Consider the following 144,179-nt stretch of genomic DNA (forward strand, 5'->3'; position numbering starts at 1 on the left):
ACTCTACAATATAGAAAATATTAAATATAAAGAAAAACCCTTGAATGAGTTGGTGTGTCCAAACTTTTGACTGGTACTGTATATTTATTTACGTATTTATTTACTTATTCTCCGGACTCTGACATTGCTCATCCTAATATTTCTATATTTCTTAATTCCATTATTTTACTTTTAGATTTGTTAGTATTGTTGTGTGTTATTAAATATTACTGCACTGTTAGAGCTAGGAACACAAGAATTTCACTACACCCGCAATAACATCTGCTAAATATGTGTATGTGACCAATAAAATTAGATCTGGATTTATATAGCTCCTGTGAGTTTGTTGTGTGGGTCTTTTGACTCACCTTATTGTTATCCAGAATATACTAGCTGAGGAACATGAGCATGTTAGAGTGATCACTAATAAACCAGAGTCCTTTATAAAGAACAAAGTCTCATTCGTCCAACACAACACAGAAGTCCTGGGTTCGAGCCTCGTTGTGAGATGAAGTGGTACTCACTAAGCAGGCAGCGTCACGTCCTTCACACTAGCATTGGTAATCCAAAAGTAGTGATGCCCTCTGACTTTACACACTACTATACACTATGGAAATTATCTATTAAATTTGTGTTCTGAATTTTATGAATAATGACTAAATGATGTATACATTTAACGTAGAACTATAACTAACAGAATACTGCCCTGTCACTGTATGATTGTTGAGAGTGGTCAACATAATGGCAACTGAGATCTTTTATAGCAAAGATCCACCCCCCTAGTTGACATGACAAAACACAGATAATAGGAACTTTCACAAGGAAAGATTTTACTTGAGAGAGGAGTATACCATCGCCAGACAGTATTTAGGTATAAATTGTCGTTCAGTTTGGTCTCCTAAACGAAGCTCTTATCTCGTTCTTGGTACAAAATAGTACCAAGACATTACCTCATCCAATGGTATATATCAATTGTCATTTTAGATATTCCCATCCCAAATACAACCCACCCTGGACAAGCTCACGGAGAGGAGAGTGAGCCTCTAGGTCAAGATAAGGGCAACCTCACAGGGAACATAGAATGGTTCCAGACACTGCCATCCTCCTCTCCCCGATGGGAAAAGTAGGGAGTGACTGGCACACAGACATTGTGGAGCCAAGAGATAATTGGTTCCCCCTCAATCATCCCTTCACATGGTTTAAAAGATATGTTTACACATAACGACAAGCCTGACCTCTCCCCTCTGTGTGGCCCCAGTAACTGAACCCTGACAGAGAAAGGATAACTGCAAACGGCCAACACTATAGTACAAAAAGATACATTCCAAATGACAAGTATCTCACAAGCATATTATGAAAATAAAACATCTTATCTATGTTAACCAACTAGATTCATCCCCAACAGGAGAAAAGAAAAAGGAAGTTAAAAAGAAAGAAGATGTAGGTTGCCAGGAACAGAAAACGAGAATTCCCACGGCTCCTCAGGAGGGTCCCCATAAGCCTAAATTGTATCCCTCTCTGGCCAATCAGGCGTGGAGAGATAATCCTGATGATGAAATAGTGGTGGTGAGGAGACGGCAGCAGGTGCTACCCGCACAACCACCACCCCCATATGTGAAGCCTGCTGGAGCCGAGGGAGGGATAATAGAGGTAGAGAAAGGAAAAAAGTTGAGAAAAGTGGATAGAGACAGTCAAAAGAAAGGGGAAGATAGATGCTTTATCTGTAACGATCCCGGTCATTATGCCCGAGATTGTGAGGCACCGGGTAAACACTGCAATAAAGTAGGCCATAATCGCCAAGACTGTAAACAGAGAGAACAGGTTGAGTCAGAACATCTGTCCGTAACTATTGGGGTAATTGTAGACAAACATAAAGGATGCCTTAGGGGGAAGGGACCTAGATAAGGGAAAAATGGACAGGATTAGACGATAGAAAATGTTTAAATTGCAATGAGACAGGACATTTCGCTCCCTGCAAAGTGTAATGCTCCCTGCAAACATTGTGACTGAGTAGGACACAACCACCGAGATTGTAATTCAACTAAGGGGAAGGTCAGGCGCGACAATCGGGAGAAAAAGAGAGAGGCATAGACAACAAGAGCGAGATTAATGAGAATCCTCGCTGGGGAAAAGCTTGGACCTTTAAATTAGGGCTATTTTCTGGGAATTGTCTCGGTAGTGCGTGCCGGAGTTTGCGACTACAGAAAAATATAATAATAGGGTTGCCTGCAGGGAGGCTCCGTCATTCCAATAGGGATGGTGGTTCAGCGGTACATTTTTTCCCTACAATGCGGGAGACTCGGGTTCGTATCCTAGCCTTGGCACCGATAGACTAAAATTCATTCTGATTGTAATTCAAATACTGATATGTTTTGTCGGGAGAGATACAGTTAGTTAGTGTTTGTTTAGGATATAAACTGAACGTTTTAATAGCTTGTTTAGGTTAAATTTAAAGACTAATCTATTCTCGGGAGATTTCGATGGAATGCGTTGTCTTGCCCAAATGGTCCGCTGGGATAACGTATTGGGAATGGAGTCGTATTTAAAATGCTGAATCATGGAAGAGACAGTTACCTAAAGCTAATGAATTTGAAATAATAACGGAGAGATAATTACAAGTTACAGTTATGCCCATCAAAATGTGTTTTTATTCTTATGGATTGACTGATGTAGGACAGTTGTAAAGTTTGGATTTAATCGTATGATGGCGGAAAGCACAATGTGGTTGGAGGAGAGGTTATATTTTTGTCTACTGGTAAGAAGAGGACAGTTGGTAGCGCTCACTGGGCTATATTTAGCTGTAAGAGAGGGAGGTCTGAATAGTTGAATCGTAAAAGTTTTGTGATAGTTCAGGTAACACCAGTGAAACCTAACAGGAAGTTAAGGTATGCTAACATTATAATCTGTTTCCATTATGTGGAACCATGACAGGTCCGCAAAGTGGATTGCAGGTTGAGTTGATTTTATTTTAAAGGGACAGTACACGTTTATCACAGTTGTGCATGTCTGATGGCAGGGTATTCCTATCAAGCATTTTGGGAAGACTATTTGGAGAAAGACTGAATGAGTTACATGAAACATTGAGGAAATTTAAGACTAATAATTGGAGGGAGTACATTTCCATTTTCCCAGAGACATGATATCTTAAAGGGGTACACTCACATATGGAATATTAGAAGTTTTGTTTTCTGAGTTTTAATTAAACACGTGAATTCTTTAGATAAAGGGTTCTTTAATTTGTCTAATATAGTATGGAACATAACTGTAAAAGAGTGGTATAACCTTTGACCTCTATCATGGCTTTCCCTTGTGGTCTGATCAGCCTCAGGGGAGGGCCATTTGGATAATGAATTTGAGGTAATTTGTGATACTGATATTAAGGTAAATTGAGTAACTGATAATTATGAATGAGTTTATAGTTCCTTGACATAATTGTAATTTGAACCAATGAGAAGAAAGAAATGACATAGCCCTGGATTACTGGTAGATTTATATTAAATATTTAGAACCTAATCCAGGCCAACAGGACAAGACTATATGGCATCTGTGGTGATTAAGGATTATTGATAGGATCGAGATAACCTTAATCAACCTATGTAATTACTTTAGAGATTGCCAACATAGACATGTTTTTTCAAAAAATCCATGAGTTCAGACAAAGCCAAACAGTGAGACACTAATATTGGGAAACAATACATATCTGTTACTGACTGTTATGAGAAAGAGCTACAGACAGACAGGGGAAAGGGCAGACGGAGGAGCCCTCCACGCACTGCTGAGACCTTGAAGGTTTGAGAGCAGAGAAGAGAAGGTGGAAAAGGGGGGCCAGGAAATGAGCAAGATAGGAGTGACACAGAATGGGTAGATATAACAGTTACTGAGTGGAGTCAAAATGGGGAATGAAAGCTTAGTTGGTTTCAGGAACTATGGTGTTAAACACGGAAACATTGGCCAGAAATTACTCGGCACAGCAGGCCGAAATAGTAGCATTGACTAGTGCCTGTGAGATAAGAAAGGAGAGAAAGGTTACTGTTTACATAGACAAGCACATATATATCTAAGATAACGCTTAAAGTAGATAAGACACTTGACAGACATCAACGGACGCCCCAGAGAGAATTGGACATAAAGAGAATGAAAGGGGCGCTCCTACATGATAATGTCAGACCTAAGGATAATTTACTAATCTTACCTAAGTCAATTGTTTAGATAATGTGGCAATGGGCGGAGCCAGGTATCAAAGGGGGGATGGGTAGTTGTGGCCTAGGATAGGACGGGGCCTAGGGGGCCTAGGATAGGACACTTTGTAGCCTATTGGATAATAAACTAATAAAAATAATAATAATAAAAATTCTAGCTAACAAGGAGGCATAGAAGGTGAAGATATACTAGCAGAACAAATGAGAAGACTGTTTGTTAACCAAACCTGTATGTCCAAGATTTTGTGCTCGACAGGTGAATTACAGGAGAAGGTGAGTCACTCAATCCAGTCCCTGAGGAGAATAGATGGGAAGCAGCTGGGAGGGGCCATACCAAGTACTCCTGGTGACAGCCTTTGCGGTGAGAATAGCTGAAAGAGCTACCTGGGTTCATATCACACATTGCGAGAGGGTAAGACACTGTCGAACAATCACAGAGTTAGGAGAAGAACCAAAACCAATAGGGTTCGGGGGTTTCCTCTCTAACGAAGATTCCCTGACCCCGCCCTGTCCTCCCTGTGTGCGTTCATAGAAGTGGAAGTGTAGTCTGGTCTCTAGTTGCTGATTTGTTCTCTGGGAAAGGGTGGGGCTTTACAGGAATGCTGATTGGTCTGAGCTGTCTTATTTGGGAGTAATATTCCTAAATACACCATGACCCATCCCGAGAATGCAGAAGGTGGTAACTTGACCCATAGCTAGACGATGAGGATTTTGTATTAACCAAGCATAAGAGATCACTTGATCTGGATAAACAGGGAGTGTAGTGAAGGTAAGGGTGTCAGTTGATACCCTAGTGCCATTCCGGGTAGAAGAAGTTAGGGCAGGTGATAGCTCTATAATCAGCCAAAATACAAGCAGAGCCCCTGACAAAACAGATACTGACAGCAGAGTCGTCCAGAGCCAAGGGCCGGTGCGGATAGTGCAGACGAAAGATCTTAAGGAAAAAGGTAAGGTACAATTTGATTCAGTATACAGCCAGATCAGTAGCGAAAGAAGAATGTTAGGCCTGCGCCACAGCAAAACCTCAGTTGACAACCATTCCCTTTCCATTTGATGGAATTGATTCCCCCAGGGGAATGGCCTGTATGGTAAAGCTGTTCAAGAAGGCAGGGAAGCCAGACAATGACAGCTGCATTGATCTGCATTATCTGTATCCCCATGTGCCCATTACATCCAGACTTCCCCCTTTCACAGTTACAGGAGGACATTATTATTGTATGGCTCGCTACATCACACACGGATGGGACGTAGGGGAAGTGAGAACATGCAATAGGACAGGGAATGTTACAACCGACAAAACAATGAAGGAATTGACTGGCAGATGAAAAGGCCTAGAGTGGATGTCTGGTGGTTTATGGAGGTGTGAGACTGTGGCCTGACCTGCCTACCAATTGGACAGGTATTTGTGCACTAGTGCAGTTAGACATGCATGCCCTTCACACTTACCTAGAGCCAGGTAGAAGAGAGAGAAGGAGTGCGATTGAGTCTCACAACTCAATCGCTGGTTGAAAACTGTTTTCTGCCCCTCCCAAAAGATAGAATTTGTAGATAATTGGCCCTCTTTCTGGGACTCACCCACAAACAGGACCAAGCCTGACCTGCTGAGGAGTGACGGACTCCATCCTAGCTGGAGGGGTGCTCTCATCTTATCTACCAACATAGACAGGGCTCTAACTCCTCTAGCTCCACAATTAAATAGGGTGCAGGCCAGGCAGCAGGCTGTTAGCCAGCCTGCCAGCATAGTGGAGTCTGCCACTAGCACAGTCGGTGTAGTCAGCTCAGCTATAACCATTGAGACCGTGTCTGTGCCTCGACCTAGGTTGGACAAAACTAAACATGGCGGTGCTAGCCTTAGCAATCTCACTAGGATAAAGACCTCCTCCATTCCTGTCATTATTGAAAGAGATCATGATACCTCACATCTCAAAATAGGGCTACTTAATGTTAGATCCCTTACTTCAAAGGCAATTATAGTCAATGAACGAATCACTGATCATAATCTTGATGTGATTGGCCTGACTGAAACATGGCTTAAGCCTGATGAATCTACTGTGTTAAATGAGGCCTCACCTCCTGGCTACACTAGTGACCATATCCCCCGTGCATCCCGCAAAGGCGGAGGTGTTGCTAACATTTACATTTATAACATTTAAGATTCCTTGATGTCCTTCCAGCTGCCCTCTGTCTACCCAAGGACGCCAGAGGACAAAAATAAGTTAACCACCTAACTGAGGAACTCAATTTAACCTTGCGCAATACCCTAAATGCAGTCGCACCCCTAAAAACTAAAAACATTTCTCATAAGAAACTAGCTCCCTGGTACACAAAAAATACCCGAGCTCTGAAGCAAGCTTCCAGAAAATTGGAACCGAAATGGCGCCACACCAAACTGGAAGTCTTCCGACTAGCTTGGAAAGACAGTACCGTGCAGTACCGAAGAGCCCTTACTGCTGCTCGATCATCCTATTTTTCTAACTTAATTGAGAAAAATAAGAACAATCCGAAATTCCTTTTTGATACTGTCGCAAAGTTAACTAAAAATCAGCATTCCCCAAGAGAGGATGGCTTTCACTTCAGCAGTGATAAATTCATGAACTTCTTTAAGGAAAAGATCATGATTATTAGAAAGCAAATTACGGAATCTGCGTATTCCTCAGTTGTCCTGAGTCTGCACAACTCTGCCAGGACCTAGGATCAAGAGAGACGCTCAAGTGTTTTAGTAATATATCTCTTGACACAATGATGAAAATAATCATGGCCTCTAAACCTTCAAGCTGCATACTGGACCCTATTCCAACTAAACTACTGAAAGAGCTGCTTCCTGTGCTTGGCCCTCCTATGTTGAACATAATAAATGGCTCTCTATCCACCGGATGTGTACCAAACTCACTAAAAGTGGCAGTAATAAAGCCTCTCTTGAAAAAGCCAAACCTTGACCCAGAAAATATAAAAAACTATCGGCCTATATCGAATCTTCCATTCCTCTCAAAAATTTTAGAAAAGGCTGTTGCGCAGCAACTCACTGCCTTCCTGAAGACAAACAATGTATACGAAATGCTTCAGTCTGGTTTTAGACCCCATCATAGCACTGAGACTGCACTTGTGAAGGTGGTAAATTACCTTTTAATGGCATCAGACCGAGGCTCTGCATCTGTCCTCATGGTCCTAGACCTTAGTGCTGCTTTTGATACCATCGATCACCACATTCTTTTGGAGAGATTGGAAACCCAAATTGGTCTACACGGACACGTTCTGGCCTGGTTTAGATCTTATCTGTCGGAAAGATATCAGTTTGTCTCTGTGAATGGTTTGTCCTCTGACAAATCAACTGTAAATTTCGGTGTTCCTCAAGGTTCCGTTTTAGAACCACTATTGTTTTCACTATATATTTTACCTCTTGGGGATGTCATTCGAAAACATAATGTTAACTTTCACTGCTATGCGGATGACACACAGCTGTACATTTCAATGAAACATGGTGAAGCTCCAAAATTGCCCTCGCTAGAAGCATGTGTTTCAGACATAAGGAAGTGGATGGCTGCAAACTTTTTACTTTTAAACTCGGACAAAACAGAGATGCTTGTTCTAGGTCCCAAGAAACAAAGAGATCTTCTGTTGAATCTGACAATTAATCTTAATGGTTGTACAGTCGTCTCAAATAAAACTGTGAAGGACCTCGGCGTTACTCTGGACCCTGATCTCTCTTTTGAAGAACATATCAAGACCATTTCAAGGACCGCTTTTTTCCATCTACGTAACATTGCAAAAATCAGAAACTTTCTGTCCAAAAATGATGCAGAAAAATTAATCCATGCTTTAGTCACTTCTAGGTTAGACTACTGCAATGCTCTACTTTCCGGCTACCCAGATAAAGCACAAAATAAACTTCAGTTGGTGCTAAATACGGCTGCTAAAATCCTGACTAGAACCAAAAAATTTGATCATATTACTCCAGTGCTAGCCCCCCTACACTGGCTTCCTGTCAAAGCAAGGGCTGATTTCAAGGTTTTACTGCTAACCTACAAAGCATTACATGGGCTTGCTCCTACCTATCTCTCTGATTTGGTCCTGCCGTACATACCTACACGTACGCTACGGTCACAAGACGCAGGCCTCCTAATTGTCCCTATAATTTCTAAGCAAACAGCTGGAGGCAGGGCTTTCTCCTATAGAGCTCAATTTTTATGGAACGGTCTGCCTACCCATGTCAGAGACGCAAACTCGGTCTCAACCTTTAAGTCCTTACTGAAGACTCATCTTTTCAGTGGGTCATATGATTGAGTGTAGTCTGGCCCAGGAGTGGGAAGGTGAACGGAAAGGCTCTGGAGCAACGAACCGCCCTTGCTGTCTCTGCCTGGCCGGTTCCCCTCTTTCCACTGGGATTCTCTGCCTCTAACCCTATTACAGGGGCTGAGTCACTGGCTTACTGGGGCTCTCTCATACCATCCCTGGAGGGGGTGCGTCACCTGAGTGGGTTGATTCACTGATGTGGTCATCCTGTCTGGGTTGGCGCCCCCCCCTTGGGTTGTGCCGTGGCGGAGTTCTTTGTGGGCTATACTCAGCCTTGTCTCAGGATGGTAAGTTGGTGGTTGAAGATATCCCTCTAGTGGTGTGGGGGCTGTGCTTTGGCAAAGTGGGTGGGGTTATATCCTTCCTGTTTGGCCCTGTCCGGGGGTGTCCTCGGATGGGGCCACAGTGTCTCCTGACCCCTCCTGTCTCAGCCTCCAGTATTTATGCTGCAGTAGTTTATGTGTCGCGGGGCTAGGGTCAGTTTGTTATATCTGGAGCACTTCTCCTGTCCTATTCGGTGTCCTGTGTGAATTTAAGTGTGCTCTCTCTAATTCTCTCTTTCTCTCTTTCTCTCTCTCGGAGGACCTGAGCCCTAGGACCATGCCTCAGGACTACCTGACATGATGACTCCTTGCTGTCCCCAGTACACCTGGCCGTGCTGCTGCTCCAGTTTCAACTGTTCTGCCTTATTATTATTCGACCATGCTGGTCATTTATGAACATTTGAACATCTTGGCCATGTTCTGTTATAATCTCCACCCGGCACAGCCAGAAGAGGACTGGCCACCCCACATAGCCTGGTTTCTTCCTAGGTTTTGGCCTTTCTAGGGAGTTTTTCCTAGCCACCTTGCTTCTACACCTGCATTGCTTGCTGTTTGGGGTTTTAGGCTGGGTTTCTGTACAGCACTTTGAGATATCAGCTGATGTACGAAGGGCTATATAAATACATTTGATTTGATTTGCTCCGTCAGGATCTTTTGACAATAGAGTTTACATTGATAGCATTGGAGTTCAAAGGGGGTTACCTGATGAGTTCTGGATTGGAATCAAGCATCTTCTGGTGATAACAGCTGCAACTAGGTTGATGGGATGTCAGAATAGAATAGCCTTGGATATGTTACTGGCTGAAAAGGGTGGGGGGTGTATGAGGTTCGGAGCAGAATGTTGTACTTTCATCCCCGATAACACAACTCCAGACGGATCAGTGACCAAGGCCCTGGCAGGGAACTCTGGGGTAGATAATGCTCTAACAAATTGGTTTGACAGTATGTTTGGAAAATGGAAAAATGTCATGATCACTGTGTTGAGGGCAACCTTCACCTGTGTGACTGTGTTAGTTTTGTGCGGATGTTGCGTGAAAGGTTCTCATTTCCAGAACTCTGGAGAAATCGATGACGCAACCGATGGTGTGATACGGACCGATTCCGAGCTCTGACCAGTGGAATGATGAAAGCATGACTCCAGATCTAGTAGATGGACCTGGCTCCTTCACTTATGAGGAATCTATGTTACATGAGACCATTTTTAATGTTTAGGTTATTTCTTGTGTTGATGTTTAGACTGTTTTTTAATGAAGATTATAACGAAAATCCTGACGAGAAGAGTTATGATTCTGATGTAGGCCTGGAACAGTCATTGTAAATACATATATTGGTTTTTGTGTGGTTGATTTTGTGGGTATAATTGATATTTCTAATAAAAATAGATGTGTGATTGAGTGTATAATATTTAGTCATAGGATGGATTGTTATGAATGTTATGAATAATGACTAAATGATGTATACATTTAACGTAGAACTATAACTAACAGAATACTACCCTGTCACTGTATGATTGTATGAAACTTATTAGAATCATAAAACTAAATCTGATGTGTGTAGTTTTAGTCAAGAATTAGAACAAGGACTTTCTGTTCCTTTTTAGTATGTAAGCAAGGTGTAAGTGAGAAACAAATGGAGCTATCGTCAGACAAGCTGGAATACTGTGTTCCTTACATGACATTCTGTCCCCAGCCAGGGAGGGGAGAGACCTTGGACTTGTAGTAGATTGTTTAACAGGTGGCAGACAACGTATTAGTAGGAGAAGACTTGTGAACTATGTTGCCATTGTATCTGAGAGGAGGAGGGACATTTATGACGAAATGTGAGGTATATAGACCAATGTACCGGAATGATAGGGCGAGCTCTCTAAATAAACATTCCTGACAATTGTAGCTGGGCCTCCGTCTGATTAACTCCAACCAGTTTCCTACAAATTCTGGGTATCAGGCTGAGTAATCAATCCAATTGGGTTTATGAACACTGAGAACATAATTATCTTGACAGGTATAGGCTTAATCTGTGCATGGGAAATCTGCCCTGTATGTGCTGTCACAATATAGCTAAGCTACTGCTCTCAGCTATTTTAAAGTGGTCCCACCTCAGTCTGTAGCTGACCTGAATTCTGCCTCTCCTTCTGGCCCACTTCCGCTACCCCCCTACTCCCACCCTCTCTGACTCCCACTGCTTGACATTTAAAACACAGAACTCCACAGGTAGGCATTGGAATGTCACTTCCCCTACTCCCCTCTCTCTCTATATCCCTCACTCAGTCAATCTATCCCTCTCTCTCTATCCCTTTCTCAATTTCAATTTAATTTTAAGGGCAGGGTCGTTGACGTGGTAAATATTACCTCCTATTATCAAGGCATTATTATCCTTCCCACTCTCTTTCTCCTCCTCCTTCTCTATCCTGAGCTTCCATTTCATTTAGTGAGACTCGGATCAAAGAGAAGGAGAAAAGAGCCTCTCCTTTCAGGTGGAAGGGGAGAAGGGAAAGGGGTGACAGTAGGAGGTAATTGGTCGTCAGAATCCCACAGGGCTCAATTCAATCATCAGTCACACAATAGTTTCCCTTCTGCCTGGAAGGAAGTATTCCTGAACATGCGCACATACTTTTTTCCCCCTCTGGCTCTTGCTCTCTCTCATACCCCCCTTCACATACATACACTCTTTCTCACACACACCCACACACACACACACGCACACGCACACGCACACACACACACACACATACACACACACACACACACACACACACACACACACACACACACACACACACACACACACACACACACACACACCTCCAGACTGGGAGCATGTGAGAAACTGCTGGGGACACTCAGAGTCCATTATCTACGTAATGATGTCTTATTCATGCTGCAGGAATAGAAGTGTAATTATACTGATCTCTCTCCCTGCGTGCATTTCTTTCTCTCTCCTCTTTCAGTCTCTACTCTACAGAGTGCTGCTGAGGCTACAGTAGACCTTCATTGCAAAACAGTGTGTTTTAATAAATTATTTGGTCACGTGAATATATATTTAGTATAGTTATATCTAAAAATGATTCACTTTTTTTTCACTATTTAAGTTTTTCTGAAATTCACTGAGACTTATCCTCCCCTTCCTCATCTGAGGAGCCTCCACTGTCACAGAGCTAATGAGCATAGTAAATTTAGTAATACTTTAGTATTAATGTATGAATGATGAGCATGCACACACATACAACTCTACCGAACAGTGTCACACTACTCTGGTACTGTGGTCCTGGATCTTGGACCCATCACTTGGGAAGGGACTAGGATTAGTTTGCGTTTACACATTTAGCACTGATCAGGGTACCAAATGCCCCAGGATCCCGATCGTACAAGGATAGACTCCATTTGCACTTGGTATTAAAGACCTGTATCCAGTTTAGAGAACCAGATAACAAAAGCGCATGTGATCTGATTGTGATCATATCTGGCTGACTGACCACCTCCGGAGGTGGACGGATTCACATTGTATCTGGATCTCTACTGTATCAGGCTACTGAAACTGCATACAGAGCTTTCGAAAGGAAAGCACATATAGCACAGTGAAAGGAAATCAGGACACATTCAGGACACATGTGACGGCCTTAATTCCACTTTCCCTCTCTTGGCCATGCGTGGGTCAACCCAGCCAGCCAACAGGTAAACAGAGCTACCTTGACACCAGTACCACTGCATTAGTAATAGTGCTTATAAATTAGATGCCTTATTCATGGGTATTACTGAATGTATTCAATATTCATGATAAGCTTACTATTACAGTTTTTTCCAAATGCTTACACACGTTTTCAAAACTATCTCCTTTTTTCAAAACTCTATACACAATTCCCAAAACTGCACACCCAAAATGCAAAATGCCTCACATCTCCTTCAAAATGTAACACTGCATTCAAATGCCATAAACACATGTCAGAATGAAGTATTTGCATCAAATGGCAAACACTGCTTTCATAAGAGTACATTTTTGGCTATACCATGTAAACACTGTTGTTCTAAATCTAAAGCTCTGTGGTCTTTCATAGGCATATATCTACATTTCAATACAATGTTCTACAGTGAAAGTAATCTGCTGAGAGGGGTAACAAGTACACTGTAAACACCAATGCAATGTAGAAACATAAAATATTTATTAGGCCAAACATTACTGTATACAACAGTAGCATACAACAAAACTATAAACATATGTAAACCAAAAGTATATTCTTTAGAATACAGTAAAGAACACCATTGTGTGTGTGGGGGGGGGGGCAGTCCAGGAATTGGTAGGGGGGGTCAGTCACCAGTGTTAAGCTACGCTTCACCTCTTCTCTGGTCTGGGTCTGGCCACAATACTTCGTCCACATCACAAGATACGTTTTCTCTTGCCAAACATCGAGGGAAGAATCTCCTAGCATGGCGTATCCAACCTCTATGTCCCCCATAGGTTTGGCGATCATACACTTTCCAGCGCCAGGCTGAGAAGAATTCCTCTATGGGATTTAGAAAAGGTGAATATGGGGGTAGGTACAAAACTACAAATTGTGGATGGGTGGCAAACCAGTTTTGGACCAGAACAGCCCGGTGAAAACTAACATTGTCCCATAAAACCACAAATCTAGCAGGCTCCTGATCTGGATCAGGGACAAGCATCGTGTAAATTGCATCCAGAAAAGTGAGCATATGGCCGGTGTTGTACGGACCCAGTGTGGCATTGTGATGGAGGACCCCGTTTTGAGTGATGGCAGCACACATAGTTATATTACCCCCACGCTGTCCAGGGACATTGGTAATTGCCCTCTGTCCTATTACATTTCTTCCGTGGCGCCTGGTTTTGGTGAGGTTGAAGCCAACCTCATCCACATAAATAAATTCATGGCGCATTACATGGGCATCCAGCTCCAATACTCTCTGTAACAGACAAAAGGATATACAGATGAGTAAATATGGTATGTCTGAAGTACTGGAAGTAGTGTTGCATACATACCTCTACAAAGTCATGTCGCATATTCTTGGCTCTATCAGTTTCTCTCAAATGGCACCTTGTAAAGTTGTTTCATCGTCACTCGGTGCCATTGGAGGATGCGTTGTATGGTCGACAGGCTTACAGCAATGATGTTGTTAAATATGATGTCATTATTCAAGATATGCTCTCATCTCTCGAATCCTAATTGCATTGTTGGCCAAAACCATATTTATAATTGCAGTCTCTTGTACATCTGTAAACAAGCATCCTCGTCCTCCATGATGTCTTTACCTTTCCACTCTGTACAGTATTCAAACACAGTATGTGTTCAGCATAGGAACTGTAAACAATGTACAAAAAAATGTAGTACAGCATGATAACCAACCTCATTCATTCAATGCAGTGCAGTAAATGGATGGCTTAGAGTTACAAATGTTTATACAATACTATGCAGTCATATGTATTTTACAGTACATTACTGTAATGCTAAAATAGTCATCAGATAGTTACATACCTGTTCTCATTTCTGAAGGTTCGAATTCTGGACGCCACTGTAAATCGACTCAAGTTGGGCTGGACTCTCAGTCCAGCCTCTCTCATGGTCAAACCGTGGTTGATCACATGATCAACAAGTGTTGCCCTAATCTCATCAGAGATGACTCTCCTTCCTTCTCTTCTTTGCCCTCGTCCTCTTCTTCCTCTTCCTCTTCCTCTCCCTCCTACTCCTCTTGCTCTCTGTCCATTGTTGGCATCGATGGTTCAAAACAGGTAATCTGACCTTTGACCTATTTATAGGCCGATACTACAGTAAAGCAGTGATTGGTTAGTGATCAGTTAAGCTATTAGTGTTTGCACATGTGAGGAGTGTGTGTGTGTGTGTGTGTGACCTGGTGAATAAGTGTAGCATTTTGATTGGTTGTGTTTGGAAAAGGAAAGCAAGTCACTTCCTGTTAGATTTTTGTGTTTTAGGTAGAGAATTGTGTGTCATGTTTTGAAAAAACAATTATGCAATTGACAACTGAGTCAAAGGCTGAGAAATAGCTTATGGTTTTGGATATTTGGTGTGTAGTTTTTCACTTTGAGTGAGAGGTTTCAAATATGTGAAACGTGTGACATGAAAATATTTTGTGTGTAAGCAGTTGGAAAAAACTGTAAGCTTACTATTTAAGACACAGGTTAAGCCTATTCCTGGACTGAAAAGCACTTTCAATTGAGATTCTCCATTGAGTTTGCTTTTTAATCCAGGACCAGGTTTAATCTATGACCAGGAAACCACCCCTGTATGTATTTACACATGTGAGTAAAGCATTTCCATGTTATGCACAACTACACTTCGATTCAAGTGAGAAGTAAGTCAACTCAGGTTCTCTATCTCCCCAACCCTTCTCCTCTCTATGCGGATAATTAGAGTTCATTACAATGCATTAAATCAGTCAAGAAGGAATGAAAGGGGTGTGTTTAGAGATTCATGACTTTAATTCTAGGAGACTGGCGTGGCTATGCAGGCAATAGATTGAAGAGCTGTCTAGGTTTTCTCTGACCAGTGTGCCCTTTTGCGGTATCTTTGCATTATTATGTCTCCGTTCCTATAATAGTTAGAGCATGAGTCAATGGTTGCATCCAAAATGGGTCATTATTCCCTATCTAGTGCACTACTTTTGACCTGGGTCCGAGGGCGGGTGCTGTTATAGAGTGTTATACAGGCCAACTTCAGGGAACTTGTAAACAATTTACAAAGTTCGATTTTTGGTGGCCCATTAAGTGTATAGAGACAAAAAAACGGGGGGAAATAACAACGTTACTTGTGCAGGTCTTAGTCTAGCTGACTGAATATAAATATTTATCTCTCTCACCTTCAGTATTTCAACTTTCTCTCTGACATTTATTGATGAAATCACAGGAATAACTTTGACCCCTTTCTTCTATTCAAGATCAAACAAAGGAGGCTCAGAAGGTTAATTGATCTGTGTGTTTTAATTGGAAAATTAAAATTGACCTCTCAACATTATCGTTCTTTAAAAGGTTTTTCCAACAGTAAGACAGCACTAATATCGGCATGACTGTCTGCAGGTCAGATATACAATATTTCACAAACTTCTGACCGGACCCTGTACAAACACTTGAGAAACTGTCCCGTCAGAATCCATACAGTTTCTTATTAAAGAAGAATACTACAATAACTCAAACTTGTTCTGGTAGCTCTGTCTCCAAAGTCCCCACACCATTGTGCTTGCACAATATTGTCCAATTTTGCAAAATCTGAAATCTGGCAACCCTAGTGGGATACTTTATAAGTGACATAATTTGTTATGGGCCAGTGTGCTGACTGTCTGATGGGCAGCTAAAGTGGTGTCTGCAACTTTCTGTCCAGCAGCTCCCTGGCAGCCCAGCCACAAATGAATAACCCCAGCCAGACAGAGGAACTGTGCCCTCAGCCAGGGTGTCAAGTTACGTACCTGATATACATCCTATCTCTGTGTGTGTGGATTAGAGGATTGCATTTTTAGAATACAGATGTAGGATGCTAATTTGATCACTTTTGTTGCTGAAAATGCAAACTTATAGGGTATTCATGGTTTAAAAAGGTTTCTAAAGTTTGTAATTTCCACTTTAAAATGCCACTTCATTTGTCCTAACGACAAATGCATCAACCACTACACAATTCACATTTCCTGTTGCTGCAAGTTTTTTTTCCTGCTGTAGCAAATTGGCTTCAATTAAGATCCTACATCTGTATACAGGTAAGTGTGTCTGCTAATCTTTGGAACCCAGAAGCAAATTTACAATGCACTAGACTAGGTATAGTGGTTCTTCCTTTAAAAGTTGTGGCGTACTGCAGCACAGCATGCGGGCTACCGCAGAATTCTATGGGACGTTATTTAAGTGTCAGCCATTGTTGCCAGAATGATGCAATTTACCACAATCTGCCACCATCCACCACAAATGGTCGCGGCATAAGCTAAAAACATTTAAAGGAAGAACCACTGTAGTTAATTATATTTACAGGCAGTCTTCAGGCATTTCAACAGAATCATAAATATTTTCGACACAGAAAATTGCAGGTCTGTTGAGGGTAAACTTGAATGTTGTGAAATTATGTGCAACTTCCAGCATGCGTTTACTGTGAACACCGAGGCTGTACCGGCTTTAAGTTAAAGTATTAACAGGGGCCATGTAGGCTACTGGGGCTATTTGTTCATAATGTATGCCTACCAGAATGGACTACCATCAAAAACAATGGACAAAATGCATCCCATAATATTTTAACATGGAAATCATTGTTCTATCATTCCACCTACAGCAGCAGCCAATGTGTGGTGTTCAATATAGGCCATCATTGCATGAGACTTTTGAAAAAACACGCAGGGCTTGACATTAACCTGTTTATCCACTTGTCCTTCAGACAAGGAGGTGACTGAAAATGTTGTTGTGTTGTTTGACACAAGAAACCACCTCTGATTGGTTATGCCACACCGGTCTGAAACGTTGATAGAGTTTCAACTAACACGAAAACTCTAGAAAGTTGAGTGAAGTTCAATCTTTCGCTTCTCTCTGTGTGCTTATATTTCTTCTGCACTCAGCACAGCAGTCCCGGGGAGCTGTGTGGTGTTCTTGCGCATGAATGCAGCTCAGAGTGAACATTGCTTGAGAAGCCTGTGGAGCTGAAGGTGAGATGCCTCTAAAAGAGTGAGATGTCCTATAAAATCACCCCGCCCCCCCTAAAAAAGCATGTTTTGTTATTTGACAAATTCTGTTTTCATAGTTTAATTTTTTTAGGTTTGGGATTTGTATCAGGTTTATCAGGTTTTCACCCTCAATCACACTTACATTGCAGGAGAATCGAACTTGGTATAATGGAGTGGTTTAATAACTTAAAAACACAGCTCCAAAACCATAATACATAATCAAAGCAAAGTGTGTTTGAGGACCCGACGCGCACCAATACAAACTACACGATCATGAACAAACAAACAATCTCTGAAAAGGACATGAGGGGAAACAGAGGGTTAAATACACAACAGGATAATGAACGGGATTGGAACCAGGTGTGTAGGAAGACAAGACAAAACAAATGGAAAATGAAAAATGGATCAATGATGGCAAGAAGACCGGTGACGTCGACCGCCGAGCACCGCCCGAACAAGGAGAGGCATCGATTTGGCAGAAGTCGTGACAATAAATCCTCTTCAGTCTACCCCCTCCTTTTTCGAACATTCTGTTAAAAATCGCGCAACATTTCAGCGTCCTGCTACTCATGCCAGGAATATAGTATATGCATATGATTAGTATGTGTGGATAGAAAACACTCTGAAGTTTCTAAAACTGGTTAAATAATGTCTGTGACTATAACAGAACGTGAACAGCAAGCGAAATCCCCAGAAAAACCTGGTCACAAAAACCACAGAAAAGTATTAATCCGCCAGTCTCTGAGTTGTTTATGGCAAGCAAAAATATATAGCAGGGAGCTTGCAGTTCCTACAACTTCCACACGATGTAGCCAAAAACGTCATTTTCATTGACAAAAATCCTTTGTGTAATGACAAATAGATCCTTCATTCCGTCCAGCATACAGCAATCGATTTTGGAAGAGAGAAAAAGGACATTGTTTTCTTGAGTAGCTGTTATTGAATACAGATCGCCCAGTGATCAATTTGATCACTTATTAACGTTTACAAATACCTAAAGTTGGGTTACAAAAGTAGGTTGAAGTGTTTTGTCAAAGAATATAGGCAACTTATATAATTTTAAAAAATGACGTTGCGTGTTGGAAGAGAGCTTTTTTCCTGAACCAGACAGGCTATACAAATGGATATTTTGGGCATACATGGACGGATTTAATCGGGAAAAATACCCAATTGTGATGTTTATGGAACATATAGGAGTGCCAACAAAGAATATCATCAAAGGTAATGAATGTTTTATATTTTATTTCTGCGTTTTGTGTAGCGCCGGTTACGCTAATTATTTTGTTTACGTCCCCTTCAGGTATATTGGGGTGTTGCATGCTATCAGATAATAGCTTCTCATGCTTTCGCCGACAAGCATTTTAAAAATCTGACTTGTTGGCTAGATTCACAACGAGGGTAGCTTTAATTCAATACCCTGCATGTGTGTTTTAATGAACGTTTGAGTTTTAACGAGTACATTTAGCATTTAGCGTAGCGCATTTGCATTTCCAGGTGTCTAGATGAGACGTCTGCGTCTCAAGTAGGATCAAGAGGATAAAGGCTTCATAAAGCGTACATAAGCACTACATAAAGGTTTTACATAGCATCTATAACCATATGTCATGCTTTATAAAGTGTTTGTAAATGTGGCATAAGTGTGTGACATTCACCAATGTCAAATGTGACATAACCCACTATGTCAAATACAATATAAACATGTGATTTATAAGGGGTGACTTGTTGGGTCGAAGGATGGCATACACTAAGTGATGTCATGTTAGTCACGTTACACCTAATCTCGTTTCCAGACACTTCCGCCCAAACGCATCAAACTTGGCCTTCATTAGTTAGGGTTAGGTTTCAAATCAAATTTTAAGAAGGTAAATTGTGGAAATGGGTAGGGTTTAGCAATAATTATGCATTTTTGACTGTGTTAAGTACTGACGATGACAAATACAACACTCAGTAAGCTCATTCCTATAGAATTCTATGGTCACTCCCACTAAGGCTGGATTTGGATACAAAAAGATTTCCCAAGCTTTAAACATCCCAAGGAGCACTGTGCAAGCGATAATATTGAAATGGAAGGAGTATCAGACCACTGCAAATCTACCAAGACCTGGCCGTCCCTCTAAACTTTCAGCTCATACAAGGAGAAGACTGATCAGAGATGCAGCCAAGAGGCCCATGATCACTCTGGATGAACTGCAGAGATCTACAGCTGAGGTGGGAGACTCTGTCCATAGGACAACAATCAGTCGTATATTGCACAAATCTGGCCTTTATGGAAGAGTGGCAAGAAGAAAGCCATTTCTTAAAGATATCCATAAAAAGTGTCGTTTAAAGTTTGCCACAAGCCACCTGGGAGACACACCAAACATGTGGAAGAAGGTGCTCTGGTCAGATGAAACCAAAATTGAACTTTTTGGCAACAATGCAAAACGTTATGTTTGGCGTAAAAGCAACACAGCTCATCACTCTGAACACACCATCCCCACTGTCAAACATGGTGGTGGCAGCATCATGGTTTGGGCCTGCTTTTCTTCAGCAGGGACAGGGAAGATGGTTAAAATTGATGGGAAGATGGATGGAGCCAAATACAGGACCATTCTGGAAGAAAACCTGATGGAGTCTGCAAAAGACCTGAGACTGGGACGGAGATTTGTCTTCCAACAAGACAATGATCCAAAACATAAAGCAAAATCTACAATGGAATGGTTCAAAAATAAACATATCCAGATGTTAGAATGGCCAAGTCAAAGTCCAGACCTGAATCCAATCGAGAATCTGTGGAAAGAACTGAAAACTGCTGTTCACAAATGCTCTCCATCCAACCTCACTGAGCTCGAGCTGTTTTGCAAGGAGGAATGGGAAAAAATGTCAGTCTCTCGATGTGCAAAACTGATAGAGACATACCCCAAGCGACTTTCAGCTGTAATCGCAGCAAAAGGTGGCGCTACAAAGTATTAACTTAAGGGGGCTGAATAATTTTGCACGCCCAATTTTTCAGTTTTTGATTTGTTAAAAAAGTTTGAAATATCCAATAAATGTCATTCCACTTCATGATTGTGCCCCACTTGTTGTTGATTCTTCACAAAAAAATACAGTTTTATATCTTTATGTTTGAAGCCTGAAATGTGGCAAAAGGTCGCAAAGTTCAAGGGGGCCGAATACTTTCGCAAGGCACTGTACATAGGCCCCCGCCCTGTGTCTTACCAGAGGCTGCTGTTCTATACTGCCAATAGAGTGTTGAACCTGCCAGCTTCATGCTATTAATGTCGTTGTTCTGCCACGACTCGGTGAAACATAAGATATTACAGTTTTTAATGTCCCATTGGTAGGATATACGTGCTTTCAGTTTGTCCCATTTATTTTCCAGTGATTGAATGTTAGCTAACAGTACAGATGGCAAAGGCAGATAAGCCACGCGTCGCCTGACAAGGCACCCCGATCTCTTTCCGCGATATCTCCAGTTTCTTTCTACAGCAAAGGACTGGAATGAGGGCTGTGGTGGCATTATTGCATTACTGTGGTGTAAAATAATTGTAGGGAATACTCAGTAGGGTCTGTAGAATGTACATATGATGTCATTTCGTGGGGCTCTGAATAATATGGAGTGTTGCTGGCATTTTACTCCACCCATTCCATTGGTGGCCGAATCACTTGCGCTTACTGCACTACAGACAACATGCTAACCAAACAACAGTGCAGGGCATGCTCACTGAATTAAAGGGCAACTACAGTCAAAAATCAAAGTTTCTTAGATTTTTCCTTGAACTCAAAAGTCATCCCCTGATTTGGTTTAAACATTGTTGTGAACACAGAAAAAACAATTTAGTTGGTTTTATAATTTAAAAAGTGTGAAAAAATGGGGTAAACCAGAAAGAAATTGTGAAATCCAAAACCTGGAAAAACAAAACCAAAAAAATGTAATTTGGGAAGAAACAGAAGTACCAACCTTTATCTCTGTGCATGATGTGCATGACCGGGAGCTGACGCTGTAGTAGTCCATGTGGGGTCAAACGAAATCAGGAGGGCTAGCTCAGAACTTCTGAAAATTGATTTTAAAGAACTGATTCCAGCACTGAAAGATTCCAAAAAGCAGCCAATCATTTCAGGTCCATCGTTGGGCTACAGATGTGAAAGATTCAGCAGACAAGCTGCGTTACACACCTGGTTAAAATATTGCTGTAGTTCAGTTGGAATCACTTTTATAGAAAACTTTGACACCTTCTGGAAACAGAAGATGCTCTACAGCAATGGTTCCCAAATGTTTTATATTACCGTACTCCTTCAAACACTCAACCTCCAGCTGCGTACCCCCTCTAGCACCAGGGTCAGCACACTTTCAATTTTTTTTTGTGCCATCATTGTAAGCCTGCCACACACACAACTATACGATACATTTATTAAACATAAGAATGATTGTGAATTTTTGTCACAACCCGGCTCGTAGGAAGTGGCAAAGAGCTCTTATAGGACCAGGGCAAAAATAATGTATCTTTATTTAGCCATCTTACATATATTTCTTTGTTCATTAAAAATTGTGAATAACTCTCCACAGGACAATTAGAAGGTTGTGCTTGAAAGGATACACATTACTCTGCAATGTTGGGGATGTATTGGAGAGAGTCTCCGTCTTCAATAATTTTTCACACAGTCTGTGCCTGTATATAGTTTTGATGCTAGTGAGGGCCAAGAATCCACTCTCACATAGGTACAGTACGTGGTTGCAAAGGGCATCAGTGTCTTAACAGTAAGATTTGCCAAGGCAAGAAACTCTGATGTTTGGCTACAGGTTAATGGCTACAGGTTAACATCTTCCCTATCCAGAATCCTGGCAGTGGCGTCTGATTAAATTACATTTTCACAGAACCGCTTGATGCAATATCGATGCGGCACACCTGTTCAGACATCGGTAAGTGGACTGGAGGCAGGGCATGAAAGGGATAACGAATCCAGTTGTTTGTGTCGGCCGTTTTTGGAAAGTACCTGTGTAATTGCGCACCAATCTCACTCAGGTATAGGGCTATATCACATTTGAGTGTATTAGTATTTGGTAGCATTGCCTTTAAATTGTTTAACTTGAGTCAAACGTTTTGGGTAGCCTTCCACAAGCTTCCCACAATAAGTTGGGAGAATTTTGGCCCATTGCTCCTGACAGAGCTGGTGTAACTGAGTCAAGTTTGTAGGCCTCCTTGCTCGCACACGCTTTTTCAATTCTGCCCACAAATCTTCTATGGGATTGAGGTCAAGGCTTTGTGCAGACCACTCCAATAACTTAACTTTGTTGTCCTTAAGCCATTTTGACACAACTTTGGAAGTATGCATGGGGTCATTGTCCATTTGGAAGACCCATTTGCGACCAAGCTTTAACTTCCTGACTGATGTCTTGAGATGTTGCTTCAATATATCCACATAATCTTCCTTCCTCAGGATGCCATCTATTTTGTGAAGTGCACCAGTCGTTCCTGCACCAAAGCACCCTCACAACATGATGCTGCCACCCCTGTGCTTCACTGTAGGGATGGTGTTCGTCGGCTTGCAAGTATCCCCCTTTTTCTTCCAAACATAACAATGGTCATTATGGCCAAACAGTTCTATTTTGTTTCATCAGACCAGAGTACATTTCTCCAAAAAGTACGATCTTTGTCCCCATGTGCAGTTGCAAACTGTACTCTGGCTTTTTTATGGTGTGGACTGTGGATATAACTGTGGATATAGATACTTTTGTACCTGTTTCCTCCAGCATCTTCACAAGGTCCTTTGCTGTTCTGGGATTGATTTGCTGTTTTCGCACCTAAGTACATTCATCTCTAGGAGACAGAACGCATCTCCTCTTGATCGGTGTGACGGCTGCATGGTCCCATGGTGATTATACTTGCGTACTATTGTTTGTACAGATAAACGTGGTACCTTCAGGCATTTGGAAATTGCTCCCAAGGATGAACCAGGTCGGCTGATTTCTTTTGATTTTCCCATGATGTCAAGCAAAGTGGCACTGGGTTTGAAGGTAGGCCTTGAAATGCATTCACAGGTACAACTACAATTGACTCAAATTATGTCATTTAGCCTATCAGAAGCTTCTAAAGCCATGACATAATTTTCTGGAATTTTCCAAGCTGTTTAAAAGCACAGTCAACTTAGTGTATGTAAACTTCTGACGCACTGGAATTGTGATACAGTGAATTATAAGTGAAATAATCTGTCTGTAAAGAATTGTTGGAAAAATTACTTGTGTCATGCACAAAGTAGATGTCCTAACCGACTTGCCAAAACTATAGTTTCTTAACAAGAATTGTGTGGAGTGGTTGAAATATGAGTTTTAATGACTCCAACCTAAGTGTATGTAAACTTCCGACTTCAACTGTATCTGTTGCTTTTATACGTCTTACTACTCGAAAGTCATCTTTATTGTTGCTCAAAAAACTCCTGTGGCTTATTTTCAAATGGTTAAGTTTTGTTTCTAAATGTCTGCGCAAGAGTGAAGGTTTCCCGCGAGAGAGTAACTGTTAATGTGATTGAATGTTAACTACCTGTATTTGACATTGTGTTGTTATTTCACTAGATGTTTTTTTAACACTAGATGGTTTATTTTTTACTTTTGGCAGTGAAACAAGATTTTTATTTAATTTAAATGTGAAACACATTTTTCTTTGTCGTACCACCGATGGCATTACGCGTACCCCAGTTTGGGGATACCTGCTCTACAGGAATGATGGAGTCCATGCAAATCATCTTGCTCCTGGACTCTGCCCACACATTTCAAGGCTGCGTTGAGACAATGACTTATCAATGACCCAAGCACAGTTAATACCTACCATTGTGTTGCTGACTTGTCATAATGCAGCCTCAAATGTACATTATCCCAGGGGCGTTGGCAGACACAATGTAAGTAGCTTAATTTATGTCCCCCTAACTGCCTTGAATACCTCTGTTGATCGTACAGTTATTGTATGCAGTAATAATGTGCCTATGAACCAGAGATACACTTTTAGCACTGAGTTAGTGTGCCCTAGTAGGAAGTCCACTGTGTGCAGCTCTCCCTGCACTATCATCTCCAATATAAAGAACATGAGCAAGTCTACTTCTGATAAGCTTCCCAGTAAAGCATTACAAACAATCAAGCTTTCCAGAAAAGTGCAAAAAACAGCCCATATTAACATATGTTGCCTAAGAAATGGAGTCAATAACTTGCTAGTAACAGATGACATTCATATTTTGACTATCTCTGAAACTCACTTAGATAATACCTTTGATGATACAGTGTCCGCAGACTCTGATGTTGGCGAGTACACAAATGTACCACACCTGAGGTTATAATATCTACCAAAAAGACAGAAATACCAATGGGCGTGGTGTTGCAGTCTAGCTTAGAGAGGATTTCATGTTAAATACTGTTGAAGTAATAATCTGTATCACATAAAGGCCATTCTTGTGGGAAGCTGCTATAGACCACCAAGTGCTGACAGTCAGTATCTGAATAATATGTGCTAAATACTTGATAATGTATGTGATATCAACAGAGAGGTATATTTTCTGGGTGATTTCAATATTGACTGGGTTTCATCAAGCTGCCCACTCAAGAAAAAGCTTCAAACTGTAACCAGTGCCTGCAACCTATGTCATGACTGTCCTGTGAGGATCCAAATAGGTCAAATCAGCTTTGCAATAAATAACTTCAACTAGACCCACTCTCACCCGCAGAGGGGGGAGGGGGGAACTGGTGGGGGTTAACACCTCACATCCTGTTGTAAATCAAGGGCAGAACATTCAACATCTCCCTCTCCAATATTCACAAGAGGAATGTGCCTTCGCATTAAGAAGACTTTTCCTGACAAAACTCTAACACATTCAAAAGCAACAACATTTCTAACATAGAACGTGGGGAATGGGCAGAGGTGACCTAAAAGAATGTGATGTCATTAAAAATGTTATAAAGGAAATACTGTAACTTGGAAAGTATACATACTACATGTACGAAGTTTCCATCCTCTACGTTGTGCATGCTATATGAAAAATTATGAAAGTGTTTTCATAATTGCCCCCTTTGAACGAACTGTATAAAATGATAGGTTAAGAATTAACATATCAGACCAGAGAGACATAGAGCTACAGCTCACGTTTAAAGTGGTTTGAACTCTGAATCTCAACCACAGGTAGAGAAGATAAAGTCACCTCATGGACAATCACTGGTTAGCTGTGCTAAATAAAGTATCTAGAAAAGTGAACTGAAGTGGAACCATTCTACTACTCTTTTGAAACCATTGTATTCCGTTACTCTCATCACCCCACTGGGAACCATCGACATGACTGGCTAGCCTATCTTCAAAGAAGCTTCAGGAGCGAATGGAGGTAGAATAAACTTTAGCTCTGTTCAGGACTACACAACAACTCACCGGATACCGGACGACTGCAGAGGAGAACAACAGTAGAAAACGGGAAAGGCCCAACCCCTTTCCAAGGCGGTTCCGAAAGAGATACACGGCGAACCAAGGCATTTTTATGTAAATACATTCATGATTTCTTACTCCACGGGAGTGGCGGTTTGTGTGCAAAGTATAAGTGAGAGTAGTTTCTTAATTTACCAACGTTAAGTGTCTCTGTCCCTCGCTCTCTCTCTTCACCTCTCCTATCCTGTATTACTATTTAGTTATAGCTAGTAAATAAATAATTAAACCAATTTGTGTAGAACGGAATCATAAGTAAGGCTCGGGTTTTGCAGATGCAAAAATTATGACTGTTGAGAATGATGATATGATACGAGGTTATGATTAATAAGTTGACTGTTTATGGATGTGATAGGTAAAGACCTTAGAGTTTAATGAGCTAATTGTTACATTATTAATTTAAATAGGTTAACAATTACACATAGTTAGTTGATTAGATACTATAACAGTCATCAGATTAAATTAATTTAAGGAACCGCCCCTTTAAAAAAAATTTGACTAAAATGATATCCCCAAATGTAGCTCAGGCCCTGATGCAAGGATATGCATATTCTTGGTACCATTTGAAAGGAAACACTTTGAAGTTTGTGGACATGTGAAAGGAATGTAGGAGAATTTAACACAGTAGATCTGGTAAAAGATAATACAAAGAAAAAAACAACCGTTCTTTTGTATTTTGTTTTAAATGCAAGAGTAAGGCCATAATGTATTATTCCAGCCCAGGTGCAATTTAGATTTTGGCCACAAGATGGCATCCGTGTATGTGCAAGATTTTAGACTAATCCAATGAACCATTGCATTTCTGTTCAAAATGTTGTATCAAGACTGCCTAAATGTGCCTAATTTGTTTATTAATAACTTTTCATGTCCAGAATTGTGCACTCTCCTCAAACAATAACACAGTATTATTTCACTGGAATAGCTACTGTAAACTGGACAGTGCAGTTAGATTAACAAGAATTTAAGAAGCCAATATCAGATATGTCTATGTGTTGGGAAATGTTCTTGTTACTTAGGCTAATGCGATTAGCATTAGGTTGTATGTTAGCTCAACTGTCCCATGGAAGGGACACTGATCCCAAAGAAGTTGAAGATAAAGTCACGATCAGTCAACTTACCAGGGCAGTTACAGCACAGGAATTAAATCCTCAACATGTATTGATTAAATCTTTACTAATGCTGCAAAAATTAGCTTTAAAGCAGTATCCAGTATCCAGTATCACAATATAGTAGCCATATCTAGGTAAAACAAAAGTTCAACAAGCTGGTCCTAATATAGTGTACGAGGTCACACAATACGTTTTGTAGTGATTGTTATGATGATTTAAAGAGTATTTACTGGTCTGTAATGAGGAGCAACCAGGCACTGCACTTCACACATTTATGAAATTGCTTATTCCCGTTACTAAGAAGCATGCACCCACTAAGAAAATGACTGTAAAAACTGTTAAATCCCCTTGGGTTGATGAGGAATTGAAAAATGTAATGGTTGAGAGGGATGAGGCAAAAGGTATGGAAAGTAAGTCTGGTACCACAACCAATTGGAAAATGTGCTGCAAATTGAGAAATCATGTAACTAAATTAAATAAAAAAAAGAACAACTATACAATGAAACAAAGATACATTTTTATAAAGAATGACAGTAAAAAGCTTTGGAGCACCTTAACTCTTAGAACTACCCCTCCCGGATCCGGGAGAATTGTCATCAACTGACACTAATTAGCACAACGCAACGGACAAAAAATATTACTAGAAAATATTCATATTCATGAAATCACAAGTGAAATATATTGAAACACAGCTTAGCCTTTTGTTAATCATCTTTTCATCTCAGATTTAGAAATGATGCTTTGCAGCCAAAGCAAGACAAGCATTTGTGTAAGTTTATCGATAGCCTAGCATAGCATAATGTACAGCTAGCAGCAGGCAACTTGGTCACGAAAATCAGAGAAGCAATCAAATTAAATTGTTTATCTTTGATGAGCTTCGGATGTTTTCACTCACGAGACTCCCAATTATACAGCAAATGTTCCTTTTGTTCCATAAAGATTATTTTTGTAGCCGAAATACCTCCGCTCGTTCTTCACGTTTGGCTGAGAAATCGACCAGAAATTGAGGTCACGACAATGCCGAAAAATATTCCAAATTAGATCCATAATATCGACAGAAACATGGCAAACGATTTTTATAATCAATCCTCAAGGTGTTTTTCAAATATCTATTCGATAATACTGTATATCAACCGGGACAGTTGGCTTCTTAGTAGGAAAGAGAGAAACAATGGACGCATTTGTCTATTACGCACAAATCACTCTGAGAGCCACCAGCTGACCACTGACGCAATGTTGTCGTTCACGCTCATTTTCAAAATAAAAGCCTGAAACTATGTCTTGTGACACTAGACACATTAGGGAAGCCATAGAAAAAGGAATCTGGTTGAAATCCCATTCACTGCTCAATAGGGACGCATAGGAGGTAGAGAGAGGTATAGAGGTTTCTAAATAAGAGTCCCTTCGTGATTGGATTTTTCTCAGGCTTTCACCTGCAATATCAGTTCTGTTATACTCACAGACAATAGTTTTACAGTTTTGGAAACTTTAGTGTTTTCTATCCTAAACGTTCAATTATATGCATATTCTAGCATCTTGTCCTGACAAAATAGCCCGTTTACTTTGGGGACGTTATTTTTCCAAAAATGAAAATAGTGCCCCCTAGTTTCAAGAGGTTTAAATGACATTTTGGGCAAAAAGGCAAACAGCTCCATCATTCATTGAATTAGATGGTTCATTCATAACAAAACCCACTGATATTGCCAACTACTTTAATGATTCTTTTCATTGCTAATCTTGCCAAATTTAGGAATGACATGCCAGCAACAAATGCCGACACAAGTACATCTGACCAAATTAAGAAAGACAAGCTTTTTCATTTTGAATTCTGTAAGGTGAGTGTGAAAAGGTGAAATAATTATTGTTGTTTATCAACAATGACAAGCCACCGGGGTCTGACAACTTGGATGGAAAATTACTGAGGATAATAGCAGACGATATTGCCACTCCTATTTGACATATCTTCAACCTAAGCCTACTAGAAGGTATTTGCCCTCAGGCCTGGAGGGAATCAAAAGTCATTCTGCAACCTATGAATAGTAAAGACCTCTTCACTGGCTCAAATAGCAGACCAATCAGGCTGTTACCAACCCTTAGTAAACCTTTGAGAAAAATGGTTTGACCAGATATAATGCTATTTTACAGTAAACAAATTGACAACAGACTTTCAGCATGCTTATAGGGAAGGACATTCAACAAGCACAGCACTTACACAAATGACTGATGATTGACTGAGAGAAATTGATGATACAAAGTTTGAGAGGGGGCTGTTTTGTTAGACTTCAGTGCGGCTTTTGACATTATTGATCATAGTCTGCTGCTCGAAAAAAACATATGTGTTACAGCTTTACACCCCATGCTGTATTGTAGATAAAGAGTTACTTGTCTAACACAACACAGAGGGTATTCTTTAATGGAAGCCTCGCCAACATAATCCAGGTAGAATCAGGAATTCCACAGGGCAGCTGTCTAGACCCCTTTCTTTTTTTCAATCTTTACTAACGACATGCCACTGGCTTTGAGTAAAGACAGTGTGTCTATGTATGCGGATGAGTCAACACTATAAACGTCAGCTACTACAGCGACTGAAATGACTGCAAACACTTATAGAAGAGCTGCAGTTAGTTTCAGAATGGGTGGCAAGGAATAAGTTAGCCTGAAATATTTCAAAACTAAAAGCACTGTATTTGGGACAAATCATTCTTTAAACCCTAAACCTTAACCTCTAGCGTCGAGCAATCCCGTATCCGGGAGCGTAATCATAGCCTCAAGCTCATTACCATAACGCAACGTTTCCTATTCATGAAAATCGCAAATGAAATGAAATAAATATATTGAAACACAAGCTTAGTCTTTTGTTAACAACACTGTCATCTCAGATTTTCAAAATATGCTTTAACCAAAGCTACACAAGCATTTGTGTAAGAGTATTGATAGCCTAGCATAGCATTAAGCCTAGCATTCAGCAGGCAACATTCACAAAAACAAGAAAAGCATTCAAATAAAATAATTTACCTTTGAAGAACTTCGGATGTTTTCAATGACGAGACTCTCAGTTAGATAGCAAATGTTCATTTTTTCCAAAAATATTATTTGTGTAAGAGAAATAGCTCCGTTTTGTTCATCACGTTTGGCTTAGAAAAAAAACCCTGAAAATGCAGTTAACACAACGCCAAACTTTTTTCCAAATTAGCTCCATAATATCGACAGAAACATGGCAAACGTTGTTTCGAATCAATCCTCAAGGTGTTTTTCACAATTCTATTAGATGAAAAATCATTCCTGGCAGTCGGTTTCTCATCAAAGGCAAACGGAAAAATACTGCAGCTGGAGATTACGCAATAATTGCGACAGAGGACACCAAGCGACCACCTGGTAGATAGATGTAGTCTCTTATGGTCAATCTTCCAATGATATGCCTACAAATACGTCACAATGCTGCAGACACCTTGGGGAAAACGTGGAAAACGTAAGCTGACTCCTAGCTCCTCCACAGCCATATAAGGAGTCATTGAAATGAGGCGGTTTCAAAAAATGCGGCACTTCCTGATTGATTTTTTTATCTGGGTTTCGCCTGTAACAACAGTTCTGTGGCACTCACAGACAATATCTTTGCAGTTTTGGAAACGTCAGAGTGTTTTCTTTCCAAAGCTGTCAATTATATGCATAGTCGAGCATCTTTTTGTGACAAAATATAGTTTTTCATCCAAAAATTAAAAGAGCGCCCCCTATATCGAAGAAGTTAACTAAATCTTGTAATGAATAATGTGGAAATTGAGCAAGTTGAGGTGACTAAACTGCTTGGAGTACTCCAGGATTGTAAAACCATATTGATACAACAGTAGCTAAAATAGGGAATAATCTGTCCATAATAAAGCCCTGCTCTGCCTTCTTAACAACACTATCAACAAGGAAGGTCCTACAGGTCCTAGTTTTATCGCACCTGGACTACTGTTCAGTTGTGTGGTCAGGTGCCACAAAAAGGGACTTAGGAAAATTACGATTGGCTCAGAACAGATGAGCACGGCTGGCCCTTAAAACTACACGGGGAGCTAACATTACTGATAAGCATGTCAATCTCTCATGGCTCAAAGTTGAGGAGAAATTGACTTCATCACTACTTGTTTTTGTAAGAAGTGTTGACAAGTGCAGACACCCATGCATACCCCACAAGAAATGCCGCCATAGGTCTCTTCACAATCCCCAAATACAGAATAGACTATGGGAGTCCCACAGTACTACATGTAACTCTATTCCACATCAAGTAACTGATGCAAGCAGTAGAATCAGATTTTTAAAAATGATCAAATACACCTTATGAAACAGCGGAGACTGTGAAGAGACACACACAAAGGTACAGACACACGCACACAAGCGCTATCACACACATGTACATTGTAATGTTGTTGTATGGTGGTATTATACATTTTGCATTGTGGATATGTAGTGGCGTAATGATGTTATATACAACAATGTACTGTTTTATCTGTTGCTCCAGACTTAGAAAAACTGCCTTTGCACCCCATGTATGGAATAACAAGTTCCTTGCAACTAGTTACATTGATGACTCTCGGGCAGTTCAAAATATGGGTTGAGGACATCTTTGTTGAGGAATGTGATTGTTTTTCTTAAGTGTGTATTTTTGTATTCTCTTGTATTTTGTCAAATGTGTGAAATTGTAAAATGCAGGGCTGCCTTATGAAAGACACCGGTCCTTTTTGTCAGTGGGACTCCCTGTTGAAATAAAGGTAACCTCAAATATAATCCAGTAAAAAAAAATCACAGCATTTTTAATAAAGTTGTTAGCGGCACATTATTGTGGTCTCAAACCAGTGAGCATAAAGTACATTCTTCAAGAATATGAGCACTCTGGAATTATTTACACAATGAAAGTCCTAATTGCTGCAGTTATTACAGCCATAAGTGATGTGAATGACACACATCCTCACCGGGACCAATTTCCTCTTTTCTCTGCATATATCTGAGAATCAGGATAAACCAACATCACCCATGGTGAGTCAAAAAATGTGCCAAATTCATATGATGGGACAGTTACGTTTCAATTTCCATAGCGTTGCTGTAAAGTTTAAACAAAGGACATTTCAGATTCACTCTGCCAGCTAGATCCTGGCATAGAAACAGTGGGGTAGTGGTAAGAAAATAGCTGATCCCAGGTTGCAGTGAAAAAAGCTATGCTCCATATACGTTCAATACATTTTTCTGTAAAAGGTGGATAAACGCTCACTTAAAATGAAGGTGAGTAAATTACGTTTAGGCTACCCTCCACAACATTGTAGAATAGATTATTAATAATGTATGCCTACACAATCTTCCAATGGGACGATCATACCACTAAACAACACCACCGTTGCTTGTTTTCAAGTAGTTTACAGATCTATAGTTTAATAGTGGATCCCAAATCAATTGTGGGGAAGGGATGCGAGGCTTCCTTTTCCCATCGTATTGAGAAAAACAAACGCCATAAGGAGAGTGAGTGAGAGAATGCCAATGAATGCTCTGACTGCTGCGAGAGGGAAACCTTGTGGTCTGGTGTTACCATGGCCACTGGGAGAAAGAGGATGGAAACAGAAAAATGGTTCCGACATTACATTTATTTAGACACACTTTGACATTCAAATAAAAAACATTTTATTAATAATATGGAACACTAAAATACAGGACACAAGTGTATTAAAATACATTGACAAAATCATAGCCATGCATTTTTACATGACCAGTATTTAGATTTGAGTGTGTTCTTACATAGGGAATTTGGTTTTGTCCTAATTAAACAGTTCACATCACTGTCCGGGTGTGGTGAAGTGGACTAGGAGGAGAGAAACACATTGTGCATTGAGCCCTGTAAGAGCTTTTTATTAGTTAGCCCAACTGTGCAATATTTTGGTCTGTGTAATAATACATACATAAATAAATAGTTAATCACAATACTTGCAACCTCACCACATCAATGCTCTAAAAATCTCCCAATGGTACACTCTACAGATCACAGGCAAGCCAAGCACTGCAGTAGTCTGAGTAACAGTCTCTTTAGCTATTCCACTCCCTGTACTCTATGTCATTTGCCAAAGATGAAGATTGGCAATGACAAGGAGTGGCAAGGAGTGGAATGTTTCTAAAGAGACCTGTACTCAGACTAGCACTGTTGCACACGATTGTCAAACACCACACCAACACATACACACACATTGAAGAATGAGCAACAAAAAAAATAGATCAGATCTTCTTCTAGTCCATGGGCTCAAACAGCTTCATTCTCTCTTGGACAGAAAGACCCTCCTTCAGACTCTGACAGACAAAGATGAAAAAAAAGGAAGAAATGAGGCACAAGATCAGTGTTTTGTTTTTAGTTATTGCAGTGTTATCAAATTGGGATCGAGTCAAAGTTACAGTGGCTTGTGAAAGTATTCACCCCCTTCGCATTTTTCCTATTTTGTTGCCTTACAACCAGGAATTAAAATGCATTTTTGGAGGGTTTGTAATCATTTGATTTACACAACATGCCTACCATTTTGAAGATGCAAAATATTTTGTATAGTGAAACAAACAAGAAATAAGATAAAAAAAAGTGAAAATTTGAGCGTGCATAACTCTTCATCCCCCCAAAGTCAATACTTTGTAGAACCACCTTTTGCAGAATTTACAGCTGCAAGTCTCTTGGGGTATGTCTCTATAAGCTTGGCACATCCAGCCACTGGGATTTTTGCCCATTCTTTAACTTCTCTAGGGTAGGGGGCAGCATTAGGAATTTTGGACGAAAAGCGTGCCCAAATTAAACTGCCTTCTACTCAGGATATTCATATAATTAGTAGATTTGGATAGAAAACACTCTAAAGTTTCCAAAACTGTTAAAATAATGTCTGTGAGTATAACAGAACTGAGAAAAATCCAGTATTCTGTATTCTGAAAAATGAGGGAGTAAGAGCAGTCAATGAGTGGACCCTGCCGTGTCACAGAGCTTTTTCATGCGCACGACCGAGAGAGTACCTTTCTCGTTTACCTTTTATATTGACGACGTTATTGTCCGGTTGAAATATTATCGATTATTTAGGCTAAAAACAACCTGAGGATTGAATATAAACATCATTTGACATGTTTCTATGAACTTTACAGATACCATTTTTTTTGTCTGCCTGTTGTGACTGCGTTTGAGCCTGTGGATTACTGAACAAAACGCGTGAACAAACCGGAGGTTTTCGGATATAAAGAGAGACTTTATCGAACAAAAGGAACATTTATTGAATAAATGAATGTCTTCTGAGTGCAACCATATGAAGATCATCAAAGGTAAGTGATTAAGTTTATCTCTATTTCTGACTTGTGTAACTCTTCTACTTGGCTGGTTACTGTTTGTAATGATTTGTCAGCTGGGCTATGTTCTCAAATAATTGTAAGGTATGCTTTCGCCGTAAAGCATTTTTGAAATCTAACACCGTGGTTGGATTCACAAGAAGTTCATCTTTAAATCTATGTAAAATAGTTGTATCTTTTCTGAATTTTTATAATGAGTATTTTTGAATTTGGCGCTCTGAAATCTCACTGGATGTTGGCATACCCTAGAGAGGTTAAGGCAAAACTGCTCCAGCTCCTTCAAGTTGTATGGGTTCCACTGGTACACAGCAATCTTTAAGTCATACCACAGATTCTCAATTGGATTGAGGTCTGGGCTTTGACTAGGCCAATCCAAGACATTTAAATGCTTCCCCTTAAACCACTCGAGTGTTGCTTAGTATGCTTAGGGTCATTGTCCTGCTGGAAGGTGAACCTTCGTCCCAGTCTCAAATCTCTGGAAGACTGAAACAGGTTTCCCTCAAGAATGGCCCTGTATTTAGCGCCATCCATCATTCCTTCAATTCTGACCAGTTTCCCAGTCCCTGCTGATGAAAAACATTCCCACAGTATGATGCTGCCACCACCATGCTTTACTGTGGGGGTGGTGTTCTCGGGGTAATGAGAGGTGTTGGGTTTGCGCCAGACATAGCATTTTTCTTGATGGCCAAAAAGCTACATTTTAGTCTCATCTGACCAGAGTACCTTCTTCCATATGTTTGGGGAGTCTCCCACATGCCTTTTGGCAAACATCAAACGTGTTTGCTTATTTTTTTTCTTTAATCAAAGGCTTCTGTCTGGCCACTCTTCCGTAAAGCCCAGCTCTGTTGAGTGTACGATTTCAAGTGGTCCTATGGACAGATACTCCAATCTCCGCTGTGGAGCTTTGCAGCTCCTTCAGGGTTATCTTTGGTCTCTTTGTTGCCTCTCTGATTAGTGCCCTCCTTGCCTGGTCCGTGATTTTTGGTGGGCGGCCCTCTCTTGGCAGGTTTGTTGCAGTGCCATATTCTTTCCATTTTTAATAATGGATTTAATGGTTCACCGTGGGTTGTTTAAAGTTTCAGATATTATTTTATAACCCAACCCTGATCTGTACTTCTCCACAACTTTGTCCCTGACCTGTTTGGAGAGCTTCTTGGTTTTCATGGTGCCGCTTGCTTGGTGGTGCCCCTTGCTTAGTGGTGTTCCAGACTCTGGGGCTTTTCAGAACAGAACAGGTGTATATACAGGTGTATATACTGAGATCATGTGACACTTAGATTGCACACAGGTGGACTTTATTTAACTAATTATGTGACTTCTGAAGGTAATTGTTTGCACTAGATCTAATTTAGGAGCTTCATAGCAAAGGGGGTAAATACATATGCACGCACCACTTCTGAATTTTTTTTTTTTTTGAATTTTTTGAAACAAGTAATTTTTTTCCATTTCACCAATTTGGACTATTTTCAGTATGTCCATTACATGAAATTAAAATTAAAATCCATTTAAATTACAGGTTGTAATGCAAAAAAATAGGAAACATGCCAAGGCGGATGAATACTTTTGCAAGGCACTGTACCTCGCCCCTGACCTCTCACCTTTGACCTGACCCCTCTGATTTGCCTGGTGAGTGTCGACCTCTCCTTCTTCAGAAAATCAGGGTTGCTTGTCAACTTCACTATGTCTACAGTGTATGCATAGAGAGAAGTCCTAAGTCACTATACATGCCAGTAGGATTATTAGTCCGTGTGCATGCAGGTGTGCACATATGAGTGTGAAGTGGTTGCACTGTGTGGGGTGGGGGTGTTTGTGTGTGCATGTCTTACCGTAAGCCTGAGCAGCATTGGAGCCGTCGCCGCCCCTGCCCTCATCCCTGGGAGACCCTGTTGCAGTCTGGAGCTCCTCTCGCAGCTTGGGAATGTCACATTGGACCTTGGACCGGCTGAAGCTCAGCTCAGCATACAGGGCTTTGAGCTTGTCTTTGGCGTATGCCTTATCCTGCATACACATATTGGGAAGATTGAAGTTTTTCCAGATTTCCTTTGACGGTCTATTGACAAAAAAATCTGGTGAATTCGAGTGGATACACATGGTTTCAGAACCCCCATGGAACGAGGAGCCAATCATTTATTTTAGACTACTTGAAACTAGAGATGTGCACTGTTAGTTGAATATACAAATCGAGTGAATATTAGTCTGCGCAAAATCAAATTACAGGCCTATTTTAACACTGAAAAGTATTTTTTCTGAAATACATTAAAATATCCATGTGACATTGTTACATACAAGTACATACCATGACATTTGAAATGATTAATTTAATAAAACATTTACTTTTCAATGTAGTTTTTGTGACATGCACTTTGCCCCACAACAAAGGGTCTCAATGTGTAACAAGTGTAGAGAGAGTTCACGAATGCAATGCAAGGTGGAATGAAATCATGGAATTTAAAGCTAAAAGAAATGAGAAGGAGTATGCTACAACGAGCAACCAACAGGGGAGTTGGGACCACATTTTGCCTATCTAGCTATAGCTGGCTAGCTTGGCTACTCCATTCAAGACAGGCACTGTTACAGTGTCTTCGGAAAGCATTCAGACCCCTTGACTTTTTCCCCATTTTGTTACGTTACAGACTTATTCTAAAATTGATTCAATTATTTTTTCTCTCTCATCAATCTACACACAATACCGCATAATGACAAAGCAATAAAAAAACAATGACAAAGCAAAAAGCATTTCTGCACATTTATTAAAAATATCAAATATTACATTTACATACAGTGGGGGGGAAAGTATTTAATCCCTTGCTGATTTTGTACGTTTGCCCACTGACAAAGAAATTATCAGCCTATAATTTTAATGGTAGGTTTATTTGAACAGTGAGAGACAGAATAACAACAACAAAAAAACAGAAAAATGCATGTCAAAAATGTTATGGCTCTACCACGGCATACAGTCATTACTATATTAAAGAATTTAAACAATGAGAAAATATGGAACAATATATAATGACATGTTAATTATATAAAGCAGCCAGTGTAATCATCTGCCAGAGAGTAGCCCCAATAGGCCCGAGCCACAAGTAATACATTTGGGCCAGATAACTCTCACCGGAATCAGTCCAAGCCCAAGTAATACATTTGGGCAAAATAACTCACCGGAATCGGACCGAACTCCATCCCCACATCCTAGCCATAAGTAATACTGCCGAAGACGGCCAAGAATCGGACCACATGAAGTTGGCCGAGTCTGACTCTCAGCCGTGTGTCATTTTGGGTGCATAAGCATGAGGGAGTGGACTAGAGGTCGACCGATTATGATTTTTCAACGGCGATACCGATTATTGGAGGACCAAAAAGGCCGATACCGATTAATCTGACGATTTTTAAAAATTTTAATTCGTAATAATGACAATTACAACAATACTGAATGAACACTTATTTTAACTTAATATAATACATCAATAAAATCAATTTAGCCTCAAATAAAATCATGAAACATGTTCAATTTGGTTTAAATAATGCAAAAACAAAGTGTTGGAGAAGAAAGTAAAAGTGCAACGAAGAGCTGCTGGCAAAACGCAAAGAAAGTGCTGTTTGAATGAATGTTTGCCTGCTTCTGCCTACCACCGCTCAGTCAGATACTTAGATACTTGTATGCTTGTATGCTCAGTCAGATTATATGCAATGCAGGACACGCTAGATAATATCTAGTAATATCATCAACCATGTGTAGTTAACTAGTGATTATGATTGATCGATTGTTTTAATAAGATAAGTTTAATGCTAGCTAGCAACTTACCTTGGCTTACTGCATTTGCGTAACAGGCAGTCTCCTTGTGGAGTGCAACGAGAGAGGCAGGTCATTATAGCGTTGGACTAGTTAACTGTAAGGTTGCAAGATTGCATCCCCCGAGCTGACAAGGTGAAAATCTGTCGTTCTGCCCCTGAACAAGGCAGTTAACCCACCATTCCTAGGCCGTAAATAAAGATTAAATAAATAAATAAAATTGGCGAAAATCGGTGCCTAAAAATACAGATTTCCGATTGTTATGAAAACTTGAAATCGGCCATTCCGATTAATCGGTCGACCTCTAGAGTGGACACACCTTGCAGTTATGGAGCGTAACAACATTGTGAGACAGAAACCCACAAGGGACACTGAAAGATAAAACATCAAGACAACAAGAGTAATGACACAACCACCTCATTCTTCTCTCTGCAGATTCTCAAGACACAACACAAAATTCCCCTGCAAAGGGCTACTATTGACAAGAATGATCTGTCAATGGGCTAGGGGAGGTTAACAGATAGTACTTTGAGATGAGATAGGGAGTTTTGATTGTGCAGGGTTGTGCTTAGACAGTAAATGTATTGTGTATGAGAGCGATTGAGGTGCCATGCCGCCCATACAAACCAATTCATACAGTGTAAGAACTGCCTTCCAAAGACTTTTCACACCTTCTTTAGCACCCCAGCCCAATTCACTTTGTTGACTTATCTTTCCTCTCAAAAGCAGCTCCCAATGTCCCCTCATTGTCCCTAAACAATACTCTAGCCGGTCCATTCGGTTGATGCTTTTACCAACAAAGTTGTGTTGCCATCTGTCCCTTCCACAAAAAGTGTAAAATGCTAACACCACAACTTGTCTGCAGGAGGACCAAATGTGGTGGTTAAAACCTCTTGGGACTCTGGGGGCGGTATTTCATTTTTGGATAACAAACGTTCCCGTTTTAAACGGGATATTTTGTCACGACAAGATGCTCAACTATGCATATAATTGACAGATTTGGATAGAAAACACTCTGACGTTTCCAAAACTGCAAAGATATTGTCTGTGAGTGCAACATAACTGATGTTACAGGCGAAACCCAGATAAAAATCCAATCAGGAAGTGCCCCATATTTTGAAAGCGCTGCATGCCAATGACTCCTTATGTGGCTGTGAATGGGCTACGAATGAGCGTACGTTTTCTACGTATTCCCCAAGGTGTCTACAGCATTGTGACGTCTTTTTACGCATTTATGTTGAAGAATAGCCGTAAGGGACCACATTTGGCAAGTGGTCACATGATGGCTCCCGCAGAAAATCTTGCGTAAAGTACAGAAGTAGCCATTATTCCAATCGCTTCTAATAAGAAACCAATTGTCCCGGTGGATATATTATCGAATAGATATGTGAAAAACACCTTGAGGATTGATTCTAAACAACGTTTGCCATGTTTCTGTCGATATTATGGAGCTAATTTTGAAAAAAAGTTTGGCGTTGTAGTGACCGCATTTTCCGGTCGATTTCTCAGCCAAACGTGAAGAACAAACGGGAGCTATTTCGCCTACAAAAATAATATTTTTGGAAAAAAGGAACATTTGCTATCTAACTGGGAACTCCATCCGAAGTTCTTCAAAGATCCGAAGTTCTTCCATCCGAAGTTCTTCAAAGGTAAATGATTTAATTTGATTGCTTTTCTTATTTTCGTGAAAATGTTGCCTGCTGCTAGCAGGGCATAATGCTATGCTAGGCTGTGATAAACTTACACAAATGCTTGTCTAGCGTTGGCTGTAAAGCACATTTTGAAAATCTGAGATTAACAAAAGGCTAAGCTGTGTCTCAATATATTTCATTTGTGATTTTCATGAATAGGAAGATTTTCTAGGGATATTTATGTCCGCTGCGTTATGCTAATTAGTTTGAGGCGATGATTATGCTCCCAGATCCGGGTTTGAGAGTCGCAAGAAGTTTTTAAGAAGCAATTGTTTCCAGGAAACAGGATACCCCATTATAATCAATGGGAGTATGGCGATCTTCGTGGTCAATATTTTTTGTAACACAATCACGTATGAATATTTGCTTCTATTTAACCAGATGTATATCCTTGAACCATTTACTTTAAAATCCCACACTGAAATGAGGATAATTGTTTTTGCTACTGGCAGCTAGTTTTGACATCAAAATCTTGTGTAGAGCAGAAGAGCTAGAACTTATATGGTCATTGCAATCCGTGGGAAAGATGTTTCAGTCTCCTCCTTGCCTACAGGCTGATAGTGTTTATATCAGATCTATTTTTATGATCGCACCACTTTCCAGTGTTTGTTCTTCGGGTATGGGATACAGTTTTGATAGCAAGGGCAAGCATGGCTTGTTTAGGATTTAACTGCACTAATCTCTATTCCAAGGAGGACCATTTGTTTGGTAAGTCTGGAAAGATTTTCACTTTCATATTTTCATGTCAACTAAGGCTAGGCTTAGGCTAGTAGAGGGTTAGCTAACAGAAAGCCTAGCTTCTAATGCTAGCTTTAGCATGAATGTTCCAATTTTATGTTAAATAATGAGCAACATGAGAAGCATTGTACAGTGCATTTGCTTGTTTGCTAGTAGCAAGTATGTTCATGAGTCATGAATACAGGTTTGTGACAGAGGTCTCATTTAAAAACATTTTTTAACCATTATTTAACTAGGCAAACTAGCTAGCTAATATAATTTGGAAGACCCATTTGTGACCAAGCTTTAACTTCCCCACTGATGTCTTGAGATGTTGCTTCAACATATCCACATAATCTTCCTGCCTCAGTATGCCATCTATTTTGTGAAGTGCACCAGTCCCTCCTGCAGCAAAGCACCGCCACAACATGATGCTGCCACCCCCGTGCTTTACTGTTGGGATGGTGTTCTTCAACTTGCAAGCCTCCCCCTTTTTCCTCCAAACGTAACGATGGTCATTATGGACAAACAGTTCTATTTATGTTTCATCAGACCAGAGGACATTTATCCAAAAAGTACCATCTTTGTCCCCATGTGCAGTTGCAAACTGTAGTATGGCTTTTTTATGGCGGTTTTGTAGCAGTGGCTTCTTCCTTGCTGAATGGCCTTTCAGGTTATGTCGGTATAGGACTCATTTTACTGTGGATATAGATATGTTGTACCTGTTTCCTACAGCATCTTCACAAGGACCTTTGCTGTTGTTCTGGGATTTGCACTTTTTGCACCAAAGTACGTTCATCTCTAGGAGACAGAACAAATCTCCTTCCTGAGTGGTTTGACGGCTGTGTGGTCCCATGGTGATTATACTTGCGTACTATTGTTTGTACAGATGAATGTGGTACCTTCAGGCTTTTGGAAAATGCTCCCAGGAATGAGCCAGACTTGTGGAGGTCTACAATTTTTTCTGAGGTCTTGGCTGATTTCTTTTGATTTTCCCATGATGCCAAGCAAAGAGGCACTGAGTGATAAGGGAATTTATATGTTTAAAGTAATAACTAAAGGATTCCACCCTGAAATTAATTCCATAATATGTGTGTTGCTGTGTAGTGGTGTGAGAGTTGAGAGAACAAAGGACAACAGGAAAGAGGCTCCTTCCAAGGTCCCTCTAATCTAGGGAGGGAGGGAACTGCATGGAACTGCCAGCTTGGTAGTGATAAACGAGGAATGTGGACTGTGGGGAAAGATACAGCCCACCTACTGTTTGTGTGTCTGTGTGTGCATGTAAGTATGTGTGGGGGGGAGTTATAAAATGACATGTCTTTGCATTTTGGACTTTAGAACGTTCTCTGAATAAACCTTACGGACCTTTTGCAGAAGCTGAGTCTTTGCCTAATTATTATTAAACCCAGGGTCTTACAAACCTCAGGGATTGGTCAAAGCTTAAATAATTGTTTAGTTATCAACATTGGGATTGAAAATTCTTGTGACACTGAGTTTGAAGGTAGGCCTTGAAATACATCCACAAGTACACCTCCAATTGACTCAAATGATGTCAATTAGCCTATCAGAAGCTTCTAAAGCCATGACATAATTTTCTGGAATTTTCCAAGCTGTTTAAAGGCACAGTCAACTTAGTGTACTTGTGTCATGTACAAAGTAGATGTCCTAACCGACTTGCCAAAACTCTAGTTTGTAAACAAGAAATGTGTGGAGTGGTTGAAAATGAGTTTTAATGACTCCAACAGAAGTTTATGTAAACTTCTGACTTCAACTGTAGATATGGTTAAAGTGACTATGCATATATGATAAACAGAGTGTAGCAGCAGTGTAAAAGAGGGGTTGGGGGGTGTGCACACAATGCAAATAGTCCGGGTAGTCTTTTGATTACCTGTTCAGGAGTCTTATGGCTTGGGGGTAAAAACTGTTGAGAATCCTTTTTGTCTTAGACTTGGCACTCCAGTACCACTTGCCATGCGGTAGTAGAGAGAACAGTCTATGACTGGGGTGGCTGGGGTCTTCAGCAATTTTTAGGGCCTTCTTCTCACACCACCTGGTGTAGAGGTCCTGGATGGCAGGTAGCTTAGCCCCAGTGATGTACTGGGCCGTACGCACGACCCTCTGTAGTGCCTTGTGGTCGGAGGCCGAGCAATTGCCATTCCAGACAGTGATATAACCAGTCAGAATGCTCTCGATGTTGCAGATGTAGATCCTTTTGAGGATCTGAGGACCCATGCCAAATCTTTTTAGTTTCCTGAGGGGGTTAAACAATAGGTTTTGTTGTGCCCTCTTCACTACTGTCTTGGTTTGCTTGGACCATGTTCGTTTGTTGGTGATGTGGACATCAAGGAACTTGAAGCTCTCAACCTGCTCCACTACAGCCCAGTCGATCAGAATGGGGGTGTGCTCAGTCCTCCTTTTCCTGTAGTCCACAATCATCTCCTTAGTCTTGCTTATGTTGAGGGATAGGGTGTTATTCTGGCACCACCCGACCAGGTGTCAGACCTCCTACCTATAGGCTGTTTCGTCGTTGTCGGTGATCAGGCCTACCACTGTTGTGTTTTCTGCAAACTTAATGATGTGTTGGAGTCGTGCCTGGCCATGCAGTGGTGTTAGTGTTGGGGATCAGCGTGGCAGATGTGTTGCTACCTACCCTCACCACCTGGGGGGCAGCCCGTCAGGAAGTCCAGGATCCAGTTGCAGAGGGAGGTGTTTAGTCCCAGGATCCTTAGCTTAGTGATGAGGGTACTATGGTGTTGAACTCTGAGCTGTAGTCAATGAATAGCATTCTCACATAGGTGTTCCTTTTGTCCAGGTGGGAAAGGGCAGTGTGGAGTGCAATAGAGATTGCATCATCTGTGGGTCTGTTTGGGCGGTATGCAAATTGGAGTGGGTCTAGGGTTTCTGGGATAATGGTGTTGATGTGAGCCATTACCAGCCTTTCCAAACACTTCATGGCTACGGACGTGAGTGCTACGAGTCTGTAGTCATTTAGGCATGTTGCCTTTGTATTCTTGAGCACAGGGACTATGGTGGTTGCTTGAAACATGTAGTTATTACAGATTCAATCAGGAACATGTTGAAAATGTCAGTGACGACACCTGCCAGTTGGTCAGCACATGCCTGGAGCATACGTCCTGGAAATCCGTCTGGCCCCGCAGCCTTGTGAATGTTGACCTGTTTAAAGGAATTACTCACATCGGCAACGGAGAGCGTGATCACACAGTCATCCGGAATAGTTGATGCTCTCATGCATGCCTCAGTGTTGCTTGTCTGGTAGGCTCGTGTCACTGGGCAGCTCGTGGCTGTGCTTCCCTTTGTAGTCTGTAAAAGTTTGCAAGCCCTGCCACAAAAGATGAGCATCGGAGCCGGTGGTGTAAGATTCAATCTTAGCCCTGTATTGACGCTTTGCCTGTTTGATGTTTCATCACAGGGCATAGCGGGATTTCTTATAAGCTTCCGGATTAGAGTCCCCCACCTTGAAACCGGCAGCTCTATCCTTTAGCTCAGTGTGAATGTTGCCTGTAATCCATGGCTTCTGGTTGGGGTATGTACGTACAGTCACTGTGGGGACGACGTCCTCGATGCGCTTATTGATAAAGCCAATGACTGATGTGGTGTACTCCTCAATGCCTCCTCAGCCAAAACAATGCAGGAGTGGCTTCGGCACAAGTCTCTGAATGTCAGAGCACGGACTTCAACCCAATCGAACATCTATGGAGAGATCTGAAAATAGCTGTGCAGCAAAGCTCCCCATCCAACCTGACAGAGCTTGAAAGGATCTGCCGAGAGGAATGGGAGAAACTCCCCAACATTTTTACAGTACCAGTCAAAAGTTTGGACACACCTATTCAATCCAAGGTTTTTCTTTATTTTTACTATTTTTTACTATTTTCTACATCAAAACTATGCAATAAGAAATATGGAATCATGTAGTAACAAAAAAAAACGTGTTAAACAAATCAATATATATGTTATATTTGAGATTCTTCGAAGTAGCCACCCTTTGCCTTGACAGCTGTAACGGATTTCCTCCTCTTCGTCTGAGGAGGAGTAAGGATCGGACCAAAGTGCAGCGTGGTAAGTGTTCATGATGATATTTAATTCAAACTCAGAACACTAAACAATAAATGACAACGTGAATTTACAAAACCGAAACAGTACCGTGTGGCCCAAACACTCACACGGAAACAAAAACCACAAACCAACAGGGAAACCCAAGCTACCTAAGTATGATTCTCAATCAGAGACAACTAACGACACCTGCCTCTGATTGAGAACCATACTAGGCCGAACACAAAAACCAACATAGAAAAACAAACATAGACTGCCCACCCCAACTCACGCAGTGACCATACTAAAACAAAGAATAATATAACAGAACTATGGTCAGAACGTGACAGTACTCCCCACCCCCCAAAGGTGGGAGGGTCTGGGTGGGCGTCTGTCCGCAGTGGCGGCTCTGGCGCGGGACGTGGACCCCACTTCACCATAGTTTTTGTCCGCCTCCTCAACCGCCCCCATGGCATCTTACGAGCCTATAGGGGAGGGTCTGGGTGGGCGTCTGTCCGCGGTGGCGGCACTGGCGCGGGACGTGGACCCCACTTCACCATAGTTTTTGTCCGCCTCCTCAACCGCCCCCTTGGCATCTTACGAGCGGCGACCCTCGCCGCCGACCTCGGACTGGGGACCCTCGCCATGGGTCCCGAATGGACGGGAGACTCCGGCAGCGCCGGACAGGCGGGAAACTCCGGCAGCTCCGGAGTGAAGGGCGATTCTGGCATCGCCTGGCTGACTGACGGCTCTGGCAGCTCCTGGCTGGCTGACGGCTCTGGCAGCTCCTGGCTGGCTGACGGCTCTGGCAGCTCCTGGCTGACTGACGGCTCAGGACAGACTGACGGCTCTGGCAGCTCAGGACAGATGGGAGACTCTGGCAGCTCAGGACAGACCGGAGACTCTGGCAGCTCAGGACAGACGGGAGACTCTGGCAGCTCAGGACAGACGGGAGACTCTGGCAGCTCAGGACAGACGGGAGACTCTGGCAGCGTTGGACAGGCGGGAGCACCTGTAGGGAGAAGACAGAGAGACAGCCTGGTGCGGGGGGCTGCCACCAGAGGGCTGGTACATGGAGGTGGCACCGGACAGACCGGACCGTGAAGGCGCACTGGAGCTCTTGAGCACCGAGCCTACCCAGCCTTACCTAGTTGAATGCTCCCCATAGCCAGGCCAGTGCGGCGAGGTGGAATAGCCCGCACTGGGCTGTGCTGGCGAACCGGGGACACCATGCGTAAGGCTGGTGCCATGTACACCGGCCCGAGGAGACGCACTGGAGACCAGATGCGTAGCACCAGCTTCATGGCGCCTGGCTCGATGCCCACTCTAGCCCGGCCGATACGAGGAGCTGGAATGTACCGCACCGGGCTATGCACACGCACCAGGGACACCGTGCGCTCCACCGCATAACATGGTGCCTGCCCGGTCCCTCTCGCTCTCCGGTAAGCACGGGGAATTGGCTCAGGTCTCCTACCGGACTTAGCCACACTCCCCGTGTGCCTCCCCCAATGCATTTTTGGGGCTGCCTCTCGGGCTTCCAGCCGCGCTGCCGTGCTGCCTCCTCATACCGGCGCCTCTCCGCTTCGCTGCCTCCAGCTCTGCCTTAGGCCGGAGATATTCCCCTGCTTGTGCCCAGGGTCCCTTGCCGTCCAAAATCTCCTCCCAAGTCCAGTAGTCTTGTGTTTTCGGCCGCTGCTGCCCGTTACCACGCTGCTTGGTCCTTTTGTGGTGGGTGTTTCTGAAACGGATTTCCTCCTCTTCGTCTGAGGAGGAGTAAGGATCGGACCAAAGCGCAGCTTGGTAAGTGTCCATGATGATATTTAATTAAAACTCAGAACACTAAACAATAAATGACAACGTGAATTTACAAAACCGAAACAGTACCGTGTGGCCCAAACACTCACACGGAAACAAACACCCACAAACCAACAGTGAAACCCAGGCTACCTAAGTATGATTCTCAATCAGAGACAACTAACGACACCTGCCTCTGATTGAGAACCATACTAGGCCGAACACAAAAACCAACATAGAAAAACAAACATAGACTGCCCACCCCAACTCACGCCCTGACCATACTAAAACAAAGAACAAAATAACAGAACTATGGTCAGAACGTGACAACAGCTTTCCACACTCTTGGCATTTTCTCAACCAGCCTCATGAGGTAGTCACTTGGAATGCATTTCAATTAACAGGTGTGCCTTGTGGAATTTCTTTCCTTCTTATTGTGTTTGAGCCAATTTGTGTTGTGACAAGGTAGGGGTGGTATACAGAAGATAGTCCTATTATGGAAAGAATAGCTCAAATAAGCAGAGAAATTACAGTCCATCATTATTTTAAGACATGAAGGTCAGTCAATCTGACCTTCAAGACTTTGAAAGTTTCTTCAAGTGCAGTCGCAAAACCATCAAGCGCTATGATGAAACTGGCTCTCATGAGGACCGCCACAGGAAAGGAAGACCCAGAGTTACCTCTACTGCAGAGAATAAGTTCAGTAGAGCTACCAGCCTCAAAAATTGCAGCCCAAATAAATGCTTCACAGAGTTCAAGTAACAGACACATCTCAAAATCAAAGAAACTACTACTAAAGGACACCAATAAGAAGAAGAGACCAAGAAACACGAGCAATGGACAGTAGACCGGTGGAAATCTGTCCTTTGGTTTGATGAGTCCAAGTATTTTGGTTTCAACAGCCATGCCTTAGGTGAATGGATGACCTCCGCATGTATGGTTCCCACCGTGATGCATGGAGGAGGAGATGTGAGGATGCTTTGCTGGATTCAAGGTTTATTTAGAATTCTAGGCACACCACAGCATTCTGCAGCGATACGCCATCACATCTATTATTTGATTTTCAACAGGACAATGACCCAACACACCTCCAGGCTGTGTAAGGGCTATTTGACCAAGAAGGAGAGTAATGGAATGCTGCATCAGATGACCTGGCCTACACAATCATGGTTGAGATGGTTTGGGATGAGTTGTATCGCAGAGTGAAGGAAAAGGGGAATGGGATACCTAGTCAGTTGTACAACTGAACGCATTGAACTGAAATGTGTTATTTCATAGTTTTGATGTCTTCACTACTATTCTACAATGTAGAAAATAGTCAAAATAAAGAAAAACCCTTTAATGAGTAGGTGTGTCCAAACTTTTGATTGGTACTGTATTTTTTTTAAATACCAACAATTTCTAAAAACCTGCTTTTGCTTTGTCATTATGGGGTATTGTGTGTAGATTGATTAGGGGAAAAAACAATTGAATAAATTCTAGAATAAGGCTGTAACGTAACAAAATGTGAAAAATCTCAATGGGTCTGAATACTTTCTGAAGACACTGTAGCTGTGCAGCAACGCTCCCCATCCAACCTGACAGAGCTTGAGAAGATCTGCAGAGAAGAATGGGCGAAACTCCCTAAATACAACTGCGCCAAGATTGAAGCATCATACCCAAGAAAACTTGAGGCTGTAATCACTGCCAAAGGTGCTTCAACAAAGTACATTACTGTGTAAAGGGTCTGAATACTTATGTAAATGTCATATTTCATTTTTTTTAAATATATATATTTGCAAAAATTTCTAAAAGCATATGTTTTTGCTTTGTCATTATGGGGTATTGTGTGTAGATTGATGATTATGTTTTTATCCGTTTTAGAATAAGACTGTAACGTAACAAAATTTGGAAAAGGTCAAGGGGTCTGAATACTTTCCGAATTCACACTTGATCTCACACGCCCATCTAGAAGAGGAGAGGTAGGCTACTGAAGATGAAGCAGCGAATTTTGAGTGTGTGTAAATAGTACGACAAATATGTTTTTAATAGGTAGGCCTAGGCATACAAAGCAGAAAGATTACCATTTCCAATTAATCTGCAAGACAACATAAACATTTTAATTACAAAATCATCAGATTCAAAAATCAAGTTAAACAAAATGATTGCACACAGAGTGAGTCTATACAACTTATTATGTGACTTGTTAAGCACATTTATACTCTTAAACTTACCTAAACTTATTTAGGCTTGCCATAACAAAATTTGGAATACTTATTGACTCAAGACATTTCAGCTTTTCATTTTTTATAAGTTTGTAAAAAAAATTCTAATGACATAATTCCACTTTGACATTATAGGGGTATTGTGTATAAACCAGTTACAAAAATCGCAATTTAATCCATTTTAAATTAAGGCTGTAACACAACAAACTTTGGAAAAAGTCAAGGGGTGTAAATACTTTCTGAAGGCACTATACATTCGAACAAAGAACACCGTGGTTAGAGCGTTGGACTAGTAACCGGAAGGTTGCAAGTTCAAACCCCCGAGCTGACAAGGTACAAATCTGTTGTTCTGCCCCTGAACAGGCAGTTAACCCACTGTTCCTAGGCCGTCATTGAAAATAAGAATGTGTTCTTAACTGACTTGCCTTGTTAAATAAAAGGTAAAAATAGAATAAAAAAACCCGTCACAAATAGTGTGTCCCCATTTTGTTGAGTACGGAGACAAATAGCAAAGGTGTCTGGGGCCGTATTTGAAGTATCTAAATATAGTGTAACCTACCAATCAATGTATATTAAGTGCCATGAAGGGCACAATCTTACAATGTTGCAGTCCAGAAATGAAAGCTTTATGATATATGCCAAAAGCCTGGGCCTCTGATGGAGACTGTAGAACTGTCATAAACACCTGCTTCACTATTCCCCCTTTTCTCTAGGAGCATTTGTGTGCCCAGGCCCCACAGGCATATCGAAAGGGTCCCTCCCTGGTAGACTTAAAGTCTAAATTAGTCTAAATTCTTCAACCCAAAAGGCACTCGACTGTGTAAAACAAAATCCACAAAGGAAATACAACAGGCAAATGCATATGTGGTCCCAATGTCTAAGTAGTGACGGCAGGGCTAGTTCAAACTGTAGTAGGATGGTTCTCCTCACAGGTGAGTAAATCAGCCCAGGCTTGGTGAATAGCACTTGGTTGATCTCTGGGAGCAGGACACTGGAGAGCTGAATAGAGACAAAAGTGAGAGACAAGAATGCATAAAATAATTCATCACGGCTAAGGAATGTAGTTTATGATTTTAAAGGTTTTTGTAGTCTTGAATTATTACTTTGAATAAACTAGGGCTGACCCCATTTAGTCAACTGGTCAATTGTTTGGTCGATAGGCTGTTGATCGACCAAGATTATTTTAGCCGAGCAGCTGCAAATAGATTTTTCTATTTGATGGCACACACCTTTCTGATTCAGTCTGTCTCAGTGAACTAATCCATTGTGGAAGCCGCAGGGATGGCACGGTCCAAGAAGAAGGGGAGTGTGGATAAAATGCACAAGGCACGTCTCTCTCCAGAATGCGCTCTTGCCCGTCATTTTGAACGCATTCATTGTTTCATAACTTCATTGTGTGAATTGTTTGCCATTTGATTGTTAGATTCTATCAATTCCCCATTACATACACTGAGTATATAAAACATTTAGAACACCTGCTCTTTCAAAGACATAGACTGTCCAGGTGAATCCAAATGAAAGCTATGATCACTTGTTGAATCTACTTCAATCAGTGTAGATGAAGGGGAGGAGACAGGCTTCGGGATCGGTGTCCCTTCCACGGGACGGTTGAGCTAACGTAGGCTAATGCGATTAGCATGAGGTTGTAAGTAACAATAACATTTTTCCAGGATATAGACATATCTGCACTGTCCAATTTATAGTAGCTATTACAGTGAAATAATACCATGCTATTGTTTGAGGAGAGTGCACAGTTTTGAACATGAAAAGTTATTAATAAACAAATTAGGCACATTTGGGCAGTCTTGATACAACATTTTGAACAGTAATGCAATGGTTAATTGGATCTGTCTAAAATTTTGCACACACACTGCTGTCATCTAGTGGCCAAAATCTAAATTGCAGCTGGGCTGGAATAATACATTATGGCCTTTCTCTTGTATTTCAAAGATGATGGTACAAAAACAAAAAACTAGAACGGTTGTTTTTTCTTTGTATTATCTTTTACCAGATCTATTGTGTTATATTCTCCTACATTCCTTTCACATTTCCACAAACCTCAAATTGTTTCCTTTCAAATGGAACCAAGAATATGCATACCCTTGCTTCAGGGCCTGAGTTACAGGCAGTTAGATTTGGGTATGTTATTTTAGGCGAAAATTGAAAAAAACGGGTTGGATCCTTTAAATAATAATTTTTAAGCCTTGAGACAATTGAGGCATGGATTGTGTATGTGTACCATTCAGAGGGTGAATGGGCAAGACAAAAGATTTAAGTGCCTTTCAAAGGGGTATGGTAGTAGGTGCCAGGCGCACCGGTTTGTGTCAAGAATTGCAACGATGCTGAGTTTTTCCACAATCAACAGTTTCCTGTGTGTATCAAGAATGGTCCAACACTCAAAGGAAATCCAGCCAACTTTACAATTGTGGGAAGTATTGGAGTGGGCCAGCATCCCAGTGGGATGCTTTTGACACCTTGTTCCGACAAATTGAGGCTGTTCTGAGGGCAAAGGGGTAAATACTATGTATATGGAAAAATACACCATTTAACATTCCGACTGATCGATTGGTCGGAAGAACAGACTACTCTCAGTCGACCAAGATAATTTTTTGTCGGGGACAGCCCTAGAATAAACTGATAGCTAAAATGCTCCTTGTCCCAGAATAACATGCTAGCTAGTGATAAAGCTATCTGCTCCTGCTAGCTAGCAACATATCTACTTGTTGTAACTGGCTAACTAGCAAGCTAGCTACATTACCAAGGTTGCTGCATTCTAAGTTGGGACTCTATTTACAGCTTGCATTGATGATATCACATTTCTAACTAGTTAGATTACAGATAAATAAAAAATACTTTACCTGATAGCAACTTGTCGGACAGAACTCACCAGCTGTCTACTACCTTAGATGCGGATAATGTGACTGGCAGACATGATCAGCAGAGATAGTACCATGTATAAGACACAAGTTTAGATTGGTTTACAGATTAGTACCCAGTGGCGTTTGCCTGTCCAGCTAGCAAAAGTATTTAGAAGAATACTTAATTTTTTGGGGCACTGCCAACAAACGGAAATGTGTTCAGAAGAATATAAATATATAATATATAAAAACCAGCTCCTCTCTGGACAAGATCAATCATCTCAAAAACCAAAGCAAATAGCTTTCTACGGTCCACCACCTAGAGAGGCTAGAGTCAATTTGAGTGGCTCCATGCACTAACTGATTGTGCCACAGACAAACCGTTAGTGTGCGGCTCAGGCCCAGTCAAAGCGACAACAAGAGCCTTCTTTTTGTTGACCAATAAGTAGACTAAACCATTAGAATGCAATTTTGTGTGGGCCCAATTGAACATTTCCAGGGGAAAACTATTGTGAAACACTATCATTTCACTATTACTTTAGATACTATGGGGCAAAAAAGTATTTAGTCAGCCACCAATTGTGCAAGTTCTCCCACTTAAAATCATAGGTACACTTCAACTAAGACAGACAAAATGAGAATAAAAAAAATCCAGAAAATCACATTGTAGGATTTTTTATGAATTTATTTGCAAATTATGGTGGAAAATAAGTATTTGGTCACCTACAAACAAGCAAGATTTCTGGCTCTCACAGACCTGTAACTTCTTCTTTAAGAGGCTCCTCTGTCCTCCACTCGTTACCTGTATTAATGGCACCTGTTTGAACTTGTTATCAGTATAAAATACACCTGTCCACAACCTCAAACAGTCACACTCCGAACTCCACTATGGCCAAGACCAAAGAGCTGTCAAATGACACCAGAAACAAAATTGTAGACCTGCACCAGGCTGGGATGACTGAATCTGCAATAGGTAAGCAGCTTGGTTTGAAGAAATCAACTGTGGGAGCAATTATTAGGAAATGGAAGACATACAAGACCACTGATAATCTCGATCTGGGGCCCCACGCAAGGTCTCACCCCGTGGGGTCAAAATTATCACAAGAACGGTGAGCAAAAATCCCAGAACCACACGGGGGGACCTAGTGAATGACCTGCAGAGAGCTGGGACTCAAATCCTGCAGTGCCAGACGTGTCCCCCTGCTTAAGCCAGTACATGTCCAGGCCCGTCTGAGGTTGGCTAGAGAGCAGTTGGATGATCCTGAAGAAGATTGGGAGAATGTCATATGGTCAGATGAAACCAAAATATAACTTTTTGGTAAAAACTCAACTCGTCGTGTTTGGAGGACAAAGAATGCTGAGTTGCATCCAAATAACACCATACCTACTGTGAAGCTTGGGGGTGGAAACATCATGCTTTGGGGCTGTTTTTCTGTAAAGGGACCAGGACGACTGATCCGTGTAAAGGAAAGAATGAATGGGGCCATGTATCGTGAGGTTTTGAGTGAAAACCTCCTTCCATCAGCAAGGGCATTGAAGATGAAACGTGGCTGGGTCTTTCAGCATGACAATGATCCCAAACACACCGCCCAGGCAACGAAGGAGTGGCTTCGTAAGAAGCATTTCAAGGTCCTGGAGTGGCCTAGCCAGTCTCCAGATCTCAACCCCATAGAAAATCTTTGGAGGGAGTTGAACGTCCGTGTTTCCCAGCAACAGCCCCAAAACATCACTGCTCTAGAGGAGATCTGCATGGAGGAATGGGCCAAAATACCAGCAACAGTGTGTGAAAACTTTGTGAAGACTTACATAAAACGTTTGACCTCTGTCACTGCCAACAAAGGATATATAACAAAGTATTGAGATAAACTTTTGTTATTGACCAAATACTTATTTTCCACCATAATTTGCAAATACATTCATTACAAATCCTACAATGTGATTTTCTGGAATTGTTTTTCTCATTTTGTCTGTCATAGTTGAAGTGTACCTATGATGAAAATTACAGGCCTCTCTCATCTTTTTAAGTGGGAGAACTTGCACAATTGGTGGCTGACTAAATACTTTTTTGCCCCAATGTATATTGAAGACATTTCCTGAAATTACAATGCAAAAATATTACATGTTGCTCCTATTTCAAATATCTGGATGTCCGACAAAGATGTATGATACTATATGAATAGGGAAATTATTTCAAATCCCATCCCTCCTTGAAACACATACATTGGCCGGATCTGAATACCCATACTAGCCTACTACATACTTAAACTGCATACTAATTTCAGCGTTTGATCTAGAATAATTCACTCAGCTTTTCTGACTCAGCTGTTTGACAACACCTGCTAATCAGATAAATTGATGGGCTGTACCAAAATTAACGAATGGTGGGAGTCAACGCAATCACGCATTAGATTATGCATTCGGAGTACTATTTTCAAGATTATGCATTCGGAGTACTATTTTCGAAATTCCACATACTATAAAACTACTATTTAGTACGCTCTTATGGGTATTCGGACATAGTCATTGTTCATTTTCCATTGAAAAAAATGTAAAAAGCATCTGCTAGAGGGCATTGATGTAGAGGGCAGATCATTGGGGGTGGTCGGCATTTACCTCTCCTCTCCTATTTGGGCATGCGAGATCAAGTGACCAGGCCTAGTATATGTCTCAATGAAATAGAGTAGGCTGCCTATGGAAGTTATCTTTCAAAGGAAACCACATATGATTTGACTGTAGTTTACTACAGTGTCTGTAAATTAATGTTGTTAATGGAAAGAAGTGGAGGGTGCTCAACCAACATGAGTCGAGGTACAATCAAAAGATTGGATCATTTCTCTGAGTATTTTCTAAATGCTAGGAGGTGAATGCATGTACCCTGTGAACAGCTTTCAGTTCCTCCTTCAGAGAGTTGGTCTCCTGTTTGAGGCACTGCAGCTCTGTGTCCCTGACCCGTAGGATCACCTGCAGCACAACACAACAAATGGAGGTTAAAAAAATACATAAGTGTTAAGATAATTTGTCAATGGAGGTTTAATTATAATAATAAAATGTACCCTTTGGAGTGCCGTCCATATAATTTTTTGGGGATACAATTTTGGAGGATCCAGCACGTATCTACTTTTGAATAATCCGCGAATTATGTAGTATGAATAGACTGAGCGAATGTGTAGTATGAATTCTGCTATAATGTGAGTACCTCCAGTTCGTAGAGGTCTTTCCCCTTTAAGGCAGTGGCCGATTCCTCGCTAAGAAGGGAGTGCTTGCAAGAGATCTCCTCGGTCAGCCTCTGAGTCAGCTCCTGAGGAGAGGGGGATGAGTGTCAGACACCAACATCAAAGAAGCTTCCCTTTTGCCAACCATCCATGTTGAGTCTATGAAAACTTTGGTGTCCTAATACATTCTTTTCAACAATTTCCCTCGAGATCATTTACATTTTTTATTTATTAGCCTTTATTTAAAACAGAGGAAACAAGCGGAGACAGAGTATATTTTACAGTTGTGCCCTATGATACAACAATAAAAACAACACAGCAATTAATACGAATTTAAAACCAAACAAAATTATAACATGTAAAAAGTACAAGATGGAGATTAAAATGATTAAAATAAATAAACTTCTATAAGATAAACACACATTGCAAAAAGCAATCACAATTTATAATAAAATGTTCATGTAATGTGCATTTAAACTGTCTTACAAGCACCAAAACATCTAACTGGAGTTCTCTCTGCAATTCATTCAATGAGTGTGGAGCATGATATTCTAATGCCGTTTTGCCTAACTCAGAGTGAATACTGTATCTTTCAGATTCTGTACACTTTATTTAATACTTTAGACAAATGTAATTTCAATTTAGCGTCCTCTCCTCCCATGGTTTGCTGTGTGTCAATCACTGAGGTAAATAATTAACTAGAGACAGCATTAGAAGATGGCTAATCTCATTACCAGACACTTTCTGGTAAATCTGCAGAAGTTCTGGTGGACCATTATATCAAACATGGCCTGAAAGTTAAACTAAATAATTAGGATTTCCATCATCCTAGTCGAGGTGTAGATTACATCTGACATTCCAGTGTTCAAACTTGTAAACAAGGCTCCGTGGGATTTCTCTTAATGCGACTCCATGCAGCGAATGGCAATGTCTGCTTTACTGTGGGTATACTGCGAGTAGCCACTTGTGGATTTGACAGTTCTAACACAGTTCCACCTCTGACATGGCCAAAACGACCGCTATGCGGATGTCGGTTAGAGCGTATCTGATTGAATAGAGTCCTTAAAGGGGAACAACGGCAAATTTCAGGAAATTTCAAAAAATACCTAAACCTCTCTGACTCAGTGTTGGACTGTCTGTCACAGTGCGCAGCTCTCTCACACAGGGAGAGCAAGGTAGAGCTAGGTCACAGGGTTATGCGCCCCTCCTCCTCACTGCAGTGCTACTATGCGCTAGCTATAACTTTGTGGAATAACACGGGTCACAGATTCACAATTGTACCTTTTCTAAAATCTCTGCCAAGCAGGATAAAAAAAACTGCCTGTGGGCTTACAGCACATGCAACAACACACACACAAGGGAACTCCTCATAAACACTACACCTGTCTGTAACCAGCAGTTTTCAAAATGCAGACATCACCCCTTTTACTATATTGTCAGAAGCATCAGGATAACATGTCTACAGGGGGAGCAGCAGCAAGTTTCTTCCCTGCCCCCTAATTTTGGCAATGCATGAAATAGCCTAGTATATCAAATTCTGGCCCAAAATGATCAGACTACACCAAGTTTGACCAACAAAACCAAAAGAGATACAGTAAGTATAATATTTCATAAAGTCAACCTAAAATATCATTGTGATTGAGTCCATTATACAATTGGCATTATCTAATGCAAAGAAAACAGAGAGCGTGTAAAAAAAATATATATATATATTTTACAGGAAGCAAACATGGGATGACTATGAAATATGATGGTCTGTATAGTGACGATGTAGAGTGAAGGTGTCTCTGTTTTCATCCCTCTCTGTACCTTGGTGCAGTGGAACAATTATTCATTCTGGATAGCTGAACTCCTGTTAATAGTGAAAGGACATACAGTGCCTTGCGAAAGTATTTGGCCCCCTTGAACTTTGCGACCTTTTGCCACGTTTCAGGCTTCAAACATAAAGATATAAAGCTGTATTTTTTTGTGAAGAATCAACAACAAGTGGGACACAATCATGAAGTGGAACAACATTTATTGGATATTTCAAACTTTTTTTTAACAAATCAAAAACTGAAAAATTGGGCGTGCAAAATTATTCAGCCCCTTTACTTTCAGTGCAGCAAACTCTCTCCAGAAGTTCAGTGAGGATCTCTGAATGATCCAATGTTGACCTAAATGACTATTGATGATAAATACAATCCACCTGTGTGTAATCAAGTCTCCGTATAAATGCACCTGCACTGTGATAGTCTCCGAGGTCCGTTAAAAGCGCAGAGAGCATCATGAAGAACAAGGAACACACCAGGCAGGTCCGAGATACTGTTGTGAAGAAGTTTAAAGCCGGATTTGGATACAAAAAGATTTCCCAAGCTTTAAACATCCCAAGGAGCACTGTGCAAGCGATAATATTGAAATGGAAGGAGTATCAGACTACTGCAAATCTACCAAGACCTGGCCGTCACTCTAAACTTTCAGCTCATACAAGGAGAAGACTGATCAGAGATGCAGCCAAGAGGCCCATGATCACTCTGGATGAACTGCAGAGATCTACAGCTGAGGTGGGAGACTCTGTCCATAGGACAACAATCAGTCGTATATTGCACAAATCTGGCCTTTATGGAAGAGTGGCAAGAAGAAAGCCATTTCTTAAAGATATCCATAAAAAGTGTTGTTTAAAGTTTGCCACAATCCACCTGGGAGACACACCAAACATGTGGAAGAAGGTGCTCTGGTCAGATGAAACCAAAATTGAACTTTTTGGCAACAATGCAAAACGTTATGTTTGGCGTAAAAGCAACACAGCTCATCACCCTGAACACACCATCCCCACTGTCAAACATGGTGGTGGCAGCATCATGGTTTGGGCCTGCTTTTCTTCAGCAGGGACAGGGAAGATGGTTAAAATTGATGGGAAGATGGATGGAGCCAAATACAGGACCATTCTGGAAGAAACCCTGATGGAGTCTGCAAAAGACCTGAGACTGGGACGGAGATTTGTCTTCCAACAAGACAATGATCCAAAACATAAAGCAAAATCTACAATGGAATGGTCCATAATAAACATATCCAGGTGTTAGAATGGCCAAGTCAAAGTCCAGACCTGAATCCAATCGAGAATCTGTGGAAAGAACTGAAAACTGCTGTTCACAAATGCTCTCCATCCAACCTCACTGAGCTCGAGCTGTTTTGCAAGGAGGAATGGGAAAAAATGTCAGTCTCTCGATGTGCAAAACTGATAGAGACATACCCCAAGCGACTTACAGCTGTAATCGCAGCAAAAGGTGGCACTACAAAGTATTAACTTAAGGGGGCTGAATAATTTTGCACGCCAAATTTTTCAGTTTTTGATTTGTTAAAAAAGTTTGAAATATCCAATAAATGTCGTTCCACTTCATGATTGTGTCCCACTTGTTGTTGATTCTTCACAAAAAAATACAGTTTTATATCTTTATGTTTGAAGCCTGAAATGTGGCAAAAGGTCGCAAAGTTCAAGGGGGCCGAATAATTTCGCAAGGCACTGTACATGTCTATGGGACAGTTTTCCAACCATAAAACAGTGGGCTGAGGTTTTCTAATCAGGTCACACAGTTTAAAAAATCTTTAGACCCTCGGGGGGATGAATAGAAACACAGAGACAACAACCGCAGTTGGACAATATAAAAATAAGGGTTGATCTTGCTTCATGCAGGGTTGCATCGTTTAGTATGCACTTGTAATTAAAAAGTTATTCAGTCTGTCATCACTATGTTGATAGATTAATTTCAGTCAATAATTTGGGATGAAAGGTCTAGGTAACCTAGCCAGCTGACACTTGGCTATAAACCAAATTTGTTCAAATTCACAATTTGTCCTCTCACAAATAAATGGGCTTATATAGCGAAATACATTATGTAATGTTTGTTTCCTTTGGCCAGAGGGGACAGGGCACATTTGTATTTGTACTTATTATAGATCCCCCAACCACATATCTACATTACTAAATCCATGTGTATGTATAGTGCGTATGATATCGTGTGTGTGTGTGTGTGTGTGTGTGTGTGTCTGTGCCAATGTTTGTGTTGCTTCACAGGTCCTGCTGTTCCATAAGGTGTTTTTTTTTAAATCTGTTCTTTAAATCTAATTTTACTGCTTGGGTCAGTTACTTCATGTGGAATAGAGTTCCATGTATTCATGGCTCTATGTAGTACTGTGTGCCTCCCATAGTCTGTTCTGAACTTGGGGACTGTGAAGAGACCTCTTGTGGCATGTCTTGTGGGGTATGCATGGGTGTCCGAGCTGTGTGCCAGTAGTTTAGACAGACAGCTTGGTGCATTCAACATGTCAATACCTCTCATGAATAAAAGTAGACATGAAGTCAATCTTTCCTCCACTTTCAGCCAGGAGAGATTGACAATATTAGCTCTCTGTGTACATCCAAGGGCCAGCCGTGCTGACCTGTTCGGAGCCAATTGCAATTTTCCTAAGTCCTTCTTTGTGGCACCTGACCACACGACTGAAAAGTAGTCAAGGTGTGACAAAACTAGGGCCTGTAGGACCTGCCTTGTTGATAAGTGTTGATAAGGCAGATCATTGCTTTATTATAGACAGATTTCTCTCCATCTTCGCTACTACTGCATCAATATGTTTTGATCATGACAGTTTACCATCTAGTGTTACTCCAAGTAGTTTAGTCATCTCAACCTGCTCAATTTCCAAAGGATTTATTACAAGATTTAGTTGATGTTTAGGGTTTAGTGAGTGTTTTGTTCCAAATACAATGCTTTTAGTTTTAGAAATATTTTGGGCTAACTTATTCCTTGCCACCCACTCTGAAACTAATTGCAAATCTTTGTTGAGTGTTGCAGTCATTTCAGTCACTGTAGTAGCTGACGTGTATAGTGTTGAGTCATTCGCATACATAGAAACTCTGTCTTTACTAAAAGTATGTCGTAAGTAAAATAGAAAAAAGCAAGGGGCCTAAACAGCTACCCTGGGGAATTCCTGATTGTAACTGGATTACATTTGATAGGCTACCATTAAAGAACACTCACTGTGTTCTGTTAGACAAGTAACTCGTTATCCACATTATAGCAGGGGGTGTAAAGCCATAACACATAAGTTTTTCCAGCAGCAGACTATGATCAATAATGTAAAAAGCTGCACTGAAGACAGCCCCTGTAATCATTTTATCATCAACTTCTCTCAGCCAATCATCAGTCATTTGTGTAAGTGCTGTGCTTGTTGAGTGGCCTTTTGCTGCTCCTTCTGCTCCTTCTGAAATTCTGTTGTCAATTTGTTTACTGTAAAATAACATTGTATGTGGTCAAACACAATTCTTTCCAAAAGTTTACTCAGGGTTACAGGCTGAGTGGTTGGCTATTTGAGCCAGTAAAGGGGGGTTTACTATTCTTGGGTAGCGGAATGACTTTAGCTTCCCTCCAGGGCTGAGGGCACACACTCTCTAGTAGGCTTAAATTGAAGATGTAGAAAATATGAGTAATTTTCCATCTAGATTGTCAGACCCTGGTGGCTTGTCATTGTTTATTTTTTAAATTTCTTATTTACAATGATGGCCTAGGAACAGTGGGTTAACTGCCTTGTTCAGGGGCAGAACTAAAGATTTTTACCATTGTCAATACACGGATTTGATCTTGCAACCTTTCGGTTACTGGCCCAAAGCTATACCCACTAGGCTACCTGCCGCATCGATAGACAAAAATAATTTTTTCACCTCTTCCACACTGACTTTACGGAATTCAAAAGTACAATTCTTATCTTTCATAATTTGGTGCAATATACTTGGATGTGTAGTGTCAGTGTTTGTTGCTGGCATGTCATCCCTAAGTTCGCTTATCTTGCCAATGAAAAAGTCATTCAAGTAGTTTGCAATATCAGCGGGCTTTGTGATGAATGAGCCATCTGATTCAATAAATGAAGGAGCCGAGTTGGCTTTCATTTCCCACAATGTAATTTAAGGTGCCCCAAAACGTTTTACTATCATTCTTTATATAATGTATCTTTGTTTCATAGTGTAGTTTATTTTTATTTAGTTTAGTCTTATGATTTCTTAATTTGCAGCACGTTTGCCAATCAGTTGGGCTGCCAGACTTAATTGCCATACCTTTTGCCTCATCCCTCTCAACCATACAATTTTTTAATTCCTCATCAATCCAAGGGGATTTAACAGTTTTTACAGTCATTTTCTTAATGGGTGCGTGCTTATTAGTAACTGGAATAAGTTGTTTCATAAATCCGCCAAGTGCAGTGTCTGGTTGCTCCTCATTACACACCAGACCAGAAAATATTCTTTACATCATCAACATATGAATCACTACAAAACTTATTGTGTGACCTCTTATATGTTATATTAGTCCGAGCCTTTGGAACTTTGGTTTTCCTATATATGGCTATTAGATTGTTATCACTACATCCTATAGATTTGGATACTGCTTTAAAGCAAATATCTGCAGCGTTAGTAGAAATGTGATCAATACATGTTGATGATTTAATTCCTGTGCTGTTTGTAACCACCCTGGTAGGTTGACTGACAACCTGATTCAGGTTGCAGACAATGGTTACAGTTTGACGTTTTTTCCTGATTGGGCAGCTTGATGATAGTCAGTCAATATTTAAATCATCCAGAAAATATACTTCTCTGTTGATATCACATACATTATCAAGCATTTCACACATATTATTCAGATACTGACTGTTAGCACTTGATGGTCTATAGCAGCTTCCCACAAGAATGGGCTTTAGGTGAGGCAGATGAACCTGTAGCCATATTACTTCAACAGTAATTAACATTAGATCGCCTCTAAGCTTTACAGGAACGTGGTTCTGAATATAGACTGCAACACCGCCTCCGTTGGCATTTCTGTATTTTCGGTTGATGTTATAACCATGTATTGCTATGACTGAATCATCAAAGGTATTATCTAAGTGAGTTTCAGAGAAAGTCAGAATTTGAATTTCATCTGTTACAAATAAGTTATTGACTTAATGGAACGTGTTTCTTAGGCTACATGCGTTAATATAGGCTATTTTTTAGCACTTTTCTGGGTAGCTTGATTGTTTTTAATGTTTTACTGGGAAGCTTATAAGATGTAGGCTACCTGGCTGTTGTTAATTAGTAGCCTACAGTTTGTCATACTAAAAATTATTTATCCATCGTGCTTATATTGGGCAGAAGTGTGTATGGTATCAAGGGGAGGTGTTTTTTTATGTACACTGTGCTGGGGGCCATGATGGCTATGCTGAAGAGCAAGTGGGCAGGCATTGTAACGGAGACCTACATGGGCTTCTTCTGCCGCTGTTAAGTAAAACCACCTATTCCTCTACTTCTTGCACTACTTCTCGTCATCATATTTCAATGTATTACCGTCCCTGTGTGCAAACCTACGTGAAAGACATGCAGGGGGACTTTGGTGGGCTCCGGACAGTGCTCTGAGTCCGGGGGACTCATCTCCAGAGACCTCTCAGGCTCCTCGTCTGTCAGGGGGGTTGGCAGCGAGGGAGCTGGGATGCCTCCTCTTCCCCACGTTTGGAATCCAAACCAGTAGATTCATGTCTGTACATAAAATCAAGTGCAAGACAGACCTGGTGTGTTTTTAAATACTTTGTGCTAAGTGCTCTCAGAAAGTATTCACAGCCCTTGACTTTTTCCACATTTTGTTGTCACAAAGCGGGATTCAAATTGATTTGTCATTTTTTTTGTCAACAATCTACACAAAATACTCTGTCAAAGTGGATGAAAAATTATAATATTTGTAAAAGAATTGTGAAAAATAAAACACCATATCTTGATTAGATAAGTATTCAACCCCCTGAGTAAATACATGTTAGATTTACATTTGGCAGCGATTACAGCTGTGAGTTTTTGGGGTTAAGTCTCTAATAGCTTTGCACACCTGCATTGTACAATATTTGCACATTATTATATTTCAGATTCTTCTAGCTCTGTCAAGTTGGTGGTTGTTTATCATTGCTAGACAGACATGTTCAATTCTTGCCATAGATTTTCAAGACAATGTAAGTCAAAACTGCAACTAGGCCAATCAGGAAAATTACATTTTGTCTTGTTAACCAACTCCAGTGTGTATTTGGCCTTGTGTTTTACGTTATTGTCCTGCTGAAATGTGAATTTGTCTCCCAGTGTCTGTTGGAAAGCAGACTGAACCAGGTTTTCCTCTAAGATTTTGCCTGTGCTTAGCTCCATTATGTTTCTTTTTACCCCCCAAAAAAAATCAAGTGCAGCTACCACCATGCTTGAAAATATGAAGAGTGGTTGTCACACCCTGACCTTAGTATTCTTTGTTTTCCTTGTTATTTTGGTTAGGTCAGGGTGTGACATCGGTGATTGTCTAGGGTTTTTTGTATGTTTATGGGGCTGTTTCTCTTCTAGGTATATTGTATGTCTATGGTTGCCTAGATTGCTTCTCAATTAGAGAAAGCTGTCTATCGTTGTCTCTGATTGGGAACCATATTTAGGCAGCCATATTCTGTGGGTACTTTGTGGGTGATTATTTCTTGTCTCTGTGTTCTCTGCACCAGATAGGACTGTTTTGGTTTTTGCCAGGTTTCGTTTGTTGTTTTTGTATTTTGTGTAGTGTTCACGTTAATTAGTCTTTTATTAAAACATGTTGAGCACGAACTACCCTGCGTATTGGTCCGATCCCTGCTACACCTCCTCTTCAGACGAAGAGGAGGAAATCAGCCATGACAGTGGTACTAAGTGATGTGTTGTTGGATTTGCCCCAAGCATAACACTTTGTATTCAGGGCTAAGTTAATTTCTTTGCCACATTTTCAGCAGTTATACTATAGTGCCTTGTTGCAAACTGGATGCATGTTTTGGAAAATGTGTATTCTGTACAAGCATCCTTCTTTTCACTCTGTCAATTAGGTTATTATTGTGGAGTAACTAAAATGTTGTTGATCCATCCTCAGTTTTCTCCTATCACAGCCATTAAACTCTGTAACTGTTTTAAAGTCACCATTGGTCCTCATGGTGAAATCCCTGAGCAGTTTCCTTCCTCTCCAGCAACTGAGTTAGGAAGGACGCATGTATCTTTGTAGTGACTGGGTGTATTGATACACCATCCAAAGTGTAATTCATATCTTTACCATGCTCAAAGGGATATTCCATTTTTTTATATACCCATCAACCAATAGGTGCCCTTCTTTGCGAGGCATTGGAAAACATTCCTGGTCTTTGTGGTTGAATCTGTGTTTGAAATGCACTGTTCGAATGAGGGACCTTACAGATAATTGTATGTGTGGAGTACAGAGATGAGAGAGTATTTCAAAAATCATGTTAAACTGTTAAATTATTGCACATATAGTGAGTCAATGCAACGTATTATGTGACTTGTAAAGCAGATTTTTCTCCTGAACTTATTCAGGCTTGCTATAACAATTGGGTGGAATACTTATTGTCTCAAGACATTTCAGCTTTTTTAATACATTAATTTTTAATACATGCAATGTTTTTTTTAAACATAAAATCAAATCAAATATTATTGGTCACATACACAAGGTTAGCAGATGTTAACGCGAGTGTAGCGAATTCCACTTTGAAATTATGGGGCATTGTGTGTAGTAGGCCAGTGACACAAAATCTCAATGTAATCCATTTTAAATCAGGCTGTCACACAACCTGTGTGACAGCCTGTCTCCATTTAACTTTGTTTCAACTTACCGGTGGTTTCAGATACTACAGCTAACGTTAACTTACTATTCTGAATGGCTTCTCCTGTCTGACCTGCAGATGCATGACTGTAGGCCTAGCTACTTGATGTTGTGGCTGTAATTGCACATAGGCTACATGTTGAATGGCGCCGGAGAGGATGGCTGACGTTTTACATGCGCCTAACCAACTGTGTTATTTGTTTGTTATTTGCGTTGTTTGTACCTTATTTTTTATGTTCTTATTTTGTACATAATGTTGCTGCTACAGTCTCTTATGACCGAAAATAACGTCTGGGCATCAGAACAGCGATTACTCACCACAAACTAGGTGAAGCATTTCCCTTTAACGAGTCCGACGTGAAGGATATACTGCTTTCCCGGGAACAGGCCCAAATCCCCGTCATTTGCGTGAAGAGATTCAGAGAAAAAGGGAGCAGAGGTCGGGCTCCCTTCTGAGAATTCATAGGTGAGCGAGTAAAACCCTACTGCCATCCGTTCTATTGGCAAACATGCAATCATTGGAAAATAAAATTGATGGCCTATGAGAAAGATTAAACTACCAACGGGACATTAAAAACTATTACATCTTATGTTTCACAGACTCGTGGCTGAACGACAACATAAACATCATACAGCTGGCGGGTTTTACACTGTATCGGCAGGATAGAACAGCAGCCTCTGGTAAGACAAGGGGTGGCCGTCTATGTATATTTGTAAACAAAAGCTGGTGCACGATATCTAAGGAAGTCTCAAGGTAGAGTATCTCATGTTAAGCTGTAGACCACACTATCTACCTAGAGAGTTTTCGGCTGTATTTTTTGTAGCTGTCTAAATTACCACCACAGACCGATGCTGGCACTAAAACCGCACTCAATTAGCTGTATACCGCCATAAGAAAACAGGAAAACGCTCATCCAGAGGCGGCGCTCCTAGTGGCTGGGGACTTTAATGCAGGGAAACTTAAATCTGTTTTACCAAATTTCCACCAGCATGTTAAATGTGCAACCAGAGGAAAAAAACTCTAGACCACCTTTACTTCACACACAGAGAGGCGTACAAATCTCTCCCTCACCCTCCATTTGACAAAACATGGGGGCCCCTCAGGGGTGCGTGCTCTGTCCCCTCCTGTACTCCCTGTTCCCTCATGACTTTACGGCCAGGCCTGACTCCAACACCATCATTAAGTTTGCCGATGACACGAGCGGTAGGCCTGATCAACAACAAGACTGACCTTCTCCCTATAGGCTGAAACCTGGCCATGTGGTGCCAGGACAACAACCTCTCCCGCAACATGATCAAGACAAAGGAGATGATTGTGGACGACAGGAAAAGGAGGACCGAGCACGCCCCCATTCTCATCGACGGGACTGTAGAGGAGCACGGTGAGAGCTTCAAGTTCCTTGGTACCCGACAAACTAACATGGTCCAAGCACACCATGACAGTCGTGAAGAGGGTACGACAAAACCTATTCCCCCTCAGGAGACTGAAAATATTTGGCATGGGTCCTCAGATCCTTAAAAGGTACTACAGCTGCACCATTGACAGCATCCTGACTTGTTGCATCACTGTCTGATATGGCTACTGCTCGGCCTCCGACCGTAAGACACTACAAAGGGTTGTGCGTACGGCCCAGTACATCTGTGGGGCCAAGCTTCCTGCCATCCAGGACCTCTATACCAGGCGGTGTCAGAGGAAGGCCCTAAAAATGGTCAAAGGCTCCAGCCACCCTAGTCATAGACTGTTCTCTCTGCGACCGCATGACAAGTGGTACTGGAGCGCCAAGTCTAGGTCCAAGAGGCTTCTAAACAGATTCTACCCCAAGCCATAAGACTCCTGAACATCTAAAAAAATGGCTACCCAGACTATTTGCATTGTCCCCCTATCTTTTACATTGCTACAGTACTCTCTGTTATTATCTATGCATAGCCACTTTAATAACTCTGCCTATCTGTAAATATTTCCTCAATTATCTCGACAAATTATTTCTGTATGGATCTCGCATTGTGCACGGGGGCATTGTCATGCTGAAACAGGAAAGGGCCTTCCCCAAACTGTTGCCACAAAGTTGGAAGCACAGAATCGTCTAGAATGTAATTGTATGCTGTAATACTAATTAGCTAGCTAGCTAATGAACCGATTTTAGCTGTCTGGCAGCTAACATGTTCTTGATGTGTTCAATAACTTTAGCTAAATAGTAATTACATATTACACCTAATATCACATTTTGATAACATGCACCAAGTGTAGAACAACTTTGCGACAGACGAGTACGTAGCTAGTTTCCTGCGTCACATGTGTTGGGCGGACTGACTAATCGGATTGCAGAAGTGCTGACAAAAGTGGTCATAGCTAGGATCTATTGTCCATCCGATCAGAGACACTGTGCTCACAACATCTATCTCCTAAATAGCGTTGTTGGTGTATTTTTTTCAAATCTTTGAACAAATTCCGCAATATATGCCGTTTTTACCAGGTGCGACTCATCAAACAGACTATAACAAGAATGTAGCCAACTTTCAACAACCTTTTAGATAAGAAAATATCTGCTTACCATTCTGTCATGTCAACCATCCATCCAAATAAAATTATTCCATGTGTCCTCCTTTTGTCTTTATATGTGTCTTCACACATAGCTTAGTCCATGAAATGGGGGTAATCCCGGGCCCGGTTTCCTAATGGGAATTGAAACTTGTGCAACTTCAGTTTAAAGTTTTATGTCCATATATATAAATTGCAAAAAAAGTTCAAATGATTGAGTGACAGGTTAGTGCAAAATATGTTTATCTGCTGCGCTGTGTCAGCACAATGGACAGAGCGTGCCGCGGTGTGTTTAAGGGGGCTATGGAAAGCCACTGAGGCGGTTAATTATGACTCCTTTGGGTTGTCATAAAAAGCAAAAAAGAAAAGGCTAAGTGATCAACGTGATATGACTCCGCCTGTAATATTTGCCACTGCCACGATGGATATCAGAAATTGGCTTCGCCAAAGTAACCAAACAAAGCGAAAGTAAAGGGAGACAACTGGCTACTGTGTCAGTGGTTGTTAAATGTTATGACAGCATTGTGACATTCCTCTCTGACATCGAATGCACGCAATCGTGCAAAACAGAAGTAAGACTCAAGGCTACAGGGATACTGAACGCGGTGACTGACCCCGGCTTTAAGTTTACAGCCACCATAGTGCACAGAATCCTCAGTCTTCTCGATTCCGTAAACAAATTACTCCAGGCAAAAGCAACAGATCTTTACACTGGAGTCAAAGTGGTCCACAGTGAGTTGAGAAGCTGAGGTGTGACAATGAGTTCGAAGTAATTTGGCCAATGTTTAATGCAAGTGACGCACCACCAGCTCCAAACAAATGATGACATTATGTCAGTACAAATCTCTAGCAATACATGGTGGACAGTATAGTAGGTCAGCAAGACAGATGAGAAGAGACTGAGTGTAAAAGACTGTTCTTGGATGCTGTCATTAGTGAAGTGTCAAAACAATTTTTTATTTTACCAGGCAAGTCAGTTAACAACAAATTCTTATTTTCCTGTTCAGGGGCAGAATTACAGATTTGTATCTTGTCAGCTCAGGGATTTAAACTTTCAACCTTCAGTTACTAGTCCAACACTCTAACCACTAGGCTACACTGGCGCCCCAGTGGAATTCAGCTAACTCAAACAGCCAAGTGGTGGAGACCCTGTGTGCCCTTGACCCAGAGAGCCATGACTTTCTAGATGTGAAAATGGTGAAACATTTGGTGGTGTTGGGTTCTGAGAATATGAAATGTTACTTATTCATGTCACTGATGAGGTTGAGGGTCTTCACCAATAGTTAAGGGTTACATAGTGGGTGCAACTAAGCTTGGAATGTGTTGAGTGCAGGGAACCGATTACATGTGGCAGGCATTGATAAGCGGAGATGGGTGGAGATCTTAGAAACTAACAATGTCATTGAGGGATAGAGGGTAATATATAACGTTTACATTATGTCAGGATATGTTATTGTTAGCCATCAGGGATCCTCGGAGAGAAGAGACAGTCTGGTATCAATAACCATGACAGACTTGAGTTGGGGAGGAGTGAGCACTTTGGGGTAGAGGTCAGGTCAGATGTGAGGAAGAACATATATAACTAAGGTTCTGTCTAGCAACAGGGATGCATTGGCTGTTTGGTTGTGGAGGAGGAGACAGCCTAGGAGAAAGGGTTAAATATCAGTGCTTCTGTGAAATGTTTTTTTTTTGTCTGAATTACAGCTGTAATGACCCTTTGGGAAGAATTCAACTTGGTTAAGCTTCTCTAGTGTCCATGAGTTATTCAATCTGAAAAATAAGAACCTAACAGTGGAAACTGAGTTTGTTTTTTTGCACACTGAAATCGCCCACTCCTGGTCAAATGAGGACAAGTGGACCCCACTTGATATCCTGAAACGATTCTCTGGGCCTCTCTCCACTATGCCGACCGTGCTTACTGCACTGACACGTGGATGACCTTTGGGGAGTCCACAACTACATGCGAGAACTAATTTTACACTTTGACAAACGTGTTCAGTCAGAACAGAAGAAGCATGCTATACCCGAGGAAAGCTCATCTAATCAAACTGGCATTTGAGAGGGATCTTACAAGAATATTTCAGAGAGAATGAAATAATCAATGTTTCATGAGCTGAAATAAAAAATCCTAGAATGTTGTGCACAAATTTGTTTACATCCCTGTTAGTGAGTATTTCTCATTTACCAAGATAATCCATCCACCTGACAGGTGTGGCATATCAAGAAGTTGATTAAACAGAATGATCCTTACACAGGTGAACCTTCTGCTGGGGACAATAAAAGTCAAATCTAAAATGTGCAGTTGTGTCACAATAAAATGCTCAAATTTTGAGGGTGTCATGTACTGTCATGTTGTGTCTTGTCTCTGTCCTTTCCCTTCACCCTGTCTCCCTCTGCTGGTCGTTGTTAGGTTACCTTTTCTCCCCCTCTTTCCCCCAGCTGTGTCTTGTCTCCTCCTAACCACCTCGTCACCCCTTTTCCCACCTGTTCCCTTTTTCCCTCTGATTAGGTCCCTATATCTCTCTCTGTTTCTGCTCCTGTCCTTGTCGGATTCTTGTTTGTTGTGTTTCATGCCTGAACCAGACTGTCGTCATGTTTGCTGTAACCTTGTCTGGTCCTGTCGGAATCTGCCGGTCCGTCTGAGCCTACCTATGTTTGGTAATTAAAGAAGCTCTGTTTAAGTTAATTCGCTTTTGGGTCCTCATTCACGCACCTTAACAGAAGAATCCGACCAAGAATGGACCCAGCGACTTCGGATCCTCTCCACTCAGCCGTCGGGATCCAGGGAGCGATGCTAGGCAGACACGAGCAGGAATTGTCTGCTGCTCGACATGCCGTTGAGACCCTGGCCACCCAAGTCTCCAACCTCACAGAACAGGTTCACCATCTCCGCCTCGATCCACCGGCCACTTCCAGGGCTTTCGAATCTCCGGAGCCCAGAATCAATAACCCGCCGTGTTACTCTGGGGAGCCCACTGAATGCCGCTCGTTCCTCACCCAGTGTGATATTGTGTTTTCTCTCCAGCCCAACACTTACTCCAGGAGCACTGCTCGTGTCGCCTACGTCATATCTCTCCTTATTGGACGGGCTCGTGAGTGGGGCACGGCAATCTGGGAGGCAAGGGCTGAGTGTACTAACCAGTATCAGGACTTTAAGGAGGAGATGATACGGGTTTTTGATCGATCTGTTTTTGGGGAGGAGGCTTCCAGGGCCCTGTCTTCCCTATGTCAAGGTAATCGATCCATAACAGACTACTCTATTGAGTTTCGCACTCTTGCTGCCTCCAGTGGCTGGAACGAGCCGGCTTTGCTCGCTCGTTTTCTGGAGGGTCTCCGCGCAGAGGTAAAGGATGAGATTCTCTCCCGGGAGGTTCCTTCCAGCGTGGATTCCTTGATTGAACTCGCTATTCGCATTGAGCGACGGGTTGATCTTCGTCACCGAGCTCGTGGAAAGGAGCTCGCGTTCTCCGTTGCCCCCCTCTCCGCATCACTACCATCTTCCTCTGCCGGCTCGGGTGCTGAGCCCATGCAGCTGGGAGGTATCCGCATCTCGACTAAGGAGAGGGAACGGAGAATCACCAACCGCCTCTGTCTCTATTGCGGTTCCGCTGGTCATTTTGTCACTTCATGTCCAGTAAAAGGCCAGAGCTTGTCAGTAAGCGGAGGGCTACTGGTGAGCGCTACTACTCCTGTCTCTCCTTCAAGATCCTGCACTACCTTGTCGGTCCATCTACGCTGGACCGGTTCGTCAGCTTCCTGCAGTGCCTTAATAGACTCTGGGGCGGAGGGCTGTTTTATGGACGAGACCTGGGCTCGGGAACATGACATTCCTCTCAGACAGTTAAAGGAGCCCACGGCCTTGTTCGCCCTGGATGGTAGTCCTCTCCCCAGGATTCAGCGTGAGACGCTACCTTTAACCCTCACTGTTTCTGGTAATCATAGTGAAACCATTTCTTTTTTAATTTTTCGTTCACCTTTTACACCTGTTGTTTTGGGCCATCCCTGGCTAGTTTGTCATAATCCTTCCATTAATTGGTCTAGTAATTCTATCCTCTCCTGGAACGTCTCTTGTCATGTGAAATGTTTAATGTCTGCTATCCCTCCTGTTTCCTCTGTCTCTTCTTCACAGGAGGAGCCTGGTGATTTGACAGGGGTGCCGGAGGAATATCACGATCTGCGCACGGTGTTCAGTCGGTCCAGGGCCACCTCTCTTCCTCCACACCGGTCGTATGATTGTAGTATTGATCTCCTTCCGGGAACCACCCCCCCCCGGGGTAGACTATACTCTCTGTCGGCTCCCGAACGTAAGGCTCTCGAAGATTATTTGTCTGTAGCTCTTGACGCCGGTACCATAGTCCCCTCCTCCTCTCCCGCCGGAGCGGGGTTTTTTTTTGTCAAGAAGAAGGACGGGTCTCTGCGCCCCTGCATAGATTATCGAGGGCTGAATGACATAACAGTGAAGAATCGTTATCCGCTTCCTCTTATGTCTTCAGCCTTCGAAATCCTGCAGGGAGCCAGGTTTTTCACTAAGTTGGACCTTCGTAACGCTTACCATCTCGTGCGCATCAGGGAGGGGGACGAGTGGAAGACGGCGTTTAACACTCCGTTAGGGCACTTTGAATACCGGGTTCTTCCTTTCGGCCTCGCTAACGCTCCAGCTGTCTTTCAGGCATTAGTCAATGATGTCCTGAGAGACATGCTGAACATCTTTGTTTTCGTTTACCTTGACGATATCCTGATTTTTTCACCGTCACTCCAGATTCATGTTCAGCACGTTCGACGTGTCCTCCAGCGCCTTTTAGAGAATTGTCTTTTTGTGAAGGCTGAGAAGTGCACTTTTCATGCCTCCTCCGTCACATTTCTCGGTTCTGTTATTTCCGCTGAAGGCATTAAGATGGATCCCGCTAAGGTCCAAGCTGTCATTGATTGGCCCGTCCCTAAGTCACGCGTCGAGCTGCAGCGCTTTCTCGGCTTCGCGAACTTCTATCGTCGTTTCATCCGTAATTTCGGTCAGGTGGCAGCTCCTCTCACAGCCCTTACTTCTGTCAAGACGTGCTTTAAGTGGTCCGTTTCCGCCCAGGGAGCTTTTGATCTCCTCAAGAATCGTTTTACATCCGCTCCTATCCTTGTTACACCTGACGTCTCTAGACAGTTCGTTGTCGAGGTTGACGCGTCAGAGGTGGGCGTGGGAGCCATTCTTTCTCAGCGCTCCCTCTCTGACGACAAGGTCCACCCATGCGCGTATTTTTCTCATCGCCTGTCGCCGTCGGAACGTAACTATGATGTGGGTAACCGCGAACTGCTCGCCATCCGGTTAGCCCTAGGCGAATGGCGACAGTGGTTGGAGGGGGCGACCGTTCCTTTTGTCGTTTGGACTGACCATAGGAACCTTGAGTACATCCGTTCTGCCAAACGACTTAATGCGCGTCAGGCGCGTTGGGCGCTGTTTTTCGCTCGTTTCGAGTTCGTGATTTCTTATCGTCCGGGCTCTAAGAACACCAAGCCTGATGCCTTGTCTCGTCTCTTCAGTTCTTCAGTAGCCTCCACTGACCCCGAGGGGATTCTCCCTGAGGGGCGTGTTGTCGGGTTGACTGTCTGGGGAATTGAGAGGCAGGTAAAGCAAGCGCTCACTCACACTCCGTCGCCGCGCGCTTGTCCTAGGAACCTTCTTTTCGTTCCCGTTCCTACTCGTCTGGCCGTTCTTCAGTGGGCTCACTCTGCCAAGTTAGCCGGCCACCCTGGCGTTCGGGGTACGCTTGCTTCCATTCGCCAGCGTTTTTGGTGGCCCACCCGGGAGCATGACACGCGTCGTTTCGTGGCTGCTTGTTCGGTCTGCGCGCAGACTAAGTCCGGTAACTCTCCTCCTGCCGGCCGTCTCAGGCCGCTTCCTATTCCCTCTCGACCGTGGTCTCACATCGCCTTAGATTTTGTCACCGGACTGCCTTCGTCAGCGGGGAAGACTGTTATTCTTACGGTTGTCGATAGGTTCTCTAAGGCGGCTCATTTCATTCCCCTTGCTAAGCTTCCTTCTGCTAAAGAGACGGCACAAATCATCATCGAGAATGTTTTCAGAATTCATGGCCTTCCGTCAGACGTCGTTTCGGACAGAGGTCCGCAATTCACGTCTCAATTTTGGAGGGAGTTTTGCCGTTTGATTGGGGCTTCCGTCAGTCTCTCTTCCGGCTTTCACCCCCAGTCTAACGGTCAAGCAGAACGGGCCAATCAGACTATTGGTCGCATCTTACGCAGTCTTTCTTTTCGCAACCCTGCGTCTTGGTCAGAACAGCTCCCCTGGGCAGAATACGCCCACAACTCGCTTCCTTCGTCTGCGACCGGGCTATCTCCTTTTCAGAGTAGCCTCGGGTACCAGCCTCCGCTGTTCTCATCTCAGTTCGCCGAGTCGCGGTCAGAGAGTTTGGCTCTCCACTCAGAACCTTCCCCTTAAGACGGCTTCTCGCAAGTTGACCCCGCGGTTCATTGGTCCGTTCCGTATTTCTCGGGTCATTAATCCTGTCGCAGTTCGACTTCTTCTTCCGCGATACCTTCGTCGCGTCCACCCGGTCTTCCATGTCTCCTGCATCAAGCCCGTCCTTCGCGTACCGATCGTCTTCCCCCCCCCCCCCATCCTTGTCGAGGGCGCGCCCATCTACAGGGTCCGTAGAATTTTGGACATGCGTCCTCGGGGCCGTGGTCACCAGTACCTCGTAGATTGGGAGGGGTACGGTCCTGAGGAGAGGAGTTGGGTTCCCTCTCGGGACGTGCTGGACCATGCGCTGATCGAGGATTTCCTCCGTTGCCGCCAGGTTTCCTCCTCGAGTGCGCCAGGAGGCGCTCGGTGAGTGGGGGGGTACTGTCATGTACTGTCATGTTGTGTCTTGTCTCTGTCCTTTCCCTTCACCCTGTCTCCCTCTGCTGGTCGTTGTTAGGTTACCTTTTCTCCCCCTCTTTCCCCCAGCTGTGTCTTGTCTCCTCCTAACCACCTCGTCACCCCTTTTCCCACCTGTTCCCTTTTTCCCTCTGATTAGGTCCCTATATCTCTCTCTGTTTCTGCTCCTGTCCTTGTCGGATTCTTGTTTGTTGTGTTTCATGCCTGAACCAGACTGTCGTCATGTTTGCTGTAACCTTGTCTGGTCCTGTCGGAATCTGCCGGTCCGTCTGAGCCTACCTATGTTTGGTAATTAAAGAAGCTCTGTTTAAGTTAATTCGCTTTTGGGTCCTCATTCACGCACCTTAACAGAGGGAGCATGCAACTGGCATGCTGACTGCAGGAATGTCCACCAGAGCCGTTGCCAGATAATTTCATGTTAATTTATCAACTATAAGCCGCCTCCAATGTCATTTTAGTGAATTTGGCAGTACGTCCAACCGGCCTCACAACCGCAGACTACGTGTAACCATGAAAGCCCAGGACCTCCACTTCCGGCTTCTTCACCTGTGGTATCGTCTGAGACCAGCCACCCAGACATGAAGCCATTTTGTGGGAAAAACGTATTTGATTGGCTGGGCCTGGCTCTCCAGTGAGTTGGCCCTCAAGTGGTTGGACCTATGCCCTCCCAGGCCCACCCATGGCTGCGCACCTGCCCAGTCATGTGAAATCGATAGATTAGGGCCGAATGTATTTATTTCAATTGACTGATTTCCTTATATGAACAATAACTTAATAAAATCATTAGTTGTTGCATGTTACGTTTATATTTTTGTTAAGTATAGATCCATGGAGAGTTACCGCGGGTCACAAAGAAAACAGGAGCTGCCTCCACTATTCCACCACCATTTCAACTTCAACATTTCAACATAATCAAATCACCTATGGCTAGTCTAATACAGTGACAACTAAAAGATACCAAAAACGATTTGGTGGCTGTCCATTGTACTGATTTCTCTCTCTGTGTGTGTGTGTGTGTGTGTGTGTGTGTGTGTGTGTGTGTGTGTGTGTGTGTGTGTGTGTGTGTGTATACCTGCAAGTAGAAAAAACATGTTGACTTACCCTACTTGTAGAAAAACACCAATGCAATCCTCCTCTTTCATGTTGCCGAAACAGTCTATAACTCTGTCATATAGTACACACTTTTAGTTTTTGTTGTCCTAGGCTACCTGGCTAAAATGCTTGCTTGCTAGCCTAACTTCCTTTCATGGGCAACGATGAACCCGGCCACTTAGTTAACATCCTCTCAGGCCAGGGGCACAATGTATGAATTTATAGTTGGATCAGAATCTCTGTAATAATCATTGGTAAGTACAGAGAATTAAGTAAAACCACAAGTTCAAATCCCTATCTCCATCCATGGCTAATATAGGAAAGGGGCCATTTTAGGTAGATAGCTAGCTACAGGACAAAACGAGATGTAACAATTCAAGTTTTTTTCGTTCAATGAAGTTTGGCTTCTGATGTGATTGGTTTGAAGCCAAATCCAAACTGGCTTTCGTTGACACTTTTTTGTGGTGCGCCAGGATGATTCACGACTGACCTCACTCAGTTTTTCAAGAATGCTGATTGGCTATTATTTAAACAATAGAGATACATTCAGCCTTTGAGATGTGAAGGAAATGTATGAATCACAGAGACAAAAGATACATTATTTGGTATGGTTTTTTCCCATTTTTTCTTGGTCAATTTTTGCGGAATACAACATGAATACACACCACTGGCATCAAAGAGGCTGAAGCTCTTCTGAAAAGGTGGAGAAAAATAGTCTAGCTGGTTGGTTGTCAAAATCTTAGTGGCATAGCCAGTGGTGCCATTTCAGCAAAAACCTAGGGTATGGAATGGCAAAATGACTTCCTTAGCCACCAGCCTAAATTTCCAACGACCTTGCTATAGTGTAGGGCTCTGTCCATGTTTCTGGAGATTTTGCGCCAACCTGTCACTTCTTGATCAAAAGCACTCAATGGTCTCAATGGTCTCACTCAATGACACCCCTGGGTAAACCTAGTTTCATCATAGAAATAGATACATTCTATTACGGTTTTCTTGGTAGCCTATTGGTTTCCGTGGTTGTAAATAGAACTGTACATATTGTAAACGTGTTTATGGCAGGCTGGTATTGCTTAATTGATTATGTGGGTAGAATTGTATCCAGAGAAGTGTATTGTGCCATATCACAACGTGTTGCTGTACTCGTGAGCGCCATTATTTTCCAGGTTTGAAGCGGGCCTATATGCCTATTTATTAGGCAAGACAGCTGAGCATGGCTGCATCTCACTGTAGTAGGCTGTAGTTTATGTTTTGGTTATTTGGAGCTCCATTCACCTTTTTGTTTATTGTGTTTACTGTTAATGTAACTAGCCTAAATGTAGATTGTGTCCTGCCTTTATCAATCTGATATTTAGTTTACTAGGCCTACTTGGTATCGCTGTTTTGTTCTGTTCCTATTCATTTGTTCGCATTCACAGTTGTGTCGTTATTCTAAGACAAACTGATATTCAGTGTTTTTGTTTGCATGCATGAATAGCTAGGCTACTACTTTCCGCATTTAGTTTTCATTATTTTGGTAAGACAGGTGTGTGTATGGCTGCATTCACAAAGGCTGTTTGTTATAGGGGAATTCATCTATCTTCATTACCAAAACGGCATTGCTTTACTGCGTAGGGCGCTGTTTATTGTGCTAATACAGTGCAGCGGATATAGGCTACAGATTTTGCCCAGCGTGTCCCTTCAAAAGCACTCAATCAATGGTCTCGGAGTCTCTGCATTTGAACTTTATGTTTATTGTGGTATAGCGTGATAGTATAGCGTGAAATAAGCAGAATTCAATACACAGTGCCTTCGGAAAGTATTCAGATCCCTTGACTTTTTCCACATTTTTGGTAGGTTACAGCCTTATTCTAAAATTGAATTAAATATGACATTTACATAAGTATTCAGAACATTTACCCAGTACTTTGTTGAACCACCTTTGGCAGCGATTACAGCCTTGAGTCTTCTTGGGTATGACGCTAAAAGCTTGGCACACCTGTATTTGGGGAGTTTCTTCCATTCTACTCTGCAGATCCTCTCTAGAACGGTTAGTTTGGATGGGGAGCATTGCTGTACAGCTATTTTCAGGTCTCCTCAGAGATGTTCGATCTGGTTCAAGTCCGGGCTCTGGTTGGGCCACTCAAGGACATTCAGAAACTTGTCCCGAAGCCACTCCTGCATTGTCTTGGCTGTGAGCTTAGGTTCGCTGTCCTGTTGGAGGGTAAACCTTTGACCCAGGCTGAGGTCCTGAGCGCTCTAGAGCAGGTTTTCATCAAGGATCACTCTGTGCTTTGCTCCGTTTATATTTTCCTGACTAGTCTCCCAGTCCCTGCAGCTGAAAAACATCCCCACAGCATGATGCTGCTGCCGCCACCATTCTCATCTGTAGGATGGTGCCAGGTTTCCTCTAGATGTGACTGACACTTTGTATTCAGGCCAAAGAGTTCAAACTTGATTTCATCAGACCAGAGAATCTTGTTTCTCATGGTCTGAGTGTCTTTAGGTGCCTTTTGGCAAACTCCAAGTGGGTTTCATGTGCCTTTTACTGTGGATTGGCTTCCGTCTGGCTACTCTACCATAAAGGCCTGATTGGTGGAGTGCTGCAGAGTTGGTTGTCCTTCTGGAAGGAAGGTTCTTCCATCTCCATAGAGGAACTCTAGAGCTTGGTCATAGTGGCCATTGGGTTCTTGGTCACCTCCCTGACCAAGGCCTTTCTTCCCCGACTGCTCAGTTTGGCTGGGAAGCCAGCTCTAGGAAGTCTTGGTGGTTCCAAAGTTCTTCCATTTAAGAATTATGTAGGCCACTGTGTTCTTGGGGACCTTCAATGCTGCAGAAATGTTTTGGTTATCATTCTCCAGATCTGTGCCTCGACACAATCCTGTCTCGGAGCTCTACAGACAATTTCTTAGAACTCATGGCTTGGTTTTTGCTCTGACATGCACTGTCAACTGTGGGACCTTATATAGACAGGTCGTATTGCCTTTCCAAATCATGTCCAATCAATTGAATTTACAACAGGTGGACTCCAATCTAGTTGTAGAAACAGCTCAAGGATGATCAACGGAAGCAGGATGCACCTGAGCTCAATTTCGAGAACCTGTTTTCGGTTTGTTATTATGGGGTATTGTGTGTAGATTGCTGAGTTTAAAAAAACAAACGTTTTAGAATAAAGCTGTAACAAAATGTTGAATAAGTCAAGGGGTCTGAATACTTTCCGAACTCACTGTATATGCCATATCTCACAATCGATTGGGGTTACCCGAAAAAAAAACATGTTCACTGTGATAGTATGTCTATTTTTTCATAGATCTGTGTTATTCCACAAAGTTATATCTAGAGCATTGTAGTGCTGCAGTGAGGCGGAGGGGCGCAGCTGGGACATAGCTCTACTTAGCTCTAATAGAGTGAGAGAGCTGTGCACTGTGACAGCCAGTCCAAAACTGAGTCAGAGGTTTAGGTACTTTGACAAATCTCAAAAATGTGCTGTTCCCCTTTAATCTACCAATGAATCATCAATCATCTACCAATCATCATCAGCACCTTCCCCCACTTGTCTTGTGCACCTCTGTTGTATCGGTCTGACGTTTTGGCAATAAAGAGATTGTGTTTGTAAGTCTTATTGGGATAGTTTTCCACGCAAGTGCGACACACATCTACCATTGATTTGAAGGTTGTAGTCTTTCTTCTTCTCGGTGAAGCCATTAGCTAGCTATATGGCTAGCTAACTGTGTCCTTTGCTAGTTAGCTAGCTGGAAGGTAGGGCAGATAGTTTTTTTTCTCTTTGAGGCCAGTGGGAATAGGTGAATCTGAAACCACTCAATTGCCCCTACCAACTCACTCAGAGGATCTTCGGTTGTCACGTGTTGCTGACCAAACTCAAAGGGTGACTTCCAGAGGGTGGTGAGAGGACCAATAAACCCATCAACTTCAGGATTTTCCACTTTTAAATAGTAAAACAAGCATGAAAATCGAATTATCGAGATGAATTTGTCATGTATTGTCATGTTGTGTCTTGTTTCTGTCCTTTCCCTTCACCCTGTCTCCCTCTGCTGGTCGTTATTAGGTTACCTTTTCTCCCCCTCTTTCCCCCAGCTGTTCCTTGTCTCCTCCTAACTACCTCGTCACCCCTTTTCCCACCTGTTCCCTTTTTCCCTCTGATTAGTCCTCTATATCTCTCTCTGTTTTTGTTTCTGTCTTTGTCGGATTCTTGTTTGTGTTATTCATGCCTGAACCAGACTATCGTCATGTTTGCTGCAACCCTGTCCTGTCCTGTCGGAATCTGCCGGTCCATCTGAGCCTACGTTTGTTTTGTTATTAAAGAAGCTCTGTTTACGTTAATTCGCTTTTGGGTCCTCATTCACGCACCATAACAGAATTACTACATCCATTGAATTACTCAAATAATTGTAGCTGTTCACAAAGATGATGATTGGGAATTGTTGTATTTTACTTCCCTATTGGAATTGTCTTTTTGGGCCCGACTTAAGTTAAACTGCAACACCAAAGCTGGCTTGTAGGTACAGTCGAAAGCATGCTTCGAGAACGGAACCCTGGGGTCAATGAGCCTCCTGTTGCCAGCTCACTTCACGGCAAATTTTTTCCTGTCAGACCCGGTATTTGAACTCAACACAGGTCTGCCAAATAAACGCAACCCAGGTCTGGTGGTCATTGATCTAAATTGGCACACTGGGTGAGTACATGCAGTGTACTATATGGGTGTCTGATGGTGTCTTGCCTGCTTGTGGATGCTGAGCACCTGGTTCTCCCTCTGGCACTGTAGCAGGGCCTGTCTCTCGGCCTCCAGGGCCTGATTCTGCTGGGCGCACTCCAGACACTTCTGGGAGTACTGGCCCGACAACACCTCCAGCTCCCTGTGCAGAGACCGCAGCTCAACCCTGGACGATGGGGCAAAGGGGAAAGTCGGCAGTTATACAAAGGTGCATGTACTTTGCATTGAAACATACATGTAACACACACAGTGCATGCATGCACACACACACTTTAAAAAAGCAAGGTGCATGAATACAAAAAACACCCAGATAAGAAAGAGACATACAGTCTCAGTCAAACGTTTGGACACAGCTACTCATTCCAGGGTTTTTCTTTATTTTTACTATTTTCTACAATGTAGAATAATAGTGAAGACATCAAAACGATTAAATAACACATATGGAATCACGTAGTAACCAAAAAAAATCTAATTTATATTTGAGATTCTTCAAAGTATTCACCCTTTGCCTTGATGACAGCTTTGCACACACTCATATACACTGTGGCAGTGTCCGAATAACCATACTTGCGTTCTAAATAGTAGGCATTTTGGGTATGCAAACAATTAAAAGTTTTATAGTATGTTAAATTTGGAAAATGTAGTGCTTTAAATGCCAGGATGTCATACTCATTTCAGCTTCTCATCTAGTAGAATTCCCTGTACACTATTAAGGGAGAGAATTGTCTTTAGAAACGTGTGTTTGACAACAGCTGATAATCAGCTGAGGAGACACACTGTACCAAAATTAATGAATGGTGGGAATCAACGCAATTGTGCATTAGATGATGGATTCTCAGTAGGATGAGCCTAGTATGATGATGATTGTTGCTTGCTGTATTTGTTTTTAGTAAACAGTGCGTTCTAGTATGCAGTTTAAGTAAGTAGTAGGCAAGCCAGATTTATTTTCCACACACATAGTCACTCACTCATACTGGGAGGGAAGATCCGTGATGTCAGAGCTCCCTCCACTCTGACTCCTCTCCAGCTCCTCCCGATGAGCATTCCTGATTGCCTCGATCGCTACACACAGGCCACAAACACAGGAAGTGAACCCCCCCCACCATCCCACTTCAACGGGCATGTTCAGCAGGACACAACGTTGTGAAACATTCAGATGGAAATATGCTAAGTGGAACAAACATGCCACTCTAAGGAATCGTGTTGGCTCTATTAATTTGAGTCAGCAACTTTCAACCATGTTTGGCTACAGAACATGGGACAGATGTTTTACCTGCGACAGTGGCGGCTGTCTCCTCCTCCAGTAGGCAGTCTCTCTCCTGCAGGAGCGTGGCCACCTCCCTCTGGTGCTGCCGTTGCAGATCCCCCACCAGCTTCTGGTGTACCTCCTCCATGGCAGTGAAGCCCCGCTCACAGGAAACCTGTAGGGTATGAATTTCACACTTACATGTGTATACTTTTTAACACCTGCTTTTATGGAGTATTTGGTATGATGTTGGTACTGATGAATATCAAAGCATTAGCATTTACAGTGCCTTCAGAAAGTATTGACTTGACTTTTTCCAGATTGTGTTACATTACAGCCTTATTCTAAAAGTGATTTAAATATATAAAAAAAATATCCGCCATCTACACACAATACCCCATAATGACAAAGGGAAAACAGGTTTGTAGAAATTATTGCTCATTTATTACAAATAAAAAACAGAAATACCTTGATTACATACGTTTTCAGACCCAGACTCGAAATTGAGCTCAGGTGCATCCTGTTTCCATAGATCATTCTTGAGATGTTTCTACAACTTGATTAGAGTCCACCTGTGGTAAATTCAATTGATTGGACATGATTTGGAAAGGCACATACCTGTCTATATAAGGTCCCACAGTTGTCAGAGCAATAACCAAGCCATGAGATCAAAGGAATTGTCCGTAGAGCTCCGAGACAGGATTGTGTTGAAGGACATATCTGGGGAAGGTTATCAAAAAATGTCTGCAGCATTGAAGGTTCCCAAGAACACAGTGGCCTCCATCATTCTTAAATAGAATAAGTTTGGAACCACCAACATTCTTCCCAGAGCTGGCTGCCCAGCCAAACTGAGCAATCGGGGGAGAAGGGCCTTGGTCAGGGAGGTGACCAAGAACCCGGTTGTCACTCTGAGTTCCTCTGTGGAGATGGGAGAACCTTCCAGAAGGACAACCATCTCCGCAGCATGCCACCAATCAGGTCATTATGGTAGAGTGGCCAGACGGAAGCCACTTCTCAGTAAAATACAAAGATACATAAAGGCTCTCAGACCATGAGAAACAAGATTCTCTGGTCTGATGAAACCAAGATTGAACCCTTTGGCCTGAATGCCAAGCGTCATGTCTGGAAGAAAGCTGGCATCATCCCTACGGTGAAGCATTGTGTTGGCAGCATCATGCTGTGGGGATGTTTTTCAGCAGCAGGGACTGGGAGACTAGTCAGGACTGAGGGAAAGATGAACACAGCAAAGTACAGAGATCCTTGATGAAAACCTTCTCCAGAGTGCTCAGGACCTCAGACTGGGGTGGACGTTCACCTTCCAACAGGACAACTATCCTAAGCACACAGCCAAGACAATGCAGGAGTGGCTTCGGGACAAGTCTCTGAATGTACTTGAGTGGCCCAGCAAGAGCCCGGACTTGAACCCGATTGAACATCTCTGGAGAGATGTGAAAATAGCTGTGCAGTAACGCTACCCATCCAACCTGACAGAGTTTGAGAGGATCTGCAAATAAAAATGGAAGAAACTCCCCAAATACAGGTGTGCCAATCTGAAATCACTGCGGAAGTACTTCAACAAAGTACTCAGTAAAGGGTCTGAATACTTATGTAAATGTCATATTTCAGTTTACATTTTTAATAAATGTGCAAAAATTCTAAAAAACAGTTTTTGATTTGTTGTTATGGGGTATTGTGTGTAGATTGATGAGGGGGAAAAACTATTTAATACATTTTAGAATAATGCTGTAATGTAACACAATGTGGAAAAAGTCATGGGTCTGAATACTTTCCAAAGGCACTGTACATAAATCAATGTGTTTGTGTAAACGTATTGGGTATTTGAGTGGGGCTGTGTTGTACCTTGATGTTTTCAAGGTCTCTCTGATAAGCTTCCTTCATGGCAACTTCATCCCCTTCCAGATTCCGTCTCCCCGCCTCATCTTTCATGGTGTTTACCTGCGTCTCAAGCACATGGATTCGTTTCTTCATTGTTTCCATAGACACCATGTCTAATTTGCAGGCTCCATCCAGATTAAGTTTATCTGCCGGCAGGGTGGAATCCAAGGTGAAGTCTGGGTAGAAGGTGGCTTTTTCGGGAGTAGTGTTAGGGGTGGTCTGTGATGAGCGGGACTCGAGTTGTGCATCTGTTGCAACACAGGCAGACTGAGCATGGTGGCTGTGCAGACGTATCATTTCCTCCTCGTGGATCTTCTGGAGCTCCTGCATCTTCCCTTGGAACTCCTCCTCCAGCTTCTGCACCTGCTCCTCGTGGCGATCCTCGATGCTCTCGATATCAGCTAGGAGTACACCCACCTTACGCCGGGTCTCGCTCTCTGCTGCGGCCCTCCCTTGCTCCACCTGCTCCAGCTTCTCCTTGAGGGCCTGGCTGTCCTCCTGCAGTCGCGACAGGGCGTGGCTAAAAGTGCGGCGGTCCCTGCTGAGCATGGCCTCTTGCTCCTGACACAGCGCCCCTAGGCTGTCGAATGCCCCCTTGCACTGCTGCAGTTCCTGTTCGTGATCCAGCTGCAGGCGGCATGCCACGTAGGTCACCTGGGACTGCACCAGCACCTCCGGCCAGTACAGGGTCAAGTCCAGGGTTCCAACAGAGTCCGGGTCATCCAACCAGCGTCTACCTTTCGCCGCACTACTCTCCCCCTTTGAGCCACTGCTGCTGGGGATCTCCTGACAGAGTTGGTGCAAGACCTTGGCCCTTTTCCTCAGCTGGACTGCAAGTCTTTCTGTCCAGTCATGTTTTTTCTCTGTCTTGTCCCCACTCCAGACTGATTGGATCCTTTCCAGCAGGTTGTCTGTGAGGCCTCTGGACTTCAACTGGACCTGTTCCTCATAAGGAGCCAGCTCTGGAGGACTGACATCAGCCAGACCCCTGGCCTGACCAGAGCTCAGATTGTTATCCCCAGCGCCGCCACACTGTTCCTCTGACTGAGAGCTCCGCCACAGCTGCTCCCTGGTCGGGTTGTCAGAGTGCAGTTCTTCTTGTATCGGCTCTCCCTGGTAGCGATGCTGTAAGGTTAGAGAGATGTAAGCTAACTCTGCTCTGGCGCAGACCCTGCCAATGGCACTCTCCTCCGACTCAGTGTCGCCACCTACTGGTTCCCTACAATCCATTCCGAGGGCCATCCTTTTCAAAAGCACGTCGGCATACATGTGTGCTGAGTCACCTTCGTCTCCACCAAGGAGGGCTTCAGTCTGGCAAAATAATGTATCTTGGCTCTGCATTGCCGACGCCATCTTCTCCAACGTAGACGCTTCCAGTTCTAAAGCTCTACCCAATGTTTCCATTCCAGCTTCCTCTCCTTCTGGGCATGACATTGGGGCATATGTGCCTTTGCTCATTTGCTCAACCTTGTCCTCTGATAGTGTCTTGTCATCAATCAAGTCTTCCTCCTCCCTCTGAGCTCTGTGGCACTCGTGCCATTGCTCATCGGCAATTATTCCTCCTTGCCTGAGGCAGGCGGCAGCAGTGACCAGCTGCATCTCCAGGGCACAGAGCTCGGCTTCTAGGTCAGGATTGCTACCTTCACCAGGGTTCCTCCTCAGCAGGGCTTGGATCCTCTCTCTGCAGGCCTGCACACTGGCCAGGGCCGCCTGACACTGTCCACCCAGCACCCTGGTTCGGCCCTCTGTTTCCAGGGCGAAGCGCCTGCTCTGCTTGGCCTGGTTGTGAAGAAAGAGGCTAAGCCGCTGGGTAGCGGCCCGGCTCTGGGTGAGCTGGGAGAGGACGTGGGGGTCGGTGGCTGCACTGCTGCACCACTGACCTTGTGGCTCCTCCAGCCTCTGGGTGATGTCTCTCAATTTCTCCTCTGTCACATACAGCTTGGTCTCCAGGACCTGGATCACTGACATGAACCTGTCCGGATCATCTCCAGCCGTAACGATGTACTGGTAGGCCGGGTCGACAGAACATGAGCCAGGTCCGGAGTGGCTTATGGCAGGGACGCTGCTGCCATTTGTCTGTCCTCCGTCTGTATTGTAGGAGTGGTGGATGGTCTGGGTTTCCCGTGAATTCAGACCGCTGGATTTGATATTCAGTCTGTTGTCAGTCACTTTGAAGAGAGGAAGAGAGGAACAACAGGTGCATGCTTCCTTCACCTCACTCAGTTTCAGCTCCGTCTCTTCCAGGCTGCTCCCAAGGGCGGCCATCTTAACCAAGGCTTCACTCAGCTCCCGCTCCTTCCTGTCCAGCAGCCTCTTGTAGTCCTCCCTGGCATCGCTGGCTGCCACCTCCCTCTCCTGCGCCTGTCCCAGGGCCCGCTGTAGCTCCTCTGAAACACTCTCGTAGGAGTGCTCCAGGTTGTAGTAGTCAGTCTCCTCCGTCTGTAGGCGTCTCTGCAGCTGAACCACCTCACCGTCTGCCTCGGCCAGTTGGTTCTGCAGCTCTTGGCAGCGTCTCTCCAGCTGCTCCCCCTCCCCCTGTAGCCTCCCTATAGCCGCCAGCGTGCGGGCCAACTCCTCCTGCAGCTGCTGCTGAGCCTCCGCCACCTCTCCTTCCCTGGCCCACGGCTGACCCTGCCCCTTCCACAATGTCTCCGCTTGCTGCTCAGCCTTTTGCAGCTGCTCCTGCAGGTCCTGTGTCCGGCGCTCCGCCTGGGCCAGGTTGGCCCCCAGGCTTCTGCGTTCCCTGTCCTGGCTCTCCTGCAGGAGGCCCAGGTGCTTCTGCAGGCGCACCTCCTTCTCGGCCTGTGCCTCCTCTTTTGCTCTCATCTGGGCTGACACCTCTTGTAGTCGCTGGCGCAAACATTCCAACTCCTGCCGGTGTTCGTGCTCCCCCTCCTCCCGCTGCTTCCGAGCGCTCTGACGCTCCTGCTGCAGCTCAGAGCGTGCCAAGGCTGCAGCCTCCCCTGCGCTTAAAGCCCGCGCCTGCAAGGCGATGAACTCGGCCCTCCGCTGCAGTTCAGCCTCACGCGCCTCCTCCTGGCTCCTCCTCTGTGCCTCCAGCTCGAAGCGCAGGTCCTGGTTCAGCTTCTGAAGACGCTGCCACGCGCATGACTGTGCGGAGGAGAACTGGTTGAAGGATGTGGGTAGGCCATTCTAAAAGAGATTGATGGGAGATTTGGTTCCATTGTTACAGGGAAGCTAAACCAAGCGTATCTTAAGTATTATAAAGTATTTGACTTGTGTATTTGACCCAATTCAGCTACAGATATGGTCTGACCTGTAGTAGGTGGTTCTCCCTGGTGCGTTCCCTCTCCTGCTGCAGCTGTTGCTGCAGACTGATGTTCACCTGCTGGAGTCTGGACAACTCTCTCTGGGTCTGCTCCAGCTGAGGGCACACACACAGAAACATGCTGAAACACACACACACACACACACACACACACACACAAGCCACAGTAACTTAAATCACACTCTTAACACACCGTTACACACACATACTCTAGCTCACCTCTTCAGTCTGCTGTTCATAGGACTGCTGCTCCGTCTCTTCTTTGGTTTCGTCAGAGTTATTGATGGGAACCCACCTCTCCTCTCTCAGCGGTGTGGAAGCCACTTGCTGTTCTATCACCACCTCCACCCGTACACCGGCAGTGCCATCACAAGGGGTGGGGCTAGGAGTGTTGCCAAAGCCATCACCAAGGGCAACGCTAGGGACATCACTAGGGGTGTGGCCAGTGACATCGTCATCGCCGCAACCAATGGGCAGCTCTGGTGTAGAAGAGGTGGAGCTGTTGTCCACCTCAGAAATTGTCATTTTTTCAAAAACCTTATTTTGAGCATGAACTAGTGTTGTGGATGTTGTGGGTGTTTTGGTCCCAGCAACACTTCTTTCCTCTAGGGGTGTGGCCGTGAATGGAGCCTGGGGTAGCATGGTTGGACCTGCCCCCCTTTGTAGCACCTCCGCCTCTTGTGAAGCTACAGTGTCCCTGAGGCACTGAGAAGAGTACGAGGAGGAGCAGGAGTTAGAGGCAACCAGAGAGGAGGCAGAGGAGACTGGCGATGGGCTGCCGCCGTCAGCGGTGTCCCATCCTACCACAGGACGCGACTGTCCACTGGGCTCCGCCTCCTTCTCTACTCCCTGGTGGTGCTGTTGGTGGCTAAAATCAGCCCAGTCAAAGGTTTTGTAGCGTCCTTCCCGGCGACGCTCGCGGACACTACGGTTCTTCCTCTGATCTGGATCCACATCTTCCTCTGCAGAGCGTGTCTCCATAGGGCCCAGCGCTGGTGGCTCCTTCTGCTGTGGAAGAGAACTGGAGGACAGAAGAGAAGGCAAAGGCATGGTCAACTGTTGTCAAATGACAACATAATAGTTTACGTAAGCTTTCTCATCACCTAGCCACGACAAAGGGACCAAGTCAACTGTTACAATCTACATAGAGTATGCCAGAACTACTTCACATTTACATTTTAGTAATTTAGCAGATGCTCTTAACCCTAATTTCTCCTGTAAATTGCTCTGGATAATTGCCTTGCTCAATGGCACAGACAGATTTTTCACCTAGTCGGCTCAGGGATTCAAACCAATGCTCTTAAACGCAAGGCTATCTGCCACCCAAAATACTGGGTTGATTTCGTTTTCTAGGCACAATGGAAACAATGGAATGTCCAAAAGTGCAAACTCCAAACTGAGTCAAGTGCACATCAAACTCTACATATTTTATTTGACCCAGGTCTGGTGTGTGTACACAGATACAGAAATACAGGTAACACTTTACTTGACACCCAGCGTCATAACATGTTATGACACAGTCATAACCATGTCATATGTCATAACAGCTGACATAACTTGTCATACATAACCTGTTATAATATGGTCATAACACTGTCATGACACATATATTTAGACCTGTTGTGACATATATTGCGTTATTTTACGGCTGGTTATGACACCTACATAAGAGTGTCAAAAACCACAAAATCACCACGCAAGGCTAAGCCTTCCATTACACCATAGCCTACATGTCAAAAGTATATTTATGACGTATACTTTTTTATTTTTAAATAGACCATATTAAATTATCATTGTAATTTTGCACACATTGATGTGCACTAACCCCAATGCTCTGTTACATGACTTATATGATTATGATGGTCATAATTCTGCTTCACAATGTCATAAAGTGTCTTTTTTTTGTCCAAGTAAAGTGACACTGGATGGTCATAATGCTTCATGACAGTGTCATTTTATTTAAAATATGATGAAAAAACATGACTGTAAAGAATTCACTTCTGCGAACAGGCCTTTCTAATTGACCTGGCCTGGGTATCCTGGAATGACATTGACCTCATCCCGTCAGTAGAGGATGCCTGTTTATTATTTAAAAGTGCCTTCTTCACCATCTTAAACAAGCATGCTCCATTAAAAAAATGTTGAACTAGGAATAGATATAGCCCTTGGTTTACTCCAGACCTGTCTGCCCTTGACCAGCACAAAAACATCCTGTGGCATTCTGCATTAGCATCGAATATCCCCCATGATATGCAACTTTTTAGGGAAGTTAGGAACCAATATACACAGGCAGTTAGGCTAAGGCTAGCTAAGGCTAGCTTTTTCAAACAGAAATTTGCATCCTGTAGTACAAACTCAAAAAGGTTCTGGGACATTGTAAAGTCCATGGAGAATAAGAGCACCTCCTCCCAGCTGCCCACTGCACTGTGGCTAGGAAACACTGTCATCACCGATAAATCCACAAAAATTAAGAATTTCAATAAGCATTTTTCTACGGCTGGCCATGCTTTCCACCTGGCCCTTTCCACCTGACCCCTACCCCGGTCAACAGCCCTGCGCTCCCCACAGCAACTCGCCCAAACCTCCCCCACTTCTCCTTCACCCAAATCCAGATAGCTGATGTTCTGAAAGAACTACAAAATCTGGACCTCTACAAATCAGCCGGGCTAGACAATCTGGACCCTCTCTTTCTAAAATTATCTGCCGAAATTGTTGCAACCCCTATAACTAGCCTAATCAACCTCTCTTTCGTATCGTCTGAGATTCCCATAGATTGGAAAGCTGCCGCGGTCATCCCCCTCTTCAAAGGGGGAGGCACTCTAGACCTTAACTGCTACAGACCTATATCTATTCTACCCTGCCTTTCTAAAGTCTTTAAAAGACAAGTTAACAAACAGATTACCGATCATTTCGAATCTCACCCTACCTTCTCCGCTATGCAATCTGGTTTCACTGCTGGTCATGGGTGCACCTCAGCCAAGCTCAAGGTCCTAAACAATATCATAACCGCCATCGATAAGAGACATTACTGTGCAGCCGTATTCATCGACCTGGCTAAGGCTTTCGACTCTGTCAATCACAACATTCTTATTGGCAGATCAACAGCCTTGGTTTCTCAAATGACTGCCTCACTTGGTTCACCAACTACTTCTCCGATAGAGTTCAGTATGTCAAATCGGAGGGCCTGTTGTCCGGACCTCTGGCAGTCTCTATGGGGGTGCCACAGGGTTCAATTCTCAGGCCAACTCTCTTCTCTGTATACATCAATGATGTCGCTCTCGCTGCTGGTGATTCTTTGATCCACCTCTATGCAGACGACAACATTCTGTATACCTCTGGCCCTTCGTTGGACACTGTTTTTAACTAACCTCCAGATGAGCTTCAATGTCATACAACTCTCCTTCCGTGGCCTCCAACTGCTCTTAAATGCAAGTAAAAATAAATGCATGCTCTTCAACCGATCGCTGCCTGCACCTGCCCGCCCGTCCAGCATCACTACTCTGGATGGCTCTGACTTAGAATATGTGGACAACTACAAATACCTAGGTGTCTGGTTAGACTGTAAACTCTCCTTCCAGACTCACATTAAACATCTCCGATCCAAAATTAAATCTAGAATCGGCTACCTATTTCGCAACAAAGCATTCTTCACTCATGCTGCCAAACATACCCTCGTAAAACTGGCCATCCTACCGATCCTTGACTTCGGCGATGTCATTTACAAAATAGCCTCCAACACTCTACTCAACAAATTGGATGCTGTCTATCACAGTCCCATCCGTTTTGTCACCAAAGCCACATATACTACCCACAACTGCGACCTGTATGATCTCCATAGCTGGCCCTCGCTTCATACTCGTCGCCAAACCCACTGGCTCCAGGTCATCTACCAGTCTCTGCTAGGTAAAGCCCCACCTTATCTCAGCTCACTGGTCACCATAGCAGCACCCACCTGTAGCACGCACTCCAGCAGGTATATCTCACTGGTCACCCCCAAAGCCAATTCTTCCTTTGGCCGCCTCTCCTTCCAGTTCTCTGCTGCCAATGACTGGAACGAACTGCAAAAATCACTGAAGCTGGAGACTCTTACCTCTCTCACTAGTTTTAAGCACTAGCTGTCAGAGCAGCTCACAGATCACTGCACCTCATCTGTAAATAGCCCATCCAATCTACCTCATCCCCATACTGTATTTATTTATCTTGCTCCTTTGCACCCCAGTATCTCAACTTGCACATTCATCTTCTGCACATCCTACAATTCCAGTGTTTAATTCCTATATTTTAATTACTTTGCCACCATGGCCTATTTATTGCCTTACCTCTCTTATCCTACCTCATTTGCACATGCTGTATATAGATTTTTCTACTGTATTATTGATTGTATGTTTGTTTATTCCATGTGTTGTTGTGTCAAACTGCTTTGCTTTCGCAGTTGCAACTGAGAACTTGTTCTCAACTAGCCTACCTGGTTAAATAAAGGTGAAATGAAATAACAATAAAAACTACAACAACAAGGATTTAATAATTTTTGGGTAGGAATAGATGTCGGTTTTGACACTCTTATGTAGGTGTCATAATCAGCCATAAAATAACACAATATATGTCACAACAGGTGTAAATATGTGGGTCATGACAGTGTTATGACCATATAATGGTTATGACAAGTTATGACAGGTTTAGTCAGCTGTTATCACATTATGACATGGTTTTGACAGTGTTATAATGTGTTATGACACTGGGTGTCAAGTAAAGTGTTACCCAAATACATTTAAAGGTCAAGGGTCACGAGGCCCAAGGATTCAACCTGGCTCTGAGAGTGGACAGTTCCAGCAGCAGCAGGTTTTTCCTAAAGAGTAGCATGGAAGACATAGGACAAAGTAGGAAAGAAGAGCCATCGGACTTTGTGTTTCATAACAAGCGCATATCAGGGGATTGAAGTGTTCAGTGCTGGATGCCATTTTGATTTGTTCATTTTTACTCTTTGATTTATAAACTTGCAGTTTGCACATTATTGTAAACTGAAGCAAATTGTGCAATGTTCTGTTTAGAGCGTTGATGTTGTCTTTTTGTCTTGTCGGTCTTGTTTTGTGATTGAAAATCAATCAATAAATCATAAATAGTTTGTCTCAACCAGAGAAGACTCCTTTACCTTGTGACGACCAGGGCCTCGTTGTGCCTCACGTTCTTCATCACTGACTGGACCCAGTTCCTCCGGATCCCAGAAGTCATGGCACACAGGGTGAACGCTCCCTCTGCAGTCTTTGTGAGGAGGGGGGAAGACTCAATCACTGTGATTTCAGTGTGCTTTTTGTCATTAACTATCATACCCTGTCCTGTCCTACCCTTGAATAATTAATTTCATAGAATATTTTCACCCTGAACATGCACTACACACAGAATACAAAAAAATATCTGATCTAAGATACACCCCAATGAACCCTTTATTATTAACTTTTAATACCATCCCACACACCCCTTGACAGCCCTACTGCATAGGACAGGTAGACTGTCGGGCTATAACAAATCATCTCAACTGACTGAGGATTAACCAATCAAAGACTCCATGTAGCATCTTCTGTCTATAAAATGAGCTGCTCCTTATGTGTGGATAATCCTTCCTACTGCAGTTTTTTTGAAAGATATAACATTAGCTATGGAGAACTGAAAATGTGTTGCTAATGCTCAGGCCCTATGGACAACGGTCAGTGGGAAAAAATTGTGATGGACTACTTTCAGTAGGATGATCGTACCATGCTGACTCTCAGGAAATCCCTGATTTAGGTAAAAACATTTTAATTGAAGAAGACATTGTAGAGTCAGTCTTCTGATGACAGTGATGGGGAAGAAACATCGATCAACAGTGTTGTTGTCACGGAAGAAGTTTACTGAGTTTTGAAATCTGTACAAATAAAACGGAAATTATACAGGACGTCGTGTTTAATGAAAGGGGTTGCAGTCTGCTATGAAGCGTTCATCCATGCATACGGGTAAGAATCTAGCTACAGTTCCAGATATTATACATTTCTAATTTTGTCAGAAAGTTGTTTTCATTGGAAGTTAAAGCGTACTGTTAGCTAGCTAGCTGACATAAGATGGATGGCTCGCTAGCTAACATTACGTGTATGATCTGTATAGTAATATTATCTCAGCAAGACATTTGCATTGCTAGTTATAGCCTAATGTTAGCTAGCTAACTAGCTAACATTGAACTTATTTGGTTAACTTTAAAAATACACGCAGTCAGTCAGGAAAGCAAAGGCCATTTCTTCAGGCAGAAATTTGCATCCTGTAGCTCTAACTCCAAAACGTTCTGGGACACTGTAAAGTCCATGGAGAACAAGAGCACCTCCTCCCAGCTGCCCACTGCACTGAGGCTAGGAAACACGGTCACCACCGATAAATCCATGATTATCGAAAACTTCAACAAGCATTTAACGGCTGGCCATGCCTTCTTCCTGGCTACTCCAGCTACTTGCCCAAGCCTCTCCAGGTTCTCCTTTACCCAAATCCAGATAGCGGATGTTCTGAAAGAGCTGCAAAACCTGGACCCATACAAATCAGCTGGGCTTGACAATCTGGACCCTCTATTTCTGAAACTATCTGCTGCCATTGTCACAACCCCTATTACCAGCCTGTTCAATCTCTCTTTCATATCGTCTGAGATCCCCAAGGATTGGAAAGCTGCCGCAGTCATCCCTTTCTTCAAAGGGGGAGACACCCTGGACCCAAACTGTTACAGACCTATATCCATCCTGACCTGCCTATCTAAGGTCTTCGAAAGCCAAGTCAACAAACAGGTCACTGACCATCTCGAATCCCACCGTACCTTCTCCGCTGTGCAATCTGGTTTCCGAGCCGGTCACGGGTGCACCTCAACCACGCTCAAGGTACTAAACAATATCAGAACCGCCATCGATAAAAGACAGTACTGTGCAGCCGTCTTCATCGACCTGGCCAAGGCTTTCGACTCTGTCAATCACCATATTCTTATCGGCAGACTCAGTAGCCTCGGTTTTTCTAATGACTGCCTTGCCTGGTTCACCAACTACTTTGCAGACAGAGTTCAGTGTTTCAAATCGGAGGGCATGCTGTCCGGTCCTCTGGCAGTCTCTATGGGGGTGCCACAGGGTTCAATTCTCGGGCCGACTCTTTTCTCTGTATATATCAATGATGTTGCTCTTGCTGCGGGCAATTCCCTGATCCACCTCTACGCAGACGACACCATTCTGTATACTTCCGGCCCGTCCTTGGACACTGTGCTATCTAACCTCCAAACGAGCTTCAATGCCATACAACACTCCTTCCGTGGCCTCCAACTGCTCTTAAACGCTAGTTAAACCAAATGCATGCTTTTCAACCGTTCGCTGCCTGCACCCGCACGCCCGACTAGCATCACCACCCTGGATGGTTCCGACCTAGAATATGTGGACATCTATAAGTACCTAGGTGTCTGGCTAGACTGTAAACTCTCCTTCCAGACTCATATCGAACATCTCCAATCTAAAATCAAATCTAGAGTCAGCTTTCTATTCCGCAACAAAGCCTCCTTCACTCACGCCGCTAAACTTACCCTAGTAAAACTGACTATCCTACCGATCCTCGACTTCGGCGATGTCATCTACAAAATAGCTTCCAATACTCTACTCGGCAAACTGGATACAGTTTATCACAGTGCCATCCGTTTTGTTACTAAAGCACCTTATACCACCCACCACTGCGACCTGTATGCTCTAGTCGGCTGGCCCTCGCTACATATTCGTCGCCAGACCCACTGGCTCCAGGTCATCTACAAGTCCATGCTAGGTAAAGCTCCGCCTTATCTCAGTTCACTGGTCACGATGGCAACACCCACCCGTAGCACGCGCTCCAGCAGGTGTATCTCACTGATCATCCCTAAAGCCAACACCTAATTTGGCCGCCTTTTGTTCCAGTTCTCTGCTGCCTGTGACTGGAACGAATTGCAAAAATTGCTGAAGTTGGAGACTTTTGTCTCCCTCACCAACTTCAAACATCTGCTATCTGAGCAGCTAACCGATCGCTGCAGCTGTACATAGTCTATCGGTAAATAGCCCACCCAATTTTACCTACCTCATCCCCATACTGTTTATATTTATTTACTTTTCTGCTCTTTTGCACACCAATATCTCTACCTGTACATGACCATCTGATCATTTATCACTCCAGTGTTAATCTGCAAAATTTTAATTATTCGCCTACCTCCTCATGCCTTTTGCACACAATGTATATAGACTCTCTTTTTTTTCTACTGTGTTATTGACTTGTTAATTGTTTACTCCATGTGTAACTCTGTGTTGTCTGTTCACACTGCTATGCTTTATCTTGGCCAGGTCGCAGTTGCAAATGAGAACTTGTTCTCAACTAGCCTACCTGGTTAAATAAAGGTGAAATAAAAAAATTAAATAAAAATAGCTACATGTCTAAACAAAAGACCCCAAGATAAAGCGTACTGTTAGCTTTCTAGCTGAGGTTAGATGACTGGCTCGGTAGCTAACATTACGTGTATGATCTGTGTAGAAAATATTATCTCAACAATCCATTTGCATTGCTAGTTATAGCCTAATGTTAGCTAGCTAACTAACTAACATTGAACCTATTTGGTTAACTTTAGCTAGCTATGACAATTAGTTTGTATTGCTAGTACTCTATGGATTGGGATTATGGCTCATTGTTTAGCTAGCTAGCTAAACAAAAGACTCCACTTCACCAGATGATTACGTGACCCATCAAGTTATCCAGGTGTGTCTGACAGTGATTACTGTTTGTATAATAGCACTATTGTATAATAGTGCTAAAGTATTTGTGTCTGGAATGTATCTTTAAGCATCAGTAGAACAAGCCTGGCTCTCCTCTACCAGTCATACAAGGAAAATGGTCTGGATATACCATTTTGTAGCTCTGTCTCTACTTTTATCCAATGTATAAAAAAAAAAAACACAATTTCAAATTTTGCTACATAAAACTGAATCAAAGCGATCGGTCAAAAATGTCAACTCACGTGTATCTGGAAGCCGTAGTTCCTCTGAACTGGGTAGTCTGTGATGTCATAACAAGTAGAAAGGTTAATCTCGCCATCCAAATCAGCAGCCTGAAATTAAATATGATAGAGAAAGACCGTCAAAGTTAAGAGGATGCTGTGATGCCCACACACACACACACACACACACACACACACTCTTGCTCATTCTCTCTCACACATAAAATAATACAAGTGTAGTGTATTCTCAAACAACATTTAAAATAAGGCTGTGGCAGTGGATCTGACGTTTTCAGGATCGTTAGACCACAGACTAAAAGATCTGGAGCTTCCCGAAGATTCTGGAATTGTGACCCGGAGAAAAATGGGGAAGGGCCATGCTTTTTCAATTTCAGACAGTGGGAGGGTTTAGTATTATTATTATTTTTAAATCTTGTCCAGGTGTCACGCCCTGACCTTAGAGAGCCTTGTTTATTCTCTATTTGGTTAGGTCAGGGTGTGACTTGGGTGGGCAAATCTATGTTTCTATTTCTTTGTTGGCCTAGGATGGTTCCCAATCAGAGGCAGCTGTTTATCATTGTCTCTGATTGGGGATCATACTTAGGCAGCCTGTTGTCCCACCTTAGAGTGTGGGATCTTGTTTGTGTGTAGTTGCTTTCTGCACTGCATGTAGCTTTACGTTAGTTTTTGTTTTTTGTTGTTTTTTCGGTGTCATTTAAATTAAATAAAAAATGTACGCCTACCACCCTGCACCTTGGTCCAATCCATCTTTAAACGATAGTGACACCAGGGGACGGTCATGTATTTTATAATAGATTAAATGTCAATATTGCTTAGTGTTTAAGAATTAGTTGCTTATTGATGTGTGCCCGATGCTGCTCCTCATCCCTGATTCTTTGCTGGGCATGCAATATTAAGTGCGCCAATATTTAGTGTGATCTCAATCAAATGATCCATAGCCTATACTGTAGGCTATAGGCCAAGGCTACTGTATACAAAGTGATTGCTCTGAAAAAGGAAATAGAATGGTATTTGTCACATGCTCTGAATACAACAGGTGTAAACTTTACTGTGAAATGCTTACTTACGAGCCCTTTCCCAACAATGCAGAGTTAAAAAGGAATACAAAAAAATACAAATAAACAAATAACAATAAAATAACAATAACGAGGCTTGCCGTGCATGCGGCAGCGGGGAGAACAGTCTATGACTTGGGTGGCTGTAGTCTGACAATTGTTGGGGCCTTCCTCTGACACCGCCTACTATAGAGGTCCTGGATGGCAGGGAGCTAAGCCCCAGTGATGTACTGGGCCATACGCATTACCCTCTGTAGGATCTTGCGGTGGGATGCCAAGCAGCTGCCATACCAAGCAGTGATGCAGCAAGTAAAGATGGTGCAGCTGTAGACCTTTTTGAGGATCTGTGGGCCAATGCCAAATAATCTCAGCTTCCTGGGGGGAGATATGCCCTCTTCACGACTGTGTTGGTGTGTTTGGACCATGATAGGTCCTTAGTGATGTGTACACAGAGGAACATGAAGCTCTTGACTCGCCCACTACAGCAATTGGATGCAAATGGGGGCGTGCTCAGTCCTCCGTTTCCTGTACTCCATGTTCAGCTCCTTTGTCTTACTGACATTGAGGGAGAGGTTGTTGTCCCGGCATCACACTGCCAGGTCTCTGACCTCCTCCCTGTAGGCTGTCTCATCGGAAAATCAGGCCAACCACCGTTGTGTCGTCGGCAAACGTAATGATGGTGTTGGAGTTATGCGTGGCCACGCAGTCATGGGTGAACAGGGAGTACAGGAGGGGACTAAGCACACATCCCTGAGAGGCTCCCGTGTTGAAGGTCAGTGTGGCGGATGTGTTTTTGCCTACCCTCACCACCTGGGGGCGGCCCATCAGGAAGTCTAGGATCCAGTTGCAGAGGGAAGTGTTTAAACCCAGGGTCCTTAGCTTATTAATGAGCTTGGAGATCACAGGGTAGTTACAGGTCTAAGAAAATATACTTCCTTCACAATTGTTTTGTGCTGGTGGGATGGTGTAAAACTAGGCTACACTACAGCTGCAATTGTATCCCAATAATGAGCATTGGCCTGCCCTGCTCTTGCAGATGTAAACATTTGTGTGCCGTCTAAACAATGGGGGCACTTCAGGAGGCGAGTATAAGGCTTCTTCCAAAAATAATTTTGTATTTGTCCCAAAAATTCATTAGGCCTATCTGTACATGCAGGCTACTGATTTCCTGTTCAGTTTGAAAGGGAGACCACAAAGATGCGAAGGAGGACCGGAGCTACATTTTATTAGCTTGCTACTGCTATAATCGATGGTGCTGCTGTAGAACTTTCTGAGGATCTGGGGACCCATACCAAATATTTTCAGTCTCCTGAAGGGGGAAAGGTGTTGTCATGCCCTCTTCACAACTGTCTTGGTGTGTTTGGACCATGACAGTTTGTTGGTGATGTGGACACCAAGGAACTCGAAATTCTCGACTCGCTCCACAGCGCTCTACAGCGAGTGTCTGCGTTGCCAAGCGGTAAAATAGAAGTCAGTTCTATTTGTGACGCTGAACCTAAGTTCAGCTGACGCTAAGTCCTGCCTCTCCCATCTCCTCATTGCTTTACAGAAGCAGATACCCTGGTGCCATCTCCTCATTGGTTATACCCACGTGGGTGATTGAAAGATGAACTAAGGTTGGTCGGTCATGGTAATACACCTTATTATGAAAGTTTTGATGCCAATCGTCATACAGTGCCTTGCGAAAGTATTCGGCCCCCTTGAACTTTGCGACCTTTTGCCACATTTCAGGCTTCAAACATAAAGATATAAAACTGTATTTTTTTGTGAAGAATCAACAACAAGTGGGACACAATCATGAAGTGGAACGACATTTATTGGATATTTCAAACTTTTTTAACAAATCAAAAACTGAAAAATTGGGCGTGCAAAATGTGTTGTCGCACAGTGTTGTTTTGAATGATGTACAGTGAGCAAATGTTTGAGCAGATGCTGTTAACAAACTGTAGCATAGCCTACATGTGCATTATGCCTAGTGGTGCGCTCTGTTGTATTTTGGCCACATGAGCGAAATATGAGGTGGTGTTTTTGTCTTACAGTAACGTTATACTATGCTATTATATTTGGTTCTGTTATGTAGAATACTGTGATCATTATGTGATCTTGCAGACATTGATTCAGCTTTGTCTAACGTTGATCTAACTTTGCCTGAGTAGCCTGTTCTCTACGCGTATACTTATGCGCAGAAAGTGATCCACACAAGTGCTGGCAGAAGCTTCAGGAAGCTCCAGATCTTTTATTCAGAGGACTAAAGATCCCAAAAATGTCATATCCGTAGGCACTCCATTAAAATAAAGATAACTGTCCATCCATACCTCCTCAGCAACAATATCTCTGTAGAACCTCAGGGTTTGGTCAGTCAGGACGAACCAGTGCTTCTTCCACTGCAAGATAGATAACGAATCAACAATTAAGGAATTGCAATTCACATGCACAAACACATACAGATACAAAGTTTATAAACACTAACCTGCCCTTTGTCAGTCAGTCTGGTCATCCAGCCCTTTTTGAAGTTGAGGTCGGGCTGGGAAGGGGAAAACCTTTATCATTTTTATTTAAAAATGTTTATAATAATGTAAATCAGTTTAGCTTAAATGAAGCTTACCCTATATTTGTAATATTAGGCCAGTTTCCCAGACACAGATTCAATTTAGTCCTAGACTAAAAGGCATGCTCAATTGATCATCTCTTTGTCTGGGAAACCGGCACATTATGTATTGGACACACCCAGATCTAGTTTAAGAATGTAGAGGTCCCATCTGGACAGATTTACTGTTGTTGTGGTGGCCGTAGCTTCTGCTGCTCTCCGGTCCAAGGACTTGGAGCGGCGGTAGCAGGGCATGGTTGGTCTGGAGACATCTGGGGCAGAACGCTTCAGAGCAGATTCCAGGGTCTCCTCCAACCACAGGCAGAGAGGAGAGAACTACAGTTGAGCACATGTCTACTTTTATCCCCAAAAAGTACAACATTTCAACCAAACTTCCATTGTGTAATCAGGAGTTGCTTAATGTAGGGTGTGTGAAAACTCACTTTGGTGATGCCATTTAGTCTAGTAAGATGGCGCCGACAGGCAGCTCTGCTTCTAGCTCCTAAGCAACTTTGACGGTAACAAAGTTCTACCAACACGCTACCGAAGTTCTACCAACACATTGACTACAGTACTCGTGCTGGGAAAACACTCCACCACTGCAAGTCTCTCTTCCAGGATGCCTACAAGGCCCTACCCCACCCTCCCTTCGGCAAATCAGATCACAACTTTATTTTGCTCCTCCCTTCCTATAGGCAGAAACTTATACAGGAAGTACCCGTGCTAAGGTCTATTCAACGCTGGTCTGACCAATGCTTCAAGATTGTTTTGATCACGCGGACTGAGATATGTTTTGGGTAGCCTCGGATAATAACATTGATGAGTTCATCAGGAAGTGTATAGGGGGCGTTGTTCCTACTGTGACTGTTAAAACCTACTCAAACCAGAAACTGTGGATAGGTGGCAGCATTCGCGCTAAACTGAAAGCGCAAACCACCGCATTTAACCATGGCAAGGTGACTGGGAATATGGTCGAACACAAGCGGTGTAGTTATTCCCTCCGTAAGACAATCAAACAGGCAAAACGTCAGTACAGAGACAAAGTGTATTCGCAATTCAATGGCTCAGACACGAGACGTATGTGGCAGGGTCTACAGACAATCAAGGATTACAAAGGGAAAACCAGCCACGTCGTCGAGACCAATGTCTTTCTCCCAGACAAGCTAAACACCTTCTTCACCCGCTTTGAGTACAACACAGTGCCATCGATGAGGCCCTCTCCCAAGGACTATGGGCTCTCCTTCTCTGGCGACATGAGTAAGACATTTAAGCATGTTAAACCTCGTAAGGCTGCTAGCCCAGACAGCATCCCTAGCTGTGTCCTCCGAGCATGCGCAGACCAGCTGTATGGAGTGTTTACGGACATTCAATCTCTCCCTATCCCAATCTGCTGTCTTCAATTGCTTCAAGGTGTCCACCATTGTTCCTGTACCCAAGAAAGCAAAGGTAACTGAACTAAATGACTATCGCTTGTAGCACTCACTTCTGTCATCATGAAGTGCTTTGAGAGGGTAGTTAAGGACCATATCACCGCTACCTTACCTGATACCCTAGACCCACTTCAATTTTCTTACCACCCCAATAGATCCACAGACGATGCCATCCCCATTGCACTGTACACTGCCCTATCCCACCTGGACAAGAGGAATATCTATGTAAGGATGCTGTTCACTGACTACAGCTCAGCCTTCAACACCATGGTACCCTCCAAGTTGATCATCAAGCTCGCGGCCCTGATCTGAACTCTGCTATGTGCAACTGGGTTCTGGACTTCCTGACAGGCCGCCCCCATGTGGTGAAGGTAGGAAACAACACCTCCACTTTACTGATCCTCAACACAGGGGCCCCACAAGGGTGCGTACTCAGCCCCCTCCTGTATTCCCTGTTCACCCATGACTGCGTGACCACACACGCCTCCAACTCAATCATCAAGTTTGCAGACGACACAACCATAGTAGGCCTGATTCACAACAATGACGAGACAGCCTACATGGAGGAGGTGAGGGCCCTGGCGGATTGGTGCCAGGAAAATAACCTGTCCCTCAACGTCAACAAAACGAAGGAGCTGATCGAGGACTTCAGGAAAAAGCAGAGGTAACATGCCCCTATCCCCATTGACGGGACCACAGTGGAGAGGGTGAAACATACTGCTTAACTAATTTAAAATTTTTTACAACTTTTTTTTCTAGCCTTTTCTGGCCATTAATTTATTCACCCTAATTTTGACCATCCTACAAGTGTAAAAAGTAAAATACGTTTTGAACGGATTATGATAGAGACAAGAGGTTTGGAACATTGGTTTTCTTAGAGGAGTATCTGCACACTTAACATTATTTTACCCATTGGCCATAATATGCAGTTTGATTGGACACTACTTAATGTCTCTTCAGTTTCAACAGCAGATTCTATCTCCACATATCTCACAATTCAGGTACTTGGTAGTCCAAAGCTAAATGAATGTGATCAATATACTGGTAGTTTATTGCGCTATAATCCGTTTTCCAAAAATGGTCATTGTACCTGTTTTTTGCTTATCTGCATTCTACTGTGTCGGGTCTGGCTTGTGGTGTTGGAGAATGATGAGGAAGAGGAGGTTGGCTCAGATGAAGAGCTGGTGTCCATGTTGTCAACGTGATCACCCTCTAACTGGTCTATGACCTGCGACCTCCTGATCCCAAAACAAACAAACAAACACAAACAGAGTACACATATCAATGCTTAACTCAATTGACTTACAAAATGCAAAAATACCCAAACACATTCCCTTAAAATCCACAAAGAGAACAACACATATCAATGCTGAACTTAAACGACTTACATAACGCAAAAATACACAAACAGATAACAATTTTTTTTTGCAGTTTACATGTTTAGTAATGTCATTTCAGCATGGTAATAATAAGGAATGCAGAGGCAAAATAATAGGTAGAGACAACTTGTGATGATAGCAATGGATTTGGTAATGTAGGGGTGATGGCTGGAGCCCCATGTTGTGGTTGGCGAATGGTTTGGAAAGGAATGAGTCCCAGCAGGGCTGAGTGACATGGTTGGTGGGGCTCCAGAGACCTAAGACAGAGAAAACAACAAAGGAGTATGATTTGTGTTTAGAACGTATGAACATAAAAAGAGAAGATACAAGTTTTGAGATGGTGAACACCACAGCTCATGTGGCAAAAAGAGACATGAGAGCATCAATTCTGCTCAGTCAGTCTGCTCTGTCGGTGATCAGCGACTTGAGAAGAATTTATGCTCTCAAACACCGCTGTGACTAAGAAGTCTGACCTGCGTTCCAAGACAAATAGCTTGTTGAGCTGGTCCCTGCCAGGGCTGTCTGCTCTATCCTGCACCAGACTCCCTGCCTGGGCCCCGAAGGCCCCCATCGTCTCCCTGTCATCCAGCCGTCTGGTCCTGTGCACATCAGCCAACCACACATACTTTGGTCTCCCCACACTGGGACCCCGGGGGTCGTCACCCTGGTCCTCAGCCCGGCCCTTGTCCACCTTCACCATGCCCCTGGTAGACTCACCCCGTAGCCAGCCGAAGGACGTGCTGGTGGCAGAGCATCTTGAGCCCATTGGGGACCTGCCAATCTGGACCTGAGGACAAGGGGAGGAGGAGGAAGAGCAACCAGAAGAGGAGGAAGAGACGGGAGATGCCAAGGGACCATTGATGGGGAGGAAGACAAACCTCAGGGGGTCCCTGGGAGAAACACTGGACAGAGACAAAGATGGCTGCCAGGAGTCTGTAGCTGGTATGTTCTTCTCTAGGGAGGAGCAACCACTCTCTGCCCGAGACTTGGGTCCGGAATGTAGAAGGAATTGTTGGGCATCTGGGGAGGGAGTTCCAAGGAGAGGGAACGGGGGAAGAGGAAGGGAAGGGTTAATATGCAATACAGATAAGTCAATGGGAATAACCAGTAAATTGTGCATAAATTGTAAATTTGTGCATAAAGTGGGCCACCAACAGGAATGTGTGTGTGTGTGTGTGTTTGTATATGTGTGTCTGTGTGTGTGTGTGTGTGTGAGTGTATAAACGCTGGTTTCACTCAGTCCGGAATAATCTGTCCCGAGCTGGGGCTTTGTGGTAACTCCAGTGCCTTCAGAAAGTATTCACATCCCTTGACTTTTTCCACATTTTGTTGTATTACAGCCTTAATTTAAAATAGATTAAATTCATATTTTTTGTCATTGCTCCTTGTGGCGGGCAGGGCGCCTGCAAGCTAACTTCGGTTGTCAGTTGGACGGTGCTTTCGGGTTAAACAAGCAGTGTGTCAAGAAGCAGTGCGGCTTGGCGGGTCATATTTCGGGGGATGCATGACCTTTGCCTCTCCCGAGACCATTGTGGAGTTGCAGCGATGAGAAAAGATCGTAATTACCAATCTGATATCATGAAATTGGGGAGAAAAAGCAAGTAAAAATATTTTTTTAAATATATAAAAAATATATATATATAAAAAACAATAATAAAATCACAGTACCAGTCAAAAGTTTGGACACATGGGTTTTTCTTTATTTAAAAAAAAAAAAATCTACATTGTAGAATAATAGTGAAGACATTAAACTATGATTTAACACACATGGAATCATGTAGTAACCAAAAAAGTGTTAGAAAATATATTTTATATTTGAGATTCTTCAAAGTAGCCACCCTTTGCCTTGATGACAGCTTTGCACACTCTCAGCATTCTCTCAACCAGGTTCACTTGGAATGCTTTTCCAACCATCTTGAAGGAGTTCCCACGTATGCTGAGGACTTGTTGGCTGCTTTTCCTTCACCCTGCGGTACAACTCATATCCAAACAATCACAATTGGGTTGAGGTCGGGTGATTGTGTAGGCCAGGTCATCAAATGCAGCACTCCGTCACTCTCCTTCTTGGTCAAATAGCCCTTACACAGCCTGGAAATGTGTTGGGTCATTGTACAAAACAAATGGTAGTCTCACTAAGCGCAAACCAGATGGGATGGCGTATCGCTGAAGAATACTGTGGTAGCCATGCTAGTGTGCCTTGAATTCTAAATAAATCACAGACAATGTCACCAACAAAGAACCCCAACACCATCACATCTCATCCTCCATGCTTCATGGTGGGAACCACACATGCAGAGATCATCCGTTCACCTACTCTCTCTCAAACATAGACACAACGTTTGGAACCTAAAATCTCACATTTGGACTCATCGGGCCAAAAGACAGATTTCCACCGGTCTACTGTCCATTGCTCATGTTTCTTGAACCAAGCTAGTCTCTTCTTCTTATTGATGTCCTTTAGTAGTGGTTTCTTTGCAGCAATTCGACCATGAAGGCGTGATTCATGCAGTCTTCTCTGAACAGTTCATGTTTGAGATGTGTCTGCTACTTGAACTCTGTGAAGCATTTATTTGGGCTGCAATCTGAGGTGCAGCTAACTCTAATGAACTTATCCTCTGCAGCAGAGGTAACTCTGGGTCTTCCTTTCCTGTGGCCTTCCTCATGAGAGCCAGTTTCTTCATAGCCCTTGATGGTTTTTGCGACTGCACTTGAAGAAACTGTCAAAATTCTTGAAATGTTCTGTATTGACTGACCTTCATGTCTTAAAGTAATGATAGACTGTCGTTTCTCTTTGCATATTTGAGCTGTTCTTGCCATAATATGGACTTGGTCTTTTACCAAATAGGGCTATCTTCTGTATACCACCCCTACCTTGTCACAACACAACTTATTGGCTCAATCGCATTAAGAAGGAAAGAAATTCCACAAAATAACTTTTAACAACTCATACAGTACCTTGCAAAAGTATTCATCCCCTTTTGAGTTTTTCCTATTTTGTTGCATTACAACCTGTAATTTAAATGGATTTTTATTTGGATTTCATGTCATGGACATAGACAAAATAGTTCAGATTGGTGAAGTGAAATGAAAATAATTACTTATTCAAAGAAATTCTAAAAAATAAAAAACGGAAAAGTGGTGCGTGCATATGTATTCACCTCTTTGCTATGAAGCCCCTAAATAAGATCTGGTGCCACCAATTACCTTCAGAAGTCACATAATTAGATAAAGTCCACCTGTGCAATCTAAGTGTCACATGATCTGTCACATGATCTCGGTATACACCTGTTCTGAAAGGTCCCAGTCTGCAACACCACTAAGCAAGAGGCACCACCAAGCAAGCGGCACCATGAAGACCAAGAAGCTCTCCAAACTAGTCAGGGACAAAGTTGTGGAGAAGTACAGATCAGGGTTGGGTTATAAAAAATATCTGAAACTTTTAACATCCCAAGGATCCCACCGTTAGATCCATTATTATAAAAAAATTGAAAGAATACGGCACCACAACAAACCTGCCAAAAGAGGGGAGGCACAAAAAGCAAAAATAGAGATAAAATTAATCACTAACCTTTGAAGATCTTCATCAGATGACACTCATAGGACTTCATGTTACACAATACATGTATGTTTTGTTCGATAAAGTGCATATTTATATAAAAAAAATCTCATTTTACATTGGTGCGTTATGTTCAGTAGTTCTAAAACATGCGGTGATTGTGCAGAGATTGTGCAGAGAGTCATCACATGCGGTGATTGTGCAGAGAGTCATTATAAATGTTGATGAAAATACAAGTGTTATACATGGAATTAGAGATATACTTCTCCTTAATGCAACCGCTGTGTCAGATTTTTTAAAAACTTTACGGAAAAAGCAAACTATGCAATAATCTGAGTACAGTGTTCAGACAACAAAGCAGCCAAAAGATATCCGACATATTGTGTAGTCAACATTAGTCAGAAATAGCATTATAAATCTTCACTTACCTTTGATGATCTTCATCCGAATGCACACCAAGAAATGCCAGTTCCACGATAAATGTTTGATTTGTTCAATAATGTCCATCATTTATGTCCAAAATAGCTTATTTTGTTAGCGTGTTTGGTAAAAAAAATCCTATAATCCTATAAATTCCTATGTCTGTAGAAAAACAATGGAACGAGAGCTAACTCTCTTGTGACTGCTCCTCACGAGCCTGTGGCACTCTGCCAGACACCTGGCTCAATCAGCTCTCATTCGCCCCCTACTTCACAGTAGAAGCCTGAAACAACATTCTAAAGACTGTTGACATCTTAAGAAGTGCAATATGACCCCATTTACACTGTATATTGGAATGGCAAAGAGTTGAAAAACTGCAAACCTCAGATTTCCCACTTCCTGGTTGGAATATGCCATATGAGTTCTGTTATACTCACAGACATAATTCAAACAGTTTTAGACACTTCCGAGTGTTTTCTATCCAATACTACTAATAATATGCATATATTAGCATCTGGGACAGAGTAGCAGGCAGTTTACTCTGGGCACCTTATTCATCCAAGCTACTCAATACTGCCCCCCTGTCACCAAGAAGTTAAGCCACACACTCCACAGAGCTGGGCTTTATAGAAGAGTGGCCATTGCTTAACTTCTTATGGCTGGGGGGCAGTATTGAGTAGCTTGGATGAATAAGTTGCCCAAAGTAAACGGCCTACTCCTCAGTCTCAGTTGCTAATATACAGTGGGGAGAACAAGTATTTGATACACTGCCGATTTTGCAGGTTGTCCTATTTACAAAGCATGTAGAGGTCTGTAATTTTTATCATAGGTACACTTCAACTGTGAGAGACGGAATCTAAAACAAAAATACAGAAAATCAAATTGTATAATTTTTAAGTAATGATTTTTAAGCGTTCGCCAAAAGGCATGTGGGAGACTCCCCAAACATATGGAAGAAGGTACTCATCCCCCAGAGAAAACCATTCCCACAGTGAAGCATGGTTGTGGCAGCATCATGCTGTGGGGATGTTTTTCATCGGCAGGGACTGGGAAACTGGCCCGAACTGAAGGGATAGATGGTGCTAAATACAGGGAAATTCTTGAGGGAAACCTGATTCAGTTTTCCAGAGATTTGAGACTGGGATGGAGGTTCACCTTCCAGCAGGACAATGACCCTAGCATACTGCTAAAGCAACACTCGAGTGGTTTGAGGGGAAACATTTAAATGTATTGGAATGACCTAGTCAAAGCCCAGACCTCAGTCCAATTGAGAATCTGTGGTATGACTTAGAGATTGCTGTACATCGGCGAAACCAACTTGAAGGAGCTGGAGCAGTTTTGCCTTGAATAATAGGCACAAATCCCAGTGGCTAGATGTGCCAAACTTAATTGCTGCAAAAGGTGGCTCTAAAGTATTGACTTTGTGGGGGGGGGGGGTTGAATAGTTATGCACGCTCAAGTTTTCTGTTTTTTTGTCTTACTTCTTGTTTGTTTCACAGGAAAAAATATTTTGCAACTTCAAAGTGGTAGGCATATTGTGTAAATGAAATGATAGAAAAAATAATCCAGGTTGTAAAGGTTGTAAAAAAAAAAATCCAAGGTGGGTGAATACTTTCGCAAGCCACTATACCTGTTAATTGAAATGCCTTCCAGGTGACTACCTCATGAAGCTGGTTGAGAGAATTCCAAGAGAGTACAAAGCTGTTGAACCCTTTTTTGGTTACTACATGATTCCATGTGTTATTTCATAGTTTTGATGTCTTCACAAACATTCTACAATGAAGAAAATAGTAAAAATAAAGAAAAACCCTTGAGTGAGTAGGTGTGTCTAAACTTTTGACTGGCACTTTATATATACTGGCCTACACACAATACCCCATGATGTCAAAGTGGAATTATGTATTTAGAAATGTGTATGAAAGAATTAAAAATGAAAAGCTGAAATGTTTTGATTACAGTCGTGGCCAAAAGTTTTGAGAATGACACAAATATAAAATGTTCAAAGTTTGCTGCTTCCAGTGTCTTTAGATATTTTTGTCAGATGTTACTATGGAATACTGAAGTATAATTACAAACATTTCATAAGTGTCAAAGGTTTTTATTGACAATTACATGAACTTGATGCAAAGAGTCAATATTTGCATTGTTGACCCGTCTTTTTCAAGACCTCTGCAATCCGCCCTGACATGCTGTCAATTAACTTCTGGGCCACATCCTGACTGATGGCAGCCCATTCTTGCATAATCAATGCTTGGAGTTTGTCCGAATTTGTGGGTTTTTGTTTGTCCACCCACCTCTTGAGGATTGATCACACATTCTCAATAGGATTAAGGTCTGGGGAGTTTCCTAGCCATGGACCCAAAATGTCAATGTTTTGTTCCCCGAGCCACTTAGTTATCACTTTTGCCTTATAGCAAGGTGCTCCATCATGCTGGAAAAGGCATTGTTTGTCAACAAACTGTTTCTGGATGGTTGGAAGAAGTTGCTCTCGGAGAATGTGTTGATACCATTCTTTACTCATGGCTGTGTTCTCAGGCAAAATTGTGAGTGAGCCCACTCCCTTGGCTGAGAAGCAACCCCACACATGAATGGTCTCAGGATGCTTTACTGTTGGCATGACATAGGACTGATAGTAGCGCTCACCTTGTCTTCTCCAGGACAAGCTTTTTTCCGGATGCCCCAAACAATCGGAAATGGGATTCATCAGAGAAAATGACTTTACCCCAGCAGTCCAATCCCTGTACCTTTTGCAGAATATCAGTCTGTCCCTGATGTTTCTCCTGGAGAGAAGTGGCTTCTTTGCTGCCCTTCTTGACACTGGGCCATACTCCAAAAGTCTTTGCCTCACTATGCGTGCAGATGCACTCACACCTGCCTGCTGCCATTGCAGAGCAAGCTCTGTACAGATGGTGCCCCGATCCCGCAGCTGAATCAACTTCAGGAGATGGTCCTAGCGCTTGCTGGACTTTCTTGGGTGCCCTGAAGCCTTCTTCACAACAATTGAACCGCTCTCCTTGAAGTTCTTGATGATCTGATAAATGGTTGATTTAGGTGCAATCTTACTGGCAGCAATATCCTTGTCTGTGAACCCCTTTTTGTGCAAAGCAATGATGACGGCACGTGATTCCTTGCAGGTAACCATGATCGACAGAGGAAGAACAATGATTCCAAGCACCACCCTCCTTTTGAAGCTTCCAGTCTGTTATTCGAACTCAATCAGCATGACAGAGTGATCTCCAGCCTTGTCCTCGTCAACACTCCCACCGGTGTTAACGAGAGAATCACTGACCTTTTGTGGCAGGGCTGAAATTCAGTGGAAATGTTTTTTGGGGATTCAGTTCATTTGCATGGCAAAGAGGGACTTTGCAATTAATTGCAATTCATCTGATCTCTCTTCATAACATTCTGGAGTATATGCAAATTGGCATCATACAAACTGAGGAAGCAGACTTTATGAAAAATTATATTTGTGTCATTCTCAAAACTTTTGGCCACGACCGTAGAGTATTACTTTATTATTATTATTTTTTTATTGTTTTATCACAGCATGCATCAATGACTTACAATGACAGAACACACAACAATTACCAACATGATAAAAATAAGAAATAAACTAAGACAAAGGCACATACACCAACTGTAGTATCTCTATAAGAATAGTCTGATTCAAGTGCTGATTTTCTATCCTAGAAAACAGGCAACAACATTTCCCAGTAGAAAGACCCCATAAAACAGGGTGGGTAAAAAAGACCATCTAAAACTCTCTTTAGAGAGTTGAATCTCTTCAGGATGAATCTGATACGAAAGCTGTTTCTGTGTTGCATTAGAGTGCTGTGGATAGGGTGTGTGTCATTGTCCATGATCATGTGTGTTTTTACATGCAGCCTTTTTATGAACATGTCCTGCATTGATTCCAGGCTGCAACCAATTGTAGCACTGGCTTTGTTAATGATATTGTCAAGCTTGATTGTCTTCCTTAGCTAAATTCCCTTTCCAGCACACAATGGCATAGGTCACTACACTCGCCATGACACTGCTATAGAACATACAAAGCATTTTGTCACATACATTAAAATATCTACTGCCTGGATTGGGCTTTTTGTAGATACTGTGAAAATGATCCTTCCAGTTCAGTTTGTTGTCCACTATTACACCCAAGTAATTATAAGAGACAACAGTGTCAATCTCTTCACAATTAATAGAAATCTACCACTAGCTCCTTGGTCTTCTGTACATTCAGGTCCAAGTAATTGGCCTCACACCAAGGACTCTGTTATATCCCCGTGATGAGCATCGTCTCCTCTCATGACACAGCTTACTATAGTCATCAGAGAATTTCTTGAAGTGGCTCAGTTCATTGTTGTGTGTGAAATAATTTGTGTAAAGGGTATTCAATCCCTTTGTTATGGCAAGATTAAATACCTGCTCGTCAAACATCTCATTCCAATATCATGGGTGTTAATATGGAGTTGGTCCCCCCTTTGCTGCTATAATAGCCTCCACTCTTCTGGGAAGGATTTCCACTAGATGTTGGAACATTGCTGCGGGGACTTCCTTCCATTCAGCCACAAGAGCATTAGTGAGGTCGGGCAGTGATGTTGGGCGATTAGGCTAGGCTCGCAGTCGGCATTCCAATTCATCCTAAAGGTGTTCGATGGAGTTGAGGTCAGGGGTTGTGCAGGCCAGTCAAGTTCTTCCACACTGATCTAGACAAACCATTTATGTATGGACCTCGCTTTGTGCATGGGGGCATTGTCATGCTGAAACAGGAAAAGGCCTTCCCCAAACTGTTGCCACAAAGTTGGAAGCACAGCATGATGTAAGATTTCCCTTTACTGGAATTAAAGGGCCTAGCCCGTATCATGAAAAACAGCCCCAGACTATTATTCCTCTTCCACCAAACTTTACAGTTGGCACTGAATTCGGGAAGGTAGCATTCTCCTGGCATCCGCCAAATCCAGATCCGTCTGTCGGACTGCCAGATGGTGAAGGGTGATCCATCACTCCAGAGAACGTGTTTCCACTGCCCCAGAGTCTAATGGTAGCAAGCAATACACCACTCCAGCTGACTATTGGCATTGCGCATGGTGATCTTAGGCTTGTGTGCGGCTGCTCGGCCATGAAAACACATTTCATGAAGCTCCAGACGAACAGTTCTTGTGCTGATGTTCCTTGCAGAGGCAGTTTGGAACTCGGTAGTGAGTGTTGCAACCAGGCGAGGACAGACAATTTTTACGCGCTTCAGCACTCAGTGCTGTGAATTTCAAACACAGATTCAACCGCAAAGACCAGGGAGGTTTTCCAATACCTTGTGAAGAAGGGCAACTATTGGTAGATGTGTACGAAATAAAAGCAGACATTGAATATAACTTTGAGCATGGTGAAGATATTAATTAAACTTTGGATGGTGTATCAATAGACCCAGTCACTACGAACTAACAGGGGCGTCTACAAAGTAATGACTCAGTTGTGTGAATAGTTGTGTGAAGATTTCTGTATCACATTTTCCAAAATTGCTAGAATTTTTTACAACATGTTTTCACTTTATCATTATGGGATATTGTGTGTAGATGGGTGAGAAATGTTTTTATTTAATCCATTTGGAATTAAGGCTGCAACACAAAATGTGGAAGGCACTGTAACTGCCCAGTGAAAATCTTACTTTTAAAAATGTATATTCTGTTAACTCATACCCAATTGATGTTGTTGATTCGTTCTATACTTCTATTTGACCAAAGCATAAATTGGAGAGAGAAAAACCACAAAAAACCCGACCGTTTCAAAAATGCTTGATATTTCCTCATAGAGTATGATGTAATACTCCTCAGTAGGATGAGCCAATTGGCGGTCTAGAGGAGGAAGAGATGGCCAATCAGCATTCTACTTGCATGAATATTTTGAATGACTGGTACACGCTCACACCATTCCAACACAACGCAGATTTTTAACATAGGTCATGAACAGTCAAAATCAAAAATTATATTTGGATGAAACCAGATCAAAGTATGATGATCAAAGTATGAAAAATGACTTGCTTATTCATGGATAAAGTTTGATCATTTAGTTATTAGTCCCCTCCCACATGGGATTATTAAGGGGATACGGTAACCTAGTTTAAAAAGTACCCTCTTGTAACCAACATCAGAGAAGGCTTGTTTGCAGAGGGGTGTGGTTTATATAGCTCAAAAGTTACTCTACTCGTGACAAAATTTGATTGTAGGGTGTCAGCAAATATAATTCAAAGTTTACACTATCATCTATGGCACAGATATTTATGTCTCCCCTGTCATCTTTGTCTGGTGTTCAGGTCTTCAGCCAACATGGAACAAAAAGGGAGGAAGGGTCATTCAAAACATCTCAACACTTCCGTCAGTGTAGCTCTGACCCGCATAACAAGAGACATGCCAGACAGGAGATGTATTCAAAAAATTGACATCATTGATACAATTTCAATACTGTTTGAGTTGCTTTGTGTATCACCAAATTTGCTTGCATTGTCACACCCTGACCATAGTTTGCTTTGTATGTTTCTATGTTTTGTTTGGTCAGGGTGTGATCTGAGTGGGCATTCTATGTTGTGTGTCTAGTTTGTCTGTTTCTGTGTTTGGCCTGATATGGTTCTCAATCAGAGGCAGGTGTTAGTCATTGTCTCTGATTGGGAACCATATTTAGGTAGCCTGTTTGGTGTTGGGGTTTGTGGGTGATTGTTCCTGTCTTTGTGTTTGTTACACCAGATAGGGCTGTGTTTGGTTTTTTCATGTTTTCTTGTTTTTGTATATTGTTCTATTTGCATCTTTATTAAAGATGTATCACAATAACCACGCTGTGTTTTGGTCTGCCTCTCCTTCAACAGAAGAATCCCGTTACATGCATAGACACTCTGGTTATCCTCAAAGCCAGTGGAAATTCATTAGTAAAGATTGAAAAAAAGTAATGGGCCTAGACAGCTGCTTTGGAATTCCTCATTCTACCTGGATTATGTTGGAGAGGCTTCTATTAAGAACCCCCTCTGTGTTCTGCTAGACAGGTAACTATTTATCCAGAATATAGCAGGGGGTGTAAAGCCATAACAAATCAGTTTTGCCAGCAGCAGACTATGATCGATAATGACAAAAGCCACACTAAAGTCTAACAAAACAGCCCCCACAATCTTTTTATCATCAATTTCTCTCCGCCAATCCTCAATCATTTGTGTAAGTGCTGAGTTTGAATGTACTCTATAAGCATGCTGAAAGTTTGTCAATTTGTTTACTGTAAAATAGCATTGTATCTGGTCAAACACAATTTTTCCCAAAAGTTTACTAAGGGTTAGTAATAGGCTGATTGGTTGGCTATTTGAACCAGTAAGGGGGGCATTACTATTCTTAGGTAGCGGAATGACTTTTGCTTCCCTTCAAGCCGGGGGGCACACACGTTCTAGAGGCTTAAATTGAAAGTATGACAAATAGGAGTGGCAATATCATCCGCTATTTTCCATCCAAGTTGTCAGACCCCGGTGGCTTGTCATTGTTGATAGACAACAACAAAAAATTCACCTCTTCCACACTAACTTTATGGAATTTAAAATTACTATGCTTGTCTTTCATAATTTGGTCAAATATACTTGGGTGTGTAATGTCAGCATTTGTTGCTGGCATGTCATGCCTAAATTTGCTAATCTTGCCGATTTGAAAAAATCATTAAAGTAGTTGGCAATATCAGTTGGTTTTCTGATTAATGAGCCATCTGATTCAATGAATGATGGAGATGAGTTTGCCTTTTTTCCCAGAATTTCATTTAAGGTGTTCCAAAGCTTACAGTCATTTTCTTAATGAGTGCATGCTTATTAGCAACTGGAATGAGCAATTTCATAAATGTGTCAAGTGCAGTGTCTGTTTTCTCCTCATTACACACCACTGACCAACAGAAAGTCTATACATCAATAACATAGGAATCACTACAAAACGTATTGTATGACACAATATTAGGCTCAGCCTTTGGAACTTTGGTTTTCCTAGATATGGCTACTATATTGTGATCACTACATCCGATGGATCTGGATACTGACTTCAAGCTCATTTCTGCAGCATTAGTAAAGATGTGATCAATACTGATTGATGATTTAATTCCTGTGCTGTTTGTAGCTACCCTGGTAGGTTGACTGATACCCTGAACCAGTTTGCAGCATTTTCTTGAGTCGGCAGCATAAAGGCGTGTTCCTTACATATGTTAGATGTAGTTTTTCTTTGCCTTAGCGAATAAGCTGGTATTGAGGCAAAAGAGTTGGGGCTGCCTTGGCAGGCGGACGAGTTACATTTTTCGTTGTTATGTGTTTATATGTTTGTCTTATTTTGTCACCCCTTCTCCAGAGACCTTCAGGGCTGGCTGCCTTGTGGAGGGGCTATTTTGGTTATAGAGTAGCAGTCTTGTGAATTCACGTGTGTGCTTTTGCATTCTAATTATCACAAAGTGTGTTATCATCTTTCAGAGTGTTTAATCTCCAGTGTGCCATCTTACAACAAGTGTGAAATACTTGATGTATATTCACACTTGTAATGTTCTCCTAGAAGAGCTGTACATGCAAGGCTTGAGTCTTGGAAACTTGGTGTTATTCCTTGCCCTGCTGCTAATTCATTGTGTGTGCCCTCTAAGCTGTAGTTCCAGACAGTTAGTCTGTTCAAGTTGTGGTGACCTGTCTCATGAATTGTATGTATTGCCTCTTTATCTGTAATAAATCTTTCCACTTTGGTTAACTCTGTCAATTATTTGACATACCTGTGTATAACATGTCCCAAGTACATCCTCTCTTAACAAAAAGGTGGCATAGCACAGTTTACATAAAGTTAACACAATACCATAAAGTAACAAAAATCACCTCACACACAACTCTCTCACATAAAACAGATGCACAAACAAAAATACTCACAGCACTCCATTGCATAGAAAAACAAGTATGAACACACATTAAAGCCACAAAAAAACATAAAAACAAACAATGGACCATATGTTTGCTCTTACCGTCTCTGGAGATGGTTTGACTGAGCTGGTCGAGGGAAGCGCTGCCACTCATGGAGGGAGACAAAGAGCAGAGAGAAGAGGAGGTGCTGATGGATGGAGAACTGCGGCTGCTTGGGAGGGTTCTTCTCCCGCCTCCTATCCTCTGCTGTTGTTCCTCCTGGCACCGCCAGGACCGACCTGTCGGAGTCTTCTCCACCATGGCTTTGCAAGCACTGCCGTGTCGGCTAGTGCTACCGCTAACACTCTCGCTAATTTTGCTGCTAGCGCTTTTGCTGATGCTACAGCTAGGGCAACTGCTGTAGCTACCATTAGCACTTCCAGCACTGCCCCTAGTAGCACTGCTGTTACTTTTAATGCTAACAGTATTTTTCCTGCTGATGCCCAGCTGGTCAACTCCACTGGTCACAGCCACCCTAGCTGGCCCGGGTTCCTGGAAGGAGAGTGAGAGAGAGAAAAAAATAAAGAGGTAAGAGAAGGAGAGAGAGATTGAAAGGCAGACAGAGATTGAGTCAGAGCGAGAGAGAGAGATAATGTGAGTCACTCAGAAACAGACAAATAAGAGGGAGAAAGGGACGAGGAATGATGAGGATGCAGAAGTACATTTCAATAAAATCTGTGGAGACTCCAACTGCTACCACTGGACGACCAATGTAAACTGTTTCCCATCTGACTCGACGAGGAATCCCCTATGTAGTCCAGTTAGCTCCTCTCCCTCATCAAGTTTAATGTCCCACGGAGCAGCACCACGTCCCCTGCGTGCGTCCCAAATGGTAACGTATGGACCCAGGTCAAAATTATTTCACTATATAGGGAACGGGGTGCCATTTGGGACACGGCTGCTCCTCCGCCTCTCAATCCCATCTGCCTGGGAGGGGAGTGTCCTTTAATCCTGATCAGATCGTTGCAGCTAATTCTGTTAATGTGGCCATCTGACTGGGCCTTTAATCACACAGCCGGCTGACCAACAACGCTAAAAGTCCCTCCCTCCCCACACACACACACACACACACGAGCAAGTGTAAATCACATACTGTATACACACACAAGTCTGACTAATGCTTAATTACACTAGAGCACAGGATGCCATCAGACAGACATTCTAGGAAGACGGAATGCCATTGGGAGATGTGCAAATCTTGAGAGCTGCAACCTCACCAAGTACACACACACACACACACACAATAATCAATCAGTAGGGCCCATCTATCTGTGGCTGCACCATTTATAAAGCAGGGTGAAATCAATTGGCTCCAGCCTGCTGCCAGGAAAGTCCTGACTCTGCTACTGATGCAGTCATAAACAAACTCTTTAGTTCACTCCAAATGTTTTTCCAACCTTTTCAGACCTCAAGAAGTCTGTCAAAATGAGTCTGCATCCCACAACATCCGTTGTGTAGTTTCAGCTATATACACAAGTTGTATTGTGTATATAGAATTCATCCCAGCATTGGACATACTGTACTAGACATCATCTCACCATGTTGTTGACAAAGCTATAGAGGTAGAACAATGAGGAAAAGAAGGCGGGTTTACAGTATCTGTGGTTGTGTTATGATGAGTAGGAAGACCGGGTCTACCTGGGATGTGGGTGTGTCCACTTTCCTCTTCTTCTTCTGTGTCAGTTTGTGGGTCTTGGGGTATACAACGAGGGCCTCCTGCCACCTGCTTGAGAAAAACACATAGTTATAAACACACACACACACAAACAACACGGTATCAATTTAAATATATACACACAAAAAAACACACAAAACAGACAGCACACACAACCAGCTGCATACAACAAGCCAGAATGTTGAGCATGGCTGATCTCCAACTGTTTGTCCCTGTGTATAGGCTAGTGCGTTTTCAGAGTCTAACAGTTAATTATATATATTGTATAACAATGTGTAGTCAAGTTTATAGAGGTCAGCTTCAGTAGCTAACCAGTGGATTAGGAAGCAGGAGAGTAGTGTTGACTACCCTGGATTAAACTCTTGAGATCTAGATTGCTGATATAAACGTATAAACTGTGTTTACACAGGCAGCACAATTCTGATCTTTTAAACAATTATTGGCATAAAAGCTGATCTGAATGGTAAAAAAAACAATGAGTGAATAAAACAATCAGAATTGGGCTGCCAGTGTAAATGCAGATGTAGACTGGAGAGGAAACAGTTAGACATTACTGTTTTATGTGTAATGCTTTCAAATGTATTATTGTATACTTGAGGTGCACTTGATTCAGATTAAGCTTTATCGTGTGCAGAATGGGTGGAGTTTGCAATTTTGGGACTATTCCAATGGTTCGGGTCAGGTTTGGAACAAACCCCTAAGCAACAGCCAGTTCTGATGTAAATCGATTCCATCTTAACAAAAAATAATTAAAAGACCACTGAGGTCAAGAAGGCATTGCTGTCCTTAAAAAATGGCTGCCATCCAGACTGGAATAGAATTACGTATAGAACTAAATTATCCCTAAAGAGGATTAAGGCTTTAAATGAACATTTCATTAGTGGTAAAGAGGTTCACATCACATCAAACAACTTTCAGTCATATGTAGAAGTTATTGTGAGAATTGTGTTTACTGTGAATTCCTTTTATGTGTTTGTTTTCTAAATAGATTATAGTTACTTAGAGTGATATGCCAGACATACTCCAGACAAGCAAACCTTAAGGTTTGAGTCACAGACTTTCAGAAGCTGCCGTCAAATAGTCTTTAGATAGACATAGTTTCAATGACATCCAGATTGTCCTGCTGATCACAATAAGAAAGTATCGCTCCTACAGTTACAAAGTGTCTCATGCACATTTAACATTCAGAAATAAAAGGCATTATGCTGGACTATTATCATGACAAGACCTCTAAAGCTTTCAAACTAATTTAACTCATATCTACACAAATAGAGTCCAATTATCTTTTATAACACTACAATATTCCCATGTCTACATCTAAATATTCAGATTTCTTACTTCTGTTTCCTGGACATTGCCTGGTCTCAGAAAAGTGGTTATTCCAGAAGAGATGTCCACAATAATCCACACCAGGCACAATAGATCCCTATCTCAAATGAGGAATGACCAAGACCGAACAATCCTTAAATATCAGTAATGTCGAACAAAGAAATCCAAATTGAGATTACAAGAATTCACAAGTATGCCATTCAGTCAGTGTTTGGGATACAGAGCCACACACACAAAGTCAGGTACTCAAGTAGACACACCAATCATGCTGCACACAGACACACACCTTGGTGCACACGCATACATACACACACAAACACATTAACACCCCCCCACTTTAATCCTGTTCAGACAGAGTTGACACACTACATTACAGTCTTACTGGATTAAGCATAGATTTCTTCAGATTTACAGCCTAATGACACTTAAAGTACAAGGAAACAAGGATGAGAGAGGAACAGGGAGACAGTGAGTGACTGAAGGAGATGGGGAGCGAGAATGAGAGACTCAGGAAGAACAGACAAGAGGGAGAGAGGAAGGGTAAGAGGAACAGGGAGACAAGAGGGGGTTGGTTATATTTGCATTAAATATCTGTTAAAGGCTTTAACCCTTGCTAAACACTATAATCCAGAAAGCCCATCAGCATTGAACTTGAACTGAGGGGACCTGTATCTAGTCTAATTCAGAGAGGCTTACTCACTGATGTGGCTAAAATTGGTAGAGCATAGCGCTTGCAACTCTGCAGTCAGGATAGTGGATTACATTCCCCCTGGTGCCACACATACGAAAATGTGTACAAGCACTAATGTAAAATGCTTGGAAAAAAGTGTCTGCTAAATTGGATATATAATATTGACTGGGTAAATGAGGAGTGAGAGGCACAGGAGGAACATTACAATTAGGATCTAAATCAAAACCCTTTCCCCCAAAAGCCACCACACTTGGCCACAGTTTCAAAGGCTCATTTGGGTAGCTGCAGTTTAAGACTTATTACACTAGAGGGAGCCATCAGCAGTGTGTGTGTATTTCCCTCTAAGCCAATGATTGACTACTTGGTGTCAACACAGATAAGGTTATCTGTGGTATAATACTGTGTCTGTGTTGTTTTTTCACCCTGCTCTGCTCTCACCATGACATCCAAGGCTATCTACTACATCTCTATCTGTTTTTCAATGTAAAACATCTCTTTAAACAATACTTCCTGTTGACCCAACCTCTCACCTGTGATCATGCTGTGCCCTCTGTGTCAGTCAGTTCAAAGGTGGGAAGGGTTCACTGACACAGCTGATATAACCTAGAGGATTTAGAGAGAAGGGGGAGAGGGATGACGTGAAGGAGAGACTGTAGGTGTGTGGTCTCACCTGGTGTCCACACTAAGTGGCCAAAGAGTACTTTATGCTGAAAAACAGACACATGAGGACAAACAATAGAAGATAATGTCATTATTAGACATAAATACCATTTGAAGCTTGATGATGACTTGAACATTTTAATCAGCTGTGTAGTGCTAAGGCAAAAACAAAAATGTGCACAGGTGTTTGGAGTTTAGGTCAACCGATTAATCGGAATGGCCGATTAATTAGGGCCGATTTCAAGTTTTCATAACAATCGGAAATCGGTAGTTTTGGGCGCTGATTTCCGATTTAATATATATATATATATATATATATATATATATATATATATTATACCTTTTATTTAATTAGGCAAGTCAGTTAAGAACACATTCTTATTTTCAATGACTGCCTAGGAACTGTGGGTTAACTGCCTTGTTCAGGGGCAGAACGACACATTTTAGACCTTGTCAGCTCAGGGGTTCCAATCTTTCAACCGCACAGTTAACTAGTCCAACGCTCTAACCATTGCACTCCACAAGTAGCCTGCCTGTTACGCGAATGCAGTAGAAGCCAAAGTAAATTGCTAGCTAGCATTAAACTTATCTTATAAAAAACAATCAATCATAATCACTAGTTATAACTACTAATCCAGTTTAGCAGGCAATATTAACCAGGTGAAATTGAGTAATTTCTCTTGCGTTCTTTGCACGCAGAGTCAGGGTATATGTAACAGTTTGGGCTGCCTGGCTCATTGCGAACTAATTTGCCAGAATTTTACGTAATTATGACATACATTGAAGGTTGTGCAATATAACAAAAATATTTAGATTAAGGGATTCTACCCGTTAGATAAAATACCGAACGGTTCCGTATTTCACTGAAATAATAAACGTTTTGTTTTCTAAATGATAGTTTCCGGATTCGATCATATTAATGACCAAAGGCTCGTATTTCTGTGTGTTATTATGTCATAATTAAGTCTGATTTGATAGAGCAGTCTGACTGAGCAGCACCAGGCCCGTAATCATTAATTCAAACAGCACTCGTGCGTTTTGCCAGCAGCTCTTCGCAAGCACAGCGCTGTTTATGACTTCAAGCCTATCAGCCTAATGGCTGGTATAAACAATGTGAAATGGCTAGCTAGTTAGCTGGGTGTGCGCTAATACTGTTTCACTCGCTTTTAGATTTGGAGTAGTTATTCCCCTTGCGCTGCAAGGGCCGCGGAGCGTGGAGCGATTGGTAACGATGCTTCGTGTGTGGCTGTTGTCGACGTGTTCCTGGTTTGAGCCCAGGTAGGGAGGGGCAAGGAGGGGGACGGAAGCTATACTGTTACACTGGCAATACAATAGTGCCTATAAGAACATCCAATAGTCAAAGGTATATGAAATACAAATGGTATAGAGAGAAATAGTCCTATAAATACTATATTAACTACAACTTAAAACCTCTTACCTTGGAATAATGAAGTTCATGTTAAAAGGAACCACCAACTTTCATATGTTCTCATGTTCTGAGCAAGGAACTTAAACGTTAGCTTTTTTACATGGCACATATTTTACATGGCACATATTACTTTCTCCTCCAACACTTTGTTTTTGCATTATTTAAACCAAATTGAACATGTTTCATTATTTATTTGAGGCTAAATTCATTTTATTGATGTTTTATATTAAGTTAAAATAAGTGTTAAATCAGTATTGTTGTAATTGTCATTATTACAAATAAAAAAATAAAAAATTGTCAGATTAATCGGCATCGGCTTTTTTGGTCCTCCAATTATCGGTATCGGCGTTGAAAAATCATTATCGGTCGACCTCTAGTTTGGAGCATTCCGATATGCCACAGTTGGTGAGGTGTCAGGTTCGCCTCTGTACTTAAAAGGTGATTATTCCAACTCTCTGTGAAATGCTGCAGATCTGCCCGCAGACAAGACAGGTACACATATCCCACACAGAAGAGGTAGATAGAATTTGACAGGTCAAGGTATCATTCTTCCTCCAAACTGTGCATGTGAGACAGGTTCCATGCACAACAAGACAGGAAGAGAGGAAGAGAGAAAGAGAACACAGAACAGTTTAATTACCTCTGGTTATGGACACTTTTGCCAGAAATTAAGCTTCCACGGCCTGTTCCTCAGACAGTGAACATCTGGCAAAATTTACATTTTCGACCCCTTGATCAGCTCGCACACTGAAAGTAAAGAAAATAGCTTGTTTTTTTTGTAGATATGAAAACAACAACTGAGATATGACCGTTCAATCGAAAGCAGCAGATGCCATTTACAGGATATGTCAATACAGCACAGAAAGCTTAACACCAGACTGGTATTGTGGTTCATTAGGTGCTGGGAAATATGCTATATGTATACTATATGCAATATGTATACAAAATAATATACAACAGGTTAGTATCTTGAAAAAAAAGCATTGGAATTAAAAGTGCAATGTTTAACATATTAACCTGCTTCATTATTTATGTATTACCAGTTGATGAAGAACAACTCCAATTTCATACATCATGGAACATTTGTCTAGGAATAAGTAAGAATAAAAAAGTTTAAATAACTTCTTAGATTTGATGGAGACATTATACATCTTAGTACCTTATCAATGTATGGTTTGTATCAATGTGGACGAGAGACAGGGATGGAGGAACAGAGCATTTTTGCCGAGCAATGCAACGCAGATGGATCATTCTGGCAATGATACCTTCACCATCTTACACGCTGCAAAGACTCTTCGCCATTGTACACGATGGTCTACTCTGAGACTTTCTTTGACCATTCTAAAGCCCGCATGGGGCATCCTTGTCTTAATGGCGCTGACTTTCTTGTCTAACTCTTCATCTGGCATATCAGAATAGCATTCCCTGACAGACATATTGTGCTCTTTCATCCTTCTGTAAACAAAGCTAACCGTTACACTGTCATGAAATATGATTATACATCGACTATGAAACAAATACGACATGGCTTATGAGTTGACATGAAAGAAAGTTAGATTAATTCAACTGTAAATGGCGAGAACAGGCGTTCGTTGCTAAATGCTTTTGGTTAGCTTGAGAATAATAATTGCATGATTTATCATTCTACGGTATGTATCTATGTAATATATAATGTAATGTTATGAACCGACACTGAATCGTAGGAGCTAACTACTAGCTATGTAAAAGTTGGACGGAAGAATGCCCAGTGCTGCTTATCTGAGATGCCATCATGACACAGTCCTTCTTCATAGGTGTCCGCTATGACTGTGTCGGAAAGAAAGGCTGAACAGTATTGGTTGTAGCCAAACTGACACTCAAAAAAATGGCCAAATTGGAGGGTGGTTGTTAGCGAGTTTTGTTGTCAAATTCCTTTATTTGTTCTCGAAATATTTTTGGGGAATAAAATGAATAAAGTTTTGTGCTCTATTACTAAATATTTGATCGCAAATCTTTTTTACTTTGAAGCCTCGTTTTGGCTTTCAGAACAATTATTTTGGATTGAACATTTAAAAAAAGTTGCTTTCAGAAAAAAAAATTGACTTGAAAATAAAGTTTTGCTCTCGACAAAAAAATGTGTTGCAAGTTGGTGAGGGGGGCTAATAGCTGAACAATAGGCTATTCAATCTTTACTAAAGTATAGTCTAATATCCGAGTTGTGAAAAAAAACGTACTATTACAGACCAGATTTGCCTTAACGACCAAGGGGGAGTTAGAGCACTGATTATAATAAACTGATAATTGTGTAGGACTTCAAATGAAACAAGCAGGGAGCAGGTTTCGAACTCTCAATCTTCTTGCCCGAAGTCCAGCGCGCTATCGACAGTGCACCAAAAGCATGCTCAAGCCGCAGTCGATAGAGCGCGTCCTTGCGGTAGCTTGCTACTCAATGTAATAAAGTAATGGCTTTTCAAATAAATTACCTTACACGTTATGTTGGCTGACAATTTGTTAGCTGCGCTGTCATTACGAACCACATAGTACATACTGCTGTAATGATATGCTATCTACCTAACGTTAATAGTTATACATCAAACTTGACCGTATATTAACTAGAGGCTATCTAACTACCCAACGTTTATTGACTTGACTATTCCCGTCATTCTTAGCTTGGCTGAATGGTATAGTCGAGTGCGTTCTCAATGGACATGCGGGTGCTTTTGCAAATTCGCTCTGGCTATCTACTCCGATTTCAGCGCACTCTCATCTGAGTGAACCAGAGCGCAGAATAATGAATTTACGAGCGCTCAACACCCATTGAATATGGCCGGTGTCAGTAAACTTCGGCAAAATAACGTAATTAAATTGTTTTCCGCAGCACCGTTACAGACACCAACGCTCTGGTTAACACGAAAACGGCCTAACCAGCTCTGCTAGGGCAAGTAAAATGGTCAGAGTGGTCTCATTTGTGTCTGGAAGTAGCTAGCAAGCTAGCCAACGTTAGCTTAGGTGCTTGACTGCTTCGGCACGAACGTCCAGTGTACGCTCTGAGAGTGAAACGGTCTGAATTTACCCAGAGGGTTTTGCGTTTTTCATGGAATAGAAACTCCATAATATTGTAACGACCCTGGGTTTATACGCGCGCATATCGACTCTGCCGCTTGAGCATGCTTTTGCGGCACAGTCGATAGCGCGCCGGAGCTCGGGCTAGAAGGTCGAGGGTTCGAAACCTGCTCCCTGCTGTTTCATTACACTGGTGTCAGAAGTGATCGGACCTTGCATCCACGACAGTGCGTGTGCTTGGCCGGTGAGCGCGTAAGACGTAGGAGGGAGTAGTGTAACACCCTAGGTTTATAAGCGCGGATATCGGCTTGAGCATGCTTTTGCGGCATAGTCGATAGCGCGCCGGACCTCGGGCTAGAAGGCCGAGGGTTCGAGACCTGCTCCCTGCTGTTTGATTACAATATTAATCAAATTAATTAAGCAAGTACCAGTCAAAAGTTTGGACACACCTACTCATTCCAGGATGTTTCTGGTGGTCAAACTAGCAATAACTTGCAGTAACAGAAAAATAACAGAAAAAAATGGCTGAGAATTAAATGATGTGCCACAGAATTCTGAGGCAGCACGCAAGGTGTGCTGCAGTATGACACAACTTTTAAAGGACTGTACAGTATTTAGTTGGTATTTATCAACTTTTTATAAAAATTACACATAAAATAGCCTAACAATTCTCCTGAAGTATTTCTCGCTGCATCTCTCTGTCTGTCTATTGTTCTCTTTCTTTCTCTTAGAAAAACCTTTTATGTGTCTGTGCTTAAGAGTTTAGTGACTTTCAACATGGCTCCGTCATAGGATACCACCTATCCAACAAGTCAGTTTGTGCTAGAGCTGCTCTGGTCAACTGTAAGTGTTGTTATTAGGAAGTGGAAACGACTAGGAGCAATAACAGCTCAGCGGGAAGCAATAGGCCACACAAGCTCACAGTACAGGAACTCCAATTGCTGAAGCACGTAGTGTGTAAAAATTATCTTTCCTTGGTTGCAACACCTATTACCGAGTTCCAAACTGGTTCTGCAAGCAATGTCAGCACCATAACTTTGTTGGGAGCTTCATGAATTGGGTTTCAATGTCGAGCAGCCGAGCAGCCTCACACAAGCCTAAGATCACCATGCGCAATGCCAAGCATCGGCTAGAGTGGTGTAAAGCTCACCATCATTGGACTCTGGAGCAATGGAAACACATTCTCTGGAGTGATGAATCACGCTTCACCATCTGGCAATCCAACAGATGAATCTGGGTTTGGTGGATGCCAGGAGGACACTACCTGCCTGACTGCGAGCCAGGCCTAATCACCCAACATCAGTGCCCGACCTCACTAATGCTCTTGTGGCTGAATGGAAGCAAGTCTCCGCAGCAATGTTCTAACATTAGTGGAAAGCCTTCCCAGAAGAGTGGAGGCTGTTATAGCAGCAAAGAGGGGACCAGCTCCATATTAATGACCATGATTTTGGAATGAGATGTTCGACAAGCAGGTGTCCACATAATTTTGGTCATGTAGTGTATGTCCATTGCACTGCACACAATTTAAACTTAGTCTTGAATGATACATGCCAAGATATAGCCTACCAGAGACAAGGGACTGTTGATATTGCAACCACACAACTTGTTTTAACTCTCAAGAACTGTTGTCCGCTGAAGATGATAATCTGTTTGCATCTGCCAATTTACTGGCTGTCCAGTATCCAGACGACCTGTCCCCAGACCATCCTATACAGTTAATCTCTTTCCGTAACGTGTTGAGGCCGGCTATTAAGGAGAATGAGCAGCTCAATTAAAGATGTTGTAGAACTGCTTATTTGAAGCACCACCCCTCTGCCCAATTCCTCTGATGTTGCTATGGCAATCAAGCTGTTTAAGCTTCCCTGTAACTGTCCCTTCTGCAGAGAGTTTGTTTTCTAAACCAAAACTAATAAAGAACTACCTAAGAAGCATAGAATCTCGGTCTGATATGCGCTTTTGAACACCTGAGTAAGATCCACAAATGATTTTATTTAAAAAATGTTTAAAATCTTTATTTAACGTGGCAAGTCAGTATGAACAAATTCTTATTTACAATGACGGCCTACACCGGCCAAACCCGCAAGATGCTGGGCCAATTGTGCGCCGCCCTATGGGACTCACAATCACGGCCGGTTGTGATACAGCCTGGATTCTAACCAGGGTGTCTGTAGTGACATCTCTTGCACTGAGATGCAGTGCTTTAGACCGCTGCTCCACTCGGGAGCCCTCATTGCACTAGCACCATCGTAGCCGTGACCATGGCATTTGTTCACTGATATCCCCTTACTTTCAATCAGTTCAATTATTTATTTTTCAAGGCCTGAGGCACTTTGATCAGTCACATTCTTGAAGCCCAAGAAACAAACACTTACAGTCCCTTCCGAAAGTATTCATACCCCTTGACTTATTCCACATACTGTGTTGTGTTATGGATTACTTTTTTTTATCTCACACATCTACACACAATACCCCATAATGACAAAGTGAAAACATGCTTTTATGCATTTTAGCAAATTCTCATGTATATAACTTTTCACCCCTGAGTCAATATTTTGTAGAAGCACCTATGTCAGTGATTACAGCTGTGAGTCTCTCAGAGCTTTCCATACCTGGATTGTGCAACATTTGCCCATTTTTCTATCCAGATTTCTTCAAGCTCTATGAATTTGGTTGTTGATCATTGCTTGACAACCATGCTGAACAATAGACTATTCAACCTTTACTAAAGAATAGTCTAATAGAGATGCTGGCCTTCTAGGCAGAGTTGCAAAGAAAAAGCCATATGTCAGACTGGCCAATAAAAACAAATGATTAAGATGGCAAAAAGAACACAGACACTAGACAAAGGAACTCCGCCTAGAAGGTCAGCATCCCGGAGTCAACTCTTTTTTTGGGCCTTCCTTTGACACCGCCTAGTATATAGATCCTGGATGTCAGGAAGCTTGGCCACAGTGATGCACTGGGCTGTACACACTACCCTCTGTAGCGCCGTACGGTCAGATGTCGAGCAGTTGCCATATCAGGCGGTTATGCAACCGGTTAGGATGCTCTCGATGGTGCTGTCCTGTATTAACTCTTTTCCTGTTTGATGGTTCGTCTGAAAGCATAGTGGGATTTCCCATAAGCGTCCGGATTAGTGTCCCCCTTTATGAAATTGCCAGCTCTAGCTTTTATCTCAGTGCGGATGTTGCCTGTAATCCATGGCTTCTGGTTGGGAAATGTACTTACGGTCACTGTGGGGAGGATGTCGTCAATGCACTTATTGCTGAAGCCGGTGACCAAGGGTCAGCAGGAATCAGGAGGATATAATTATGGTCATTTGCCAAATGGAGGGCGAGGGAGAGCTTTGTTTGCGTCTCTGTGTGTGGAGTAAAGGTGGTCTAGAGTGTTTTTCCCCCTCTGGTTGCATGTGACATGCAGGTAGAAATGAGTTAAAACAGGTTTAAGTTTGCCTGCAATAAAGTCCCCTGTCACTAGGAGCGCCGCTTCTGAATGAGCATTTTCTTGTTTGCTTATGGCATTACACAGCTCGTTGAGTGCGGTCTTTGTGCCAGCATTGGTTTGTGGTGGTAAATAGACGACTACGAATAATTAAGATGAAAACTCTCTTGGTAGATAGTGTGGTCTACAGCTTATCATGAGGTATTCTACCTCAGGTGAACAGTACCTCAAAACTGCTGTCATGACTCTCCTGGTAGAGGATCCAAGGCCTCAGATCAGCTTTGCAAATGGCTGACAAATAGCCAGACCCCCCTTTCTCCCACAAGAGAGGAGAGGAGAGGGGGGCAGGGCCGGTTTATGACACCTCACGCCAATCATAAATCTTATGCAGCAGAGAACCCTCTCTTGCTCTTTAGTATCAAGATTGGAATGTCTTTTTTACAGAGAGATTTTGCTGCCCAAAAACTATAATGTACAAAGAGTGAACTTCCTATAAGATAGGAATGTTACAAATGGTCAGTGGGGATCTAAAGAATAATGATGTCATATTGCTTTTCATTTTGTGAAGTTATTAAACACTGTATGAACCAAATACTATATGAACCAAATACACCCTTCGGCTGTTGAGTTTCATTCCAATATGATGTTAATACAATATGAATAATGATGAAACAATTTTTGTTAAGACATGAATGTGATTTTAATTTTCTAACGAGATTCTAGTTTTTATGTCCTTTGCACATTAACTAAGCCACGCCCCAAATGAGGTCAGTGTGATGGAACCGCCCATTTCGACCAGAGTGCTTAAAAGGACTCGTTAAGAATTAACATAACAGACCAGCAGGCGTGAAGCGTGGTTGAAACTCTTAAGACCAGAAAACGTGGAGCTGTGGCTACACGGCTGAAAATGATTAGAAGTTTGAATCTCCACACAAGGCGAAGGTGATGAAGACAAGACCTTAACTTTGCCAGTCTGCAGCTGGGTATGTAAAAGTGGCCCTAGAACTTTGACTAAAGATACAAGGTGGGAAGGAAGAAAATCCTACAGAAAATTTCTACAGATTGTAAATGAAACAATTTTACAGAGAGTATTATTATATTATTTGTCAATTGACTATGGCTTTAGCAGTGCTATTCGCAGAGTTAGCTCCAGGAAAATAATGCAATTATTCAGCCATTCCTGAACCTGCAACCAAGGCAGTACCAAAACAAGTCTATCTTATGATTCTGTCTCTTCACAGCAAAATCTGTCAAGCTAGGGTGGATGTATCCCCCATATACATAACATTCTATTGATCGGGAAAGAATTTTGGATAGTAATTTTAATTGAAAAACTTTTTAATCCGCCGCTGTTTTGGGTTCATAAACCATGCCATGGAATCGGCACATCGAAAATGTTTTCCCAACTATACATTTTGCAACCTTATGGCGCAGCTGTCCATTTTTGGGTCCTTAAATTAAACTGGTATACTTTTCTTTTCATCACAATTTTCTTTAACCAATTTAGGTCTTTAATGTAGGGCCGACAGACAAGTGCCTTACCTTCTCCGGTTCCACTAGCATCCACCATTTTTGTGGTAATGCTGCTACCAGTTGGTTGTAATCTAGGATAGAGTAGACGTTTCCATATATTTTTGTTAGCTGGATGTGTGATATAACTCCACCAGTCCTATTTATGATGTCATTAACAAATATTATACTGTTCTTAATTATTGTTTTATCAATTAGTATATTTGAGTTTAACCATAATATTTGTTGTAATATTTGTTCTGTCTTTTCTGGTGGATTAAACTGAAATTGCAACCAGCTTTCAATGGCTTATTTTAAAAATAGTGATACAGTGGGGCAAAAAAGTATTTAGTCAGTTGTGCAATTCAGTTGCAATTCTTACAAACAAGCAAAGAAGTCAAATAAAATAATATGTTTCTAAATATCAAAATGTCCAACAATTGGCAACATTCAGGGCAGGTGGGGCATATAGTTGAAGTCGGAAGTTTACATACACCTTAGTCAATACATTTAAACTCAGTTTTTCCTAGTAAATCCTAGTAAAAATTCCCTGTTTTAGGTCAGTTAGGATCACCACTTTATTTTAAGAATGTAAAATGTTAGAATAGTAGTAGAGAAAATAATTTATTTCAGCTTTTATTTCTTTCATCACATTCCCAGTGAGTCAGAAGTTTACATACACAGTGAAATGCTTACAAATTCAAGCCCCTTGGGTTCTGCCATAGACTTACATTAGAAGTGCCCATCCAAGAATGCTCAATGTAATTTGCCACAGATACAATTATGTCAAATCACGTTATATCTACAGTAGCTTTGATTGGACTGTCAACATCATACATTAAAAATCTTAGCTAACAAGCTATCAGTCATCATCATGAATAAAGTTGACAATCTACTGGCAAATCCTTTTCAATCCTTGTCATATGGAAATAAATTATAGATAAAACGTATCGGTGCTCATTGGCCATTAGACATAAACATTACACAGCAAGCTGGAAATCGGCAATTCAAAAATGAGTGCTAAGGCTCCACTGCAGCCTTGGGTTTGATACCAGGCTGTGTCACGAGGCGGCGCACAATTGGCCCAGTGTCTTCATGTTAGGAGAGTGTTTGGTCGGTCCTTGTCTCATCGTGCTCTAGCGACTCCTTGAGGCGGGCCGGGCTCCTACAAGCTGACCTCGGTCATCAGGTCAAGTGTTTCCCTGACCTGACATTGGTGCGGATTGGTGCGGATGGCTTCCGGGTTAAGAGAGCAGTGTGTCAAGAAGCGATGCTGTTTGGATCTCGACCTTCGCCGAGTTCATAGGGGAGTTGCAGAGATGAGAAAAGATTGTAACTACCAATTGGATATAACAAAAAAGGGGGAAATGCCACGGGGCAAAAAAAATTGAATCATTGGCCATGCTGTCAATCCAGCATGACTTCTGCCGCATTCAAAACAACTGAAAACTCGGAAATGGGAAATATCAGACATCAGTGAGTTCAAGACAACTGGGAACAAGCTCCGTCTGGGGAAATACAGAAAATAATTTTGAACTGTCATCCAACTCGGAATTCCAAGTCCGGATTTTGGGCCTCTTTCTAGAGCCCACAAGAAGGACTGTCACTCCACCTTCCTTCAAGTGAGCACAGCACAACAAAGTGAGTCCAATAATGTATTGAATGCTGCTGCATAAATTACGTAATATGCCAGAGAGATATGTATATTGTAGCCAAGAAAGTCATGCTAAGTGTATGTTGTGTAGTAAGCTGTTAGCCCATGTGCCTCACCCTAAAACTTTGGTCCCATTCCTCTCTCATAACTTATCCTACTGTTCTAACTTGATGGTGCACATGTAGCCTATAGCCTGTTTTAGAGAAATGCAATCATTGATTTTGGTAAGAGCTTTCATTGTCTGCTTTTATGCCCCCTTTATTTATCCAACGGTTCTAACTTGGTGTACAGGGAGAATATTGTAAGAACAGCCCATGTTCTGAATTCTGTCACTGTACATTTCAAAAGTGCTGAACAAATAGTTATATTTACTACGTCCGTCCGAGCTCGCTCATTGTCTTAATCAAAATTACGGATTGCCTCTTATCCGCTCGTCGTCCCCTTATGCCATAGTTTATACGTCTCAATTGTCAGTAGAAACCACATTTGTTTAAGTAAGTCAGCCATATCAGCTATGCTTTTTTTAAAGGCAGTAAATGAGGCTGAATTAACTGTTTCGCTGCCAGACAAGGCTCTGCTGATACCCAAGTATAGCAGTGGTAAGGTGTTGGGACTGCTGTTGGAACTCTGCTGTTGGGACAGCTTTATGTAGTCCCTAACAGTTTGTGGTCACTGTTTGTCACTGTTTTTGTGCAATCAATGTATTGTTTGGTGTTTTGTGTTGTGTAGTGGCTTTGCTAGCATGGCATCCCACATTTTTTTTTGGGGGGGGGGGGTTTGCCCCACCAAGATTTACATGCAAAAATCGCCACTGCGTCCAACCAAGACGACTGCATTATATGAAGATGAATGAGCTATAATTGTAAATAAGTAATGTGTATAAGTAGTGTATTTTAATAATGTGCCTGTAAACTTGCCTTGACAACAAAGTATCCTAATATTGTGGCATTTCAGAACACCTAATAGATATGCTCATGTTGACATGTTTATTGAATGTTAAGGTTTGTCATACAATGGTCTTCACATGGCAAATCTGTTATATCATGTAATTTGTAGCAGGAAGCAGAGTGTTGTGTCAACAATTTAAATTAACATTCTCAAGACAGCAATATAAGAGATCAACAATAACATTGGTTGTGAGATTCACTCTATTCAATCAGCATTTTAGCAGGCTGCTAGTTTACAACGGCTGTGAACATCAATGGTATACATTCTTGGATTTTTACGTATTCATTTGACATTAAAATGTTTACTTGTGACTTCAGTCTGTTTGTGGTGGTGGTGATTATTATAGTGAAATATATCTAATGTCACAGAGTTGTGTTTGAATTGTATTCTGACTTCCGCCAGGACACAGGAGGTTAGTTTACCTAGCACAGTGTCACCCAGGAATCAAACTTCAGAAGCTTAAATACTGGATAGAGGGGTTGAGTGAATTTGGTCTGGAATGTGTGCAGGTGGGTCAAAGGTGACGCTGTAGAAGGATAGAGTGTCGGCCGGACAGTCCAGATACACGCCTCCTTTGCTGGAGTCAGAGGAGGGAACGGGTATTTCTGTTTTGTTTTTATTGTGCCTGGCAGTCAGTGACACTATCATATTTATAATTCCAGCTCAGAGTAGAATTGCTCCCAAGCAGGGAGTCACCCTCCATTCCTCTCCTGCGGATTCCTTTATATTCCACTCTTAGCTCAGCCTCTCTCCTATTCCACTCTACCTCCCAGTAACAGCGCCTAGACAGACCCTCTCTACACAGAACCTGTGCCCAGTGCTCTAATCTCTCTGGGTGATCAGGATAGTCATTCAGGTGAGGAAACCCACCTGTCACCACTCACTGATCCAAGGATAGAGAGGCAGCGTTTGGGTCCAGTGTGAGCTAACAGGCATCTGATGGGGGAAACAAGACACAATATTGGAAATCTTCAAAATTCACAAATAGAGCATTAACTAACTTCTCATTATTCCACCTTTAAAAAGGTTATTTATTTATTGAATTTATAAAAGTAGTATATCACTTTTTTTGGATACAGGAGGTTCATCAAGCAGCCCACTACAGAGCTGATGACATATGGCATGACAGATCTTCCAAAGGTGGTGGAGTGGCATTCTTTAACAAGGAACACCTTTGGTACTCGGTTGTCTCCACCAAGTCTGTCCCCAAACAATTTGATTGGATGTTTTTAAGCATTAAGCTTTCAAATTGCTCTTTGTTAACTGTTGGTGGTATCATCCACCATCAGCACCGGCGCTAAGCTCTCTCATGGCCCCTTACACTAAGTCTGAATTTGTCCTGCTAGATGACCTAAACTGGGACATGCTTAAACCACCTGACCAAGTCTCAAAACAATGGGACTCCCTAAATCTCTCTAAGATCATTACCAATCCCGCAAGGTATGACCCCAAACACCCATAAAGGGTTACTCTTTTTGATGTTATCCTCACAAATAATCCTAATCACTGGTATTGTTAACAAGCATGCTCCCATAATGAAAATTAGAACATTAGAACATAAAAACAGGTTTAGCCCCTTGTTCAACAGTAATCTGTCAGAGTTACTCCACCTCAAGGACACCATAGGCTCAGCACACAAATGCTCAGGCTGACTGTATGTCGTTCAGGCAAATGCACTCAGGCTATTCAGAAGGCCAAAGTTAGTTACTTTAAGGAGCAGTTCTCTATCTGTACGTCTAACCCCAAGAAGTTCTGGAAAACAGTAAAAGACCTGGAGAATAAACCCTCCTACTCACAGCTGCCCATGTCCCTTTATGTTGATGATGTGGTTGTTACTGACAAGGAGCGTACGGCTGAGCTCTTTAATCACCACTTCCTTAAGTCATTATTCCTATTTGACTCAGCCACGCCTCCTTACACATACAACAGTTCTTCGTCTCCCAGCACTTCTAATGCGACTAACCCTGATGCTACTCACACTTTTTCCCTTGCCCTGCTACACAGCTTCTCCCTGCAGGCGGTCACTGAGTCTTAGGTGCTAAAGGAACTCCATAAACTTGACCCTAAAAACATCTGGGTCAGATGGTTTAGATCCTTTCTCCTTTAAGGTTGCAGCCCCTATCTTTGCTCACCTTTTAAACTTCTCTGGGGAGGTTCCCAGTGCATGAAAGGCAGCCACGGAGCATCCTTTATTTAAAAGGGAGATCAAGCTGATCCTAACTGTTATAGGCCAATTTCTATCTTGCCCTGTTTATCAAAAGTGTTGGAAAAACTTGTCAATAATCAACTGACGGGCTTTCTTGATGTCTATTGTATTCTCTCTGGTACGCAATCTGGTTTCCGCTCAGGTTGTGGATGAGTCACTGCAACCCTAAATGATGTCACCACTGCCCTTCGTTGACTCTTAGCAATGTTGTGTTGCTATTTTTATTGACTTGGCCAAAGCTTTTGATATGGTAGACCATTCCATTCTTGTAGGTCGGCTAAGGAGTATTGGTGTCTCTGAGGGTCTTTGGCCTGGTTTGCTAACTACCTCAAAGAGTGCAATGTGTAAAGTCAAAACATCTGCTGCACCTGCCACTGCATATCACCAAGGGAGTACCTCACAGCCCCCGTCCCCAAAGGAGGCCTTTTGCCTCTTGGTAGGCCGTCATTGTAAATAAGAATTTGTTTTTAATCGACTTTACTAGTTAAATAAAGGTTAAATAAAAAACACAAAAGTAAGTCACTATTCCCCTGACTTCTAATGATGTAGAATATGAGATGTTTGACGTGGGTTTTGACTTTGAATTAAGACTCATTAATAACAGAATTCACAGCAGTCAACATCCACTTTTTTTAAGCTCTTGTTTGCACCTGCACTCTCCACCATGTTCCACACTGCAGAGAAAAGTAGAACAGACAGTGATTAAGTGACTGGAGAGAGAGTGTGCACGTGAACTTATACTATACAGGTGATAAAGTCACATCTACAGATTTAACCATTTAAAAGGTGTGAGAAAGAGTGGACGCAGGGAATGAACCGTGGTCTCCAATGGAAAGTTGTGTAGGGTGTTGTTATCACTACAGCTCTGCACAGGTCTACCTATTTACTGTACAATAGGCTGCAGTAGACAGCTGAGTACATCCAATAAGAACAAACACTGTCATTCACATAATTATCATCACCTTTGTTCTGTTCTGTATAAATGTTTTTGTCTTTTACATGTATTGGCTGTTTCATAGACTGGTCACTCTTCCTGGACACTGCTGGGCACAGGTTGGTCTTGTCTCTCCTGCTGGATTGGGCTTCAACACAACAGATACAGCTAGACCTTTCAGTCTCACTAATATTCTGCCTTATTTGTATTACTTTATTGTATATGTTTTTTTGTTCTCTATTGTAAAACCTCCTTGAAAAGCATTACATAAAACATGTTTTTTATTATCATTGTCAATATTATTTTTTATCATTATTACCTCTCAACTTTAACCTCAATGTAATGTTCCCTAGAGCCAGTGACCCCTTCATCTGTCTTCTCTTTGTATTGAGGGTCCTTTTTGAGGAAGTGCCCCCCATTTTCACATAAAAAAAAACATCCACCAATTTGTTAATGTGCCTCTGTGTGTATTTTTCACTCTGTGTACACGCTTTGAAATAATCCCTGAGATCTTTATGTTGTAGCCTGAATTCACTACCAGAACAAAGTAAGTATGGTAATGTAATGTAAGTGGCTCTGTATCATTCTAGTGACTGGTTAACTTTGAATACAATAACATCTTGTTAAAGTCTAGTTACATTGACATCATAAAACCAGTTAAACCAGTTTAAAGGAAAGGCAATGTTTACAATAAAATCACTGTTTAATCATCAAAAACAATTCCTTTACAGAAACAGTCAAATCAATTTGACAAATCAATTTTCAGGAATATAATACAACAATGAAAAAGAATAGCAAGATCTGCTTTCCAACTGTTAGTGTGTTAGTGTTGTGATTCACTTTATTTAGAAAATTACTCCGGTACAATATCTGTGAACCTTAATGAACTAAAAAACGATTTACGTAATCATAGGGTGTGTGTGTGTGTGTGTGTGTGTGTCACCCAGCTGTGTTTGAGCAGGAGTGTGATTTCGCTGAAGACTCCGGATATTCTATTTTATCTGGCACAGAGACACTGTGGAGTCAGAACCCCAAAGCTTAAACCCTGGATAGAGGCGCTCAGTGAAAGTGGCATAAAATGTATGCAGGTGGGTCAGTGCGTCAGAAGAGACACTGTAGAAGGCCAGAGTGCTGGCCGGCCAGCCAGTCCAGATACACTCCTACTTTGTGAGTGCTGGAGAAGGGGACAGATATGGCAGTAGTGCTCTCATTATTGTGTCTGGCAGAGTAACTGGTACTAGAGCACTCCAGACTCCAGGACTTGTCATTGCGTCCAAACCTAAAGTCAGTAATCTCGCCACTCCTGCAGATTCCTCTATATGTCAGTCCTATAACAGCCTCACTACCACTCCACTCTGCCTCCCAGTAACAGCGCCCAGACAGACCCTCTCTACACAGCACCTGTGCCCAGTAATTAAATCTATCTGGGTGATCAGGATACAGTTGCTTCTCTCTCCCATATGTCACCTTTCTGTTCTCCTCAGACAGAGAGTTTTTTGAATGCTGTGTTTGGGTCCAGTGTGATTTCACAGGCATCTGATGGGGGAGACCAAGACACAATATACTGTGTTAGTGATCAATACAGAGAGTATGTGCGTGTGTGGGGGTGGATTTCAGTCAGCACTCACATTTTTTCAGCCCTGATTTCAACCAACCCCCTTTAACATGGTCCACACTGTAGGAAAAGCAAAACATCAGACAGGTGTTGAGTGATATACAAACTGGGTGACATCATCCTACCCATGTCGACACCTGCTAGAGTACTGTAAATGTATTGATCTTTTGTACTTCAACAGATGCACTCACATAGGATGGATTGATTAGGATTCAAACCTTCTCTCAAACAACCTAATACATAATGTTATAGTAGGTTTATCCCATTAATGTACTTTGTTATTTAAATGAGTTTATTCATGTAATACATCCTCCCATTTAAACATTATCGGGAGGTTTTCCCGGCAACAGATTAAGCCTAGTCCTGGAATATAAAGTGAGGTTAATGGAAAATCTCGAGCCAAAATCCTTCTAGTCCAGAACTAGGTTTAGTCTGTCTGTGAAACTGCTCCTTGCTATATTGTATTTTCTTCACCACCATGGCCTTTTTTTTGCCTTTACCTCCCTTATCTCACCTCATTTGCTCACATTGTATATAGACTTATTTTTCTACTGTGTTATTGACTGTATGTTTGTTTTACTCCATGTGTAACTCTGTGTTGTGTCGAACTGATTTGCTTTATCTTGGCCAGGTCGCAATTGTAAATGAGAACTTGTTCTCAACTTGCCTACCTGGTTAAATAAAGGTGAAATAAAAAAATAAAAATAGCCTAATACATAGGCCTACTCAGATGGGAAATGGACGAGGTAGCGTAGTTGACAGCTTTTAAACATATTTTGAAGCCATACATGGTTTATTTTCCTGTTATAAACAATGGAGTTAGACAGGTACGCTATGCTTGAGACAATTTATATTATTTAAAGGATCAATCAGTGATTGCTACAATTGTTTGACTTCAATTATTTACACACACCCATTGATTCTTGAATATAACTTACATAAATGCCTCATGAGCTTAGTCCAATTGTTGTACCCCACCAGAACCAAATTGTAAACAAACACTTTATCTTCTGAATATGTGTAATAATGTGCACTGAGTCAGGAAGCAAGTTCAGAGTGTGAGTGTTGTAATACAATAAACTGAACATAATACAAAAACAAGAAACACTAACAGCACACAGACATGAAATTGAAACCAAAACAAGGACGCCTGGGAAAGGAACCAAAGAGACATTTATAGGGAATACATAATTTAAACATTCACAGTGTAGGTTGGAAAAAGTATGTGACCACCTAGGGTAATGGCATCTCCAAAAGCTAAATGGAGTCAGGAGTCAGCTAACCTGGAGTCCAATCAATGAGACGAGATTGGAGGTGTTGGTTAGAGCTGCCTTGCCCTAAAAAAAAAACCTGAGTTTGCTACTCACAAGAAGCATTGCCTGATGTGAACCATTCCTCGAACAAAAGAGATCTCAGAAGACCTAAGATTAAGAATTGTTGACTAGCATAAAGCTGGAAAGGGTTACAAAGGTATCTCCAAAAGCCTTGATGTTTCAGTCAACAGTAAGACAAATTGTCTATAAATGGAGTTCAACTGTTGCTACTCTCCCTAGAAGTGGCCGTCCAGCAAAAGGTGACTGCAAGAGAACAGTGCCGAATGCTCAATGAGGTTAAGAAGAATCCTAGATTGTCAGCTAGACATTTTTGGAACATGCTAACATCTCTGTCTGATACCTAAAGCACTAAACAAGAATGCTATTCATGGGAGGACACCACAGGAGAAGCCACTGCTGCATGCTGCATGTCTGAAGCTCGCAAAAGAGCACCTGATGTTCCACAGCGCTACTGGCAAAATACTCTGTAGACAGATGTTTGAAAGGAACACAACACAACACTGCGGAGAAAAAAAAAGGCACATCAAAACCTCATCCCAACTGTAAAGTATGGTGGAGGGCGCATCATGGCCTGGATGGCTTGCTATAATCAAAGGAGTAATTAATTCAAGTTAAATCAATACATTTTCCAGAGAATGTAAGGCTCTGTCCACCAATTGAAGCTCAACAATAGTGACCCCTTCACTTAGCTATATGTGGCTGGGAGGTGGTTATAGCATTTCACATTACCCTAAATTGATGGGTTATCTAGTAATTATACAATATTTCTGGACACTTTCAATTTGATATTACTATGCAAGTAACCAAATTCACCACACCGTTTACACCTTCTGTATCCTGTGCATGTGACAAATACACCTTTATTTTATATATTGTTTATCAGAGACGGTAATGTGAAGAACCACATGACCTGCACCAAAGTCAGATTAGGATAAAGGCCAAGGAGTAGATAGTGTATTTTTGCTACCACTTTGTCTTGAAATGGTTGGTTTACTACACTCTTACTATGTTCAGCACATGTGAATCCTTAAAGAGATTGGTGGGGCTAAGGTTTAAGAGGGTGTGAACAATTCTGAATGGGTGTAGACAAAGAGCTCTCCATTATGTGTACTAACACATTCAATGGCCATTTTCTAAAAAGTGGGTTTACAAATGTATCAACTTTCAAAACAGAATTAATTTCAACTGCAGTGTATGATGCCATTTTCTAGCTCAGAGTCTACCTTTATCCAAAGTAAAAAAGTCAAGAGATGCAAGTAAAATTGTCAAGAAATGAATACTTTATTCATAACAAATATCACAATGAAGTTAATTAATCAAATTGATCATTAGTTACACAGAAGTTCCAAATTCAATTTAAGGTCAGGGTTCAGGATAACAGCTCATGAAACACACCAAACAATCTGTGAAACATAGTACATGTGCAGGTTGCACCACTTAATCACATCACTTCAGATTGATGTTCTTTTGACAATGCACATGGAAGTATTATTTCAAGGTGTTCACTATTACTCAATGAATGTGATCTACATGTTCTTACATAATGTTAATGCAATCGTATTTCTCAATTCATACAAAATGCAACATTTCATGTCATTAATTCGTGTTCTCCAAATAGTACTGCTTTAGTGAACAAACACATATAGGGACCACAACCACTTCCATCTACCTGAGCTTTGAAATTCTCATAATGATGAGGAAATTCACTTCAGAACAGTGTCCACAACCTTTCCTTGTTGTAACGGTTTTGACTAGAGGTTACTGTGTATAGGGGTGCCAGGTAGGTTGTGCCTACCAGAGAAAATTGTGTTCTCCTTTTGGTTTGGGAGGGAATGAGTCCCATCTGGTCCGTCAAAAGGACTCGTAAAAGTCAGGATGGACATACCCTTAAAACATTGGAAATAACTTAGTCTTTTGCGTCTTAGTCTTTTGCCAACAGATCTCCAGCGGAGAAAGGCCACGAAGAATAACGGAGATGTGTAGTCCAACGGACGCAAAGAGTGGATCCGATCCTGGGTAAACTTGCTATTAGGCTACAAGGCAAACTTTAAAATACAACAAAACAAACGGAATAAAGCCGCTTCAGCACTGAGTGTTGAACACATCCTCATTCATGTCTCCATCACAATCCCACTTTTGCACAGCTGATGCTGGCAATTTAATTGGGAATTAAAGGGGAAGCGCCCTATTGGAAGGAGAAGCTCTGAGACGGTTCAGACAAATTCAGGGCCGTCACAATGTAAAGTCAAATAGTGTAGTGCCAGATATTTCTGTAGTGAGTGAAGAATACCCTCCAGTTCCTTCTCATACTGCTTTAAGGAGTCCATTATTTTAACACTCAAAGTTATACTAAAGCGAGCATATACTTTATTTTTCATGTTTATAGCTGTGGCCATCCAATGTGCTTTTAAATTCACAAGTGTTATTACATTCTCAAAATGCCATCAATTGCGTGCTATTCTAGGTACCTTAGGCAGAACATCTAACCTCTCAGAACAGAGATTCTGTAACTGTTGGCTTACAAAATAAGCGGGAAACATCAACACGAAATTATTCTGCAAATTAGATTTGACAAAATCAAGGTACACATCAATTATCTTATCACTGAACCAATCTCCATTGCTCATCCACAGCGGTTAGTGAAGACAGTTTCCTCTGAGTTGGCTAAGAAATGTGTTTATGTTGAGAGGAATCACATTCCTTGCATTTGACAGAAAATAAGTGAATGACATCTTTCAGACAAAAGTGTAGAACCTCTAAACTACTTATCCCGTCATATGCAACTAGATAAAATGTGGCTTTGTACAGTAATTTGTTGAGTAATTCTATACTCTTGCCCACTGACAATTTTCAGTTTGTGCCAAAGCTGTTCATAACTTGTATACAATTTCCCAAATGGGTATTCGTCTGAAAATGTGACTATACTGGAAATAGTATATGTATGGTTGCTAAATTTGCAAGGTAGAGTAAAGCTTTTAGGTAATTTGATCCTGTCCGTGTCCATTTTTACAAGCAAAGTCTTTTGGGAATGGGCTACATAAAAGCTTGAATGTTGAGAGCCCTTTGAATGTTTAGATGTATCACATGCTCTGCTCTGTTAATTCAAACCAAAAAAGTAATCGCTGTGCTTTCTGCAGAAATTTACTCCAGTTCTACTATCAGTTGTTTTGTAGTCAAGCTTACACTGCCTGGGCATCACACTTTATACTGGAAACGCTTGAACATACAGTAGAATATGTATGTATAGCAGATAATTTGCTAAGACATTTTTAACATCCTGAACATAATATTAAACTATGTCCTCTACACAACTGTAATACATTTGTTCTTGAACCATGGATTGTAAAATGTCCCTGAATTCAATGCTTCAAACTGTGATATGTCCTTTTATGGCATTCAGAAAATGCTGCTGTAGTATTCAGAAACATTCAAATGGGTGGCACTTTATCCACTGTGTGATTGGAGAAGTATTCATACTGTATTTATTTATTTATTTTATTTCACCTTTATTTAACCAGGTAGGCTAGTTGAGAACAAGTTCTCATTTGCAACTGCGACCTGGCCAAGATAAAGCGTAGGAATTCGACACATACAACAACACAGAGTTACACATGGAATAAACAAAACATACAGTCAATAATACAGTAGAACAAAATAAAACAAAAAAGTATATATACAGTGAGTGCAAATGAGGTAAGTTAAGGAAATAAATAGGCCATGGTGGTGAAGTAATTACAATATAGCAATTAAACACTGGAATGGTAGATCGGCAGAAGATGAATGTGCAGGTAGAGAGATACTGGGGTGCAAAGGAGCAAAATAAATAAATAAATACCAGTATGGGGATGAGGTAGGTAGATAGCCTATCTGTAAACAGCCCAAATACAGGTGCAGTGATCTGTAAACTGCTCTGACAGCTGGTGCTTAAAGCTAGTGAGGGAGATATGAGTCTCCAGCTTCAGAGATTTTTGCAATTCGTTCCAGTCATGGGCAGCAGAGAACTGGAAGGAAAGACGACCAAAGGAGGAATTGGCTTTGGGGGTGACCAGTGAGATTTACCTGCTGGAGCGCGTGCTACGAGTGGGTGCTGCTATGGTGACCAGTGAGCTGAGATAAGGCGGGGCTTTACTTAGCAGAGACTTGTAGATAACCTGTAGCCAGTGGGTTTGGCGACGAGTATGAAGCGAGGGCCAACCAACGAGAGCGTACAGGTCGCAAGGGTGGGTAGTGTATGGGGCTTTGGTGACAAAACGGATGGCACTGTGATAGACTGCATCCAGTTTGTTGAGTAGAGTGTTGGAGGCTATTTTATAGATGACATCACTGAAGTCGAGGATCGGTAGAATGGTCAGTTTTACGAGGGTATGTTTGGCAGCATGAGTGAAGGATGCTTTGTTGCGATATAGGAAGCCGATTCTAGATTTAATTTTGGATTGGAGATGCTTAATGTGAGTCTGGAAGGAGAGTTTACAGTCTAACCAGACACCCAGGTATTTGTAGTTGTCCACGTATTCTAAGTCAGAGCTGTCCAGAGTAGTGATGCTGGACGGGCGAGCAGGTGTGGGCAGCTGTCACGAGTCCGACCGAGGGTGGCTCCCCTTCCCGGTCGGGTGGCGCTTTCCACACCTGGATTGTGAACGTGTTTGTTCCTGGTCGTGTATTCTGCTGTACTGTTTTCATCCCCCGTCTTTGGGGCATTTGGTTTTGAGCACCCAGTGTTGCGTGAGTGCATTAAAGAGCACAGTATTGCACTCTCTGTTTCCTGCGTCTGACTCCACACCCACGACACCCGGAGCGTTACAGCAGCGATCGATTGAAAAGCATGCATTTAGTTTTACTTGCGTTTAAGAGCAGTTGGAGGCCACGGAAGGAGAGTTGTATGGCATTGAAGCTCGTCTAGAGGTTAGTTAACACAGTGTCCAAGGAGGGGCCAGAAGTATACAGAATGGTGTCGTCTGCGTAGAGGTGGATCAGAGAATCACCAGCAGCAGCAAGAGCAACATCATTGATGTATACAGAAAAGAGAGTCGGCCCGAGAATTGAACCCTGTGGCACACCCATAGAGACTGTCAGAGGTCCAGACAACAGGCCCTCCGATTTGACACACTGAACTCTATCAGAGAAGTAGTTGGTGAACCAGGCGAGGCAATCATTTGAGAAACCAAGGCTGTCGAGTCTGCCAATAAGAATGTTGTGATTGACAGAGTCGAAAGCCTTGGCCAGGTCGATGAATACGGCTGCACAGTAATGTCTCTTATCGATGGCGGTTATGATGTCGTTTAGAATGACAGAAATCTATGATTCTGAATCAAGTGGTTGTATATAATTGTTTTCATGTCTGAGGCTCATTAACTGCTTCATATAAATACATAACCCATTCCTTTCTCGTTCCAACCCATTCCCTATTCGTTTCAACAGAAATGTGTAAGTCATCTGCCCGTATCTTAAAAGTTTCAAAACCCAGCTCTGACCTTATATGCCCCCCCCCCCCAAGATTTTATTGCCTGAGTGACATATTACAGAGCTCAATCTGTACAACTGGGATTTAAACTGGATGGAAGAACCGGGTCTCTCTTAACTGTACCATTTTGGTCTGTTTATTGGACACCACTAGTATTGTCTTTGATGCTTTGAGCCTGTGTTTCAATGAAACACTCAATGAAAGGTGGTACAGAATTCAATATTTCTTGCCGTAGCATGTCCTGTGACTATTTTCCAGTAGCGCCGCAAATACATCTCCATATTGTTGCTATTAAAGATTTTCATAGCTGCATTCAACAACATCATGGACCTATCACTATTCATTTGTACAGGTACTGTATTACTGTTATGCACCAGCCTTTCTTTGTCCCTCATTGCATTCAAAAACTGCTCTACTGCACTCTGTGTATGATCTTCGCTTATCATAACTGCTACAGGCGCGTAGTTGTTTGACTCGGAAGGGCAAGCCACAACTACAGTGTCTTCAGAAAGTTTTCATACCCCTTGACTTAATCCTCATTTTGATGTGTTGCAGCCTGTATTCAAAATGTATTAAATATGTGTTCTCACTCATCTACACACAATACCCCATAATGACAAAGTGAAAACATGTTTTTAGAAATATTTGCAAATGTATTGAAAATGAAATACAGAAATATCTAATTTACATAAGTATTCACACCCCTAAGTCAATACTTTGCAGAAGCCCCTTTGGCTGTGATTTCAGTTACAGTTTTTCTGGGTAAGTCTCTAAGAGCTTTCCACACCTAGATTGTGCACATTTGCACATTATTCTTTTGAAAATTCTTCAAGCTCTGTCAAATTAGTTGTTGATCATTGCTAGACAACTATTTTCAGGTTTTGCCATACATTTTCAAACAGATTTAAGTCAAAACTGTAACTTGCCCACTCAGGAACATTCATTGTTTTCTTGGAAAACAACTCCAGTGTAGATTTGGCCTTGGGTTTAAGGTTATTGTCCTGCTGAAAGGTAAATTAATCTCCCAGTGTCTGGTGGAAAGCAAACAACCAGGTTTTCCTCTAGGATTTTGCCTGTGCTTCGCTCCATTCCGTTTATTTCTTATCCTAAAAAACTCCCCAGTCCTTAACAATTGGAAGCATACTCATAACATGATGCAGCCATGCCTATGCTTGAAAATATGGAGTGTGGTCCTCAGTAATGTGTTGTATTGGATTTGCCCCAAACATAACACTTTGTATTCAGGACAAAAAAGTGAATTGATTTGCCATGTTTTTTGCAGTATTGATGTATTAGTGCCTTGATGCAAACAGGATGCATGTTCTAGAATATTTATATTCTGTACAGGTTTCCTTTTTTCACTCTGTCAATTAGGTTACTATTGTGAAGTAACTTACAATGTTGTTGATCCATCCTCAGTTTTCTCCTGTCACAGCTTTTAAACTGTAACTGTTTGGCCTCATGGTAAAATCCCTGAGCAGTTTCCTTCCTCTCCGGCAAATGAGTTAGGAAGGACGCTTGTACCTTTGTAGTGACTAGGTGTATTGATACACCATCCAAAGTGTAATTAATAACTCCACCATGCTCAAAGGGATATTCAATGTCTGCTTTTTATTTTATTTTTACCCATCTACCAATAGGTGGCCTTCTTTGCGAGGCATTGGAAAACCTCCCTGGTCTTTGTGGTTTAATCTGTGTTTGAAATTCACTGATCGACTGAGGGACCTTACAGATAACTAACTGTATTGTGTGGGGTACAGAGATAAGGTAGTCATGCAATTTATTATGTGACTTGTTAAGCAGATCTTTACTCCTGAACTTATCCATTACAAAGGAGTTATTGACTTATTGACATTTCAGCTTTTCATTTTTAATTAATTTGACATTATGCTGTATTTATTGTGTGTAGGCCAGAACCAATACATCTACA

General features: G+C 42.2%; 2 protein-coding genes across 2 annotated transcripts; both read right to left on the reverse strand.

The window, feature by feature from the left end:
• Positions 1 to 32,614: 32,614 nt before the first annotated feature.
• LOC110538922 (uncharacterized) lies at positions 32,615 to 101,263 on the reverse strand. Its single transcript, XM_021625893.3, has 17 exons — positions 101,122 to 101,263; positions 98,788 to 98,910; positions 98,485 to 98,538; positions 98,330 to 98,398; positions 94,960 to 95,049; positions 91,093 to 91,202; positions 86,163 to 86,964; positions 85,932 to 86,039; positions 82,619 to 85,807; positions 80,786 to 80,933; positions 80,481 to 80,574; positions 79,519 to 79,678; positions 54,619 to 54,720; positions 54,297 to 54,383; positions 36,145 to 36,316; positions 35,917 to 36,002; positions 32,615 to 33,295 (listed from the first exon to the last, which is right to left on the reverse strand). The coding sequence occupies exons 1-17, from the start codon at positions 101,221 to 101,223 to the stop codon at positions 33,236 to 33,238; spliced, it is 5,556 nt and encodes a 1,851-aa protein (XP_021481568.3). The 5' UTR covers positions 101,224 to 101,263; the 3' UTR covers positions 32,615 to 33,235.
• A 4-nt stretch (positions 101,264 to 101,267) lies between these two features.
• LOC149979241 (uncharacterized) lies at positions 101,268 to 117,351 on the reverse strand. The gene is made up of 4 exons (XM_090191388.1): positions 117,335 to 117,351; positions 115,960 to 116,044; positions 114,384 to 114,813; positions 101,268 to 102,430 (listed from the first exon to the last, which is right to left on the reverse strand). The coding sequence occupies exons 1-4, from the start codon at positions 117,349 to 117,351 to the stop codon at positions 101,793 to 101,795; spliced, it is 1,170 nt and encodes a 389-aa protein (XP_090047514.1). The 3' UTR covers positions 101,268 to 101,792.
• Positions 117,352 to 144,179: the final 26,828 nt, after the last annotated feature.

The sequence above is a fragment of the Oncorhynchus mykiss genome, chromosome 12 (assembly GCF_057628025.1).
Source record: "Oncorhynchus mykiss isolate SJ-2025 chromosome 12, ASM5762802v1, whole genome shotgun sequence".
NCBI classification, from domain to species: domain Eukaryota; kingdom Metazoa; phylum Chordata; class Actinopteri; order Salmoniformes; family Salmonidae; genus Oncorhynchus; species Oncorhynchus mykiss.

What these genes read in the sequence shown, in the direction of transcription:
- LOC149979241 (XM_090191388.1), bottom strand. An exon ending in TGGACACACCCACATCCCAG is followed by an intron (nt 114,814 to 115,959) that starts GTAGACCCGGTC and finishes CTCTCCTTCCAG; the next exon opens with GAACCCGGGCCAGCTAGGGT. An exon ending in TCAAACCATCTCCAGAGACG is followed by an intron (nt 102,431 to 114,383) that starts GTAAGAGCAAAC and finishes CTCCCTCCCCAG; the next exon opens with ATGCCCAACAATTCCTTCTA.
- LOC110538922 (XM_021625893.3), bottom strand. Translation starts at nt 101,223, where the DNA reads ATGGACACCAGCTCTTCATCTGAGCCAACCTCCTCTTCCTCATCATTC. An exon ending in ACTACGGCTTCCAGATACAC is followed by an intron (nt 91,203 to 94,959) that starts GTGAGTTGACAT and finishes CTCCTCACAAAG; the next exon opens with ACTGCAGAGGGAGCGTTCAC. An exon ending in GATCTTCCCTCCCAGTATGA is followed by an intron (nt 79,679 to 80,480) that starts GTGAGTGACTAT and finishes CCCATCGTCCAG; the next exon opens with GGTTGAGCTGCGGTCTCTGC.